Source organism: Melozone crissalis, unplaced genomic scaffold, assembly GCF_028551555.1.
Source record: "Melozone crissalis strain CALT ecotype California unplaced genomic scaffold, PUWL_Pcris_2 ptg000061l_1, whole genome shotgun sequence".
Lineage (NCBI taxonomy): Eukaryota > Metazoa > Chordata > Aves > Passeriformes > Passerellidae > Melozone > Melozone crissalis.
In genome coordinates, this window is record NW_026535839.1 from 1,882,772 (window position 1) to 2,007,954 (window position 125,183).

The 125,183-nt window shown below is 47.7% G+C and overlaps 2 protein-coding genes across 2 annotated transcripts; one reads left to right on the forward strand and one right to left on the reverse strand.

Annotated features, from left to right (window-relative positions):
- Positions 1-70,242: 70,242 nt before the first annotated feature.
- LOC128944800 (translation initiation factor IF-2-like) lies at positions 70,243-70,929 on the reverse strand. Its single transcript, XM_054288245.1, has one exon. It carries the CDS (start codon positions 70,927-70,929, stop codon positions 70,243-70,245), a length of 687 nt encoding a protein of 228 aa, XP_054144220.1.
- On the forward strand, positions 70,923-113,114 carry UBTD2 (ubiquitin domain containing 2). Its single transcript, XM_054287953.1, has 3 exons — positions 70,923-70,997; positions 94,951-95,187; positions 112,625-113,114. The coding sequence occupies exons 1-3, from the start codon at positions 70,928-70,930 to the stop codon at positions 113,020-113,022; spliced, it is 705 nt and encodes a 234-aa protein (XP_054143928.1). The 5' UTR covers positions 70,923-70,927; the 3' UTR covers positions 113,023-113,114.
- The last annotated feature ends 12,069 nt before the right edge of the window (positions 113,115-125,183 follow it).

Here is a 125,183-nt window from a genome sequence, read left to right on the forward strand (position 1 = left end):
CCTGTGTTTGATTCTAAGGTCTTAGATGAAATTCTCTGTTTCATTCTAAGCTTTGGCTTCCAGGCCCAAAGTTCTGAGAATTCCCTGCATTTCAGATTCCAGCGCCACCCGGGCTCCTTCCCCACCTCAGCCCCTCTGGAATGTGAGACAAACCCAGTTTAATTCCTCAAACAAACCTTATTTAACTCCTTAAACAAACCCTGCTGAACTCCTCAAACAAACCTTATTTAACTCCTTAAACAATGGCAGTAATTGCTTTTAGATGGGCTATTGTGTGCAGCACCCACCTCGGAGATGGTATCTGGGATCGGGCCTTTGTGTGGTACAGAGATTTAACAGCACACCAGATTACATCTCTGACCAGTGTTTTTATTTGCTGCGCGACGGTAATTGGGTGATTTTAATCTGGGCTTGATTTTATTTTAATTTTTCTGGATGCTGCCAGCCCTGAGGGAAATGGTGTAAGGCTGTCTCTGCTAAAATTAGCCCTGGCAAGCTCGAATTCGCCCCTTCCGCCAGCTCCCGGCAGAATATTTGGGATAAAAAGCGGCTCCAAGCCTGACTAGAGAACCTGCAATTCCCACCTGACTATTACCCTTTTCCATGGAGGCACAGACTCCACGTTTTTAGAACTTTGTGTCCTCCAAAATTCCTCTCCATTCCCCGGAGAACAGGAATTTTCTCCCTCAGCTCACCAGAAAGTATCAAAAGCTCAGCTTTTTGCCTTAAAAATCCACCCTCATGCCTGTCTGAGGACTTTTTGGTTGCACCCCTGGAGATGCTGCTGCAGAAGAGAAATTCTCCAGGAACCAACCCTTGTGCCTGCAGTTTTCTCTCAGAGTCACTTGTGTCCATCTCTGAGTGCAAGAAATCCCTGAGAGAAGTTTTCTCCATTACATTTCCAGTTCTGGGAATATTTTAAAAAATCCAAAAAGTATTCCAAAATATATTTAAAAAATATTAAAAAAATTCCAAAAAAAATTTCAAAAATTATTCCAAAAAAATATTCCAAAAAATATCTCTTGGCTCCTCCTGCAGCTGAGCTGCTCCCCAGGGCAGGGCAGAAGGCCAGGCCAGGTAAACCAAGATAATAATGAAGATTTGAGTGGTCGAGGCGAGCACAACACCGTGCTGGCTCCCTGCCTTTGCCTTCTCCCCAGAATGAAAGAAATTCGTGCAACTTTCCTGCTGTGCCCGTTAAATATTCCTGCAGGGAGCTGAGCCCTGCCCAGCCATTGATTCCCCACCTCAAAGGTCAAAGCCTTTATTTGGTTTCATAATCACTTGTGTAACCCCCTGGTGCAAGGGGGAGGTTGGGAAAGGTGTCCTGGAGGAGCAAGGGGGGAGATGCTGCATTGCCCAAATGCAGGGCTGGGTGGAAATGTGGGTCTGGGGTGGGACTGTGGGAGGGGAAAAGGCAGAAATGCCTCTGTGGTGCCTTGGGAAGGCTGAGCTAGAGCAGAGGCCGGACAGAGCTAGAGAATAAAGCAGGGATTTATTCAAAGGATCCTCCATGAATGCACCTTGGGCAGCACAAGAGCCCAGCCAGGGCTGCACCCAAGATGAACCAAAATGGTCAAAAAATGAACCCAAGATAGACCAAAAAGGTCCCAAAATGCACAACTGCTCACGGATCTCTCCCTTGGATCAGTTCTGCTCCATTTGCACCTTGCAGTTCATTGTCCCATTCCAGCTTTAGCCCAGGCAGTCCCACCCTGCTTGTTTTTCATGTTGTTTGTGCTCTTGGGGCTGTTTTTGATGAATTCCTGAGCTGTCCCAGCTCCATTTGGGGTGTCAGCAGTGGGATGTGTGAGCAGAGCTGGGTGGGACCCCAGTGGCTCCATTCCTGCAGGATTAGCCAGGAGAGGATGGGACAGGACCCTGGGGACTTCCCAGAGCACCCAGGGCAGGTTTGTGTCCCTTCACCAGCTGCTGCTGTGGTTCTCAAGGCTCAGGTGTGGTCCAGCAGCAGCAGCAGCTCCATCCTGGAGGTGACAACACAGGGACAGGGAGCAGGAATTTTTGTCTGTCACCTGTTTATAAATCCCTTGTTTCTCGAGGAAACAAGGACAGATCCTCGGTTTTGTCTCCTAAACTGCTGAAAGAAAGAGATTGAGGAGATGACAATGTCTCCATTAGGGCTGGGGACACATCTTGTGGGTGACAGGACAGGGCAGGAGCTGTCAGCACCAAGAACTGATGGGAGCACCAGGCTTTGTCCCACAAAAACAAGAGGTGACTGCAGGGGAGGAACTCCTGTCCCTGTCATTTGAGAGCAATTCCCTCCTTCAGTTTCCACAACATCTTAAATTGCTTCCTGCTGGCCTGGCTGAGATGATTTGCAGGGATTTCACAGGCACAGGAGGAGCAGATCCAGTGTCTGATGCCAGGCAGGGCATCCCAGACTTTTTATCTGGGAAAAAGCCTTGGTCCTGTCCAGCCTGAGAGTTCCAGGGTGGCTGTGGCTGACAGACCCTGCTGAGGAACATTTTGTAGGAAGGTTTGCATTCCCTTTCCCTGGAAATCTCAGCTCATTCCTATTGCATGAGTTCAGGCAGCTGCCGAGTTCAAGTGGGTGCAGTTTTAAAAGGGAAAATCCTGCTCGAAGCCCAGAATAAATAATTATGGATACAGCCATATGAAAAATAATTATAAGGCTTTAAATAAGCTCAGCTAAAATAAACAGCTTTACCTGCTGGCAGCCTGAGCCCAGCACGCCCAGCCATGGGTGTGGATGGATTTTGGAGCAATGAAGGAGTTTGGAGGGGCTGCATCTCTCTGGAATCTGGTGCCAAGGGTAACAGAGCAAGAGTGGGAGCAGGAGCTCATGGGGCTGACCCCAGCACTGTCACCACCATGCTTTCCTTCCCCCAGGGATTTAAAGCTCATTAATTACCCAATCCTCACAGTCTGGTTATTGTTGGCATCGCACATGAAGCCAGTGGGAGATGTGGGAGACCCCAGTTCACAGGAATTTCGCTCTGGGGGGAGGAATTCCAGCGTCTGGCAGAGCCAGCCCTCAGCTGTTTGATGTCTCTGCGGAGATAAAATCTGTCCAAATTTGTGCAGGGCCTGGAGCTGGGGGATGCAAATGCTGTCAGTGCCACGAGGGAGGGCAAGGAATAAAATATTCCTGCCTGGATGGAGCCTTCTGTGAGACACCAGCAAAACAGGGGCAGGAACTTGGTTCTGCAAGGAGAGGGAACAGCTCTGGAGTGCAGGAGGGATCTGAGATCCATGTCCTCTGTACCTGGGTGTCCCTTCCACAGGAGGGATGTGAGATCCATGTCCTGTGCTCCTGGGTATCCCTTCCACAGGAAATGTCCCTTTAATCCCCAAATTCCTGCTCCTGAGCCACCAGCAGTTATGGATGATGTTCTGGATGCACAGCCAGGACAGGGAAATGCACCAGTGCCATCCTTTCTGCAGCTGAAAAATGGGGAAATCCTGGGGCTCTCCCTTCTAGGCAGGGCATTCTCAATGCTCTGGGCTTTCCTGGTTCATTCATTCACTTTTGCACATTTTAATTCCTTAAATTAACGCAGCCAATCTGTGCCTGCCTGCACTCAAATTCACAAACCACGCCTTGGCACCCTGCACCTCTCTCTGCTCCAGGCTCAGCAGAGTTGGGGTACATTGATTAAAACCCCTTTTGTTCCTGCAGTTCAGGAGAGCAGAGAAATAAAAAGAGCAGCCTAAAGGGCCTTTCCTGGAAGAAGACACGAGATCTAAGAAAGTCAGGAATCCCCCAAAGGGTGAACATTTGTTTTATTATTGCAGAGCTGCAGGGATGGGATCTGTGGAAGGGCTGAGGGTGCTGAGCAGCCCAGGCTGGAGGAGCTGCTGTGCTCCTAATGAACCTCCTCTGTTCCCCAGGGAAAACCTCTGAGCCTGGGCATGACTCACAACTGCTGCTGGGAAGGAAAATTTGAATGCACTGTAAAAGATTTCTTTATTATCCCTGCAGTGCTCCAGGAGAGAAAGGAAAATTTGCCTTAGAATGGAGCAGAGACTGCCCTTGAGCCCCTGTTAGAGCTTTGCTGACAACTGGCTCTGGAGCAGTGTAATTAACTTTAAACCATGTTAATGAGGTAGAAAAAACAAAGGGCAAAGAAATGAAATGGCTGCTGCAAAAATGTTTTCACCTGCTTCCAAGAGAGGAGCAGCTCTTTCCTTATTGTTTTGGAAGGGATTCCTCCCTCTCAGATTAAAGGTTCTTTTTCCAGCACACCAGGATGGGATGTGTGAGCCCACAGAGAGGGAATTGTGAGGATAAATATTCCCATGGCTGCAGCCAGAGGAAAAGGTGGAATGAGAGGGAAGAAGCAATGTGCAATTAGAGGGAATTTTTGCACTACTGACAAGGCAGTGCTGCCTGATAATTAATTTAGGCAGCACCTAGAATGACAGGACATTGAAACTTGTGTTTGCCTGTTCCTGTATTCCATGGGGATGAACCCTGCCTGGGAAAGGTGATTCCCCCCAGCTCCTGTTACAGAATTCACAGCTTCCTGTCAGGCAGCAGAGCAGGAGCCTTGCAGGGATCCCAGAAATGCCCATCCGGAGGGGCTGGGCTTGGCCCTGGGCTCAGGACAGCTCTGAAGGGTAAAATCCATCCCATCCTCGTGGGTTTGCATCCTGCGCTCCATCCTCAGGGCCATCGGCTGGCAGTGCCCCAGGCAGGGAATTGGCTTCATATCTCACCATGTAGGGAGTGAAGGTGCAGAGTCACAAAGTGTTTTAATGGAAAAACAACACAAAATTCTCATCCTGCATCCAGGGAAGGGAAATCCCTGTCCTGCACCCAGGGAGGGTTTGCATTTGTGGGCTCTGGGAAGAGCTCAGGGCTGCTCAGCGCACTGAGAAATTGCTCTTTTTGTTTTTGCTCTTTTTGGTTTTGCTCTTTTTGGTTTTGCTCTTTTTGGTTTTTGCTCCTTTTATTTTTGGTCCTTTTATTTTACATCCTGCAGCGTTTCAGAGCCACAGCTCAGAGAACTCCTGGAAATCCTAACTGGGATCTGAGCTTACAGGTAATGAGGAAAATCATTAAAAAATGTATGGAAAGGAATTTTTGGATGTGTCTCTGCTTTTCCTAAGCAGACAAAGCACTTAATGGGAAAGAAAAACAAAACTCAGATATCATAGGGGTGATATCTCTTCCTGTTTGCCACAAGAAAAGCAAAATCAATGGGTTTCTAAGGGCCAGGGGGAATATTTCATAACCTTAAAGGTAAATCCACAAAAACTGGGGATTTCTGGCTTTAAACACAAAATTTAAACTGTAGCACTAAGATAAATCTTTCTGGAAAAAAACAAGTCTTTTTTTTTCTATATAAAGGCAAGATTTAGAAGGCATTTACTGATTCCTGGTTATGATAAGACTGATAAATACAGAAAGATTTTTAGTGTCCAAAACTTAATTTAAAGGAGATGGAAACATTTTTTTTTGTGAAAAAAAACCAAACAAATCACAGAAAAAAAGACTTTTCCTCCTGTTCCAGGTGTGCAGAACACCTGGGAAAAATTTTCACACTTTCCATGGAGGTAAAATTTGGTCAGTGTTATAAAAACCTTCCTGACATCTTTCTTTATGTCCCTTCTCTCTGCTGGGAGGTGTTTTCTGGAATTCTCATTTTTCTTTCCAACTGAAGGCTGATCAGAAGAAGACAAGACAAGACTTGGTAAGGTTTCAGATGATAAAAAAAATAAATTTAAATGTCAGTCCAGTGTCAAGGGGCTTTACACTTTATATTTCTTCTTTTCCAGGCTGAGGGAGGTGGGAATGGGGATCAGAGTTATTAAAGCTCAAACCACAAGGAGCTTCTGGAAGTTTCCTCCTCTCTCATTTGGTGTTGCCAGCTGGGAGTAAGAATGGAATTAGGAGCTCCTCGTGCAGGATGGATGTTCCACTGATGGTACAGGACACCATCCGTGGCTTATTCCCCTTTTTCCTCCACGTCTCCTCCATCCTGAACATCTTAAATTCATCTGGAGACGCCTGGAACGTGCGGGAATCTCTGGGATTTGTACAGCACGTTTGGCCAGGGCCCTGGACAGCATCAGCCTCGTCCCAGGGCTTTGGGAGCTGCCCAGCCTGGTGCAGAAAGGCTGAAGAGTCTTTCTGACGTAAACAGAGCCTCCTCTCGCCACGGAGAGAAGACCAAAGGGAATTTCTGGCACAATCCAGAGTGAGACATAATTTTGTGATGACCTCTCCCAGCTCCATCCCTTTGCTTGGCACCAGGTTCAGCGTCTGACACACGAATTTAAATTTCTATCCATCTACAGCACTTAAAGACCAACAATCTCTCCAGGTCCTGGTCCTCGCTGCTCCCTGCAGAAGCAGAGGCACAGAATCAATACAATCTTTTTAAATCCAAGAGAAGGTGAAATATGGGAAGGTGAAATATGGAAGATGAAATATGCCCAGGGGCACCCAGGAAATCAGCAGCAGAGCAATTCCCATTTCCCAGATTCTCTCTGTGTGCTCTGCAAGGTTTTCTCCCGCTGCCACAGGACCTGGAGCAGTGAGGAAATTCCATCCCAACTCCAACCTCTTCCAGCTCTGCCCTGTTGGTTCACTCGGTTTCCCAGGAAATAAAGCTCTGGAATTCAGCAGCAGCTGCCCTTCAGTGACAAGCAGAGCTCCCTCAGCAGCGCACCAGGGCTTTGCTGGGGTTTCCATTTATTTTCTCCAGCTTCATGCAGAGTGAGGCCAGGATGGGGCAGGAAGGATCTCCTGGAGTCACCTGGAAGGGAGGTTTGGAACATCCTAATCTGTCCTTCAAGGGGTTCTTGTTGGCTTGACCTTTTCTAGAGAGCTTTTCCTGCCAGGACCCATCAGAGTTTGTACCCAGGAGAGCGCAGATCCAGCCCTGGGATGTCCCTGGAGGGCTCTGCAGCTGCAGGCCAGCACAGAGAGGCTCTGACACCCCTGAGCCCCAGCCCAGCCTTATCAGCCTCTTCACCCAGGTGACTCAAAGGAAATGCCAGCAGCCTTTGAAGCTCTGGGGCAGGCAGGGAAGCGCTGCCAGCTGGGCACAGCTCCAATCCCAGCAGGAAAAGAGCAGGAGCACAGCTCTGTGCCCAGGGTGAAGCTTTTCCAGGCATTATCCCAGGAATTTGGGATGGTTTGCTGTGGAAAGCCAGGGCACCACAGGGAATATTCCTCTGTGTGCTCTGGGGTGCCCTGACCCCCAGGGCAGCACTGACTTTGACCCTCATTCATGGAGAAAGTTTCCTAAACTCCAGAATAGACTGGAACCCACAAAAGTGTGCAATAGATTAGAGACAGCAGTGTGGGTGTATAACCTGGTGAGAAATTGAGGGTTTGGGATTTTTAGGATGTTGTGGATGGAAGCAAGATGGAGGGCACAGGGTGTCATCCTGGATTCCTCCTTCCTCCTCCTTCCTCTTCGTGGGTTTGGGTGGCATTTTGTAATTGGGCAGAAAAGTCCCCATTGCAGCTCTTTGGGATCGGTTTTTGGGTTAAAAGGGAAAATAATCTAGGTGTCAGTTCTTAATTGGAGAGTTTGGATAATTTAAAAGACCTTTTGTGCCTTCTAATGGAAAGCTGCAGAACTCACAGTGGGACTGTTTTACCGATCAGAAATAATAAACACCTGAGTCCAAACATGAAATATCATCTGTGCCTTCAATCCAGCCCCAGAGAAACTCACAGCTGGCACCTCCACAGTCCCCAAAATGGGACCCCCCATTTTGGTGCTCTCAGGGCAGGCCAGCAGGATCTGGCTGTGTTTTCTGGGATTCCAGGTCTGTCCACAGCCTGCTGACGTCAGGAATCCATCGTGCCATGGGCTGATCCCACAGGGAAACCTCCAGCCATTCATCACCCCGGCCTGCTGCCTTATCAACACCCTGCTGCCTTATCAACACCCTGCCCAGGTGGGGCAGTGACCAGGGAGTGCTTGGGAGTGGATTGTTTCACAGCAGGGTCACTGCTGGAGCAGCACCAGGACACTTCACTGCCACGTCCCCACTGTGTGCCTGTGGGCTTGGAATAGTCAGCAAGAAATTCCTTCACTTTGAGAGGAATGGTGGATTTGATTTCCAAACAAGCTGTGGGGCTGCTGGTGGATCAAACCAGCACTGGGAGATAAATAAACAATGGGAAGGATTCCACTGATTGATGAATGGAAAAAGAGATTTGCTTTTACAAATAAATTTTAGGTTGGCTGATAAACGAAATTAGACATTGAAAGATGAAAGAAACAACAGAGAAGAAAAACCCCTAAATTCCTCAAGAATTAAAAGTGAAATGGCATGGTTATACATTTGAGGGAAATCTTTGGTATTAGGGCATTTTGGGAAGTCTGAACCTCTCAAGTACCTCAGAAATGGGGAAAGAGAAAAGGAAATGTGGCTGGGAAATTGGCAGGAAAAAAGGAGGCTGAGTCCTCCAAAAATGTGAGAGATCCCAGGGGAATGCCCCATGGCCTCTCCCTTTATTGGAATAGAGTAAAAGGACTCCTCTGTCTCATTTTTGGACATAAACCTCTGGTGTTTGTGGATTAATTTTCCTAACAACATCTTTAAAGCAGAAACTTCTGTAGATCCTGGAGACCAAGTCACGCAGGGATGAAGTAGAAATTTTTAAATTTTTTTTAAATTTCAAATGGGTTTGGGAAATATCCAGTGGGTTCCAGAGCTGGAAATCAATCCCTCCAGGGGGATTTCACCTCTTTTCCCATCCCCATGGCACAGGGGGCTTCGAGAAAGGAATGGCAAGTGGGAATCAGCTCCAGCTGAGCTGGGAAACACCAGAGCACCCATCCATCCATGCAGGCAGCAGCTTCCTAGACAGGCAGCTCCAGGGACCAAGCTGGCACTGTTCACAGGAGTAAATGAATCAGAAAATGACTGCGCCTTCCAGGGAGGACAATAAAGATAAAAATCAGGATTTGAGGTTGTTTGGCTTTTTGTGAACTTCAGGAGAAGGAAGGGTTCGAGGCAAACACACTCAATCAGTGTTGGAGATCTTTCCGTGGCTGTTTTATGCAACCAAAGGTCTGTGCCTGACCAGGGGTTTCAAGGAATGAAGGATTCCTGTGGTGAGGGCTGAGTGGAAATTTAGCTGTGTTTTATGGACTTGAACATCATTTTTGTTTTTCAAACAGCTGGGACAAGAGCGGAGGCTCCGATGGAAGCAGCTCAGGCCTGGGCTCTTGCCAGGTCAGTGGTGGATTCTGTGTTTGACTCAGGGTTGAACAGCTCAGGAAATCTCATTTCAGGCTTGTTCCACAGCCCTGAGCTGCTCCCACTTAGGAATTATTTCCTGACATTCAGCTGACACTTTCCTTCAATTAATCATTCCATTTCTCTTAACGATGCCCCTAATTGCTTTCCTTTCCTTGTTGGTGTGTGACCCTCCTTCTGTTTGCAGTGTCCTATTAGTCACTGCCTAATTTGTGCCACTTCCATTTCCCTTCGTGTCTCAGCAGCTTGAGCCTTCCCCCTTATTTCCATTTACTCCCAGTTATTGTGTTTCTCTGGCTTTCTTCTCATGGCGTCTCGAAGATCTCACAGAACCTTCCAGTGTCTGCTCTGTCTCTTATCCCACTGTCAGCACAGGCTCAGTGACACCCAAAAGTGGCACTTCCCACAATTCCAGAATCATTTAGGTTGGAAATGACCTCCAAGCCCATCAAATCCAAGCTGTGCCCCATCCCCACCTTGTCACAAGCCCAGAGCACTGAGTGCCACCTCCAGGGATGGGGATCCAACCCTCCCTGGGCAGTTCCAGTGCCTGAGCCCCCTTTCCATGGGGAAATTCCTGCTGTGCCCACCCTGAGCCTGCCCTGAGCCCCCTTTCCATGGGGAAATTCCTGCTGATGTCCACCCTGAGCCTGCCCTGGCCCAGCCTGAGGCCGTTCCCTCTCATCCTGGATGCCCACCTGGCTGTCCCCTCCTGTCAGGAGCTGTGCAGAGTCACAAGGTCCCCCTGAGTCTCCTTTTCTCTGTTGTGCTCACCCACAGCCTTGGATAAAGACATCTCAGGTGCTCCCAAGACCATTCCCATGCTCTGATTTGGGTGACAAATGAGAGCTCTTGGTCTGGGTGGTGCCAGCCGGGGCTGTCCCAGGTGCCAGGGATGCCCCAGGTGCCAGGGCTGCCACCTCAGCTGGGCAGTTTTGCTTTCAGCCTCCAGCCCAGCGTTGCAGGGAAGTGAGGTGTGATGGTTCCCAAAGGGATCCTGCCTGCCCGAGCCACTCCCAGCTGGTTCTCACAGGTCTCAGTCACAGAATCAGCTCCTGCTGCCCTGGAGTCCCTGCTGGGGCTGATCTCAGCTAATCCCCAAGCCCAGCTCCACCCAGATACCAGTGCACAGCCTTCTCCTCTGTGCTCACACCTGGACTGGTTTCTGCCAGGCTGGATTTAGCTTGGATGGAGAGTCCTTGCTCTTGCTTTTGATGTTTCACACGTGAGGAGTGCAGAATACACGAATTTCACCCTGGCAGCTGGCAAAGAGGTGTCACTGCTGGGGGATTTGTTTGAATATGAATCTGATGCCAGCCCTGGCACCAGGCACACCCAACCTCTCTCGGGGGACATCAGGAACCCAAACTCCCTTTTGGAGCTGGTTTGGAGCCAGGGCTGAGGCACAGGCAGTGTTTTTCCAGGACATCCTTCCCCAGGCTCTCTCCATCACACTGTTTTGTTGTGTTCTCCCTCAATCCCATAATAATTTCCCTCTTTTACAGACACATGTCCAGGAATATTTAGCTGAGATCTCTACAGCCTTTTCCTCTGAGCAGATGCTGCTTCAGGAACATTAATCTGCTTTCTTTTCTGAGCTCTACCTTTCTCCCTCACTGAGCAAAGTGTGCAAGTGCAGCCACCCCATGTGAAAAACCACAGATTCCTTGAAGAAAATTACCTTTATTCCCTCCACTCCACCCAGATCTGCTCCATGGGCAAAGCTGCAGGAGAACAGAGGTGTGAGAGAGAGGTGGGAAGCACATGGGCAAATAAATTCCTCGGCTGTTGCTCATATTCTGCTCCTTTAGATTTTATTTTTTTTTCAAGAATCACAGCTCTGAAGCATGTGAAAGAGGGAGTGTTCCCATCAGAGGAGCCGTGCTGCAGAGTGTTCTCACATTTACTCACACCTCTGAGTCACTGCAATCCAAGCTGGGCTCATCTCAGGGCTTGCCACCTCCCCTGGGGAAGCTGCACCTCAGAGCCTGGACCCCAAATCCTCATCCTGCTGCTCTGGGGGTAAATGGGGCTGGGCAGAGGGGGCTGCACTCGAGGCTGGCCTTTCAGCACCTGCACAAGCCTTTTCTGGACAGAAATACCTTGATATACATTTATTTTGTGATTATATATACATTTATTTTGTGATGCCCAAAGCTGCACAGAGCAGGAGGCAGAGCCAGCCCCACGCTGCCCATGCTGTCACAGCACTGGGGGTGACACAAACCCAGTTGCAGGTGATGAATCCCAGCAGGAGGAGGCTGCATCCGCCCCAAACCACACAAAGGTGGGAGCTGGGAACAGCCCTGGCACAGACACATTTTATGAAAAATTGTTTTATTAAGATTTTTTTCTCCTGAGAAGCTGAGAGGCCTCAGAAACGAAATGCAAACATTGATTATCTGCTGCTGTGGAATGCAATAGGTGCATCTGTGATTGGCCTCATGTGGATGTTTCTAATTAATGGCCAATCACAATCCAGATGTCTCAAACTCTCTGGTCAGCCACAAGATTTTATTATCATTCCTTTCTATTCCTTTCAAGCCTTCTGATGAAATCCTTTCTGCTATTCTTTTAGTATAGTTTTAATATAAATAGAATAGAATTAATGTAATATAATATGATATAATATGATATAATATGATATAATATAATATAATATAATATAATATAATATAATATAATATAATATAATATAATATAAATGTATATCATAAAATAATAAATCAGCCTTCTGAAACATGGAGTCAAGATTCTCATCTCTTCCCTTATCCTGGAACCCCTGTGAACTCCACCACACAGCCGCATCTCTCACTGCCCCCACAGCCCACAGTGAGGATTTAGGAGCCCCAGGGCACAAGGACAAGTCACAGCATCCCAGCTGCCCCTCAGTTGATATCCCATGTGTGAAAACTGCAGGGCCATGGCAAAAAGGGCTGGCTCCACTTCTGCTTGGCTCCTCTGCTGGCTGGTTCCTGAAATTCCAGAATCCTGGGATGGTTTGGGTTGGAAGGGTCCTTAAAGATCAGCTCCTCCCAGCCCCCATCACGGGTACCTTCCACTGGAGCAGGGTGCTCCAAGCCCTGCCTGAAAACCCCGCAGCAGCTCCTGAGCGCTGCTCTGCAGGCACACATTTTAATGAAATTAATTATTGATGCCGCCATTTAGAAACTTTTCATTGCAGTTTTCCACGTGAGTCCCCTTGAGACTTCTGAGAATAATGTCAGCAGTTTAAATTTACTCATTTATGAACGTGAGTCAGACTTTTTTTTTTTTTTTTTTTTTTTTTTTAATATTTACCAAGCTCTGGACTCCCAATTTATCTGTCAACAAACTCCTTCTTCAAGAGCAGCTTTCCAGCTCCTCCCCTCCAAAAAATTCTTCCCTCAATTCAGCTCCAGCCACACCACAGGTTGGCTGTGAGGTGGAGTTTTCTGGGATGCACCAGCAGCCTGGGAACTTGGAGTTTTCATGAGTTTGGATGTCACTAAAAGACGCGAAATAACACGACCTGGACACACTGCTGTTTTTAAGGTAAAAAGGGAAGTTTATTTTCTGATTCCAACATTTATAGATTTCCAAAAGTGACAGTGGATTGGAGGGTGACAGTGCCACCTCTCCAATGACACTGGACAAACCAACAGTCCATCAAATTTCTCTTCCTCCATAAAAGCATGCAGAACAATGAGTTATTTACAGAAAGTGTGTGAGAAAGTTCGTTACAAGAATGTCACCATCAGAAGGCTTAGAAAATCTTAAAAAATCATTTGGGTGCTAAATGCTGACATGGAGGTGATGTAGGAGACAAATGTCACCTTTTAAGGTGGTCTGATGTCCCTGAGATGTGCTTGGAGACACAACTCTGAGTCTTTCTCTGAGGTGGTGGATTGGCAGGGCTGGCCCAGGTTTAGAGCAGAACACGATGAAGCAGATTTTCTTTTCTTTTTTTAAAATTTTTCTTCATTGCAGCGCTGGCTCCCAGCCCGAGCAGCAACAACGGCCGGGCGTGGCTCGGGGCTTTGAAGTGCCGAGGAATCCCGGTGACTTTGTTTTCTTTCCTTTGGTGTTCTCCTTTGTTTCCTTCCCTTTGGTGTTCTCCTTTGTTTCCTTCCCTTTGGTGTTCTCCTTTGCTTCCTTTCCCCTGGTGCTCTCGGCGGGCAGCCTGGGGCAGTGCAATGCCCTTCACCCGCAGGGCTGGAGAGCTGCCCGCATTCCTGGCAATGGGATGGACATTCCATCTCCCTCCGCTCTGCTGCATCCACAGCCCTGGCACCTGCCCTTCCCAAATCCGGGATGGACATTCCACCTCCTTCCACTCTGCTGCATCCCTAACCCTGGCACCTGCCCTTCCCAAATCCGGGATGGACATTCCATCTCCCTCCTCTCTGCTGCATCCACAGCCCTGGGACCTGCGCTTCCCAAATCCCTGCTGGTCCTGGCAGTGTCCAAGGGGATTCTCATTCTCCCTCTGTTTCTCCAGGTGTTCCTTCCTTGGCTCTTCCACTGAGCATGTTGTTCCTCTAATCCTGGTTTTGCTCTTTCCCTTCTTTCCTGCCAATCCACCACCTCAGAGAAAGACTCAGAGCTGTGTCTGCAAACACATCTCAGGGACATCTGACCACCTTAAAAGGTGACATTTCTCTCTTCATCACCTCCATGTCAGCATTTAGCACCCAAATGATTTTTTAAGATTTTCTAAGCCTTCTGATGTTGGCATTCTTGTAACGAATTTCTCACACACTTTCTGTAAATAACTCAGTTATGCATTCTTTTATGGAGGAAGAGAAAATTGATGGACTGTTGGTTTGTCCAGTGTCATTGGAGAGATGGCATTGTCACCTTCCAATTCAGTGTTACTTCTAGAAATCTATAAATGTTGGAATCAGAAAATAATCTTCCCTTTTTACCTTAAAAACAGCAGAGTGTCCAGGTTGTGTTATTTTGTGTCTTTTAGTTCCTTATTGTCCTTTTCCTGGAGAATTCTCCCTCTGGCTCATATTCCCTCTTCTTCCACTTTCCAACCCTTCCCCAGCAGCTTCCCACATGGACTGCTCTCCTACCAGCCACTGCCAGTTTGTGTAGGTGGGAAAAACCCCACAAATCAAAACTGGGAATTTCTCTGCACTGTTGGAGATGATTTCTGGAACCCTCCTTCCCCTCTGTCCCAAAGGATCAGGCCTCTCCTTCTCCCAGGAAATGGGATGCTCAACTGGGTCATCACTTCTCATGCCAGCAGCCAAAATTCTCCTCTTTGCCTCTCCTGATTATTTGATAGCCAGGCAGCTGATAACAACTCTGGGAACATTGGGCTCCAGGGAGAGGTTTGTGTCACTCCCAGGTACTTCACAAACAAATTAGCAGGATGTATTTTTTCTCCGCTTCACCTCCCTGCATTTTTTGGGGATATTTGTGGGATAGAGGACTTAAAAAGAAGCTTTCCTCCTTGGTAGCCTCTGGAATCTGAAGGAAGCAGAATCTCCCAAATATTTCTGCTTTTCCCTGCCTATTTTCCTTTAAAACAAACCCTCTCCTCTCTGTGGGCATGGGCTATAAATGTCCCTGAATTGCTGGAGGAATGTCCCCATCCAGGGAATGTGTCCCCATCCAGGGAAGGTGTCCACAGCCCCACTTGACCTCTGCAGCGAGTTCAGCCACGAGCAGGCACAAAAGAACAGGAGTTGTTCTCTGGTGCTTTTTCCTGGGGAAATGGGGATGTTTCATAAGCTCTCTGACACGGCTGGAAACGATCTTTTGACATCAGCAAGTGGCAGAGGACTGAATCATAACTCCAAGGGTACCAACCAGGCACGCACAGCCCTTTTCCAGGCTCTCCCATTGTTGTTATTCCACGTGGCCCTGGCACTGGAGCTGCAGCCCTTCATGGGGTCACTAACTCCAAATCCACAGCCTGGCATAAAGCACCTTGGCTTTTCCCCTGCACACCTAATGAATTTCATCCAAATGAAGCAGCAGGAATAATGGGGAAGACATGTCCTGCCTGTTTCCCAGAATTTCTCCCCCCTTGTGGCACAGAGCAGCCCCATCCCAGTCCCTGTGCAGCCTTTTCCCTCTGCTCTCCCTCTGGAGGAGGGAACCAGGCAATAAAGGCCACCAAGGGCCACGTGGATTGCTCCCACACCCCACCATTCTTCAGCAGTTCTTGTTCTGCCCGACAAGAGCTCCCTGCTGTGCCGCAGAGCATTTCCCAAAGCCCATTAGAATTGATAGAAAAGCTCCTGGTGCTTTGGATAGGCTTGGCAGGAGGCCTTATTAGATGGGATTTCAAGTGAATCCTTGACATTTCGCTGTGTGTCTGACTCTCCTTGCAAGCTCCTTTCAAGCCCGCTGAATCTCACAGTCCTAAATCCTGCACCTTTGTATTTCTGGGACAGGAAAGAGAAAAGGAATAGTGAGGATTAGACTGTAATATGTGTCTCAAGCAAGCCAGGGAAGGGGAGCAGGAAGGGAATTATCCTGCTACAGCAGCTCTGACACTGAGCTCCAAGGACCTGCACAGTGTTCCCTATCCTAAATCCTCCCTTGTTCTTCCAGGAGCTGCACAGACCACGAGCTCCAGTTAAATACTCAGACAGGCTTTTCTGAAAGCCTCAGGAGCCTTTCCTGATAGTTTTACCTCCTGCACTGAATTAGCTTCCCTCAAAGCTGTGGGGATTCAGCAAAAGCCTTGGAAGTGCACTGGTAGTTCCAGAAACTTCCTGAAGAGCCAAGCCCTTGCTGACTCCTCTGAATCCATCATGGGTGTCCCAGAAATGCCTCCAGACCATAATCTCCTTTCTGATCACCCAAGGCATGAGTTATTTCATTCCTGAGCCTGGCTGTGTGGGTTTGGTGCAAATGCATTTTCTCCCCACAGCAATCCTGGGGTACAAGGCTACTTCAAGCTGGCAGAAACACCACTGGCACCAGGCAAAGAAAATTCAGAATGCCAGGAAGGGAAGAAAAAGTCCCATCAAAAGTGCAAGGGCTGTGCCAGGGGCTGTGCCAGGGGCTGCCAGGAGCACACAAAGAGTCTCAGTTTCTCCACAGGGATGTTCCTTTGTGGGCAGCTCCCCTCGGTGCCAGGACACCTCTGTTCCCTGTCCAGGAAGTGCTGGTTGGAATCCCAGGACTCGGAGGCATCTGAACTTGCCCAAAAGTTACAAACAAGGGCATGGCCCCGAATAAACACCAAAAGTTACAAATGAGGGCATGTCCCTGAGTGAACAGCCCTTTCCCAGGGGTTTCTCCTGCAGTTGGGTGTTATCCCTGTGCTGGTGCTCCAGGACATCCTCCAAAAGTTGGGGTTGCTCCAAGCAGGAGGGGGAACAGCCAAATATCCCTACAGGAAGTGTGTGTTCATCCAGTATGGCCATGACCCGAAGGGGTTCATGTGACAGAGCCAAAACGTGACAGATTTTCCTGATTTCAGGCCTCCACCTTCGTCCCTGTGCTGAGTGCAGCACGATGCACACACTGGCAATGTGAATTCTGTCCCTGCAGGCTCTCAAAGCACCTGGGTTAGGGCTGTTGAATAACTTTTGGACTTTTTTCCCTGCAGAATTTCTGTGACCTGACCCACAATTTTCCCTGCCAACAACTCCCAGTGGTTCTGGTGATGAGAGGAGGGCAATGGCACCTGGATCCTTTGGGATCTTCCTCTCCAGGCTCTCAAAGCACCTCGGTGGGGCTATTGAATAAATTTTAATCTGTTTTTCCTGCAGAATCTCTGTGACCTGAGGCAAATTTTCTCTGCCAACAATTCCCAGTGGCTCTGGTGACGAGAAGAGAGCGATGGCACCTGGATCCTTTGGGGTGGCAATGGCACCCAGATCCTTCAGGATCTGCCTCTCCAGGCTCTTGAAGCACCTCAGTGGGGCTGTTGAATAACTTCTAATCTGTTTTTCCTGCAGAATTTCTGTGACCTGAGCCACAACTTTGCCTGCCAACAACTCCCAGTGGCTCTGGTGACAAGAAGAGGGCAATGGCATCCGGATCCTGTGGGATCTGCCTCTTCAGGCTCTGATTCCATCACAAACCTGGCCTGTGGCACAGCATCCTCTGCTCCTGCCCTGCCTGGGCACTGAGGGGATTCAGTCCCTGGGCAGCTCAGGAGCAGTTCCTGTTTGGCAGAGCTGCTCCCAGAGCATCACAGGGCTGGCAGTGCCAGGACAGGAACAGGCTCTGAATCACTGCAAAAAGGGACAAAACACTGCTGGCAGGCAGGACAGAACGGAAACTTGGCTTTCCAAACATTTGCTGAAGGTTCAGGCCCTGTGGTTATGGTGTTAATGAAGGGATGCAGGCATAAATTGGGTGAAAGTCAATTAATGCTCACTGAAAGGTGATGTTATCCTAAAGGCCCCTGGGAAATGGCTTTGTTTGTCCAATATTAAATAATAACACATTAAATAATAACACATTGTCCAATATTAAATAATAACACTGTCCAGCCACTGCCAGCTCAGGATCCTGCAGCCAGCTCATTTTCCCCTCAAAGAGAATTTAACATTCCTCTTTCCCCTTTTCCTGATGGGAACAGTGAAGCAAAGCCAGGGGAAATGACTTGTTTGGTGTTATCCACTTGCCCTGCCCTAGTTCCCTGTGTTCTGTCAAGAGCCAAGGAAAAGTGACCTGAAAAGCAGAACAAAAGAAGACACAAAACTTTCAACTTCACCTTTTGTTTTTGCACACAAGTTAACCAGAGATAACCAAATAACCTGTATTTCCACAGGGAATTGTTGGCAGGGAAAATCGTGGGCCAGGTTACATAAATTGTGCAGGAAAAAAATTTAAATTAGTTAAATAAACTCAGGTGCTTTGAGAGCCTGCAGATGCAGAGTTCACATTCCCAGTGTGAACATCATGCTGCACTCAGCAGAGGGATGAAGGTGGAGACCTGAAATCAGGAAAATCTGTCACATTTTTTACCATAAAAGCCATAATTCTGAAAGCAATGCTCGAGGTTTAACAACCATGTCAAAACCTGAGGAGAAACTCTGGGTTTCAGAGTTTTGACCTGAGCAATGAAGAGTTTCCTCCCCAAATATCCCTTTCCATGGGATCCCCATCAGCATGTAGGGATGGAGCTGAGCTGGGCACAGAGCTCTGGGTACAACACAGATTTCTGCCCATGAAAACTCTGATTTAGGGAGGGGAGAGGGTGTTGGATGCTCCTGGGTGCTGGGAAAATCCTGGAGAACTTCCAAAGAGCTGCTGAGGTGCCACCACCCTTCTTTTCCCCTCAGATTGCTCCTGGATGGTTCCTTTCCTTTGTTGTTCCCTATTTTCATTTCTTCCTTATGCTGCTTTTCCCACTGCAATCCCATTTTCCTTGGAATCCTCCTGCCACCTTTGATGGAGAATGGCTGGAAAGGTTGAGTCTTCCTGTTTACAAGCAGAGAAAATCCCTTCCTGGCCAGCCCCTGTTGCACCTCCTGGGCAGTGCAATCAACATTCCTGATTGTTTTTCCAGGCAGGAATGTAAAGACAACATTTTTCCTACTGCTGAAGGCATGAAAGGCAGGATGCAGAATATGAAAACACATTTGGAATTCTTCCACTGCTTCAAGCATAAATCCTCCATCTCCGTGTTCATCACCATGTACAGGGGCACTTTGTCCTGCTTTTTCCAAGCTTTTTCCAGTTTTTTCCCTAATCCTATTCATGGAGCAGAGACAAATAAATAAATTAACAGCTGCCCCTTCCTCCAGGGAGAATGGAGCTGGTGATGGATGCAGCTTGTTCTGGCAGCCCCATCCCACAAAGCTTCTCCCAGTTCCCACTCCCAGCCAAGAGAAAAGATCCTCATGAAGGAATTTTGTGGCTGGTTGCTTTTCCTTGGCTCTCCCTGAGCATCCAAAGGAGCCATCGTGAGTTTGGCACCTCTTGCTTTGCTCTGCAGAGTGTCAGAGGTGTTGGAGAGGGCTGAACATGCCAAACTCTGAGCAGAATGTGCAGCTTCTGTGCAAAATCCTCCTGCAGAACTCTGCCAACCATCCCCACCCTGGCCTTCTGTCCCAGAGTCATCCCTGCCCTGTCCAGACCCCTCTGTGGAAGGGAGGATGATGATGAAGAGGCACAAAAGTCAATTTGGCACCAATTTCCTGAAACCCCAGTGGTCCCAGGTGTTATCACCTGGGTCCCTGATGTTATCACCAGGGTGCTATCACCCTGATGTTATTCACCATGGTGAGTTCCATGTCAGAGGCTCTCCATGTGCATCCCTGGGCTGCTCCAGGACCCCCTGAAGCCAAACAAACTGCCCAGGGGTGCAGAGGCTGTGCACAAATGGAGGCTCAAAACGTTTCTGAAAGAAACGCTCAAGGTTTAAAAACCATGTCCAAATCTGAGGAGAAACCATGGAAATTTTACAAAACAGGAGCAGCTGTCCATGGATGCAGCAGAGATCTGGGGCTGGATCCCTTCCTTCCAGCACTTGTGCTTGAAAAGGTGTCCCTGGATCCTTTGGGGTTTTGTTATCCCAGCTGGGAGATGAAAGCATCCGGGGGTGTCATTAAGTGAGGGTGAGTTATTCTCTGACACACACACAGCCCTTATCTCAGTTTATCCCATAAAATCCCCCCAAGGGAAGCCAGCTCCCAGCAGGAAAGGTGGCTCAGAACCTTCATTTACAGCTCCTCTCTGTTTCTTGGAGCACCCATCCAGAAACTCCTCATTTATTCAGAGAACTGAGCAGAATGTGAATTCCATCCCCCTCTGGTCACATCTGCCCTTGGGTATTTTCCTTCAAGTGCAATCCCTGAATTGTTTCCAAGAATTTTGCCCCTGCCTCAGCCACCCATTCTCCTTTGCTAGCCAGCTCTCTGCTGATTAAACAATCTATTGTGGCTCATAGGGATTTTTTGTTTATTTTTTAAATAAGTTGAATGCTGGTGAAGGAATAGAAAGAGTTTCAACAGCACCACACCCTCCCACACTGCAAAAATCCAACAGTACAGGCAGGGCTGGATATCAGCTGCTCAAATTGAGGGATGGTCAGGATTGGGCAATTTTTTTCCCAAAAAATGGGGAAAAGGGAATGAACAGAGCTTAGCAGGGATTTGGAAGAGGTGGGCTGGCTGTTCCCACTGGGATGGGAAAGAGAAGGAGGAGTAGCTGCTGTGCTCTGTCCCTAAAGCACTGCTGGGTGTCACAGACATCTTTGATGGAAAATCCTTTCCTTAGGGTTTTTCCTCCTGAGAAGCTGGGAGGCCTCAGGAACAATATGTAAACAATGGTTATGTGCTGCTGTGGAATGCAACAGGTGCATCTGTGATTGGTCTCATGTGGTTGTTTCTAATTAATGGCCAATCACAGCCCAGCTGGCTTGGACAGAGAGCCCAAGCCACAAACCTTTGTGATCATTCCTTATTATTCTATTCTTAGCCAGCCTTGTGATGAAATCCTTTCTTCTATTCTTTTAGTACAGTTTTAATGTAATATATATCATAAAATAATAAATCAGCCTTCTGAAACATGGAGTCAGATCCTCATCTCTTCCCTCATCCAAAAACCCCTGGGAACACAGTCACAGCTGGGAACAGCCAGTTTGCTTTTCCAGACTCACCCAGGCTCCTTCCCCCTCGTGGAAGCAGCTGAACAAGGTCCCTGCCTCCTCTCTGGTGGAGGATCTCATCCAAAATGATGCAACTCAAGAGGAAAAAAACATCATTTATGGAGGCAAATTAAGGACTAATTCCCCTAAATTGGGATGTGAAGAGCAGAGTGTTCCGAGTCCCACAGATCCCAGAGATGAGCAGCAGCCCATTAAGGTGTCAGCACTATCTCCACACAAACACTGCTCTGCACTTTGGCAACAGGAACAGCTTTAAAACCTCTTTTTTTGGCTGGTAATGAATCTCTTGGGGAGGATAACTAACTTTGAAAAGATTTGCTTTGGTTCTCATGGAAGGGAAGGAGGTTTAGGCCTGGTTTGGGATGCTCTGGGGATGTTCAAGCTCTGCAGCCCCGAGGAGGGAGGTGCCCTGGGCAGGGCTCAGCCCTTCCAGCACTGGATGTCCCCTGCAAAAAGGGCTGGATTTGGTCCCCATAACTGAGCCAAAACCCCCTTCCACCTGTGAGCCAAAGAAACTTCCACATTTGGAATCACCAGAGGTGCCTCTGGCTCAATATGAGTCCCCCCAGTCTTTGCTGTTTGTACATTTTAAATACAATTCTGCATGATTGCCACTAATTAAAGAAACCAGCCAGGCTGCTTTCATCAAAATCATTTTGGAGAAGAAATTTTGATTCTCAATTAGTCAGGAAAATACAGGGTGTATGGAAATTTAAATACTGCTGGGGAAAATTTATGCTCCTAACTGATTGCAGGCATCAAATGAGAGCCTACTTATTATTTTTTGTTGTGGTATCCGAAAATTTCAGGGTTGAAAGACAGATGAATTTACAGATAGAAAACTGCTCCCAGTAACAGGCTGGCAAACTGGTTTGACAGACTGGGATTGGGCTCTGGCCACTGGTGATGCCATTTTCCAGCAGGTTTTCCACTGGCAGCCAGCAGCACTGCAATGCCAAGAGGAATTAAAAATCTGATTTTCTCCCAGCTCATCCTCACTGGGATGTGTCCTCTGCCATGGGAATGTGCCACTAAGTTGAGTTTAAGTCAGAATGAAATTTGCTGCTGCCTCAACATCCATAAGTGCTTATGGTAAATTTTTATATTAATATTAAAGTTTGAAATGTCTCAAGGCTGCTGTAACACCTTGGATTTGCTTTGACTCATTGGCCAATCAGGGCCAAGCTGTGTTGAGACTCTAGAAAGAGTCACAAGTTTTCATTATTATTTTTTTAGCCTTCTGTAAGTATCCTTTTTGTATTCCTTAGTATTTGTATTCTTTAGTATAGTAATTTGTATTCTTTACATTTGTATTCTTTAGTATTCTTTAGTATTCTTTTTGTATTCTTTAGTATTGTATAATTTTGTATTCTTTAATAGAATATAGTATCATAAAATAATAAATTAGCCTTCTGAGAACATGGAGTCAGATTTGTCGTTTTTTCATTCCTTCCTTCATCAGGGCACCCCTCAAATACAATACCCAGGCACAGTTTTTAAATGGTTTTGAAGCCTCAGTGACTGGGTCTTGTGGTGTTGTTGTGGGTGCCAGGATGAGGTGAGAGATGAGAATTGACTCCAAGTTCTCAGAAGGCTCATATATTATATTATATTATATTATATTATATTATATTATATTATATTATATTATATTATATTATATTATATTATATATACTAAAACTATACTAAAGAAAGAGAAAGGAGACATCAGAAGGCTTAACAAGAATGACTAATAAAAACCCTGACACAGCTGGACTGGGACTGGTCATTAAGTAAAAACAATTCACATGGAAGCAATCAAAGATGCACCTGTTGGTAAGCAACCTCCAGACCACATTCCAAGCAATCAGATAATTTTGTTTACATTTCTTTTCTGAAGCTTCTCAGCTTCTCAGGTGAAGAATCCTGGCGAAGGGATTTTTCAGAAAATATCCCAGTGACAATTAGGAGCAGATTAGGGAATCCCTCTCTGGGGAGCCCGTGCTGGAGCTCTCCCAGCAGCACAAATGAGCTGGGATGCAGGCGGTAATTAGTGATTTACACCCTGCTCCTGACAGGGACAGCCCGGGAATGGGAGTGACAGGATGGGGACAAAGCCAGGCTGGCAGGAGCCGCAGCAGAGCCGGCAAACTCTGCCTGGGCTGTGCTGGAGCTCAGCTCCAACCCTGCCTGCCTTCCTCTCCTGGAAAACCTCTGTGTCCGAGCCCAGGACATTCCTCTGGCTGCCCTGGAGGACTCCAGACCCTGGCAGGGGGCTCAGAGACCTTGGCACGGAGTCAGAACCACCTGTGCCTTTGATCTTAGCCCATGGAAGCAATTCCCAACTTTGTGTGAAGCCACAAGAGTTTGAGCAGAATGATAGTGAATTTGTCACAGGGTGAAAAAGTAGAATTTTGGGGATTTAGAATGGGGGTTCAAGAGGCAAGATGGAGAAATCTGAGCGTGTCCTGTCTTTCTTCCCTTTCTTCTCTTTCTTCCCTTTCTTCCTTTCTTCCCTCCTTCTCCTCCTTCTCCTCCTTCTCCTTCTCCTTCTCCTTCTCCTTCTCCTTCTCCTTCTCCTTCTCCTTCTCCTTCTCCTTCTCCTCCTCTTCTTCCTTCTTCTTCCTTCTTCTTCTTGGCCTCCATCTTCTGCTGTGATGGTGGCACTTCTGGATTGGTTTAGAGTAGAGACAGACTGTCTGACATAGGTGATAGGTATTGGAAAATTATTGCAAATAAAGCACACGTAATTCTTAGCATAAAAAGCCAACACCACCCCAAGGGTGGTCAGTGTGCCACAACCCGACCTTCTGGACAGATCTCAGCAGGTCAGAGAAAGAATGTCACAGATAAGAGAAAATAAACAACCTTGAAAAGCAGAGCTGAGGAATCTCAACTTCTTCTTCAAGTGTGGGGCTGGGAAAAAAGACTTTTAATACCTTGGGAGCCATTCCAGCAACACAAAACCCAAGACCTCTGGAGCCATTTGCCACCTTCAGCCTCTGGAAACCTCTACAAAGTGTCCTCAGCAGAGCTTCCAGAGTTCTCCCTTCAAGGCAATAATGACATCAGAAATATTTTGCTGCTTTATTTGTTTTGATGCAACCGAGGTTTGCTGGAGAGCACTCAGTGATGCCTCAAAATAGCCATCATTAAAGGCTTCACCAGCGGCTTTCCCAAGCATTTTCCAGCAGTCAGGCATTCAAAATCCAGGTGTGAAACATTTTATTGCTGCCTGAAACAGGCCATAAAAGTTCCCTGCTCCTCCTGGGGCGGGAGGTGCTGCCAGGGCTGCCGAGGTCATTCCAGGCTGAGGCAGGAGGAACAAGGTGTGGATGCTCCCCTCCCTCCGGGGCAGTCAGGGACTTTTTAAAGCATTCAAAATTCTTTTAAATTACAGTTTTATGAGTGAAGAAGGAAGATAGTCTTGGTGAGAAAATCCTGTTGAGAGCACACTGTGAACTGCCTGATGTGACTCACAGGATTCCCACAGGGAAGAGCCCACAGGGTTCCCACAGGGCAGAACCCTTTGCTTGCCCAGTTTTACATTTTCCTTGCTCTTTCCTTGCTCCTTGCTTACTTTGGGAATGCCACCAGGGTTTTGTTGTGGTTTTGTTGTGTTTTCTACTCACCTGAACAGTAATTTTTCTCTTGCAGTTGATGGCAGTGCTGCCACAGCTTCAGCCTCTTTCAAACTCTGAGAAAGCTGCACTGGGAGCCTTGGTGGGCTCCACGAACAATTCTGCCCCTCCAAGCAGAGGTACATCAACATTTGCTCTCTCCAAAGGCTGAGATCACCAGGACTGGCCAAATCTGAGTTTCTCTCTCTGGCCAGCTCCAGGGTTTGAACCACATCCCACACTTTGTGTGTCTCTGAGTGTCTCCAGCATCCCTTTGTGTCCTTTTTGGGGGACAGGCACTGCTTTTCCCCAGCCCTGAAGCAGAAGAGTGGCCCGTGGCACCACGGCCTGCCCTGCTGGAGGTGTCAGCTGGCTCCCTCCTGCCCCAAAACATTGACTTTTTCACCACTCCCCTGCCCAACATCCTCCTCAGGCACAATTTCCACAGCCAGGCAAACAGACCTTGTGCTGGGATTCCTTCCAACACAAAGATGAGATGCTTTTCTCTGGCTGGTTTGTTTGAGATGCAGGAACCAGTTCCACAGTGGGACTGGGCCCAGCTTGGCCCCATTCCCATCTCCTCATAAATCACAGGCTGACTTCTGAGAGTGCTGGTGAAGCCCTGCTGCAAAAACCCACTAGCCCGGGGACATTTCTCTGTCCCACCACCTCCACCCTCCTCTTTGGAGCCATGGCCACTCCAGGAACCTACAGATGGTGTTTTGGGATCCCCTGTTGCACCCAGGCAGGACAGCACCCACTCTGCTGCTCCAGCACCTTGAATGAAAGAGTCTTTAGCTCAAACAGAAGCTGAAGGTGCTTCCAAGTCTCCAAAATGCTCCCAAAGGTTTTCTTGCAGCCTCACTGCAGCATCCTGGGACACTTCCCATGTAGCAGCAGCAGTTTGACTTTTCCTGGAAGGAGCAGGGTTGGATAAACTCAGGCAGAACCCAGAGCAAAGGAAATGCAAGATTATTCCACAAGGACAGCAAGAATGTGGTCCTGACACTGTGAGATGCAACCCAGGGAAGAGATGAGCTGGAAAGAAGAAGTGTTGGAAGTGTTCCAAGGAGCATTTGAAAGGTCCTGGCCTTTCCCTGTTTTTGAATCCCTTCCCCTTCCTCCCCCAGGTGAAGGTCCCCAGGCTGCCAACACCCAATGTCACTGCACAGGTCTGTGGCTGTGCAGCACTCGAGGGAAAGTTATTTTTAGGATCATTTTTCAACAGATGATGGAAACTCTTCTGTCACTTGCACAAACAGAAAATCGTTCTGGCCAATGCCCAGAGGTTTCTGGCTGCTTTTGAACTCTGTGCTCACCAGCAGCCCCTGGAGCTTCAGAGTCTCTTTGAGCTGGTAACTCCTTCAAAAGAGGCAGCAGGAAAGGAGGGGATTTCACTGAAAATGAAAGTGTAGGAGAATTTCACTGAAAAGGAGGGAATCTCACTGAAAATGAAAGTGCAGGAGAATTTCACTGAAAATAAAAAGCCTCAGGGCTCTGCTGGGAAGTGCAAGACAGAAAGTGGGAAGACAGAAGGTCAAGAGCCAAGAAGGATGAGCATTCCCTGCATGCTCCTTCTTCAAGGAGGATGAAGATGATGAGGGCAGAGGAGAAGCTCTGCCACATTCCAGGGAATCTGTGTGATGTTTCGGGATCACAGACACCCTGAGCCCTGCACCAAATGCGTCAGGTCTGCTGGATGTGATGCAAGAACACGGTGACGTTTGTTCTTTTCACTTTCCCCGGAGTTTATTTGCAGAGGTTTGGCCTTACAAGTCCATTTAAGACAGGCTCATTGAGAAATTATGCTCAAGTATTTATTCACACTGATAACTCGGAGCATTTGGCTCCAAGCCTAACAACACACTTGTTGGGAATTAATTCCGTGATAATCTTTATCAGTTTGTGGTAGACACAGCCATAAACCTCCTCTGTGGATAGATTAATAACTGCAGAGCTGGTGAGGCATTAAATCAACCTCAAAAAGCTGTTTATTGTGTGTATCCTCCCCTGCAGCAAGGTTTACCCAGTCTGGGCAAAAAAACCTCGGGAAAAGAGAGTTGGGAATGGGGAATTTGAGGCTTTTGGTGCAAAAGCAGCTCAGGCAAGGATGAGAGCTGAGTGTGCAGCATTCAGGAGCTGCACAAGGAGCTGCACAAGGAGCTACATCATCCCTAGATGTAGCTCCTTGTGAAGCACACAGGGAGATGTTCCTCCTTCTTCCCACAGCGCGGGCTCCCAATGGGGATCCTAAATCCAGAATAAACGCCCAGCTTTAGTTCCCTCTCACACCCAGGAGGCCAAGAGGCTTCTCCATGAGTGTTCCCCATTTATCCATGGGTTCCTCAAGCCTTGGAATTTGTTCTGGGCAAATCCCAGCACTTTTGGGGTGGGATGGGAGCCAAACTGAGCCCGTTGTGCTGCTTGGAGCTCCCAGTGGAGCAGGACAAGGAGTGTTTCCTCCTTCTCCAAAGCAGGACACGTTGTCCTAGGGAATCAGATCCATGCTGCTGCTTCTGATCAAGCAAATTAAGAAGCCAATTATTTTAATGACTTTTCTCCCCCCCCCCCCCCCCCTTAATTTATTTAATTAATTTGTTTTTCAGGACACCAAGAACTTACATAACAATTATGTGGGGCCAGGATGGGTTGGTTTCCTAAGGGGGTTGTTTATCCTAATGATTCCCAACTTGTCAACAGGAATCAAATTCCCATGGTGAATAAAGAGGGAAATCTTGGCATCTTGGAATATTTCACCCAGCTCAAATCAAGCACCTCTGGTAATAATACAATGGGGGAAAGGCAAATTGAATAAAACTGCTGGAAAAACCAGGATTTATTCCCAGTCTCCTTTCCTTTCCATCAGCACTTGGATCAGTTGTTTAGGGAAGAGGCTCATCCTTCCACAGACCTTTGAGTTCAGTTCAGATGCACCAGGACCAGCCCTTTTTAATGTCATATATTCCTGATAGGACTCTTGGGATTTCTTTAGGGCCTGGGAATGTTTACAGTGGAAGAAGAGGTATAGGCCCCTGATGCTTTTTGAAATCTATTTTTATCTTTTAGAACAAAATATGATATTATTAAATAGCATATTAACATGATAAAATTTTTAAAAGCAGCATCAACAATACCAGCAATGCAATCATGAAGTCACCAAGAGAGTCATGTGAGTTTTGGCAGCTTCTCCCCAGAGAATTTTTCCCTAAAAAATCTGTTCAGTTTGTAGTCAATGGAATTTGTCAGGGATTTCTCATCAGGTGGAAGCTGTACACGTTGTATCTGAGAATGTCAGCAGAAATATTTCATTATTCCATCTATTTTTGTTGATGTTGACAACAGTTGCCATCAATTGGGCAACATTTGCTGACCACTGAATGCAGGTGCTCTTTATAGAGGCACTGGAAAAGATCTGAGCTGTTTCCAGAGACAATTCTTGGGCTCTCTTGGCAGATGCTGAGGGGTTTATTTAATGCCATGTGCTATATATAAAATATAAAATAGCTCATGTATAATCTAAGACCTTAAATAACTCAGTCCATACATATCTGTGTTATAATATATGATATATATTCATTCTACTCACTGCTCACATCTAAAAATCACCAATTTAATGTTACTCAACCATTTCTCATGTCCCTGAAGGTTTTTGCCTTTCTGCCAGACCTGTTTGGGTTGAGTTGGCTTTGAAAAAATTTTTCTTTCCAGCCTTTATCTTTAATAAACACCCAGAGCTATGAGGACAAACATTCATGGTGTATTCTCCTTCTTGGAATCACAGAATCACAGACTGGGTTGGGTTGGAAGGACCTTAAAGCTCTTCCTGTTCCAACCTTCTGCCATGGGCAGGGACATCTTCCACTGGACCAGGTTGTTCCAAGGCTGTCCTCGAATATTTACAACCCAAATCATTGTATGATTCCATGATTCTATTAAAAATGAAAAAAAATCTTTGGAACCAGCTCATTTTCCCTTTTCTTCCCAAGTAACAGCACTGGAGGGATTTGCATTGCAAGTGAGCATCTCCAGCTGTTAGAATTTTTTATATTTTTGATTAAAATTATTAGTTTTTATTAATGATGAGAAATGTTACATTCAGAAGATTCTTGTCACAGCAGGGACAATTTCCTGCTCCTGGCAATCCCGTTGCTGCCCACCACCTTGTGTCCAGGGTAAATTCCTTCCCTGATTTTCATTCCAACAACAAAACATAACTCTGAGAGCAGTCCCTGCTGGAGGCCATTCACATTCCTGGAGCATTTGCATGAGGGAAATATGAAATATCTGCCCACATTAAAGCTATCCCATGGATTAATGTCCTTTCTCCACTTCCCCTCTGCTGCAATTTCACACCCTGGGGCCAGGGAGTTTTCTCCCCCAGAGTCCAGAGGGGAATTTCTGGCAAGTCAGTGCCCTGGGAAAGCTGCTAATAGGTGGCAAAGGGATCTGATCCTGTGGGATGAGCAGTGCCAGGGGTCCCTTTTCCCTCTGTGCACCCTGAGGCAATGATGTGTTCTAATTAACTCATTCTCTGCGAGTTAATTAGAACAATTAGAGGCACAGCTCTGAGCAGAGGCCAGCACTGGAACGAGAGAGGATGCTCAGACCCACAGGTCTAGAGAAAACCAAGGAATTATCCTCTTGCCCTAAAGCCTAAAATTCCTGGGAATTTATCTCCCTTATTCCAACTGCACTTTCTACCCACTGCAGCCTGGGTTGCTCTGCATATTTTCCATTCCTGACAGGTCCTCTCCTCACCCCGAGCTCTTCTGGATGAAACAGATCCAGAATCTAAACAGCCCCAACTCTCTGAGCAGCCCCAACATCCCTGTTTAGGGTTTGGGAGCTGGGAACCTGTAGGAACTGAGTCCTTCTCACAAAGGGCGTTCCTCAGCCAGAGGATGAGCATGGGGGAAGCAAAATGGACTTTGGAGGGATGAGCTTGAGACAGCAATCCTGATTGCTAAAAGTAGACTATTTCCCTTATCAGCATCCATTAATGGCAATGGTCATGGCATGGATTGATCTTCCTGGGTTTCCTTTCTCTGCTGACTTTTAGTTCTGTGGCCTGAACAGGGAGACTGGGCAGGTTCACCCTCATTTCTGGCCCATCCCCTTTTTTGGCTCAAGCTTTGTGAGGACAACGAACCCAACAGTGAAATTGCTGATTAAATAACCCTATGAGATAATGCTTTTAAAGACTTAAAAATGCTTATACAACCACCCTGCTGAGATCAGTCTGCAGCATGGGGCTGGAGCCAAGACTCCTCCTCTCCTCCCTGGCTGAGGACTCGGTGCCACGCTGGGATGTTCAGGCAGGTGAGATCCCATCTCCTGCTGCCACACCTGGAAAGGCACTGGGCTGTGCCATGGGAGCAGGCTGCTGGCACTGCCAGGCAGTGATATCATGGTGCTGTCACCCACCACGCCCTGGAATTACACAGGGCTTCCATTCAGCTCCTTTTGGCTCGAGGAAGAGAAAAGCTGCTTCCTGTCATCACCAGGTGTGAAGGTATGGGCTCCTGGGAACATCCCAGAATGCCAGGATGGGTCAGGCTGGAGGGGACCACAGTAGGACACTGGTGTCACCTCCCTGCTCCCACTGGTGCCTGGGATTTCCTCCTGGAGTGCAGGGCCTTTGTTCCCCAAAAGTCACCCTATTTTCAGGAGGTCTGACCTCCTCTGATCATTCCATTTTCTCCCTCCTCTGTGCTCTAAAACACTTCATCAACTTCATCAACACTTCATCAACTTCATCCTTATTTGCAGCCCAGGAACAGAGTTCTCCATGGTCTTTCCAACAGGGAGAGATACAATCCATCCTGGACAGACTTCAAAAGGATGCCAGGCTGATTTAGGCTAATAAAGAACATCATTGAGATAATGAGATTAAAGCTGCCTTGTTCATGGTGTCCCTGTTGGAAACTGCTCCAGGACAGGGCTTCCATGTTTTGGAACCTTGGAAATTAGAGAGGAATTTTGCTATAGCCCAAAAAGCATTGACCTGGTTGTGCAGGCCTCCCACACCCAGCACTTCAGAGGTTCCTTGGGAAAGATCGGGACACCGAAGTGTTCCCTGCTCATTTTCCCATCCCTAGACAGGCACAGGCAGCAATGCCCAGCCAGTGGGAACATCATGTTCATCTTGTCCCTGGAGAGATCCAGGACACATTCCCAAGGGTGGGAGCTGGAACTGAGCTGGTGCTGAGGAAGAGAAGGGCACCACATAGGTGAGTGGGACCAGTTCTCCCTCTTTGCTGGTCTGGTTTAGAATCATGGAATGAGTTGGGTTGGAAGGAGCCTTAAGGATGATCTCATTCCACCCCAGCCATGGCAGGGACACCTTCCACTGTCCCAGGTGGCTCCAAGGTCTATCCAGCCTGGCCTTGGGCACTGCCAGGGATCCAGGGGCAGCCACAGCTTCTCTGGGCACCCTGTGCCAGGGCCTGCCCACCCTCACAGGGAACAATTCCTTCCGGATATCCCATCTAAATCTACTCAAGCTGTTCCCTGTGTTCTGTCCCTCCAATTCCTGATGAAGTTCCCTCTCCAGCCTCCCTGCAGCCCCTCCAGACTCTGGAAGGTGCTGTGAGGTCTCCACACAACCTTCTCCTCTCCAGGCTGAACATTCCCAACTCTGCCAGCCCCTCCACAGGAGAGCTCCTGTCCCTTTATCAACTCTGTGGCCTCCTCTGGAATTGCTCCAGCAGCTCCATGCCCTCCTTCTGCTGGAATCAGCAGACCTGGGCCCAGTATTCCACATCCACTGGCAGTATCCAGCTGCAGGACTTGCCCCCCCCCCCCCCTCTATTCTCTGCCTCCTGCTACACCATTTCCAAACTACCAAAACCTCCCACAAGTTCAGCACCCCAAGAGTTAAATGAAGTCAGAACAACAGAGGAAAGGATTCATTTATTCCAGGCTTTCTGTGGAATTGCTCTGGAATACACTCAGCAATCCAGGAAAAAGCGAAGTGCTCCTTTGGGAAGCGGTCTGGGAATGTGAGAGTCCCCTGGGAGGATGCAGACAGGCCCTGCTGTGGCTTTGGGGAGGCTGCTGGAGCTCTGGGAAGGATCACTCGGGGCTGTGGGGGTGGCAGTGCCCATCAGGGACACTGGGAACTGTCCCCTGTCCCTGTAGGGGACACTGGCACAGCAGCGGGAGCGTGGCGGGCCCTGCCACAGGCCCTGCAGCCCCCCCCAGGCCTGGCAGGTGACCACAGGAAGCACCGAGCTCCTGAGCTCATTTCCACCAGCCCAGGGCTCCGTTAGGAGCAAAAATAACTTGGGCAAACAGAGCCAAAGGCGTGTTTGGAGCGCCTCGGTCACTCAGGGCCTGGTGCCTCCCTTCCGCCATGGCTCCTCCTGCCTCAGCAGCCACCTCTGGCACCTGGCATCGTTTCCATCACCCTGCTCCCTAAAAAGCAGCCATCACCCTCACTAATTCCCACAAATTCTGTTTCTCTCCTGCAGAAGGTGGGGTTTTGCACCAAAGAACAGGAGGAATGCTCCTCACCCAAGTGCCGTCCTCAGCGTTATTCCTCCTGAGATCCCCATGGCATTTCCTACAGTCTGACTCTTTGAACAAGGAGCTTTCCCAGCCCATTTCCAAATAAAGCTGTAGGAACAGCCAGTTTTTCAGCTTGGTGGGTGAACAAAGAAAGCAGAGGAAAATTAATTAGCTGAGCCCAAGCAGAGCTGCATTTCCACCTCTGTTGTTTAGTAAAACAGCAGCGACAATGAAGATGAAGTAGACCAAAACCAAGAGATTTGTTTTGTCTGGGGACCACTGGTTCTTCTTTTTAACTTCTTTTCTAAAATATAGGTCACATTTCAAAAGGAAAAAACCAAGCACTGATTCTGAAAGATGAGGCTGAAAGGCTTCTTTCAAGCTGTCAAAATGAAAAACTTCAGCACATTTGGGGGAAGGGAAATCCTTGTGGGACACACAAACACACACACACAAAACCTGGCCCAAAAATGTGTAAATAATTTCCTTCTTCCATAAACAGCATTTTCCCCTAAATCTTCAATCTACTGAGGACAAAATTCCACAGATCTCCTTGGCAGCATTCCCCTGGATAAGGGCTAAATCTGAACAGAGGATTGATAGAAAGACAAGGAGATCCAGGGACAAAGATTCCATGCAAGAACAAGGCATGGAAGAACTCATGGCAGGAAACGTGTTTGTTTCCAAGTCAGGCACTACTGAACTCTGTGGCACAGCACACATCCTTTGATCCAGCTCCAGCAGCCACTGATAAGCAGAGAGGGTTATTTCTCACTCTAAGTTTGATAAGAAATGTCCACATGCTCACCCCAGAGGAATTAAAACACAAGAAACCCAAATCTGGCAGGGCTTAGTTCCACTCTGCTGTGCTTGGGGAAAAATGGAGCAATTGAGCTCAGTCCGTATGCAGCAATTTATTAAGTTGTGCATAATTAATGAGCAGCGACATGCTCCATGTGTTTTCTGAAGTGGTTCCATTTCCTGGGGATGAACTCACAACTGACTATGCATTGCTCCTTCTTCTGGCTCACATTAAATATGAAATATTCATGGAAATACCAACTTTGCAGGGTTCTTCACACTGAAATGATGGTTTAGAGATGAAGGACCCCACCACTATCTAAGAAAACTTCAAAAAAGGTGACTCAGCTCATGTTCCTCACTCAGGCTAAGGACAACCTCACATGTCCTCATTTCCCTCATACCCAACACCTCCAAACTTTCCTGCTTTCACAGTAACCATCCTGATTATCTTCTGGAAGGCAGATTTTATCAGAAATCCATCCAAGCTGGGGACAGCATTCCCAGATGACAAATTCCCTTTTTTCCACCTCACAATTCCTGCAAACACAGCGTCTCCTTGGGAGAAGTGCCTTGAATATGACGTAGAATGTAAGGGTTAGAAAATAATAAATATTAGTGTGCAATGCACTGAGAGAAAAGCCTTGCTCTGACCACTTCCTCCAGCTAGAAGAACAAACACAGCTCCTCAGGATGTGAAAACACAACCCCCAAAGATGTGAAAACACATCCTCCAAACATGTGAACACACATCCCCAGAGTTGTGAACACACTTCCCCCCAAGATGTGAAAACCCATCCACCCAAGATGTGGCTGTGAAGGAGCTGTGCCCCTTTCAAGCCAGCCTTGGTGTTCCAGAAGCCCTGAGGTGACTGCAGGGTGAGTCCTCAGTGCCACCTTCTCCCACCACACTCCCAGCCCCTGGATTTGGCTCCTCAGGTGGGCCAGGCAGCTTTGGGGGATGCAGGAAACACCCTGAGGGCCAAGTGTTGGGGTCTGGAACAGTGACACACTGGGGACATTTGCTGTCAGGTCCAAGCAAACTGGAAGCTCAGCACTGCAGTGGGTTTGGAGCATTCCCACAGCTTTGCCCCAAACCTCTTGGTCCCAGTTCCTGCCTGTTGGATCAGCAGCACCAGTTTGCTCCCTGTCAGACCTTTCACATCCAAGTCACTGTGCCAGTTTCTCCCACTGGGCTGGCCAGGGTTCAGCTATTTGCACCTCTCATTGCTGGGCTATTGTTTATCCATCCAGAATTTATCCTCCAGCAGCCACACAGCAGAGATTTTGTGCCATGCCAGGTGAAGCTCCCAGCTGTTCCCTGGGAATTGGTGGTTCTGGAGTGCTGACCTCAGGAGGAGCCTGGGGCAGCCTCCACATCCTTCTGTGAGCCCTGATGAAGTTAAATAATAAAATAAATAATTCAAATGGCAAATGTAACACTCCCCTGGCACAGAGCTGTGGGAGGATCCTGATCCATCTCCATTGCTTCCTGCTTTTAAACATTCCCTCTGCTCCATCAAGCCGCTGCAGGACCAAAGCCAAAGTGACCTCCAAGGCTGTGGCCAGTGAGCTGTGCCCTCCTCAGCTGTCCCATAGCTGGCACAGAGGTCTTGGGTTTACACAGAAAGGAGCTCAGCCGCACCAGCAGGGGATGGTGCAGGGCACATTTCCCCCAAATGGGTCAAAGAAGGTGTTTTCCCCTCCTGAATTCAGGGAGGTGCAGTGTAGGGACAGGGCTGGAACAAACCCCAGAGACAGAGCTCAGCTGCTCTTACAACCTCCCTGCTGCACAGCAGGGAAAGACAAGCTCAGCTTAATTATTCCACGGACAATTAAACTCTGCAAAGGCACATCAAGGCTGTAGCACATCAAGGCAGAGCAGGTGGATTTGTTGCAGAGCTGAGAACAAATGTAAGGCACGTGAAGAGTGGAGTGAAAGTTAAACAGATCTGAGAAGGTGATTATCAAAAACAGGGAAAAGAAGGAATTTCAGGAAGAATTTCTTCATGGAAAGGGTGGTCAGGCATTGGAAGGAGCTGCCCAGGAGGGTGGTGGAGGTGTCCAAGGAAGGGCTGGAGGTGGCACTCAGTGCTCTGGGCTGGTGAGAAGGTGGGCATTGGGCACAGCTTGGATTCGATGATCCTGGAGGGATTTTCTGACCTCAAGGCTTCTGGGATTCTGAGATTCACCAGCCTTGAACTGAAATTCTGGATTCTCAGATTCACCAGCAGCATCTTCCAGGGGGTGTGGGGATGCACAGGATGGGGAGAAGCAAACCCTGAGGGACCTGAGTCCAGGGAGAAGCTGCAGTGATGCTGTGGGTGAGGCTCTTCAAGCAGTGGAGCCAGACCAAAATTGCTTCAGCCTGGAAGGGCAGGGCAGGGCAGGGGGAACGCTCTGAAATGGGAGCAGGGACTGGCAGCACATCCCTTCGTGGGGACAGAAACTCCCTTCCCCTCCCACAACAGCCCAGGGCTACTGGGGAGGCTGTTGGGAAAGGATGTGACCTTTGGGAAAGCACATCCGAGCAGGGAAGCTTTATTATTCCACAGCAGCTACAGCCTGAAGGAAGATTAAGTTGTCCCAGGGACAAAGCTGAGCTCTGCAGTCTCGCTGCCAGTGCTTTGTCAGGGCAGGGCTGGATTTAATGAGGGCTGACGAATAGCAATGGAATCAAGGGGCCAAAACCATCTCTGAGCACATCTGCACCAGCCAAACGTGTCCCATCAGATAGATCTGACACATCAGCCACTCCTGTGTCCCCCAGGTGGGATTTCTCCTTGGAATGGCTCTCCAGGGAGGGGAGAGTTGGCTTAGAGATGTAAATGGGGATCACTGGGCTGTGCAGGACATGGATCCAGCTCATGGGTCCCTTGGCTGAGAGCCTGGTGTGCCTCAGGCATGGTCACACATCCCCTGAGGGATCCTGCAGGCCAGAGCCTTCCACGCAAACTGGTGGTAGAAAACTGCTCCTTCCTGTGAGGAATTATACTCACTTCCAAAAATGTAAAAGGTTTATTAAAATCTTATCAAAAATACAACAGAAGATTGAATAGGGAAATCTTTCCCACCATGTGCTCACCCACACAATGGAGGTTTCACCTTTAACCCTTTAGCTCTCCCAAATTCTGTCCATTGAGTCCTTCTTCACTGCCTAGTGGTGAAGATCACTGCCTTAAATCTCAATTAGGGGTCAGCTGTTGCCATGGTAACAATGCCACCCTCCCAAATGTCCCAAACCCCTGATAACAACACAAGGGGGTAAAACATAACTATAAATCTAGAAAATCTATCTTCTCTTAACATATAAATATAAAATATAGATAAAATATATAATATATATTTTATATATATCAAATGTATTAACTATATAATATATATAATATATAAAATTATATATAAATGATATTTATATATAAATATATAAATATATAAATATATAAATATGAATATGATATTTGCCTTTTAATTGTGGGAGTCAGCCATGGCATTAGTCATCTGTCACATTCCCCACCACAGGTCTGGAGCTGCCACCTGCCCACCTCTGCAGTGCCACCACGTGTCCCTGTCCAGCAGGGCCATGGCTCAGCCCACCACAAACCAAGACTCCCCACTTTTGCTTTCTGTATTCATGCTCTGCAGTCTTGTTTTCTCCCCTTTTGTTTCCAGGATCCATTCGTGATGTCAGGGAAAAAAGGAGGGGGAAAAGCAAACTCGTTTCATCTTCTTGGGATATTTCCATCTTCCCACAGCCACCTCCTGGCACCACTGTGGTGTCTGTGAGAGTGACCTGAGCTCTGCAGGGAAAGGAAGAGGACTCTGAAGTCTTCAAGAAGGAAGAAATCCTTCCCTGTGAGGGTGGGGAGGCCCTGAGAGCAGCTGCGACTGCCCCTGGATCCCTGGCGGTGTCCAAGGCCAGGCTGGACAAGGCTTGGAGCACCCTGAGGGAGTGGAAGGTGTCCCTACTGATGGCAGGAGTGGCACTGGATGAGCTTTAAGGCCAAAATTCTGTTTCACTGGTCTTCCCCAATCAACCAAAATTAACCAGAATTCTCCCTGCAAGTCTTGGGCTCACTTTACCTCTGTCTCCATGTGCAGGAGAACCAGCTCCCTCAGGAGAATTCCCTGCAAAACCCACTGGAAATGGCCCCATTTTGCCCTTTTCACTGGCAGAGCACCATCCTTGCCAGGCCAGTGGCACCAGAGCAGATTGATCTGCCCCAGCTGTGGCACACACCCCTCCCTCAGCCCCCTGCTCTCTGCTGAACCCCCCAGGGCTCTCAGCAAATCTCAGTTTGTTTTTGGGGTGCTTGCAGAGTTCACAGCCCTCACAGTGCCAGCCTCCCTGGTGAAGATAAACAATTTCTGTGACACTTTCCTAATTATGGAGAAGAGTTTCCTAAAGGGGACTGAACTCTCTGCTCTGCACTGATGGGAAAAGGAATAACTGACATAGTTGCAGCATTTTTCATGCTGGAAGATCCAAAATCCTGCTGTAAACACAAGCTGTGAGTGGGGATTGCTTTGCTCAGCACTGAAACACAACTTTGAAAGTGAAAAGGAGCCAAGCAAAGATTGTTTGAGGGTTTTAGGTCGGGAATTGGGAGGTTTGATAAAAAGGACATTATAATTTGGGGGAGGAATCACAGATTTGAGGGGTTTATTTAATGCCACGTGCTATATATAAAATATAAAATAACTCATGTATAAAATTATTCGAGCAGGTTGTGGCCCAGTTCCTCTTATGGGAAATGCAGAGCAGTTGGATGAACAGCCTGTTTAGGACCAGGATTTGCCCTCTCTGACAAACCATCAGAGCTCTTCCAAAATGGATCCAACCTCGTCCTTCCCAAATCCCTCTGTAAATTCCTTGAGGATTGGAAACACCATCATTGGGAATGGCATTGCTCAGAAATGCTCTGCTTCAGGGAAATGATCTCCTTGTCATGGAAGAGGAGCTCAGAGCCAGCCAGGAGAGCCCCTGATTCCCAAAATTTCCCCCTCAGCAAGAGCTGCCAACACACCCAGCCCAGCGAGGGATCTCAGTGCAGCTTTTTGGGCTGGGTTTTATAGGATTTGGGTTGCCTAGAGCAGAGTTACAAATGCCAGCATCTGTCCCTTCCCCTCCAAGGATCAATATTGCCTGGCTGGCTCCCAGGATGTGGAATAAGGGCAAAAAGGACTCACTGCAGGTGCCACCAGTGGCCACAGCCCCTTGTCCCTGCCCTCCCTGCTTGGGGACATGGACAGTGACACACTGGGGGTGGCTGGGCCACTTCCCACGTGCTCTCACACCAAGCTGGCACCACTGTGCTGCCACTTGGCACCAAGCTCTGAGTGGGAAGAAAGGGAAAGTGTTGGCAAATGTTGACCTGTACATCCTGAATGTCACAGCTCCTGCAGGTGACATTCCTGTTCCTGCTCAGGGCAAATCCAGGAGGGTTTTCCTGTCCCACATTCCTGCTGGGATGTCCACAATCCCCTGCATGGAAGAGGAAGGGAAGCAGAGATGCCTCTTGCAGGACTCTTGTCCCCACCTCACCCATGGTGGCTGCCCCCTTGTCTGGACAGTGACAGGGACCCCCTGCTCTGCCTGGGCTGTTTTTCCCAGCTCTCCCCTTTTCCCCAGCTCTATCCTGGAGCCTTGCACAGGGTTGGAGCTGTTTTTCAGGGGAGAAGCATAAACAGAGCTCTGAGGGACACTCGTGGCTGTTTATTTGCCTGGTGCTCTTGCCTCCTTTCTTGGTCATGCTTGTAAGAAAACTTTTTTTTTTCAAACTTTAACAGAAAAACAAATTAATGGTTTCCTCCAGCCACGCTCTGCTGGCCAGCAAGAGCAGCTGTCACCCACAAAGGCTGGGAATTGTGACTCTGAAAAGACTGGGAACAGGTCCCTGGCTTTGGAGAGAGGCTGGGATCAAAGAAAAGGAATTTCATCTCCAGGGTGGCTGCACAGCCAGGAGTGCCATCTTCTGGTTCTCACCCCAGTGATGGGCACAGTCACAGAATCCCACTGAGGTTGGAAAAGTTCTCCAAGGCCATCAAATCCAACCTGTGTCCATCCCCACCCTGTCCCCAGCCCAGAGCACCAAGTGCCACCTCCAGGGATGGGGATTCAACCCTCCCTGGGCAGTGCCAGTGCCTGAGCCCCCTTTCCATGGGGAAATTCCTGCTGTGCCCACCCTGACCCTGCCCTGGCCCAGCCTGAGGCCGTTCCCTCTCATCCTGGATGCCCACCTGGCTGTCCCCTCCTGTCAGGAGCTGTGCAGAGCCACAAGGGCCCCCCTGAGCCCCTTTTCTGCAGCCCAAAGTCCCCACTCAGTGCAGAAGGTGGGACACACTCCAGGCAGCTCCTCTCCAGCCCCTCTCCTCCAGCTGCTTCCCTGCTGGATTTCCTGGCCCATCCCTGCAGGCTGTCAGCACTGAATGTCTTTTCTTCTGCCACCCCTGACCCTCTTTCCCTGGATCCCTGCTCCTGGCTCATCCTGGGAGAACAAGTTCTTCCAGCCAGGAGCTGCAGGGAGCAACCTCTGGGCTGAGCTCTGTGTCCTGAACCTTCTCCTCTGACAGATGTCCCCTGGCTGCTCCTTCCTGCTCACCTCTGGGGCCAGGAGCAGCTGTCCACTCCCTCACACGTACTGGGAGTGACTCCATGAAGAATGGAAAAACACTGGATCAGGAGCAGATAGCTGAGCTGAGGGGAAGCAAAAATACAAACCCAAAAGGTGTCCCTTGAGCTGCTGGTCTGGGATTTGGGGATATTTAACAATGAAGGGGATGGAAAGGAGGAGCTTTGGGCAGGTCTGGGGGTGCTGGTGGGGAAATGAGGTCCGGGCTGGATGAGGGAATAGCAGAGAGGCAGAGAACATCCCCAGCTTGTGCTGAGGCTCCAGTGTGGTCACCCTAGTTCTCCAGCAGGACTGTGTGCTCATCTGGCCCTAAATGTGCGTGTGTGACCGTGTTCACAGGGGTCTCAGGATGAGGGAGGAGATGAGGATCTGACTCCATGTTTCAGAAGGCTGATTTATTATTTTAGGATATATATTACATTAAAACTATACTAAAAGAATAGAAGAAAAGGTCTCATCAGAAGGCTGGCTAAGAATAGAGAAGAATGATAACAAAGGTTTGTGGCTTGGGGCTCTGTGTCTAAGGCAGCTGACTGTGATTGGCCATTAATTACAAACATCCAACATGGGCCAATCACAGATGCACCTGTTGCATTCCACAGCAGCAAATAATCATTGTTTACATTTTGTTCCTGAGGCTTCTCAGCTTCTGAGGAGGAAAAATCCTAAGGAAAGAATTTTCCATAAAAGATGTCTGCAACATGCCTGGGAACAGGACATTGTCCGTGGTGCATCTCAGCCCTGCTCCTGTGGCCTGTGCAGGATCTCAGCTGGGAGAGCTTTGTCTCTGTGCTGCTCTGCAAAGGACTGAGCCCAGCCCAGGCTCCCCAGCTCCTGCAGAGCCCCCCAGATGCCATTCAGGCCCCTCCATGCCCCCCTCCATTTGCAGGATAACAAACTGAGTGCAGAACAAGCCTCTGAGGGTGTGTTGTGCAGGGCAGCCAGAGCTGGCAGTGCCAGCGCCTTCAGAACCTCAGGCTGCTCCACTGGAGCAATCTGCAGATGAAAACTGCAGATAGGGAAATGAGCTGCCAGGCCAGGATCCAGAAGGACATCTGAGAAATCAGGCAATTCTATTCCAAAGGCATAACTTTTTATGTTCTCACAGCTACAAATATAGCTCCCAGAACAGGCTCTTCTCTGGCAGGGCTTGTCTATTTGGCTCATCAGAGTAGTAGCCAGGCAGAGGATAAAGATCTTTGCTATCAACCCTTTTAGCTAAGAAATGGAGTTTAAATGAACCTTTTATAGACAAACATCTGGAGAAGGGTGGATGGAGTGAAGCTGTGCTGGGAATTCACTCCAGCACTTCAGCAATCCTCTCTCCAAGCATTCACAGTGCTCTTGCTCTTCTTCAGGGGACATCGTTTACAGTTTCTCCCCTGAATTTCCCCAAAATTTTTTGAATGATTTCTCTGTAATAGGGCCACAAGGTTAATAAGGGGACTGGAGCACATTCCCTATGGAGACAGGCTGAAAAAGTCTGGGATATTCAGCCTGAAGAAGAGAAGAAAGTATGGACACCCCTCAGTCTCTTCCAGTACCTGAAGGGGTTCCAAAGAAGCTGGAGAGGGACAATTCATCAGGAACTGGAGGAACAGGACAAGGGGAATGGTTTCACACTGAGAGAGGGGGAATTTAGGTTGGATATGTGGAAGAAATTCTTTACTGTGGGCTTGGGGAGGCACATCTGATTAGGATTAACAGGAACTTTGTTGTTTGTCAAGCAATTTATCTTCCTGATTTATTTCTTAGGTCCAGTGCAATGCAAGGTAAGCCAGATCTTGCACCAGGAGGTCCCTCAGCCGTCCAGACCCTCTGTTGTGACTTCCTTGTGCAGTAAAAGCAGTGCCTGTTTGCACGTTTGAAATGTGCTGCTGCCTAGAACATCTAAATGCAGCCTTGGGATTGCACTCCTCCCCTGTTCATCTGTTTTCCCTTTAAACATGCCATGCATGAAACCCCCTCAGAGTGGAACCTTTTGTGAGCTCCCAGCCTGAAGAAGCAGCTCTGTCCATCTGAAGCCATTCCACCTTGTCCTGTCACTCCAGGGCCTTGGAAATAACCTCTCTCCATCTCCCCTGTAGCTCCTTCAGGCCACAGTTAAGTCACCCCAAAGCTCCTTTCCTCCAGGCTGAGCAATCCCAGCTCTCCCAGGTCTAATCCCCATTTCCATCTCAGGCAAATTTCAGGGCCAAAGCTTTCAATTTTGCCACCCTGAGTTTCTCTGAGCCAATTTAGTGGCAGTCCTTGTCTGTGGCTTGGCTCCTTCACCCTTCATAGCTACAAAGCAAACTGTCCTTTCTTGGCCTTTAGCCCAAACTTTGATGCCTTTCCAAGAGCTTTTCAACTGTGTTTTCATTTATGGGCAGCTACAACTTTCCCAGTGAAGATAAGGGAGTTTTTTGCCAGTGTCACATCTGTGGTTTGCTGTGAGGAATGTGTGAAAGTGCCTTTCTCAGCAACCTTTGTGTGTCCCAGTGATCTGCAGGCATCGCCCTGAAAGCTTCCCCTGCTGCATAAACAGAGCAGGAGGGACCAGGACTGGAGGTGGCACATGAAAATTTATGCCTTGCACTGAAAATCAAATGACAACCATGGTTTCTTCCCATGTTAAATCTGCAAAGTTGTGAATTGTTTTAACACCCCATGGATGTCCAGGGAAACACTTTCAGCTCATCAACCCAGCCTGGCCAGCCACTGAACCAAGGCTTGAACTGTTCACAGCGCTTCTTCCTGGGGTCACTTCAGTTTGGGACAGTTTCTTCATCTTTGTGACTTGCAAAGAATATCCTGAAAAGTCCAATTTGGTGCTGAATAAACAATCTCATTTTTGGTTACTATTTGAGTTGCCAGTGTGATTTCCTGAGATCTGGCTGTGCTTGGGCTGGATTTCATGTTTAACATGATGTTTGATCTTAACATATTCTTAAACCTTGGCAGCTCTTCACTGTTTATTTTCTTTTTTGCCCTTCTTGCCTCCCATTCCCCCATGGATGGAATTCCATGAGAACATCTTGCCTCCTCCACTTGGATTTTGGGAGCTTTGGATTTTGTGTTTAAAAAAAGACTGGACATGGCACTTGGTGCTATAGTCTGGGTGAGGTGTGAGGTCATAGGTTGGACTCGATGATCTTAGAGGTCTCTTCCAACCTCATTATTCTGTAATTCTGTGATTCTCCCCTATCATCATTGTGACCTCTCCTTTGAAGGCAGAACTATTCCTGGGGAAGGACCTTTCCATGACAATGGATGTGACTGAGCCATGAAGCAGCACAGGGCAAAGGAAGATCAGGAATTATTTTGATGTATAAATAATGTACTTTTTAGGGTGTTCTAAGGTAAACAGACCGAGCTGAGCCCCATTGGGAGGGTCCTGAGGTGGGGAGAGGAGAGGGAGCAGTGCCTCCATAAGGTCGCTGACATTTCCAGGACATTTTGCTGATATTCCACCTCCTTGCTCTGTGGGAGCAGGGCAGGTTGGCACCTCTGAGGAATATTTTGCTCTGTTTTTCCATTTATCTGCCAAATAAAGCCCAAATCCCTTTCTCTACCTTTAATCACAGCATTTCGAGAGAATTTCCCAGTGAATACACACAGCACTTATTGGCTCTGTCTGCTCCTCAGCTGGAGTTAATTCAGAGAATAATGGAGGAACTTTATCTATTAATTAAAAATAATGACTTTATAAACTGGCAGATGTGTTAAACTTCAAAAGACCTGCATTGAAGGCCAATAGGAACAGGCAATTTACAAGCTGGGATAATAAAGGAAATTGCCTTGGAATGGGTTTATCCTGCAAGATGAAATCCTCTCCAGCCATTAGAAACTGCAAAGGGAATTACTGTGCCTGGTAGTCCTTAGATTAACCACTTTTACCACCCTATTTCAGAGCTGTGGACACTTCTCTTGTACCAGGAAAAACTGGGAAAGGACATTTTCCCCTCCAAGGTAAATTCACAAAGAAGCCATTGCAGGGACTCCCATTTGTTTCCTTCCCCATTGTTTCCAGACTGTGCCTGCTCATTTTGCAAACAGAAGGAGTCCAGCTGGATGTTTCATGCTCCTCACATCCCCAACAGCAATAAAAGCTCTGCGACCTTTAATGTCACAGCAGAGAGCCTGCAAAGCCACACTTGGCTGTCCAGAGTGGTCATGGATGGTTACATCTGGAGATGCTCAAAACATGGGAATGGGCACTAAATCCTCAAAAGATTTGTTTTAAGTATCTGAAAGACCTAAAAGTATTGGAGAGCACCCAAAGGAGGAGCATGAGGGTGGGGAAGGGTCTGGAGGAGCAGCTGAGGGCACTGGGATTGTGCAGCTGGAGGAGGCTCAGGGGTGTTGTCATCTTATCACAGCACAGGGGTTCCATACTGCTGTCTCTTTATCACAAAAGCTTCATACTTTCTTGGTGTTTTCTTGTGAGCAGCTCTTCAGAGCACTGCCTCTTTCTTCTTCACACAGCAGCCAACTGACTCCAGCTCCCTTCTCAACACCACCCCACTCTTTTATAGCACTCTTCTTCTCATGGGTTACAGCTGTGGCCAGTTAAAGTCAGGCCTGTTCCTAATCTTTGCTAATTGGCCCAGCTGCAACTCCTTAGGGGTGAGATTACTTTCTACACCGTCTTTATTTTCTTATATTCTATCCCCTTACAGAGGAGAGACTCCTTGGGGTCTGCAGCTCCTCCTGAGGGACAGCTCTGATCTCTGGGATAGGACACAGGGAAGGACTGGGGCCAGGGGAGTTCAGGATGGATTTTGGGAAAGGTTCTTCCCCAGGGATGGGCACAGCCTGAGGCTGCCAGAGCTCCAGGAGGGTTTGGACACCCAGGCTGGGATTTTGGGGCTATGCAGGGCCAGGAGCTGGGCTGGATGATCCTGTGGGTCCCTTCCAGCTCAGGATATTGTGGGATTCTCTGATTTTCACATGAGTGACATAGACAAGCCCCAGAGCTGCCTGCAGCCCTCCAGGTGTCCTTTCCCCATGGGGAATAGAGAGGACACCCCCAGGGTTTGGGGTTTGGAGGGACAGCACAGCTGCACTGGGCAGAGCTCTCACTGCTCACTGTCTCTTGTTAAAACAGAAGCATTTACACACATTAGACAGCAAAACCATGGGGTGAGGTGTTTTCTTCCCACTCCCAAGCACAAGGGGTGGCCAATATTGACTCCAGCCTTGTCAGGGCTCCTGCAATGGAGACAAAAGTACAGCCTGTGCTCTGGGCCTGCATGGTGACAGCCTCAATGACTGTGCCCCAGGCTGGTGGCTGTGAGGACACAGAGTGTTCACAGCCCCTGGATGCTGTGGCTGCTCTCAGAGCTGCCCCAACCATGTCCCAGGAGCCAGGGACCCGTCCTGGATGCCCAGGGACCCGTCCTGGATGCCCAGGTGTCCATGGAAGCTGCTGCACACCTGTGAGGAGCTGGCTGGCCGTGTGTTCCTGTCTCTCCTCCTGCTTTCCAGCTGCCACTGAAATTAAAAGGAGCTAAAAATACCCAAATACTCTCCTGATAGCATTCTCCATAGAAGCAGGAGGAGAGGGATGCTCTGCAGGCATGAATGAGTTTGTATTTAGGTTGTGTTTATTTGGGCTGTGAGGGAAATCTGGATTTCTTGCCCCTGCAAGGATGAGTTCAGGAAGCTCTTTGAGGATTTTTTCAGCTGGGGACGCATCAGGCATCCAAACAAATAAATATCAGAGCCCGGAGAGCCCAGGCAGGCCCTGTCCCCACCCTGGCAGGGTCACCAGGACAGCACAGGAGCCTGGCCAGCGTGGTGGAGCAAGGCCTGACTGCTCAGATCTGTGTGTTCCACCCTCCTGACAGCTTTACAACACAGACTCCCTCCATAAACCTGGGAAAGAACTCAGCTGGTGTTTGCTGCATCCTCTGCACCTCCTGCTCTCGTGATTGTAGGAGTGTGAGTTCAGAGCAGGGAGGATTGAGCCCAGAGATGGGAGCCAGCTCAGGAAAGAGCAACAGCATCTTTGCAAATCTGTCCAATTTGGGATCAGAGGAGTGGAAATAAACCCCCAGGCACCTCCCACACCCCTACAGGAGGCACCTTTCCCCTCTCCTTAGAGAAATCTGTGTTTGTCTGGGGAGCTTTAGGCCAGGCTTAAAGGGGTTTTGTGCTGCACACCTGCCCTGGGCAGAGCTCACAGCTTCCAGGTTGGAAATACCTGTGTGAAGGAACAAAACCAGCTGGGATGGCCCCCCAGGATTTGTGACAGGTTCCCTGTGGCACTTTGCATCATCCCTGCTGTGAAATCCATGTTCTGCACATGGAAACTCCAGCCAAAGCCTCTGGCTGGTATAAACCTGTGTGGGTGATTTAGGTGTGATTTGGTGGGAGGATAAAGCAGATGCTCAAAGCATTTTGTTCTTCTGAGAGCAAATATTCCTCACCAAGCCCCAGATGTTGGGTGGAAAGAGAAGGAACAAGAATTCCTCCTCAGAAAAGCAGCAGCTCAGAATAGAAATGGGGGAGCCTTGCTCTTCAGGGTCCCACAGATTGTAGCAGAAAAATCCCAAAGCAGATGGGGAAAATACTTAAAAATCCCAAAGAAGATGGGGAAAATACTTAAAAATCCCAAAGGAGATGGGGAAAATTTGGCTATCTGTCACCCTCAGCCTCCCAACACCTTCCCACCAAGGTCTTGGTCCTGCCCCAGTGCAACCCAGTGGATCCAGTTGGGAAGTTTGTTTGTGTGCCTGGAGGAGGGCACAGCACCTTCAGGAATGGTCAGGGAATGGAAAGATATCAAATACCCCCCCCCAAAAATAGCAGCTATTCCACAGCCCAGGGCCTGGAGGTCCTGTGTGGATAACAGCAGGAGGGAACAGCAGCATATGGCGAGGTGCCTGATGCCAAGTGGAATTTTTCCAGGCATGTTTGAGGACCTCAGGTTGAAGTGCTGCTCCCCAGGCCTCCCTCAGAGCCTAAATTTAACCAGGCTGGATTTGCTGGCAGCCAGGGTGGGGTGGGCAGCACCCAGCACATCACCCCTCTCCCAGAAAAGGCTCTTTAAAGGGCTGCAAGGGGATTGTGGTGCAAAGGCAAGAAATGGTAAGGAAAAAGGAATGCTCAAACATGCTTTCTTTCTTACAGAGGATATTACACCCCAGGCAGTGCAGGGAGCTTCAGCAGCCCTCATAGACATCCACAAGCTATTCCTTGGTAAATCTAAAATATTTTTTCTGCTTCTTTCCCCTCTGAGCCCTTCCCCAGAGCAGGAATCCCACAGAGGGCACAGCCCTGGCTGCTCACTCAGTCTCAGCTGGAAGAGCACCCAGCTCATCCCAGGAGCATCCCTGAGTTCCCAGCCCCATCCCAGCCCTGCAGGGAGATCCCTGCCATCCCCCTGGCCTGCCAGGAGGCTTTGGGGTGTGTGCAGAGCCGGCACAGGGCTGGGAAGGGCTGCCTGCATTGCCAGGCTTTGAGCACCCTCTCCTGTCCTGCTGGCTCGGCTCCATGCAGGTGCAGGGACAAACTCTGAGGAGCAGATTGCTCTGCTGGCCATAAATCCTACAGCCATGGGGCACATCATGCTCTCCAGGCCTGGATAAAGAGCCTTTGGGGCTTCTGAACTCCTGAGCCTCTTCACAGTGGCTCTGTGAGGCCAGGGAGGCCGATGGAGCCCAGGGTTCTATCGGGAGCTGCTCACTTCACCCAGCTCAGGAGTTTTCTCTTGTCTCTCTTCTGAAGGAGCTCTGAGCTGTTGTCCTTTCAGCTCTCTGGAGTGATCCAGTCCCCAGGAGCCCTGGCATGTTTGGCAGCAGCGAGAGCTTCAGCAGGGAGGCATTTTCCTGGAGCTAAAAGCTCCTCCTGTAAGGGGACACTGGGCGCTGCCGGGGTCACTCTTGACGTCAATGGCACTCGTTGGCTGCTGGCCTGGGGGATATCGATGCACAGGCACCCCTTGCCCTCACTTCCCCCCTGCCTGGGAGCAGGAGGCACCTCCCTGCAGGCCCATGTGCCATCTGCCACCACCCTGGGTCCTGCTCAGGCTCCATGTGCCATCTGCCACCACCCTGGGTCCTGCTCAGGCTCCCCAGGGACACCCAGCTGGTGAATATTCCCTATTTCACATCCCTGCCCATCTCCACCACCACCAGGATCTGCCCCCAATTAAAGCGCCCCAAGGGCTCAGCTTTGGCCACTCTGATCAAACCCCACAAGGTTTGGAGACTCTTTTCCCCACCAACAGCAAATTCTGTCCCTGGGGGTGCCCCTCAATGCCTGGCAGTAATGCCAGCACTGGAACCACAGAGCTGCTGGGCACAGCTGGATGGGAGAGGGCACAGCTGGACTGGGGGAGAGGGCATAGCTGGATGGGGGAAGAGCTGGATGGGAAGCAGGGCTGGAGCTGCAGCTGCAGCAAAGCACGGGCAGGGTGCTGGGATAGCCCTGCTGAACATTTGTTGTAGTGCTTCCCTCACTCCCTCAGGCAGAAAAACTCATTCCACGATGCTTTTACACCATCACACCTTGCTGAGACACCGAGTTCCCCTGCACTGGCTTTGTTTCCAGCCTCCCAAATTGGGAATAATGGTGCAATTGTCCCCACGGTTCCATGTGGTCTTGTACTCCTTTCCATAAATATTTTTCTGCTTGTCCAAGACTGTGAAAGCTGGGACTGTTCGGTGATGTTGAAAGGGATCAGAGCTAAACATGTTGATAGGGGTGATGTGTGTTGGGAAGCACACATTCCCTGGAGAAGCCCACTCTAATCCTGGGGAAAACCACTTTGCAGTGCTATAAATGAAGCAAAATCTGTTGCTGTTTTTATTTTGAAAAGAAAAAAAAAAATTACAGCTCACACAGCAAATTATTTTGGAGAGTAATAATTGCATAATCAGGGCTAAAAGTGGATATTCTAAAAAGAAATGCGTGGGGTAATGTTGATCATTACTGGAAAAAAATAGCAGCACATGCTTGGGGAGCTCAAGCAGGGGAAAACAGAGAGCCCCCAGAATAGCAGCTATGAAGCAGGTTATATTTTAAACCTCCTGGGAGGCAGAGCAGAGGGCCAGGAGCCAGGGCCACGTGGGATGTGCGCTCTGCAGGTCTGTGCTGAGCTCCAGCAGCCCAGGCTGGCAGCAGATGTTGTCCCTGGCAGGGCTGCTGAGCCAGCAGAGCCCTCTCCGTGCCCACTTTAGCCCTGTTTACCAGCAGGGAGCCAGGCAGGGTCAGCACCATGGGACAGAGGACACCTGGCCTGAGACAGGGAAAAAAAGGGGAGAAATATGAGCCAGGGATTTTTCACCCCCTCCTGATTTGGAATCACCACGTGATTCTCAATGGCCCACTGAAGTTATTCCCAATCCCCTCAGCAGGCAGAGGGGGAATGAGGAGGAAGGGGCTCAGTTTTACTTCACTTTAAGGACCTAAAGCTCATCCTGTTCCACCCCCTGTCATGGGCGAGGACACTTTGCACTGTCCCAGGCTGCTCCAACCCCATCCAGCCTGCCCTTGGCACTGCCAGGGATCCAGGGGCAGCCACAGCTGCTCTGGGCACCTGTGCCAGGGCCTAACACCCTCACAGCGGGGAGTTTATTCCCAATATTCCATCTACACCTCACTCTCTGTCAGTTTGAATCCATTTCCCCCTGTCCTGTCACTCCAGGCTCAGCCCAGCTGTGCTGTGGGGGAATAAACTGCAGAACTTTGGGCATCAAATTGCAGAACATTGGGCACCACCTGGAGCCAGCCCTGGTGCCAGGGAGGGTTTGGTGGCTGCACAGGGTGCCAGCTCTGTCCCTGGGCACTGCACAGCCACAGGGACGTGGGGACAGTCATTTCTGGGCCCAGCCCCTCACCTGAGCACTGAGCTGGAGCTGGCCACAGCCTCTGTGTCCTGGCCATGAAATAAAAGCCTGGCTGTGTCCCTGTCCTTCCCTCTCAGAGGAGAGCATTGACAGCCCAGCAGGAGCAGTGCCAGCCCTGCCCCTGGCACAAGCACAAGGAGATCTCCCTGCCATGGATGGATGGATGGAAAAGCAGCAGGAGCAAGGTGGAAGCGCAGCCCCAGAGCTGGTGGCACATGTCCAGCCCTGGTACACTGCCTGGTTTGTTCAGTGCCCTGCATGGGGCAGCCTGGTGAATAGGCACAGTCAGCCTGCTGCCCTGGCACCTGGGGTGGCTCCTGGGCAGGACAGGGACAGATCCTCCCTGGCAGGACCCTCAGGAGACAGGGCTTGTTGTGAGTTGGGTAAGCACAGGAGGTTCTGCCCATCTCCCCTGATGAAAGGCCCTTACTCAGGCCCAGCTCTGGCTCACTCAGGAGCTGGATCCCTCTCTCACTTCACGTTCAGGTGCTGGAATGAATTCATAAGGCAGGAATGAAATGCCAGCTTGTTTTCTGTGGGTTCAGCCTGGCTGGACCTCACCCTGCTGTTTGCACTGACTGCAGCACCAGGCCCAGCTCAGGCCCTGGAAGGTAAAACAGCCCCAGCCAGGGCTACCTGCCCCATTCCTCATTCCCCATCCTCAGCTGAGCCCCTGGAAGGTAAAACACAGCCAGAGCCAGGGCTGCCTGCCCCATTCCTCATTCTCAGCTCATCCCCTGGAAGGTAAAACAGCCCCAGCCAGGGCTGCCTGCCCCATTCCCTGGCCTTGCTCCATGTGCTTGGCCCTGACAGAAAAATTTCCAAGCCGAATTTGACTGGGCAAAGGGGAATGGCCTCAAACTGACAGAGGGCAGGGTTAGATTGGGAATTAGGAGGAAATTTTTTCCTGTGATGGTGAGTGAGAAGCTATGGCTGCTCCTGGATCTGTGAAAATGCCCAAGGCCAGGTTGGACATTGGGACTTGGTGCCACCTGGGACAGTGGGAGGTGTCCCTGCCATGGATGAGCTTTAGGTTCCTTCCAACCCAAACCATTCTGATTCTGTGAAAAGAAGGTGAAAATACCTGTGTGAAGGAGCTTCTCATTCACCCCATTCCCTGTCTCTATTGATTATTTCAGCTTTTCCCTCATCTCCATCCCCGTGCTCACCTGCAGTGGGAAGGAATCAGGGAGCAGTGGGACACAGCCACATCCTCAGCACTGCCACAAATGCTCATTTGTGCCTCCACTCCTCCACCTGCACAGAGCCCCAGGGGAGGGAGCAAGGCCAGCACCCAAACCCAAATCACAGCTCAGTGCTGTGCTCATAATGGCAGGAATGACCTGCAGGGCTCCATCCCAAGGCTGACTCTGAGGTAAGATTAAATAGGGAAATCAGCTTTTAATTTCTAATTGGAGAAAAAGATCCTCTGGCCCTGCTTTGAGAATGATCAAAACCCTGCAGCGTTCATTTGCACACCCCCTCCCCTCGTGGTGAGTTCAGTGAGAGGAGCTTCATGAGCCTTCCTCAAAGTGCAGGAATTTATTTTACACATCCCATGGAGCTGGAAGGCAGAGCAGCTCACACTGTGGGGGCTCAAAGGGTCTTGGAGACCAGCTGGGGAGGGACAGCCCTTCCAATCTGCTCCAGCTCCTGGGAATGTGGGATCTCCTGGAGCCCAGAGTGTCAGAGTGGCTCTAAATGAGCAATTCTGCAACTGCAAATATTCAGTGGTGAGAAGCAGCTGGTGAAATTACTAACCCTGGTCCCCACGGCTCAGGGGAAGCTGGGGAGGACAGAACGTTCATTTATTGGCACAGCCCTGCTGTTTGCCTTTCATTCCATCCCACTTTCACAAGCAGCCCTGTCTGAGGGTCACTGGGGGTGCCACATGCCCCTAAAATGCCACCACACTTCATTAAAAGCTGAGTGGAAGAGGGAGAAGCCAGCTGCCAGCTCCCTGGGGGTGAGAGGGCTCTCGTTTGCACAGAGCCAAATGCTCTCAATTTGCACAGAGTGAAAATTCAATATTGGGCTCTTGGGATTGTTTATTCTGTGGCTTGGGAGGTGCCAATAAAGGTCTCCTGCTTTCAGCAAGGGATGTCAGGGGACAGAAGGATGAAGGAGGTGCGGTGCTCTGACCCTGGCTCTGTTGGAGTAGGACATTCTCCCTCTTACTCCCTCTGAGAATAAAGCTGGGCACCCAAATTCAATAAAAGCAGAGAAATAAAGCTTAATTTCACAAAAAGAGGAGCAAATAGGCACATGTGAAGCTGTGCTCTGCTGGGGTTACGTTCAGGCACTGCTCAGCAGGACTCTGCACTTCTGGGCTTGGCTCTGGTGTTAATTTGCCACTAATCAGCAGCTCCTGCCCATTTCCCATCAGCAGCAGCAAAATAACAGCCTGGAGCACTGAGAGCTTCTTTGTTAACTCACAGACTTTTCTGGGATGCAGTTTCACTGCCTGTTTATGACAGAATGATGGAATGACCTGGGCTGCAAGGGATCCCCCAGTGCCAGCCCTGCCACCTCCCTCTGTCCCAGCCTGGCCTTGGGCAATGCCAGGATCCAGGGGCAGCTGCTGGGGAAGGATGGAAAGGAACCCAAAGGCAAAGCTGCCCTCCCTGTCAGGAATGCTGTGTAGGTTTTTCATGGTATTCTAAGGAGGATTTTGTTCCCAGAAGAGTTTCCAGAGAAGGGAACCCATCCTGCAAAACACTCTGGCAGGAATCTGCTCAGTTTCACTGTCAGAACCCAGGACATCTCTCCGGCTGTCCTGAGCAGCCAGGAACCTGCCAGGGGGCTCAGAGACCCCAAAACATCTGTGGTTTTGATTATGACCTGTGGAGCAAATTACCAACCTTATATGAAGAATTACAAGCCATGAAAGTTTAAGTAGAATGATAGTGAATTTATCGCAGGGTGGAAAAGTAGATTTTGGGGTTTTTAGAATGGGGGTTCAGGGGGCAAGATGGAGGGATCTGGGTGTGTTCTGCCTTTCTCCTTCTTCTTCTTGGCCTCCATCTCCTGCAGTGATGTTGGCACTTTTGGATTGGTTTAGAGTAGAAGCTCACTGTCTAACATAGGTGATAGGTATTGGGAAGTAATTGTAAATATTGTACAGGTAGTTTTTAGTATAAAAAGATAGCACTGCCCTGGGGCAGCAGAGTGCCTCTGTCTGTCTTGCAGAGAGGACCTCAGCTGGACAGGAGAAAGAATTTTATAGATAAGGAACAATAAACAACCTTGAGACAGAGAAATGAAGAGCCCTGACTCCTTCTTCAAGCGCCAGGCTGGGAAAAGAGACTTTCTGACACATCTTGGGGTCACTCTGACCAGCTAGACATTCCGACATTTCACCAGGCCATCTGTAACCACCCCTGCACTGACAAAAGTGTATTTATCCCACAGATTTCCTATAAAATAAATATTCCAGAGCCTGGTATTTATTTATTTATTTATTTGGGTGCAGGGGGTCACTGTTGTCCCCACACCCAGCTCAGCCTGGCACAGAGGGGTCCCCCCTTGTTTCTGCAGGAGGATCACTGGGAATGCTCTAAAACTCAAACTGGACAGCAGGAAAACCCCAGAGAGAGGAGGAAGGAGCAGAGAGAGCCCATCAGTCGCAAGCACAGAGAGGACAATGCTGACCAGATAAATAAAATCATTTCCAGCTCATTTCAAGAAGCAACAGAGAGGGAGAAATTACAGGAGGGGTTGGGAGGTTTCCACCTCTGTCCTGCAGGGAATGAAGAGAGGATAAAAGAGGACAAACCTGACCCCTCATCACAGTTCTCTGCAGGAGGAGGTGAGATCAGGTCCAAAATGGGATGGGTGCCCTCTGAAGCTTTGCATTCTCCATGTCCTGGAGGTTCCTGACCCAAATCCATGAGAATTTATTGAATTTCCATAATAAAAATCACTTCTCTGCTGAAAATACTGAGAGGAACTGAATAAACCTCTTGCTAAAGGAGATTTATTGAGTCAGGGGATCCAGAGGGGCCTTCACTCCTCCTTTTTCCTTTTTCCTTTTTCCTTCCCATCTTTTCCTGGCAGAGCTGCCCCATCCCAGACCCCTGCAGGGACCAAAGCTGGGAAACAGCTCTTGGTGATGCTTTTAAATTTTTTTTTTTTTTTGAGGAGCATTTTTCCCTTTTGGAAGGAACTTTCTGATGGTTTAATTTTTTCCCCCAACAATTTCTGAGCTTCTCACGAGCCACGTGGGCCAGGCAGGTTTGGTATCCTGGGAACTCCTGGCAGTTATTGACAGAAAATGCTGCTCCAGCAGAGGCTGCTGAGAAAGCACAGATGGGAGCAGGTAGAAGCTGTCTGTAAACAATTATTGGGTGACAAGCCTGTGATTACAGCAGAATCACAGCTGAGAATTGTGAAAGGTTTAGGAACTGGAAGAAGATGCTGTGGGAATTGTTTCTCAGGAATCCACTTCTCCCAAAAAGGCTGAATTCTTTAAATTCTTCTACTCACAGAAGCTGAGATGGGGGATAAAAAAGCATTTTGATAAAGTTAAACCTCACATTGTTTCAATATTTTTAAAAGCAGATGGTCTGTTTAGGAGCTAGAACCAAAGTAATTTTAAATTTGATATGTTCAATTTTAAATATTTAAATATCATTTGTTTTTGCAGTCAACCTGTTGTTTAAAAATATAAAGCAAAATCAGAGTTTGGTGGGGTTTTTTTGGAAAAAAAGAGGTTTGAAGGTGTTAAATCATCCAAAATTTGATATCAGGTCCATAATGGGATGGCTGCCACCTGAAGCTTTGCATTCTGCCATGCCCTGGAGATTCCCAACCCCGATCCATGAGAATTTATTGAATTGACATAAGAAAAATCCCTTTGCTGAAAATACTGAGAGGAACTGAATAAACCTCTTGCTAAAGGGGGTTTATTGAGTCAGGGGATCCAGAGGGAGATGTCTGAAGGTGTTAAATTATCGAAATTTGAAGGCGTTAAATTATCCAAAACTGAAGCAAAATGAGAGGTTTTGAGCTGAACTAGAATAATCTTTTTTTCAGGCTGAGATCCTGGACATGTTGGGCCCATTTCAGGGTTGGGTTTGGCCAGGTCTTCTCCATGACCCCAGAATGGTTTGGGGTTTGGGGTTTGGGGTTTCGGTTTTGGGTTGGGAGGGCCTTTAACACTCATCCCATTCCCCTCCTGCTGTGTCAGGGCCCCTTCCCCAGCCCAGGTGTCTCAAGCTCATCCAAGCCTGCTGGTTCTTGGCTTCTTTTCTGCCTCTGTCACAGTCAGCATTGAATCACCACTGATGGTATTTTGTGTTCAGGCTCAAATGTTTATTGTTTCTCATCCAGATTGCAGTTTTACAAGTCATGAGTTCTGCAGTATTTTACTAACAAGCTACAAAATGCCCAATTATCTTCTCTACAAAGTCTTTTAAAGTATCCAACTAAGAAGTTACACCTATTTTTTTTTACTTTTAACCCAATAATTAATCACTCATGTCCCACAGTTCTATCCAATTACAGAACACCACTCAAACCCATAAAGAAGAAGGTGAAGAAGAACAACCAGCACCACCCTAAAACCTCCATTTTGTCCCATATTTATTGCTATATTCTAAAACATTAAACTCTCATTTTTTGGCCTCAGGTCAAATGCAATGTTCTCCTGTGGGTTTGTGCCTTTCAGCACAGAAAGGTTAAAATTCTCAAAGTTGAGAATTCTCAGCATCCAGGGCTCCACCATCAGCCCTGATGCTTTGCAAGCTCCCCAAGGACACCTCGTGTGAGATCCAGCCCATGCAGGAGATGGAGCCTGGCCTGAGAGCCCCAGGGTGCTGGACACAAACAGACCCCTCCTTGGCAGGAGCTGAAATCATCCCTGAGCTCTCCACAGCTTGGATGAGGAGCTTTTTATACTTTTAACCCAATAGTTAATATACTCATGTCCCACAATTCTGTCCAATTACAAAACACCACCCAAACCCATGAAGAAGAAGGTGAAGAAGAACAACCAGCACTGCCCCAAACCTCCATCTTGCCCCATATTGGGCGCTCCCTGCCCTGGGATGCTCCATCCCCAGCAAAGCTGAGCTTTTCCCACCCTGGGAGCTGCAGGATGGAGCTGCACTCCCTGGGAAACCACGTGGATTCAATGGGTGAAAATAAATTGGGTGACTGGGATGGGACCCACTTTGGGTTCTCCTCTTTCATTGGGGGAATATTGGGGACATGCTGAGCTGGCTCTGGGGGCTTTGGCTGTGCTGAGGATTGGGTTTTTATCAACAACTCTCCCTAAAAATATCCCAGGAGCTCAATTGCCCAGGAAATCCATTTTTGTGGGTTCTTGAGCAGCAGGGCTGGCCCAGGTGGAATCTTGTTCAGGATCCCACAGGCTGAGGTGGCCAGGGAGAGTCCCCACTTCCTTCCAGAGAGTTTGGAACAGGTTTTGGAAAATAAACAAAGCCCAGAAAAGAGCCATAGAGCCCAGCAGGAGCAGGGCTGGCTGCTGACTCTGCAGGTGCTATTTTTACACCTAAAGTGTTCCCAAGCTCCCAAGAGCAGCTCCAGAGGAGACGTTCCCTGGGAAGGGCTCTGCCGAGCAGGAGAGGTTTTTTCCTGTTTATTCACTGCTGACATTGTGTTTAAAAGCAGGAGGGAGTGACTTTGTGTCAGCCTGCAGAGCATTTCCCTTGCCTGGCTTAGTGGCGAGGGAAAACAATTGCAAAAATAAAACCAAAAAAAAAACCAAAACAAAAAAAGCAGATTTCTGCCCTAGGGTTTGGCTGAGGGGAGGAAAGAGAAGAACCCAAAGTGGGTCCCATCCCAGTCACCCAATTTATTTTCACCCATTGAATCCATGTGGTTTCCCAGGGAGCAGAGCTCCATCCTGCAGCTCCCAGGGTGGGAAAAGCTCAGTTTTGCTGGGGATGGAGCAGCTCAGGATCAGGGAGCCCACACCACACACCCATAAACCTCTCCAGGTCTGCGTGCTGACAGTGGGAAGAGAGCAGTCAGTTCTTCAGTGTAGTTTTAATATATCATTTACTTTTAATACAATCATAAAATAATAAATAAAATGATATCATAAAACAATAAATAAAATAAGATTTTATTTAAAATGATATCATAAAATAATAAATCAGCCTTCTGAAACATGGAGTCAAGATTGTCATCTCTCCCCTCATCCTGGAACCCCTGTGAACACCCTCACACTGAGCACATCCTCCAGTCTCATTTGGGGCTGAACACTGCAATTTCCCTGCTGCTGTCAGAGAGAGGACATGCCCTGGGATGAGCTCCCATTGCCATGCCAACAACCCCAGCAGCACATAGGACATTCCCTCTCCTGACCAGGTTTTAGCAGAGCATTGCTAAGCCCTGGGGTTGGTTTTGGGGACAGGCAGCGCTCCTGAAGAGGGGGAGAGGCTGGAATCTGTGACACAAAGGCACAAAGACAGCGTGAAACAAGCCCAGCTGAGGTGGCACAGCCTGTCAGCCCCTTATCTAAGGCAGCCCTTCTATTTTTGGCTCTTTGCTGTACCATGTTTAGTCTGTGCCTATTGTACTTTTTGGCAGCAGTTCTCCAGCACCAGCTCAGCTCCTTTCCTAAAGATGCTGGAGCAGAGCACATCCTCCATCTCTGGGGAGCAGAACACATCCCCCATCTCTGCCACCTGGGCAGGTTGGGTGTTCCTAAATCCAGGAATCACGTGCTGAGAGGATGGAATGCAAAGTCCTGTGCTCAGGAGGGAAGGCAGTGGCGAGTTTTGAAGCCTCAATTCGAGCTTTGAAGCATCAATTCTCTGCCACAAAGTCTGGAGCAGGCAGCGCCACAAAGTGCTCAGAAAATCTGACCAAATCTGACCAGAACATGCTCAGAAAATCAGACAAAAATCTGTCCTTGTATCCCCATCATGTCCGTCAACTCCAGCTCCTTTCCTAAAGATGCTGGAGCAGAACACATCCCCCATCTCTGCCACCTGGGCAGGTTGGCTGTTCCTAAATCCAGGAATCAAGTGCTGAGAGGATGGAATGCAAAGTCCTGTGTTCAGTGGTGAGTTTTGATGCCTCAATTCTCCTACACAAGAAGGAGACTCAGTTTGAATCCATTCCCCCTTGTCCTGGCACTCCATCCCTTGTCAAGCCTCTCCCCATCTTTCCTGCAGCTCCTTCTCCTCCTCCTCAATTCTCCTCTGGCACAGGCAGCACCAGAACAGCTCAGAAAACCAGACAAAATCTGTCCTTGCATCCCTTCTTCCCAGAGCCATCCCTTCCTGGGATCTGCAAGGGCTCCCACAGACCCAGACATGAGCAGAGAATCATTATTCCTGTTTAAACCAACGTGGTTTTACCATAGCAACTCCCCAAGAAGGAATCAACAGCTTCTGAGCAAACAAACACTGATTAAAGCACCCTTGTGAAATATTTATGCTTTGTTCCCCCAAGCCCACTAAGTGCAGGGCCCTGCCTGGCTCCAGGAGTGGCAGGAGAGCCTTTTTTCCGCTGCCTGGCAAAGTGGAAAAACCATTCTTCAGCAGAGTGTTTGTCAGGGGCACAGCAGCTCCTCAACGTGACTGCAAGGAGCTGCAGCAGAGGGAACAGCGTGGTCTGGGGCCTTCACAGCAGGGCAGAAATGCAGCAGCTGGAGGGGTGCTGGGGAGAGGAAACACAAATTTACACAGGGCTGGAAATGCCAATGTAGTTGTGGAGTTTTGCTGTTATATATTGGTTTTTGTAAATTATTGTTAATAATACATAACAATTTTAATGTAATATAAAATATAGAAATATTAATATAATAGAAATAATTAGTAGAAAATTAATATAATAAATAAATGAGGTAAAAATATAAAATAATATAAATAAAAATAATATATAAATAATGTAAATAATATATAATATATAAATAATATAAAAGAATATAAAATAAAAATAATATATAAATATTATATTATAGAAATATGAATACTACATAACTATTATAATTAATATATAAATTTTATATAAATAAATAATAAGTAATATAACCTAATAAATAATAAATCTATAAATATAATAAAATAAATAATCGAATAAATTAAAATAATATAAATATAAAGTTTATAACTACTTTTTAACTGCTTTTAATATAGTATTTAGTATAGTATATAGTATATATATAGTATTATAGTATACTGTGAAGTATATATAGTACATTCTATATGTATATGTATATGTATATGTATATGTATATGTATATTGTATATTATATTTCATATAGTATATTTTTATATAATTTTCTGGGCTTGGAAGAGCACGAAGAAGGAGAAGTCTGGGAGTGTTCAATGCCTGTGTGAGCCCCAGAGCCGTGTTTGTTTATGTGCTGATGCTGCACACAAATATTTGCCAGGCTGGTTTCAGGCGGTTTCAGGAAGTTTTTCCTTAAACAAGGGAGCCCCGCTGCTCTCTGCCACGTTTTCTGCTGCAAACACGCAGAGATTTTCTGCTCTGAGTGTCCCTGCAGATCACCAGGATGGAAAAGTAAGGAGGAAATGGCATTGTTTTACTTCATTTTATTTTAAAGACTTTGGAAATAATTTCATTCCACTCCCAGCCATGGCAGGGACACCTCCCACTGTCCCAGGTGCTCCCAGCCCTGTCCAGCCTGGCCTTGGGCACTGCCAGGGATGCAGGGGCAGCCCCAGCTGTGCCAGGGCCTCCCCACCCTCCCAGGGGAGAATTTATTCCCAATATCCCACCTAAACCCACTCTCTGCCACTTTGAATCCATTCCCTGTGTCCTGTCCCTCCATCCCTTGCAAATCCTCTCTCTCTGTGTTTCCTGCAGCTCATTCAGGCACTTCAAGGCCACAATTGTGTCACCCCAAAGCTTCTCCTGTCCAGGTGGACAACCCCAGCTCTGCCAGCAGAGTTGCTCCAGCCCTCTGATCTCCTTTTGGTTTTTGGGGTTTTTATGGTGCTTTTGTTTTTTGGGTTTCCCCCCCCCCGGCATAGGTAATATGGTCTTGGAGAGCTCTCTAACTACAGAAAATCACCTTGAAATTGAAAAGAAAGAAATGAAATATTGTAAAAATATAAATAAATGAATAAATGCATGCATACATACATACATACATACAAAATTTTATAAAAATAAATAAATAAATATAAATTTGGCTCCTTGAGAGCCCCAGGACAAGAACTGGGTGATGCTGGAACCTCATACGGGCAGAATTCCCAAAGCATTTGCAGGATCTGGCACAGACGGATCCAGATTTCACCCTTGGCCAGTTGGGTGGAACAGCTCAGCCCTGAGCCCCCAGGCAGGAGCTCTGAGCACAGATTTGGGTACAAATTTTGATTTATTTCCCCTGAATCTCCTGACCTGAGCTGCGGTTCCCATTTCAGGCTGCACAAGCGGGCATTGACTTTAGTCTGGCTCTCTCTAGTGGTGTGAAGCTTAATGAGATGGAAGTCCTGCTCTGTAATTACTTTGGGTGATTTAAGTATGAACAAAAAGACATCCAGTCACTTTTGGTCAGTTCAATTAAAAGCAAACTGCATTGAGCTACCTGGGGTGTGCTTCCAGGTGATAAATGCTTTCTCAAAAATCTCATAAACTCTCCTTTTTCTGCTGCACTGAACTGGGATTTTTATGGAGCTTTTTAATAGTGCCTCAAATAATTTCATCAGCATAAAGTCTCCTCCTGGATGGAAATTTAATAAAAAGCTGAATTGTTCAGAAAGGAATGAGCTCGATCTCATCTTGCCCTTGTAAATGTATTCCTGACAGGGTGGCAGTTAATAATTAATAAATGAAATTAACTACTTGGAAATTGCAAGCTGACACCGGGCTCTCCCCTCCTGCCTGCCCAATGATAATTCACACTTTGTTTTTTTCAGTCAGTTGCCTCTGTGATCCAGATTAAACACCCAAATTAAGATGTGAAACATCCCAGCTCATGGTTGAGACCCAGGATCTCTCATTTCACATTTTAGTGTGAGTTTGCTGGGTTCAAATCAGCAAAAGTGAGCTCAAATACAGATACAGACAATTCCTGGTCTTTTTTAGAGCTTGTAGCATGGAACAGGAATTATCCCCTGAACCAGTGGGTCCCAGCCCAGCTCTGTGCTTGGATTCTCCAGCTCCTTCTCCAAGTCCCACCTGTGAGTTCCAGGCTGCCAGAAATCCTTGGCTGCAGCTCCAAATCCTTCTCTGGCTCACAGGTATCCTCTTGATGCTTTGTGAAGGCTGATCGAGAACAGAGGCTGGACAGAGCTAAAGAATAAAGCAGGGATTTATTCAGAGGATCTCCTCCATGGATGCACCTTGGGCAGCACCAGAGCCCAGCCAGGGCTGCACCCAAGATGAACCAAAATGGCCCCAAAATGCACGGCCGGGCACGGGGTCTGTCCCTGGCATCAGTTCTGCTCCATTTGCACCTTGCAGTTCATTGTCCCATTCCAGCTTTAGCCCAGGCAGTCCCATCCTGCTTGTTTTTCTCTCTCCAGCCCACGGGGTTTGTGCTCCTGGGCTGAGATTTGGGTCATTTGTCCTTGGTGCCCAGCTGGAGCAGGAATTGTTTTGTGTCCCTGCTCTGTGCACAGAGCTCAGCATCCCCTGATGTGAACCCAGACTCACACACTAAAGCAGCACGGAATGTGAAAAATAGAAAAGCCAAACCTGAGGCATCACCCTCAGACCATTTTGGGTCCATAACCAACATCTCAGGGAGCTTCTGGAGCCCCCTGCTCCCTCAGCAGCCTGACAAGGGAGGTTTGGAGCTCAGGGGAACATCAGGAAATCATCCCTGTCCCAGAGATCATTCCTGCAAAACCCCAGCCTCATTTTCCCTGCAGATCTGTGCAGAGGCACCATTCCTGTGATGTGGAGGCCAAAATTTTCCAGCTCCTTGCACAGGCACTCTCCTGTCCTTGTGTGGGCTCTGTTTTGGAGAAAATCTGCTTTGTTCCATCATTTTCCCTCACCTGGTGCTAGAAAGGAGCTGAAGCCAGGCTGGAATACACCCATGGAAATGTGCGGGTGTCCTGAAATCAGCGGAAATTATGGAAATTATGGAATTTATGGAAATTATGGAATTCATCCCAGAGCACTTGTGAACCATCCAAGGGAATTTCTGAGGCACTAGTGAGGATCTCTGTGAAGGTGGTGGCAGGAGGAATAAACAGTGCCCTGGCTTTGAAAAAGGAGGAAAAGAAGCCCCAGGAGTGATCCTTCATCTCCATTTCTTGCAAAGATCCCGGGACAAGTGATGAAATAATCAATACAAACACCTAGAAGGTAATAAAATTACAGGGGAAATAAAAAGAAAATAACCAGCATGGATTTCTCAGGAGCAAATCACATCAAATCAATCTGATTTCCTCCCCTGACAGAGGAACAGCCTGATGGACAGGGGAGAAGCAGATGTGAGATATCCTGGATGTAAAAATCTGTGTACTCAGGATTGCATGGCAGCCTCGTGAGCAAATCAGGGCCATGGGAGCAAAACAGAAACATGAAAAAAGCTCTGTAATTTCAGTGCCTCGGCAGGAGAAAATGCAACTCCCAATTCAGGTGGGGCCAGAGCTGCTTGTTCTGTTCATGCCCATTAATAAGTGATTTGTCTGATAGCAGAGATAATGCAGCTTTATGAGCTGGGAGGTGTTGGAACAACACAGAGAGCAGCTCCTGAATTCAGATTGATCTGGATAATGGGATGAGATCCGTGGGCCGAGGACAAAGGCAGAATCCCAGGCTCAGGCAGGAAAAATCAAATGTACAGATGCAAAATGAGAGATAAGGGACAAAGGCTCACTGGGAGGATGGGGACACAAACGATTTCATCTCTTCTGCCTGAGCTCAGAGGGTTTCTTTTCTGATTTCAACGTGTGCAGATGCTTTTGACATTGACAGATGGTAGAAGTTCTGAGATTATTTCTTCCTATTATTATTTTTGACAAAGAACACGTATTTTTCCAGGGTTTATGCATTAAGAAGTAATGTTTAGGGGAGAGATGGAGTGGTGAGGTCACACCTTGAGTGCTGTGTCCAGTTCAGGGCAAGATGGGCCTGGAGGGGCTGGAGTGTGTCCAGGGAAGGGAACAGAGCTGGGAAGGGGCTGGAGAATCCCTGAGGGAGCTGGGAAGGGGCTCAGCCTGGAGAAAAGGAGGCTCAGGGGGGCCCTTGTGGCTCTGCACAGCTCCTGACAGGAGGGGACAGCCAGGTGGGCATCCAGGATGAGAGGGAACGGCCTCAGGCTGGGCCAGGGCAGGCTCAGGGTGGGCACAGCAGGAATTTCCCTATGGAAAGGGGGCTCAGGGCAGGCTCAGGGTGGGCACAGCAGGAATTTCCCCATGGAAAGGGGGCTCAGGCACTGGAACTGCCCAGGGAGGGTTGGATCCCCATCCCTGGAGGTGGCACTCGGGGCTCTGGGCTGGGACAAGGTGGGGATCAGGGTGGACTCCATGTCCTGGGAGGGCTTTTCCAGCTTTTCTCTGGGATCCTGTGACACCAGCCAGGCCCAGGACCTGGCATGGAACCCTGGTGACACCAAATGACAAAGGACATCTCAGAAATGGCCACTCAGAGCTCCCATCCCCAAAACTTGAGGTGTTTTAGAGCCAGCAGCAAGGGCTGAAGCGCTGATTTAAGAAGTCTTTAATTGTTCCACAGGCAGGAATAGGATGCCCTCATGTTATAAATGCCAATATTTAAACCATTTTCCCATCTCATCAGGTGTTTCCTGTCATGGGTTTCTCTGACAAGGACATTGCAGGTGGGATGGGAGCTGTCCCAAATCCAGGCTTCTTCCAGGGGAATTTTCCTGTAGGATCACTGGAGATCCCTCCTTAGCACCACTTCTGAACTATCTTCCTTTGAGGTTCCCAGCCCTGCAGAGTCACTCCAGTCCTTGCATCCCTTCAGTTTAAATTGCTGGGAGTATTTTGCAGAGTGTTAAATTGAAATTAAAGTGATGTTTATCCCTGTGAATCCGTGGATTCCCAGACTTGGCTCTGTCCCCTCTCACGCCCCGGAGGTCACGTCCCCAGCAGGGCTGGCCCAGGAGGATCCCTCACACCAAGCTCTGTCTCACACAGATTTTATTTTCCTCCACTCACACAAAGCCCATCTAACCAGGCACGAGGAGAATCTGCCCCTTTGTTTATTGGGAACACAACAATAGGATCCTATTCCACACCCCAGGGACAAACAACGCTGCTCACAGCCAGGATCTCTCCTTGCCATTATTGGTTTTGATGTTTAATATCACAATCCAAAGTTCCAAACAGATTTTGATCCAAGTTTAGCATCCTTGATGCAATTCCACCACTCATTAGAGGCACAGCACACGTGAAATGAGCTCCTCAGAGATAACAGTGATAAGAAGAGATAAGATTTTGATGTCCAGCCAGGTGAAATCATCTAACAGCTTGTGTGAATGTGTCCTGCCATGCTGGGGGTTGTTCAGCTTGGGATTTTGGGGTGTTTCTCCCATTTCCATGCAAAGCTCAGTGAATAATTCACAAAATAATTCAGGTCTGAACACTGCCTGCCAGGGTTAGGAGCTAAGAACTGGGAAGGATTCCTGGTTTTCTCCAGGTGGAAAGGAACTGCAGTAGAGACAGTGTGGCAGGTCTTGGTCCGTGCCTCTGCTTGGGTGTCCCCAAAACCATGGAGCAGGGAGCACCTGGCAGTGACAGTGGCCCTGCCCTGCCCTGCAGCCAGACCTTGCTCCTTTCCCTGGCTCCATTTCTGTTCCTGCTCCTTTTCCCATCTCCATTTCTGTTCCTGCTCATTTCCCTGGCTCTATTTCTGTCCTCTTTCCTTTCCCTGTCTCTATTTCCCTTCCTGCTCTTTTTCCCATCTCCATTTCTGTCCTTTTCCCTTTCCCTGTCTCCATTTCTGTCCCTGTTCCTTTTCCCATCTCCATTTCCCTTCCTTTCCCTTTCCCCATCTCCATTTCCCCTCTGGCTGAGCCCCTGCCCTCAGCACCAGGCCGGGAGCAGGGCAGGAGCTCAGCCAGCTGAGGACAGAGGGGAGGGATGAATATCCCACCAAAGCACAACATCCAGACCAGGCAAACCCTTCCTGAGCACAGGAATCTTCTTCCAGCTCCCCAGCCTGGGAGAATGCTCAAGATCCAAAGCTAAAATATTTGGAATATTAACATCTATCAGCTTCACACGTCTCTTAAAGCAGCATATTCCTTGCCTGATTGATCCTGCCATATGGGAACATTAGCCTGTACCATCACCATCTGCTGCAGCTTTAATTTTATCAAAAGCATTATGACAGGAGGGAGAATGTTTCCTTTTCCACCCTTCCTTCTCCTCCCGCCAAAACCTGGCTGATTTCTCCTCAGATGAACCCAATTTCCAGTCCTGAGTGAGAAGGCTGTCTGGATACTCTGTCTAGGAATAGCTCTTTGATTTCAAACACTTCACTTTCAGGAAGCTGAGCTAAAAATCCAGGAACAAGGCAACTCACAAACTTCTCTCCCAGAGAAATTTTAGGTATTCATGAGCTCAAAGCTGAAATAGAAGCGTGGCTTGGGTGTTGCACATTTCTTCCACTCTCTGCTCAGAATCCCTGAATTATTCAGGTTGGAAAAGCCCTCCCAGGTCATGGAGTCCACCCTGATCCCCACCTTGTCCCCAGCTCAGAGTCTGAGTGCCATCTCCAGGGATGGGGATCCAACCCTCCCTGGGCAGTTCCAGTGCCTGAGCCTCCTTTCCATGGGGAAATTCCTGCTGTGCCCACCCTGAGCCTGCCCTGAGCCCCCTTTCCATGGGGAAATTCCTGCTGTGCCCACCCTGAGCCTGCCCTGAGCCCCCTTTCCATGGGGAAATTCCTGCTGTGCCCACCCTGAGCCTGCCCTGGCCCAGCCTGAGCCATTCCCTCTCCTTCTGTTGTTGGTTGTCTCAGAGAATAAAGAATATTGTACTTTAATCGTCCCTGATTTGTACTGTCACCACTGATGGTGCATCCTTTCATAAGGAGGAAAAAAAGGAATTCCAAATTTTTATGCCTTATTTCTTCTAACTTATTTATGACCACAGATATTTTTATTATGTCCCTGCTGTGTTCCTTTCCTACAGCAAACCATGAACTAAACACAAACTTCAGTATCATAGAAAGAGAGAATGGTTTGGGTTGGAAAGGACTTTAAAGATCATCCAACTCCAACCCCTGCCATGGGCAGGGACACCTTCCACTACCCCAGCTTGCTCAGAGCTCCATCCAGCCTGGCCTTGGGCACTCCAGTGGAGATGTGAGCTCCCAAATGAGCCTCCAGACATTGATAAAATATTTATACGACACAGAATGAACACAATAATAGAAGGAAAGGCAGAAATGGCATCACCACAGGCCAGGTGTGGCTGTGCCCTGTGCTGGCTCAGTGACCCAGCTCCAGGTGGAGATGTGAGCTCCCAAATGAGCCTCCAGACATTAATAAAATATTTATACGGCACAAAATGAATACAGGAAAGGCAAGAAATGGCACCAGCACAGGCCAGGTTGTGAGCCAGCTCTGAAGCAGCTCCTGCTGCTCTGGGAATGTGCACAGAGCATCCTGGTGTGCTCCCTTTGTGCCACCCGGCCCCTCCATTATTTAGTGACACAGAACACTCCTGCAGCCAGGCAGGCACAGAATCCCCTCGGAGGCAGCTGAAAGGGGAGAACCTGGCCACAGAGAGCAGCTCAGGAGGGGAGCAGGCTCCCAGGGCAGGAGCTGGGACTGATGCTGTGCTCTGGAAATGCCAGCCCAGGGCTGTGACAGTGACAGCGGGGTGTGAGCGACTGCCTGGCTGCAAGCGCAGCAGAATAATGATAATAATTTTTAAAAATCAGGTTAAAAGTGCCGTTTCTTGCGGCGTCTCGCTGTGCAATCAGGGAGGTCACCACAGGAGGGAAGCAGCGTTTCACTTTTGTTGCTTTAGCAGCCAAGGTTCTTTTTTTCTATTTTAATGTATATTTTGATTAGCAGATCCTGCCTGATGTGACAAAGCAATAGATCATAGAGTCATGGGATGGTTTGGGTTGGAAGGGGCCTTAAAGATCACCTCATTCACCCCTGCCATGGGCAGGGACACCTTCCACCAGCCCAGGTTGCTCCAAGCCCCATCCAGCCTGGCTCTTGCAGTGGAATCCACCCCTTCCAGAGATTCCTACCACCATTGCTGTTGCTGCTCATTAAAAGTGATTTTTAGCCTTTTCAGTGACCCCTTTTCTCCAGCCATTGCAATCAAAACCTCAGAGCTTTGCAGAAACATTAAAGCAAGTGGAATCATGACTTTTCCTCCTGTTATTGACAGAGAGATAAAGAACCCAAGCAGTCCCCAGCAGTGGGTGTGGGGCTTTGCAGAGATCAGGAGAGAAACTCAACATTGCTCTTCACAGCGATAATCCAAGGGTGGAAATTCCCTCAGAGGCTCTAGATTCCCATGCTGGCATCCCCGCAGCAGAGCTGTGTGCCCGGGATCCAGGAGTGGGGTTTGTGCTCCTGGAGGGCACACAGAGCCCTCACTCTGCTCATTCCTGGCCAGTTTGGGATGTTCTGGTGGCTGCTGGGGCTCCTCAGCCACAGGAATTCCTCAGGGCAGTGTTCTCTCCTTGTGCATCCCAGGAGAACAAACCCTGCCTGCTTTCACATCATTTTGACACAGCTTTGCTGCCTCTGGGTGCTGGAGATTGCTACCGGCCACTTTGGGAAGGGATGGATCAGATGGGATTGGAATCAGCCTAAAAGCTGCTGGTGGAAAGTTTGGAATGGGAGCCAGCATTCCTAAAAACCACATCTGAACAGAAATGCTGTGCAGGGAAACCTCCAGCCTGTGGAAATGAGGCTACAGCCTCAGCAGCTTCCAGGAAGAGCCATGGGGAAATGAATCTGAAAATAGCAAATTGCTGAATCTCTTCAGAGCCTCTGAGGAGGAAAATGAGCAGTTGGACCCCAAGGTTCTTTCCTGCTCCTGCTTCCTGTGGGACCTTTGGTTGATAACCCCATCAGCCCTGTGTCCCCTTCCCATCTGTCAAAAGCAGAAATCTGGGAAGAATTTCACTTCCAATGTGGAGACTTTGATAGTGTTGTCCTGAGCAGCACTGCTAAAAACCAAACTGTGGATGCCTGAGAGAGAAGTTTCGGTGCTGATGCAATTTGTCAGCATCTCATCCTTGTTCCCACACAGAGCTGAATCATCAGAGAACAGAGATTTGTCACTCTGGATCATCATGTGATGGCAGAGCCCACCATCACCACCACCACCACCACCACCACCACCACTGAGAGCAAACAGAGAGAGCCCAGCTGGGAGAAAAACTGGCCAAGTGCGGAAAATATTTAATTATATAGGATTATAGAGGATTCTATAGGATTCTATGGGATTATATAGGGTTATAGAGGGTTGTATAGGGTTATATAGGGTTATAGAAGGTTATAGAGGGTTATATAGGATTATATGGGGAATAACGTGACAATCACAGAGCCATGGAATGGCTTGGGTTGGAAGGGGCTTTAAAGATCATCCAGTTCCAATCCCTTTGCCATGACAGGGACAGTTTCCACTGTCCCAGGTGGCTCCAAGCCCTGTCCAGCCTGGCCTTGGGCACTGCCAGGGATCCAGAGGCAGCCAGAACTTTTCTGGGCACCTGTGCCAGGGCCTGCTCACCTTCACAATTTCTTCCCAATATCCCATCCATCTCTGCCCTCTGTTAATGTGAAACCATTCCCCCTTGTCCTGTCACTCTATCTCTTGGAAATTGTCTCTCTCCATCTTTCCTGCAGCCCCTTCAGGCACTGTGAGGCCACAATTGTGTCACCCCAAAGCTCCTCCTGTCCAGGTGAACAACCCCAGCTCTCTCAGCAGCGCTGCTCCATCCCTCTGCTCCAACACAGTGCACGTGGATCTCCTCAGTGATTTTTACACAAACTCCCTCCTTCTGGTGCTCCCAGGACAGCACAGCCCAGCAGGGTTTGTGCCACAATAAAATCTGCCAGCTGTTGGCACTGTAGGGTTTGTGACCCCCAAATAATCCCAACCACACAGGGCAGTGGTACCTCCATGGCACAGTGCATCTGTGACACCCTTTAATAGTGAAAAGTCACTTTTGGTGTTCAAAGTTTTACATCCCACGCACTGCAGGCAGTTAGCAAGTCATAAAGAGCAAGAATTAATTAATTAATCCTGGCCATACCCCCAAGAGATGTGCAGACAACACTGAGCTACTGACACAAACACAGCAGCCAAGGTTACTGACTTGTCCAAGCCCGCCGTGGGTTTGGAGCAGAGCTGAGATTGAGGTGCAGAAATTGATTGCAAAGCTCAGGGAAACTGATTTTGAGGAGGAATAACCTTCAAAATAAACAAACATTTAGAAAAAAATGTTTGTTTTTAATTCAGTACTTTGTTAGTACATCCTGATCCGTGGGGTCAGGGTGTAAATATTCATTTTGGCCCATCCTGAGGGTTTGTATGCGCACAAAAATGTACATATGATAAATATGTGCTCCATACAATGTGAGAGAGAACAACGAGGTGTCCAGCGAGAGAGTTCAGCCCCAAACAGGCAGAATAACAAGCTCTGCTGTGTTTTTCCAAGGCTCCACCAGCAGACTTTCCCACGCCAGCCCACAGCCCTGCAGTCGCCCTACTCTGGAGCAGAGTCACGTTGGGTTCCACCAGCTTTGGGGTCTCACTGGGCACCAGATACCCAGATATCCTCCCAAGGGAATGTGCACCCCTAGGGCCTCCCCACAATCCATGATTCCCTGCAAATTTATGTGCTCTGATGAAAAATCCTCACAGCAACACCTACTTCTAGGACAATTTGCAACTGCCTTCCAAATTTTTGAATTTTGAATTTTGCCTTCCTCCTTACAGTTTTGAATAAATAATATTGAATCCCTCCCCCTCAGCCTGACATATCTCAGGAATGGGATGCTCAGGGAGTTTTGGAGTGCCCGTCCCTGGAGGTGTCACCTGGAGGTGGCACTCAGTGCTCTGGGGACAAGGTGGGCATCGGGCACAGGTGGCACTCTGAGGTCTTGGAGCTCTTTTCCAACCTGATTTTGTGATTCTGCAATATCTTTGATCATACAGTGGATATATGGGCAAACTCCCTCGTGGCCCTCAGATAAAATCTGAAAGTAAAACAACTGAGCTCTGTGGGGCTCCTTGATCTGGTTTAAATGTCTGCACAGACAAGGAGTTTTTGCTTTTGTTGTAATTAGTGGGCATGTGCTCAGACTCTAATCATTGTTCTTTAGGCTTTCTTAGCAGGCCTGACCTTCCCATTTGGACCCAATAAAGAAGATGAGCTCTGTGCCTTTTTGTTCTCAGATGACAAAGTGCTCGGCATTTGGCACTCAGCTTATCTCATCCGTTTGGGATTTTAATTATCAACACAAGAGCCTTCCCAAAGGCTGGCTGGGCTTTGGGCATGAAGATTATGTAGGGAAATTAATGGCAGAAAAACGCCTTTGTCCATCAGTTCTTTTCACTCTGGAGACTAGAAACTCTACAAACAGCTCTGCTATTTTAATTCCAAAAAACACATTTGCAATGTCATCTCTATGGAGGAAAAATATGCTCAGCTTGAGTTTTGTTTTATGCTGCTCTGTGTACAAGAACATGGAGCTGCCGTGTTTGCAGAGCGTGCGGGGAACCCAGAGCACAGTCTGTTACCAGGCTTTATTTTTTGCACTGTCTGCTCCCATTTTTTCAGTGCTCTGACTTATTGCTGATTACTCCAAGGCTCTCCAGTGCATCTGATAGTGCAGGAACTGTAACTCCTCAATCCCAGGCTGGGATGGCTGCTGAAATGAGATAACCCAGCCAGGCATTGAGAGCACAAGAGTTGAACTTTTCTTCTCAGAGAACTGAAGGCTGCTTGGTCAGATTGACCAAAAGCACTGAGTTTTTATTATGCTTAGTTTTTATTTCAAACTGGCAGTCTGATAACACAGGGGTGGGTGGCTGGGTAGTGGGGCAGGGATTTATCTAAGTGTGGCCTTTCTCTTCATGTGCAGAGAAAAATCACAGAATCACAGAACGGTTTGGATTGGGAGGGACCTTACGGATCCTCTTGTTCCCTGGGCAGAGACACCTTTCAGTAGAGCGAGATGCTCAGAGCTCCATCCTTGAACACCTCAGGGGTGGGGCAGAGCACAGCAGGGCACGGGGGAGCCGCGGGCTGTACAGTGAGAGGGGAATAAACAGTGAGCAGGGAATAAACCCAGTGATCAGGGAATAAACACAGGGAAAAGGGAATAAACACGGCCCGGCCCCCAGGGCCGCGGGACCCGCCCGGGCTGGGGGCTCGGGGCTGGCCCCGCATCCCGGTGCCGGTGCCGGGCTGGTCCCAAGGGCGGTACTGGGGCGGTCCCGATGTCGGTGTCGATGTCGGGGCGGTCCCGATCCTGGTGCCAGGGTCGGTGTTGGTGCCGGTGCCGGGGCAGTCCCACGGGCCAGAAAAGGTCCCGGTGTCGGTGCCGGGGCGGTCCCGGTATCGGTCCCAGTCCCGGTCCATGCCAGTCCCGGGGCGATCTCGGGGCGGTGCGGGTCTCGGTGCGGTCTCGGTCCCAGTCCCGGTCCCGGCGCCAGTCCCGGTCCCTGCGGGTGCCGGGGCGGTCCCGGTGCCGGGGCGGTGCCAGGCCGGGCGCAGGCCGCGCCCCGGGGGCGGCGTTGCGGAGCGGGGAGGCGGCTCCGGAGCCATCGCGCCTGCCCGGCCGGCGGCGGAGCTCGGTGCAGGGGAGGGGGGCGGGGGGCGGCTCGGCGGCGGGTCTGCGGGCCCCATGGGCGGGTGTGTGGGCTCCCACCACGACTCCTCGGGCAGCCTCAACGAGAACTCGGACGGCACCGGAGGTGAGCGCTGCGGGCCGGCCCGGGGGGCCCGCGGGGGGACCCCGGGGCGGGCGCTGCGGGCCGGGGCCTGCGGCGGGCGGGGGAGCCGCGTCCGGCCCCGGCCCGGATCGTGCCCGGGGCCATCCCCCGGCTTCTCTGCCTCGTTCGCCCGAAGTTTGCCGGGCCGGCGGCGCTCGGCGGGCGCTGCCCCGGGGCTCAGCCCCCGCCCCGCTCCGCGGCCCCGGCGTGCGGGGCTGTACCGGGGGATGGCCCGGGCTGTGCCCACCGGGGCCTCACCGGGGGCTGTACCGGGGCCATACCGGACTGTGTCCACCGGGGGCTGTGCCGGGGGCTCCGGGGCCGGGCCATACCGGAGCGGTGTCGGGGCTGTCTCGCCGGGCAGTGCCGGGGGGCTCAGGGACGCGGCCCCTGCTGAAATGAAGCCCGGCTGGGGAAAGGCCCTGCCCGGGGCTCCCGAAGTTTGTTTTCCTCGGGCTCCGCTCCTTGCGGTGTGCGGGCAATGATTCCCCGGCTCACTGAGATCCTGGCAGTGCTGCGGGGCCCGGGGTTATTTTCCAGCCGGGAGAGGTGCCTGGCTCCAGCCCCAGCCGCCCGCGGGACCGGAGCGGTAGGACATGCTGCATGGATGGATGCATGGATGGATGGAGCAGCGTGGTCCCTGCGAGCGCAGCCCCACCTGGGCAGCAAAGCCAGCGTGCAAACGCTGCTGCAGTGTCAGCAGCCTTTCACCGGCGGGTTTCTCTCCAGCTAAATGCCTGAATGAATGCTTTTTCAACCCTCTCAGGTTTGTGGACCCCTGATGTTCTCCAGCTGAGCTGTGTGTGTTTTATAGTCATTTAAAGTCAGCCTACCAACAGGACACTTGACTTACAGGTAGTCCTCACACATGCAGGGTTCAGATTTCAGGAGGAGAATTGCTGATCTAGGTCTGTGTTTTGCCCTGCGTTTTACAGAATGTTATCTATCAGTCTGTTTTTTATTTCGGATGTCCCAGCTGATGGGTGTTCTTTCCATCAGTGCCTTTGCTGTCGTTCCGTAATGTAAAAATATGCAGCACTTGGAGTTGTATCTGAACCAACCATCTGCTGGTTCATGCCAGATACAGAGTTCATGGAAATACCAGAATTCCAGCTGCTAGGAGCTGTGTGGGATTTCACAGAATTCCAGAATAATTAGGGTTGAGGACTCCAATAGTTGGGGAGTGACCTCTGGAGATCATCCAGACCAACCCCCCTACTGAGGCAGGGTCATCCAGAGCAGGTGACAGAGGGACACATCCAGGTGGGTTTGGAATGTCTGCAGAGAGGGAGGCTCCACAACCTCCTGAGGATTTAATCACATCAGCGTCATTGAAAGGAATTTTATAGCTTTGAGTAGTGTGAGTCTTCCATACTCTATTAGTAAAAAGAGAAGGAGTGGGTTACCTAAAATGCATCTGTACTGAGCGCATTTACCAACCAGTAAAAACCTGCAGGTGTGCTGAGCAGATTGGACCAGTCAAAGGAAAAGAACAGCAGGAATCATCACATACCCCAAAATCTTAACCAAAAAATAGCATTAAAAGCTCCACTGAGATGTGCTTTGGTGTTATGAGGTGAGATCATGTCACAGAAATAGGCTGGGTTTAATTTCCTTGCTCTTATCTCACCGGTGATATCGAATGAATGAGATAGGAGAAGAACACGATCAGGCTCTGGGTGATATTGTAAAACAGATTCCACGCCCCAGAGCAGCGTGTGAGGTGGGCAGGCTCCATCCATGCAGGCTCTCTGTGTCCCTGCCTGGTGCTCCCAGGGCATGGCACTCTGCTGCTCTGGGGTTAAATAACCCATTGTGCCTGCTGCATTACAACAGCAGCTGGGCTTCCAAGATGTAAGAGATGTGAAATTCGTGTCAGCTGGCTCGTGTTGATTCATGCTCTCAGGGTAATGTTCCTTAAGGTTGTCTCGCCGAAGTGAGAAGCGCTGAAATTTCACTTGAATTATGAGCTTCTTAGGACTGTCTTAAACAATCAGCTCCAGTGTGCAATAGCCTGTTTTGTAATGCTACAGATCTGTTCCTGCCTCTGCACAAGGAGGAAAGGGGGGGTAGGTTAAGCTGGGGGAAGCTCTGAGTGTCTCCCCTAAATGTGACTCCCCAGGTGCCAAAGTCCAGCCCGCGCTGATTCCGGGCTTTACGGATTCTGCCAGCGTGCCCTCAGCAAGGCTGAAACCTGGCTTGCTCTCTCCAGGGAGCTTCTGTCTGGAGGCATCAGGCAGTGAAGCAGCTGAAGCAGAAGTGAGCACGGTTTGGAGCTCAGACCTGTGCAGAGAGATGACTTTTTCCTGTTCCCCAATGAGGCTCATTTCCTCCGGCTCGGGGGTTGTGACCTCGCCCGCTACATTCGCTTTCAGATCGCTGTCGGTGAGCGGGGCCAGAACGTTTCGAAATCCTGGGAAGGTGTTTTGGAACATGATGATTCTAGCTTGCCAGTGATGGACTTGTTTTGGAGAGGCTTTGTCTTTTCCCCAGAATGGAAAAGTTTCCTGGAGAATTGCGGGCGCCCAAGAGCTTGATTAGCCAACAGCGGCTGTGTGCGATGCTGGGTGAGAGCAGAGCCAGCTCTCGAGTCTGATTCATCCCAGTTTCAATTTATTCCAGGGCAGTGGGGAGTGGTAAAATCGTGCTCAATTGTGTTATTGGAGTTGAGAGGAGGATTTGTCACATCCCTGTATTCTCCTCAGTGTTTTTGTCCATGGCCAGCACTTCCCGTTGCTCGTGTGCAGCTTGGCAGAGCTGACGGCATGTCCTGGCCACGTGTGCTGCTTTTGTCTCTTCCTGTGGGCATTTTTCAAGGTCAGGATGTGCCTGTGTGTGTGTCAGGAGCGCTGGTGTGGATCCTCAGGTGCGCCTGCATGTGTGAGATGGAGCTAATCAAAAGGCCAGCTCATTGCACAGCTCTGTTTGCAGTGACCGGAGCAGGAGGAGGCTGTTCCTCACCAAGAATTTAACAGATGCTGCTCTGCCCATCGGGCTGGAAATGAAATGTGCTTTGCAGATTGGTACCAGCTGTTTCATTAGCGCTGCTCTTTTTAGCAAGTTCTCATTTCACCAGGACATTGTTTGGCATAGACAGGAAAAGTTCCTGCCTCGATGCTCGGTGTGTTGTAGCCCAGCAGCACCAAACTGTCATGGGTGGCCTGGGTGGATTTATTGGGGAGTCATTAAAGGACATCATTAATTGGGTTATAGACACAGGTTTTTATCCCTTTAGCTCAGCTCCACCCAACAGCCCAAGGTTTCAGGAGCTGAGCACTGCATCCCTGCCAAAGGTGAGTTCCTGCAGGATGGTGAGAGCAGGGAGGAATAACTGTTCTGCAGCCACTCCCCAGCTGTGTGACCTCTTCACTTGTGCTTCTGGCATTGCTTTGGGCTTGGAATGAACTGCTGGAAAACTCTGCCCCTGTGCCTGTACATCAGGTATGTTCAGTTGAGCAAAACCAGCAGAGCTGTGCCAGCTCCCACCCCACAGGCCAGTCCTTCTGGAGGGCTCCTCAATTTCTTTTTGAGAAGGAAAAGGAGGAACCTGTTCATTCTCTCGTGGCAGCTCTCACCCCTCTCAGAAGCTGCATGTTATTTTGTCTGACGTGGTGAATTCAGTGAGACTGTGACTCGTGTGGGGTGAGGGAAAAGCAGGGAATGCAGTGGCTGGGAGCAGGAGTCATTCCAGATTAGGGATTTTGGCTGCAGCTGTCTGATTGCTGCTGAGCTCTCCTTGACACGATGCTCTCCTGCCTGCTGCAGTTCTTGTCACCCTTCCTCGGGAGCAAAGATGCTGATTCTGTTTGAAATTTGTCTTCTTTCCTGCTGCCCCCATCACCCAGCAGTGACAACAGGGCCAAGTGGAAATAAGGCTGCCAGAATGGGAGATTATTCCAACTCTCAATTCCTCCCGTGGAGTTTGATGCAGTGCTGGAGCTTCATTAACTCAGAGAAAGGCAAATATTGTGCTCCACCTCTGCTCTCAGCAACTGGACAACAGTTTCTTAAATATTTTCCTTGAGTGCTGTGCAGGGCTGCGTATCACATGGCTAATTGGAAGTCACAATAAGTGCTTTCATGGTGCTTCTCTGCAAGACTGACCAGGGGAATTTGCATATTAAGCAGTGAGATTTGTGGCTCACAATTGCACTGATACAGCCGGGCTCTGCTTGGCTGGCACGGGGGGTTAAACAAGCAGCTCATGACTGAGCACTTAAGAGCATTTGGTGCCTCCCTTTTGTGCTGGAGCTCACAAAGACTCTCCCAGAGGGATTTTTCAGTGGGTTGGAGCTGTTGGGTGCAGGCTGGGATGGTTTTTCACTGCCATCTGAAAGAGGCACCTCTGGATTTCAGGTAGTTCCTGCTGGTCTGGCATAAAGGGCTGGCAAAAATATTCAGAAATCAGAGCTGGCTTTTGCTGTTAGGTCCTAATGGGGGGGTGTTTTGTATGGTTTGTTTTGGGTTTTTTTTAAATGGAATAACCAAAAAAGCTTATTATGAATGAAATTTGCTCCGAATCCTTCCTGCTCTGTGCCTGGGTGTATTTAAAGGATGTGTAGATGGAACACCTGGGGATGTGGTTTAGAGGTGGCAGTGATGGGTTAATGATGATCCTAAAGGTCTTTTCCAACCTAAACAGTGTCTGATTTCCACAAGGGATTTTAGCAGGGTTTTGGAATAAAAGTAGCCTTTAATAACTCTTATTTCCCAAGGGCTGGGCGCCCACAGCCTCCTGGAGGTGATTATGGTCTGGGAATGGGTGCTGCCACCCCCTGATAATTCAGTCCCAGGTGTTCCTGTCCTGGCTGTCACTCTGCTGCTGTGACACCTTTCATTTGTAAGCTACAGGACTGGGTTTTGTTTTCCAGGTGATAACAGGGAGCTCTCAGAAACCCAAATAAAGTGTTATTTTTGCTGTTAATAAGGGCTGGCAAACGAAGCTGTTTGGTTTCCTTTTTGGCTGGTTCCTCCATGTAATTGTTTGTTTGGCTTCTAGATGAAGTGATTTATTTTAATTTCTCTGTTTGGGATTGCAGTGTTGAAAACGACAACATCCTCCTTCACTGAATGTTAAATACAATAAATTGAACAGTCATTGTGCTTTGGAGACTTTTGATAAATGGAAAATATTATTAGTTGCCAGTTTGAATAAACTCTACAAAGCAGCCATGCACTCTCATTGCAGCAAGTAATGTGATAGCTATTATTTTTCATGTGAATGTTGAATAATATAATTTATGAGTCACAAATTATAATACACTTGAAGCCTGAAATACAGATTTGCTTCGTGGTTAAGTTGCAAATTCCTGTGAGTCTTCTTGCAGGTACAAGGAAGGGTCAAGTTGGCCTTAATTGCTTTGATTGCCTTTAAAAAAGAAAGAATATAAAGATTTGGAAATTCATGAGCAAATGACCATGATTGAGAAAGGAATACAACTCCTCCTTATAATTTAGAGTGCGATGTAACAATCTTCATCTTCTTTTCTAGACAGACGTTGTGTATAAATGTCTGATGCATTTTTCAATAAATTGTGCTGTTCTGTGGAGGAATAACAAAGCTGGGATCAGTACCTGACTGTAGAATAAAACACTTTTCTTGCACTCTGAGGTTTTTAGTTAGTTTCATCCGCTGCTTCTGTGTTGTCTGGCATTTTAGAGTTGACAAAACAGAAATGCGCAACTACTTAGGAAGTAAATGAACTTGTCAGTTTTGTTAGGGATATTTTTAAAAATTTGGTTTGTTTTTTAAGGAAACAAAGAAGTTTCCCCTCACGTGGGGGTTGTGTTTGCAGCGTAATTCAGTGCTTCCGCCTGAGTTTTCCATAGCAGAGAGGTGGTGATGGATCCAAAGCCTCCTGCATCCCAAAGCAGCAGGAATGCTGGTGGCACTGAGTGTGGAAAACACCTCCAGCACAGGATGTCAGCTGGCACTGCTCTGTTTGACCTGTGTGCAGGGGAAACGTCTCTTGTGGTTTATTTAAGGTTCACCTGGAACCTGAATTTTGCATTTGCTGCCTTGTGCTGGCCCTGACACACTCAGATTTAATGCAATGAGAGCTGGACAAAGGATGGGGCACAGCAAAACTGCAGGAAGTGGTTTTGTTCTGATCCCCGTTGTAGGAATAAATTAAAAACTGTCTCAAATGCTGAATGAGGCTTTCTTAGACTACCTTAAATATTTAAAATACCATCAGTCTCATCCTGAGGCTCCCCAGCCCTGGGAAATGCAAGGGCACTGCAGGTTCTGCAGGTAATAAATGCAGGAGCAATTATTGGATGCTATCAATTTGCAGGAGCTGCTCCACAGCCGCTTGACCTCTCAGGCCTGATGGAAAACATTTGGAAATTGTCCTTCCCAAAGCAGAAACGCTGCTGGGGATGTGGATTAGAGCAGTTTTAGCAGCTCCTCCCTCCAGCCTTTTCTCAGTGTCCTTTTCCCTGCCCATCTCCCCCTCTCCTCAGTGGAGAGGATTTAAAAAGGAAAATTCAAAGCCCTGCTTGAAAGCCATTTGTGGGAGGAGATGGGCGCAGCTCTGAACTCTGAAGCACTGAATTTTTTTTTGTTGGTTTTTTTTTTTTTTTTTTTGCTCCTGGAGGATCTCAGATGTGCTGGAGGATTTTCTGTGTGCCTGTCTATCTGGGTGTGTGTATAAAGACATCCTTGTGCTGCTGATGAGGTGGAAGGGAGGGGATTTGGGGAGTTTCTGCATGATCTGTCATGTGGTTTTTTCCCCCACATTCTCAACCATGAAAGCAGAGGCACTTCACAAACGGGAGTGGAAAATGCTTCAGCAGTTTGCAGCAAGAACAGGTAGTGCCCAGGGGGAAAAGATTAGAGGCTAAAATGGGAAAATGTGTCACACAGAGCATGGTGGCTCTGCACATGTTTAACAGGGAAAGTTTACTCTTAAAACATATATATTCAGTCTAGCATTACCACCACTTTTCTAGAAATAAATTACTTTTCATCCCCTGAAATGATAAACATTTTATAGCTCGTAACAGCTTCCAGTTTACAATAATGTATAATAAATGTGGCAACTATAAATAATTCTGTTAGTTCAGACAACAGATTCTGGAGGGAGGCATTTTTCACCTTTTCCCAGAGGAGCTGTGTGCTCTTTGAGAGCACTCCCAGGCCTGAAATGGCATCGGAAGCAGAGCACAGCACTTTGGGATTGGAAGCTTGTTACCTTTCTATTTTTAAAATCCAGTCATGGAGCTGCAGCTCTGCTCCCATGCTGTGATGAAGGGCACTGTGGATTCAGCAGAAGAATCTCTCCGTGGCATTTACTTTGTTGCTTTATTTCCCTGCCACAGAGCTCTCATCTCCTGTGATTCCTGCCTGCCTGGGTAAATACAGGCTCTGTAAAAGAGCACCTACAGAACAGCACAGGCTACCTGCAGCTGCCAAATGCCGTTTTCTCCTCTCTGCCAATTGTTTTGGGGGTTTTTTTTTGGGAGCACCTGAGCCTGCAGCAGAGCATCGGCAAGCACAGGATAATGGCTGGCTGGAGAATTTAAGGGAAAATTGTTGATTCCCCTGCACTGGTTGCACAAAGCATTTCATGGAGAAGCTGTCACCGAGCCCTGCCTGTGTCACACGTGCTGGATTTGTGCCTTCACAGTGGGTTTGGGTGTGTTTTTCTCCCTCTCAGGTGCACACAGAGGCTGGCTGTGTCAAAAGAGTGTCTTTAATGCAGAATATTGAGCTTTTAAATGCTCCTGGTGCATTGCGCTGCCTCCTTGTCCCTCAGAGGAGACAAGCCCTGAGTATGAAGGGGACACCCAAATCTTGGAACGTACAAATGTATTTTAGATGGTTTTTTAGTGCAGGTACAAATCCCATTCCTACCTAGCATGGCTGTGGCTGCTCCCAGCTTGTTACCCCTCCCCAGGGTGAGAATACAGGGGAAGGAGCAGTTGGGAAGTGTTTTGGGAAGCACAGTTTGGAAAGCATGATGGTCACCCAAAGGTTGGGTGGGTGAATTCCCAGGTGGGATAAATTTGGTGGCAGTGATACCTTGAGAAGGCTGACCCAGAACAGAGGCTGGACAGAGCTACAGAATAAAGCAGGGATTTATTTAAAGGATCTCCTCCATGGATGCACCTTGGGCAGCACCAGAGCCCAGCCAGGGCTGCACCCAAGATGAACCAAAATGGCCCCAAAATGCACGGCCGGGCACGGGGTCTGTCCCTGGGATCAGTTCTGCTCCATTTGCACCTTGCAGTTCATTGTCCCATTCCAGCTTTAGCCCAGGCAGTCCCACCCTGCTTGTTTTTCTCTCTCCAGCCCACGGTGTTTGTGCTCCTGGGCTGAGATTTGGGTCATTTGTCCTTGGTGCCCAGCTGGAGCAGGAATTGTTTTGTCTCCCTGCTCTGTGCACAGAGCTCAGCATCCCCTGATACGGAGCCCAGACTCTCACACTAAAGCAGAGCAGAATCTGCTGCTGATGCCTCAGGTTTGAGCTTTTCTGTTTCTCAGAGTCAAACATGCTCAGCTGAGCACTCCACTTCCAAGGAGCAGCATTCCCAGATTTGCCACTGCCCCGTGGCTGAGGCTGAGCCAAAATCTCCCTTTCCCTGGGCATTCCCATCCTCCCTGTGCCTGGAATGACCAAACCTGCTCTGGAAACTGGGAAATCACAGCTCCCAGCTGAGCAGGAGCACTGGGAGGGCTGAAGGAGAGGAAAACTGTCACAGAGCTATTTAAACTTTATTTTTTTGAGAGTTAGATTTCACTCATGAGTTGCATGTTGATGACTTGGCTCGGTGAAGCACGTAGCAGACTGATTTTTTTTTTTGTGATTTTTTTCTGCTCTGTGCCCACATAAGTTCGTTAAAAGCACATGGGTTGCTATAAATATGAGTGCTTTTAGAACAAAAATACCTTCTGTGAAGTGCTGATCAATATTGGATATTATCCCGAGACAGGTTGAAATGCTCATTTGAGATAAGTTCTCACTCTTTTGTGTGTTTTTCTCATCCACAGATCTCCATTGTGTGTTTATCCAGATCTAAAAGTAGTTCTGGTGCCAAAAAAGCTCGAGTTTCAACAGAAAACCACATGATTATTGCTTGACTGAAGTCACACACTTCCAGTCACTCACAGATGGGAGGGCCCCACGTGGATGTTACAGCAAAATCCCATTTTTTGCTGCCTTCGTGCATCCCAACAAATCACATTCCTTGTGTGTATCCAGGGCTCTCCTTTTAATACAACACTAAAATAACTCAAAAAATCCTCCAGGCACGGGTTTGGCTTTATCTGAAACTCCTGGAAAACAGAGCAGGGAATACAAGATTTTAGTCTGGCAGCTGGGAATAAAAAAGGAGCAGCAGCATTGTCAGATTGTTGTGGTTTGGTGTTACAAGGCAGTACCAGAATGAAAATCCCTTAGTTGTAAATAAACTTTTAGTTCTTGAGCTCTGCCTCAGAATGGAGACTCTAATTGAGTGTAGAGATTATTTTCTGTAAACCTCTGAAAACACTTGGATTTGGGGGTTTTATTCTCCTAAATAACACAAACCTTTATAAACCATCACAGGTTCTTCTCAGCTGTTGTTAGAGGTGAATCTCAAGGGCTCTGTGCTCTGCCTCCCTGGGAAGTTTTGTGCCCTTTCTAAATATTTGTGCCCTTTCTCCTAAACATTGGTGTCATTTTGTGCCCTTTCCAGTTCTCCTAAATATTGGTGTTGTAGGAATTAGGTTAAAGTTGAGGAGGAGAAGTCGTGGCTTTTGATTAAATTATCTCTCTGGCAGCTTGAAAATTGAAATTTTAGCTTGAAAATTGAAATAATCTGCTGGGTTTTGGAGTGTTGGAGTGCTCAGCAGTGGGGAAAACACAATCACCCCCTTAAACGGGAACGCAAAATTCTCTTTTTTATCTTGAACTTGACAGGAGTGGGATGGCTCCAAACACTCCCCATTCCCAGCCTTCCTCCATCCCAGGATCAGTCATAATCAGTTCTCAGGGAGCAAATTTCCCCAAGAATTTTTAATTTAAACTTATTGAAATTGATCCTTATCACAGCTTCTTCACAATATTGCTTTGGGAAATCAGCAGGTTCCTTTATAATTTTTTTCCCTTCTTTATCCATCCCAAATAAAGTGTTTTATCTTAGGAATGCCCCTTCTGTTCTTTCAGACTCTGATCATGTTTTTCCTGATGATTGGTGTGCTGCAGGAACCACATTAGCGTTTTATCTTATTGTGCTGGGAAACTTATTACCAAGAGTTAATAATTTGCATTGAGCTCACATTAGTTAGGAAAATATTGCAGATATTTCGGGCTGGGGGAGGAAGTGTTTTGGTTGCTGCCAGTGTCCTGCTTTAACATCTCCTGGCAGCTCTGTCCAGAGGGATGCTGAGCTGCTGATCTGATCATTGAGCCTGTTCAAAACCCATTTCATTAACTAAAAAAATCCATTTTTTTAAGTAGTGACAATTCAGCTTAAAGTTCTTCAAAATCCAAGATGGCAAAGGCTTCTGTATCTCTGCTTCAGTGCTGTGTCAAACAGAATATTCTGCCTTAGAAATTCTACCAACTGATCTAATCTTGCCTTGAAACTCTTTCCAGGTTTGCCTGCTCAAGGATTCTGTCGCTATCTGATTGCTCTGCCTGCCAAATTTCCAGGCTGGGTTCATCTGCCATTGATAAAGTGCATTTCTCTCTGCTCGCTGCATTCACCCTTCCTTCTTTCACACGTCTCCTTTGGTTATTATGAATTAATCAGGGCGTTTTTTCCAGCTGAGGGGACTCTTGCCATGCAATTCAGCTTCAGGGACCTGCACCATTTCTTTTCTTTTCTTGTGTTTTGAAACTTTCCAACTTTTGCTGGTTTCTGTTGAAGGTTAATAAATTAGGAGCCCTTTTTCTCTCACAGAGCATTTTTCTACCAAGATATTTCAGGGATTATTGTGTGCTAAAAGCAGTTTTGATGCTAATAACAGGGAGCTTTGTGGATGCTGCTCAGTTTTTAATGCATTTTTCTCCTGCTCATCCTCAGGTCTGAAAGTGGCCCCAGTTCTGCTGCTCTGGGCTTTGAGATGCCTTTGTTCAGAGCTGTGGAATCAGCACTTCCTGGGCATGGCTTGCTCATTAGAGCACAGTAATTAGTGAGTTTGTCATGGACTTGCATGTAGCCATTCTTTGGAATAATTTCCTGGACGCAGTGAAATCAGCTTTGGGTGTTGGGGTTTGATTTTCCCAACACTTTCAGGAGTTCCTTTCCCTCCTGAAAGCAAATAATCCCACCTGAGAAACTGTGGGAGAGGTGGGCTCCTGTTTTCAGATGGCTGAAATAAGAATCTCTTTTTAATAATGCATTCTCATTGCCAGTCAAACTTCCCATCCTTAATTTGAAGCTATTTTTCCTTGCAGAAAGGGCAGCAGGGGTGAGAAGAGGATCTGTGTGATAATGGAGAGTTTTGCTTGAACTCAGAACTTTTCTTGCAGTCACTTTAGGGTCCAGCATCTTCACTTATTTAACCTGTTATTACATCAATTATGCCTTAAATAATGGGGAAAAGTAGGAAAAGTGCATCTGTCCTGACAAAGAGCTCTGCTCTTGCTTTGCAGTGATGCCACAGGAGAAATGAGCTCCTGGAGCACTATGGTGAGGAGCTTTTTAGAAAAGACAAGCACAGCCCATGGCCAAGCCCTGCTTCAGCTTTTGCTGGCCATGAAACAACTGAGAGCATTGCCAGCACCATCCCTGGGCTGCCAGTGTGGAGCCTGCCCTGAGCTGTGGAGAATTAAATGCATTTTCAATCAAATTCTGTGATCCCTGCCTTTGAAAGGAAATTCCTCAAGGGCTGTGTGTCCGTAGGAAACACTGAGCAAGCACCACTCCGGCCATTAATAGAGCTAAAGCCTGGTGTGCTCAGGGACTTCTGAAAGAGATCAGATTAATTTGCTAAAGGTGGAAAGGCTCTGGCTGCTTTAATCTCGCTTCATGTCAGCAATTGAAGTGAAGAGGGCAGGTTCCTGTGCCTCCTCCAAGGTCCTTCCAGCTCACAAGGTGCTCTCTGGGCGTTGCTGCAAGGAGGAGGAGGCCTTGATCAAGTTTCTAATTTTGGGGGATTTTAATTACTTAGGATTGAAGTGACTGGCACAGCAGCTGTGGCTGCCCCTGGATGCCTGGCAGTGCCCAAGGCCAGGCTGGATGAAGCACCTGGGACAGTGGCAGTGTCCTTGCTCATGGCAGGGGATGTCCCTCAAGGTCCCTTCCAGCCCAAACCATTCTCTGATTGCATCAATAATCCTTGAGGCTCTAACAGGGCTGTTTTTCCCTTTACAAGGGGATAAAAAGGCCTTGAAAGGAGGGAGTTTTAATTTTTACACTCCCATTTACAGGTTTGGGTTGGTTTGGGGGGTTTTTTTTCCCCCCTGGATGTACAAGACATCCAGGTATTTATACAAGTTGCAACAAAGGCTTGCACGTTTTTCATTTTAGCTTAGATTGCTTTCTAATTATCTGAGCAATCCACTGATGTCCTTATCTGTTATTACTTGCCTCTAACTCGGGGATAAATGTGGATTTCTTAACAAGATGTGTAGTTGGAGGGTAGGAATTTCTTATGAGGTAACTCATGTCTTCTACACTAAATTCTGAGCTTTATCCAGCATGGGTGCTGGAGTTTCCTCTGGGGTGACTGCCCGGGAGAACAGAGAGGAGTTGAGTTTCAAAATTGAATGTGAAATATTAACTTTACTATGGAAAAGTACCTTCTAAAATAGGGCTGAATAAAGCAGCAAGTATTGTTCTGAGAAATCCAATTTCTTAGATGAAATCTGTCAATGTTTGTGTGACTTTCCCTTTCACTTTTCTTGAAACCAAGCAATCACCTTTCAGTTTTCCTCAGGCACCTGAGGAACATTACATGGGAATGTAAAATGAAATCATTAAGATAATGTATGTTTGGGATGTGTGTCAGGTAAGATTCCTATTTTCAGCTTACACTGAGCTCTTAATTAACTGATGAGCTTAAGCAGCTGAGATACAGTAATAGTGCATTTAGTTAATTGGCTCATGTGAAACTTTATCCCTGCCAATAACTGTGACACTGGAATAAATTCAAGACATGGTGTTAGATCCTTTAACTAAGCTAATTTAATCGTTGGTCATTGTAAAAACAGCCACCAACTTGGAGGCTTTTTTTTTGGTCATTCCCTGCTGGAATTTGTGACTGCTGTGCTGGCAGCAGTGACATGGCAAGCATGGCATGTTCAGCCAAAAAATCCTTGGGAAATGGAGTTGGCCATCTGTCCTGAGCATTATACCTTGAATTACCCGGATTTCAGGGTGTGCTGGGAGGGTTTCATGCAGCAAAGCCAAATTTTGGCTGTGCTGAGATGGGGTCTGAGCAGTTTTACCTGAGGGAAAAGCCTGAGAAAGATAGAGAGGGAATTCTACAAGAGCCCGGAGTGACAGGACAAGGGGAACGGGGTCACACTGACAGAGATGGATATTGGGGAGGAATTCTTCCCTCTGAGGGTGGGGAGGCCCTGGAATGGATTTCCCAGAGAAGCTGTGACTGCCCCATCCCTGGAAATGTCCAAGGTTAAGGCTTGGAGCAGTCTGGGGTGATGGAAATTGTCCTTGCCCATGGCAAAGGCTGGCACTGGATGAGATTTAAGGTCCCTTCAAGCCCAAATTGTCCAATGACTTTATGAAGTCCAGGTTTACTTGTAGTAAATTAAATTCCTTGGTGGCACCATCCAGAGGGTCTCCAGAAGGTTCAACCCCACATTTAAACACTGGATGAGATTTAAGATCCCTTGAAACCCAAACCATCCAATGACTTAATGAACTTTGGGTTTACTTGTAGTAAATGCAATTCCCTGGTGGCACCATCTAGAGGGTCTCCAGAAGGTTCAGGCCCACATTTAAACACCCTCTGCACGAGTTCCTGCTGAGCAGGGTGTCCTGGCTGCTTTCAGCACCATCACACCTCATCAGAGTTTGAAGAAATCCTCAGCCAAATATTTTTTTGTCATTCTGGCAGGGTGAAAGATAAGGCTGCCTTTGATTATTATTTTTTTTCCCTGAAAATGTTGCTGATGTTGGAAGCACTGGTGGTGTGTTAAACACAGCCCAGATGTCCAGCAGATGGTCCTGTGTCACTTGCCCAGCTCAGAATTCCTGGTGGCCTCGTGTGTGACAGAGGCCAGCACTGGCCACACCACTCCCCTGGCTCAGCCCAGAGAAAAGCCAGGCTTTGGTTTAAACCTGCTGAGCCAAACCCCGCCTTGGCCTTGCTCAAAGCACCCAGAACTCAGCTGGGAGAAGAGTTACAAGCCACGAGAGCTTGAATAGAATGATAGTGAATTTGTCAGGGTGAAAAAGTAGAATTTTGGGGATTTATAATGGGGGTTCAGGAGGCAAGATGGAGGAATCTGGCCATGTTGTCATCGTCGTCTTCTCCTCCTTTTTCTCCTCCTTCTCCTCTTTCTTCTTCCCCTCCATCTTCTGCTGTAGTGGTGACACTTTTGGATTGGTTTAGAGTAGAGACAGACTGTCTAACATAGGTGATAGGTACTGGAGAATTATTGTAAATAAAGTACATATTGTTTTTAGTATAAAAAGGGCAGTCACTGTGCCACTGTCAGTGTGTGGGGAGGCCCTTGGCACTTGGAGAGTTTTGGTGCTGCTCCTTTTCCCTGGAGGTGCCCAAGGAAGGGCTGGAGGTGGCACTCAGGGCTCTGGGCTGGTGACAAGGTGGGCATTGGGCACAGCCTGATGATCTTGGAGAGCTTTTCCAACCTCAGTGGTTCTGTGGTGTCAGCCCCAGTGAACTTCAAATCACTCTTTTAGCACTTCATGCTTGTTGTGCAGAGGTCAGAGGGAGAACAGTCTCAAGGAGGAAGGGAATTTGTGAGCCTGAGCTGTTCCTTTGCAGAACTAGACATTCTCTGGTGTTCAGTCCATGCTGCCCATGAGCCTGGAGCAGTGGGCAGCGCCCTGTCCCAGCAGGCACCAGCACAGGTTGTCCAGGCAGGAATTTGCACTTTTATCTGATGCGTCTAAAGTTTCCCTGGGAACTGAAGGGACAGGAGACACAAAAGGCTTTTAGTGCTTTAAAGGTGAAGTTGCTGAGTTGCGTTCTTCCTCATGCTGAGATACACAAAGCTCTGGGGTGGGTTTTTTGGGTTTTTTTTTTTTGCAGATAAGCTCTGTGCAGCTTCCCAGTGCATTCCCAGAGCTCTGAGCTGCTCCTGTTTTGGGTGTGGGGCTGCCCTGGTGCCAAGCTCAGCTGCAATTGAGCTGCAGTTTAAGCCACACGCTGCTGAAGTCACAACAAACGTGTGCTCTGTGCAGCCTGGCTCACACAGAATATTTTTCATGTTGCTGACAGCTTCCTTAATGGTTCTTGTCACAGCTTTAAAAACGGTGGCCCAGTTGTGCACTGTAGATGGTGCAGATTGAAGCTCCTGGTGTTGCACGCTGTGGGTTGGGGATGGGGAAATCTTTATCCTCTGCTGTATCCAGCTGAAAACATTCATCTGCCAGAGATAGGAGCGGTTTAAATTCCAGAGTAAACAGTGCTGACAGGTAATTGTGTTGATAATGTCTGTCCCCTGGAGCTGTTTCACCTCACTGAACTTCCCTGCCGGGCTGGGGCTGACTCTGAGCCGGGTTTTACAGCTCCTGCTGCTGGACCTGAGTTCAGGCAAGCTGGGTTTGGGGCTCCAGAGACAGATGGGCATCCCCTGGGCTGTGCCCTGCCTGGCAGCCTGCCTTCCTCACCCCTGCCCAGCCCTGAGCCAGCCTCTGAGGATCTGGAGACTCCACAAAGGTGTTCTCTCCCTCAGACATTTGTCTCTGTCCACAGGAGCTGCTGTGCCATGAGCTTAATCAAAATGACTGAGAATTGAGAATGAGATTGAGAATTGAGAATCAACATGATTGAGAATTGAGAATCAACATGATTGAGAATTGAGAATCAAGATGATTGAGAGTAGAGAATCAACATGATTGAGAATTGAGAATCAAGATGATTGAGAGTAGAGAATCAACATGATTGAGAATTGAGAATCAACATGATTGAGAATTGAGAATGAGATTGAGAATCAACATGGTTGAGAATTGAGAATCAACATGATTGAGAATTGAGAATGAGATTGAGAATTGAGTATCAAAATGACTGAGAATTGAGAATGAGATTGAGAATCAACATGGTTGAGAATTGAGAATCAACATGATTGAGAATGGAGATTGAGAGTTGAGAATCAAAATGATTGAGAATCCTCTGTTTGTGCACCCAGCAGGAGGCTGGGTGGGCAGGCAGGACTCAGGCGTGCCCACAGAGCTTTTGGAAGTAATAATCATGGAAACAAAGGATGGTTTGGGTTGGAAGGGACCTTAAAAATCATCTTGTTCAGGGCAGGGACACCTTCCACTGTCCCAGGGTGCTCCAGCCTGGCCTTGGGCACTGCCAGGGATCCTGGGAGGCCCAACACCTTCCCAGGGAAACATTTATTCCCAATATCCAGTCTAAATTCCCCCTTGGCAGCTGGCTCTGGGCTGGGGATGCCCCCTCAGGTCAGACAAAGTGCACTGCCCTGGTTTTAGTTCTATTCAGGACATCCCAGGGCTGTGGGCACGTGAGCAGGTCCTGCCTGGGCTGGGATGAGCTGGGATCTCTGCTCATCCCAGCCCAGAGAGGGAGCAAAGATTCAGATTTCCAAAGCTGAAGCTTTTATTTCTTGCTGCAACACTGCTGGCTCCTTTGAGGGGTGATGAGTGATGAGCTGCCTGGAAATCTCCTGATTTCTTCTGCAGTTTCTGCTGAAAATGATGGGGAAAATGGAAAATGCAGTGGAATAGCTGCTAATTAGAGTCAGTTTTTCTCTTTGTCCAGCTCATCCATACACCCTCATCCTCTCATGTTTTATGACGCTGAGAAGCCTCTGGATTGATTTGGGGAAGGTTTAATGTGCAGACAGAGGCAGGGATAAGCTGTCCAGAGCTGCCTGGAATTACCAGAGGAACTTGCATTTTACTCCCTGCAGCCTCTTCTGGGTAATTTTTGGTGTTGAGTAAGAATTGAGGAGGAGCAGGGAAAAGGATTCCCTGCCCAGCAATGTGTGCCAGGCTGGGGGCACTGGGTGGCACCAGTGATGGATTGTCCCCCTTGTCCCCAGAGGCAGCACATCCATCACTGAACAGCAGCACATGGTGTCTGCCTTTAGTGCTGCTGCTCCTTCCCCTCTCCATCTGATTATTTTGTGTTTATTTTCTTCCTTTCTTCACCTCCTTTCAGGTGGGAGAAAGGGGAAATAGCTCAGGGCTTGGCTGGAGGGTTTATTTCTGTGTGCTGATGTGTCTCTGCTGGGTTTGCTGCCCTGAAAAGCTTCACAGTTTGTTACTTGGCTCAGAATTAATGCCTTTGGCTCAGAATTAATACCTGTGCCTACACTTTTGTAATATTGCTTTGAGTCTGCAGCCCGGTGTTTTAGTACACACCTATTTCAAGATATAACCTGAATTTCTACCAGGGAAGTAGTGTTCATTTTACTCTCCTGAAAAACCATAAAAGTTGACTTAATCTCAAGCATTATCTTTCTATCTATCTGTATTTATTTGGAAAGTTCACACAGGCTCCCTGGAAATATTAATTCCTTTCCTTGTTACGAAGCTTAATTGTCCCAATATTTCACTTCTAAGTCTTTGCCACTGTGCAGTGCCACTTCTGTTCCAAAATCCTCTTCTTGCCTTGGAAGAATGTAACCACCTTAAGAAGAAAACTGCTGAAAATCAGCAATAAACAGATAAAATTCTTCCATTTTGCTGTTGTTGGGTACGCCTGTGCTATTTAATGTAATTTAAATTGTGTAAGCCTGTGTTGCTTAATGTAATTCAAATTGTCTGCTGCTTAAGTGCAATGAATTTTCCCTTTCTCCCTCCCTGTTTTCCCTGGGTTTTTGCACTTTTCCTTTGTCCTTGCTCTTCCAGCACCGTTGTAATTCAGGATTACACTGGAGAACAACACAAAGAAAATGTTTAGGATGAACTGTGTGATAGTGATACCAAATTACAAGGTCCCTCATGAGGAAATTGGAGCAAAATGGGTTTCAAATGGGACTCATTTGATTAAGTAGAGAAGTGCTGGGTGATTGTGGGGAGAGGAGCCCTTGGGACTATTCCTGACAGAAACTTTGTGGGTAGCAAACTGTTATTTGCATTTCATTCCTGATAGAAAAATACTTTGTTAGCAGCTGAGCCTCAACAGGGAAGCAATCAGGTAAAGAAAATAGTTTTGATCATTGGTTCAAGTTGTAAAACATTTCCTCAGCTTCTCCTGGCTGCCTTCAGGTCACTGCTGAGGTTTCTCCTGGGGAGATATCCCCTGTCCTGCTGGGGCTGGGGAAACCTTTTTTGTCTCTCACCACTAAAGCAGTTGGCTTCATCTCTTGGATATTTTCTTAATCAAGGTAAAGGGACAAAAAATAAAATACTACATTTTCATTTATTAATTATAATAAATAATATAAAATAAATAATAATGCAAAATAAACAAATTATAAATAATACATTCCTTTGTATATAAAATATGATAATTATATAAATACTATAAAATAAATACTATAAAAGAAACAATATTATAAATAATATATTGGTTATTATATTTTATATATAAAATAAATATTGCCAGATTGATTTTATATAAAAATCATAATAGTACTATAAATAATTTAAAATAAATAATAATATGAAATAAATAATAATATAAATAATACTTTTATTATTATATTTTATATATAATATAAATCTTGCCAGATTGATTTTATATATAAAATGTAATAATAAACAATATTATAAATAATAAATTCATTTTATATATAAAATATAATAATGATATAACTAATGTAAAATAAATAATAATATAAAATAAACAATATTATGAATAATGTATTGATTAATATATTTTATATATAAAATAAATCTTGCCAGATTCTCCTATTGCAACATTTCACCATTTTGATCTGGAATGTTTGCCTGTATCTGCTCTTAACTCGTGTTCACTGCTGGGCTGTCCCTCCCTGGTGCTTTCTGGCTGTGTGTCCATCCTCCCCCAGATCTGCAGGGGTTGGGGAGCACAGCCAGGCCCTGTTCCTGCGACTCCAGCTGCTGATGAACCTGGAGATCCCCTGAGGTGGAACACATCCAATCCAGGTGGCTCCTCCTGGGTTTCCATGCCCTGGGTGGGTTCTGTGTGCTGGAAACTTTTCCACCACCAGACTGGACCAGTTTTCCTCTGCTTTTTACAAAAGCTGTAAAAGACTAATGCTGCAAGCAACATATGCTTGTGTTTCCAAGGGAAGGGAGGAAATTCGCTGTGGAGCACTTGCAGGGATGGAACAGCCAAAATTGGTCCTAATTTTAGTTTTAGAAATAGGTGCAAGATGTTTGAAGGATGGGGTGGGAGGGAAAACTCGTGTAAGGCTGATTGCAGGAGAGGTGTTTGCACAGATAATTAAGATTTGAGCTCAGCTGTACAGGGCTGTTTCAGGTAACCTCATCCAGGGTTACCTGGCAGGTCAGAGAGTGAGGAGGAGGAAGATCCAGATCCCACCTGAAGCAGAGAGAAATTTGAGAGAAGTTCTGCCCTTCTCCAGAGCTCTGAGCTGTCCCTGGCTCAGCTTGGCCGTGTTTGATTTGACACAAAACTCTCTGGGGCTGAAATATTCCCAATTTGATGATGCAGTGCTGTAATTTGGGTGGTATAAATTAGGAATTATGGATTGTGTAGCTGGATATTGGCTTTTAATGCACGAATCCTGTGGTAGCAGCTGCTCCTGCTCATCTGGTCCCCCTCAGAAGAGGCACCAGTGATACCCACAGTGATATCCACAGTGATAGCGACATAACAAACACACCAGCTGCTCCAAAGACCTGCCACAGAGACATTTCTTGACATCCTGTTAAGAAACTGATTTAAATATCTGGGTTTATCTGCATAAGGAGTGGAGATAACCTTCCAGATTCATTGCTTTGATGGGAAGCTGCGGGGAAGGGAAATAAATTTACAATTCGGGTGATAAAACAGTCTGCAAGGATTGGAGAAATACATTTTTTCCTTCTGAAAAATAAGACTTTGTAGGAGTTCAGTGGGGCAGACAGGAGCAGCTGCCTCGGGGATCCAGGGTAGCAAGGGCAAATAGGGAATCCTGCTAAATCCCACAGGAACAGCTCATGTGTGCCACAGTTTGGGGCACTTTGAGGCATTAAACAGAATCAGTAGGATTGGAAAACAGAATCATTAGGGCAAACAGAGAATGCTGCTAAATCCCACAGGAACAGCTCATGTGTGCCACTGGTTTGGGGCACTTTGAGGCATTAAACAGAATCATTAGGATTGGAAAAGAACTTTTAGAAGAGTTTGTGTCCAGTCTTTGATCCATTTCCAAGCAGACATGAAGGGAGGTTTGGATCCCCATCCCTGGAGGTGCCCAGAGAATTCCTGGAGGTGGCACTTGGAGCTCTGGGCTGGGGACAAGGTGGGGACTCAATGGGCTGGGAGGACTTTTCCACCCTAAATTCAGTGCATTTCTTACCCTCTTTGGGATGCACAGCCCCACCTGCACACCTGAGCTGTTGGAACAACAGCCTAGCTCATTTTGGAGTGTGGCTGCTGATATTTCACTTTTTGAAAAGTAGACCAGTGCTGATTTCCATATTCCATTCTAAATAAATCCCTTGCCAAAAATATCAACCATTGGCCTCTGCTGAGAGGGTGACCTGGAGCTTTGCTTCACAGAGAACCTGCCTTCTTCTTGGCATTTGGAAAACAATTCCTGCTTTCCAGCAGGGTATTAATAATTTCTTACTCGTGTTGAAGTGATGTAAGATGAAAAATTAATGTGGATGCTGCTTTCTGTTCTGGATGCTGCAAGCTGCTGGTGCCTCTGATGGGTATGGTATGAAATGAAGTCAGGGTTTCCTTCTGAGCTCTAATTTCCTTCCAAAGTGAGGAACAGAAAACTGACACTGTAAATACTTTTAAGTGGTTCAGACTGTTGATGTTTGTTTCTTTATCAGCCTTGTTAACAGAAAAGGGAAAGTGCTTTGATGTGGTCCGAAAGTTTGGTTGTGGAAATTCGCATGTTTTGCTTTAGTGACTAAAACATGGGCTGGAAAGGGAAATATTTGGGCCTTTTTGCACATTATTTTTTTACATGGCATAAGTTTCTCTCATCCATTCTGCCCCATCTATCCACAGAGCTAAATAATGAATATTTCTTCAGGGAAGGCATAAAGCTTTTTGGGGATCCTTGAAGCACTTCTATTAAATTATAAACACACCAAAGATATTTTCAAATACTGGCTTGTGCTGAAGCCAAGTTGTGTCTAAAGGCTCAGTCATGGGATGGATGGCTTGTTAGAGTGGATTTGGCTTTGGAGCCATTTGGAGAGTCCCTTTCTTCCACCACCCTTCCTTCCAACTCAGAAAAAAAAGGAATTTATCCCTGGGTTTATGATCACTGCTGTCTGTGTGGGAAGGATGGGATCTCCAGGGAGGAGTTATTGGAGGCTGTGAGGATCTGAGCCTCGGCTGGAGTGAGGATAAATCAATTTTTAATAAATCTGGGTGCAGTCTGGGGCAGGGTGGGGAGCAGGGAGAGGAGTGGGCTGCTGGATTTGCAGTGGGTCTGAGGGAAGTGCCTTTAACCTGCTTCCATAATTGATGGTTGGGGACAAGGAGAGGGCCCTGTGGGACAAATCAGCATCCATTGAGTGGATGCAAACAGATGTGAGCTAAAGTGGAATGGAAAAAAAAAAAGATATCCACTGACCCAAATTTCTTGCAGCGTGTCCTGTTCTGTCTGGCTGAAAATGTCATGCTCTGGCTGCTAATCCTTAATAAGGAAACAATTCCTCGTTGGAGTGTTTTCCCACATGTTTTTAGAATTTTAGCGTGTACAGGGTTTAATGCACAGCCCCATTGCTTGAGGCTGCCCCAGCATCGTCTTGCAGGCTTGCTCAGCTGAGCCTTGGACTGGGAAAGGCTGGGCTCTGCCAGGAAACTCGGTGTTTTGTAAACACCGGGGCTTGCAGCTCTGCAGTCTGCTAAATGGTCAGCACTGCTTTGAAAAGCAAATGGAAGCAGTCCCATGGAAGCAATCCCCTGGAAACAAAAAGCAGTAAATGCTTGTGGTCACTTGAAAGGATTTAAGAGTTTATTATTGTTGTGTTGTGCGTGGGACACGAGGAGCAGCTGGAGTCGGTGGATGTGGGCCATGCAATTGTCATTTGCTACTTTTAATTAGGAGCTGACTTTGTTTCTGTGCAAATGTAGGAGGCCAGCAGGGTGGGAGGGATGGAGCAGCTCTGCTGGGAGAGCTGGGATTGCTCAGTTGCAGAGGAGAGGCTTTGGGGTGACACAATTGTGTGAAGGAGCTGCAGATGCAGACAAAGGAAAAGATGGAGAGAGAGGATTCCCAGGGATGGAGGGACAGGACACTGGGAATGGCTTCAGACTGACAGGGAATAGGTTTAGGTGGATATTGGGAAGAAATTCTTGGCTGTGGCCCCATCCCTGGCAGTGTCCAAGGGCAGTTTGGGCAGGGTTGGAGCACCCTGGGGTACTGGGAGGTGTTCCTGCCATGGCAGGGGGTGGAATTAAATCATCTTTGGGGTTCCTTCCAAACCAACCCATTCTCCCATGTTTTTAATCCACAGAAAGCTCATTCCTCTGCATAGCTGGCACTGTCAGCTCACCAGCAGGAATCCTTTTCAAACTCCTCTTTTCCATGATTTACACTTCAGGTTTATGGACGTGTCTGTCAGCCTGAACCAGCAAAGGAAGCTGATCATTCTTTGCTTTTATGGGGTCAGATTGGATAAAGGCTTAACCTCCTGTCAGGGCTTTTGGTCTCCTTAAAACCTCTGTGAACTTGGAATCTCCTGCTGCAGCAGCAGGCACTGATGGGGATGAGAGCAGGGAGTTTTAATCTGTCAAATTTATACCTGTGTGATAACCTCAAAGTGGCTATCACACAAAAATAGCTGTAGTTCAAGGGAAACAAATGGGGTTGTGTTTATTGAGAAGGAGGAAAAGGCTCTTTAAACCTTGATGGATTCCTGGATTTCCAGGGGAAATCAGCAAGCAGGAGGATGCATTTGCCCAGAAACAAAGTCAGCTCCTAATTAAAAGTAGCAAATAACAATTGCATGGCCCACATCCATATCACCTCCCTTCTCCTGAGCTCCACAGTGCTTTGACCTCTTGGGGAAATTGAGGAGACTCTGAGTCTGGTTTTGACCATACAAGACCGGTAAAAACATGAATATCTCAAGAGATGAAGATCTGAACCGTGAGCAGTATATGAATAACACCCCTCTCACTGCATCACCTGGGAGGGGATGAACAAAAAGGACCAGGCTTGAAAATTCAGCTCTGGGGATGCCTTGGGAAGGCTGAGCTGGAACAGAGACCAGACAGAGCTACAGAATAAAGCAGGGATTTATTCAAAGGATCTCCTCCATGGATGCACCTTGGGCAGCACCAGAGCCCAGCCAGGGCTGCACCCAAGATGAACCAAAATGGCCCCAAAATGCACGGCCGGGCACGGGGTCTGTCCCTGGGATCAGTTCTGCTCCATTTGCACCTTGCAGTTCATTGTCCCATTCCAGCTTTAGCCCAGGCAGTCCCACCCTGCTTGTTTTTCTCTCTCCAGCCCACGGTGTTTGTGCTCCTGGGCTGAGATTTGGGTCATTTGTCCTTGGTGCCCAGCTGGAGCAGGAATTGTTTTGTCTCCCTGCTCTGTGCACAGAGCTCAGCATCCCCTGATGTGAACCCAGACCCACACACTAAAGCAGCACAGAATGTGAAAAATAGTAAAGTTAAAACCCTAAACAAAACAACCAAAGTGACTTTTGTGGTGTTATTTTGATGATTTCCCTTTTCCTTTGTCCCCCACAGTGGCTCTTGGTCGTAACCAGCCCCTGAAGAAGGAGAAGCCCAAATGGAAGAGCGATTACCCCATGACGGACGGGCAGCTGCGCAGTAAGAGGGATGAATTTTGGGACACAGCCCCGGCCTTTGAGGGCAGGAAGGAGATTTGGGATGCCCTCAAGGCTGCTGCCCACGCCTTTGAGAGCAACGACCACGAACTGGCACAAGCAATCATTGATGGTGCAAACATAACACTACCCCATGGTAGGTGCAGCTCACAGGATGTGGCCTCTCCAAAGGGTGACTGGTTAAAATCCTGGTGGTTTTACCCCAAAAATTAGTGGTGGAATGGCTTAAAATATCTGGGTTTTATTGTGAGTATGCTCCTGTTCAGAGTTTCCAAGCAAAATGGTGTTAATGTGTAGAAGGACCAAGAAAATCTGCTTTTTTTGGTAGTTCCTGCAGTGGAACGGGTGACGTGGTCCATGGGAATACTCAGCTTGAGTCTGATCTTTCCAGGCAGCACTTGGGACTTTCTGTAATCTCTTGGAACACCTGGATGCTCCAAGGCACCATTTTCATAACTTTTTCCCCAGCTTCTCTTTGTAAGGAAGTAGATTATTTTTCCCCCCTGATTTTATGAGTTTCTTTGGCACTTGAACTGTTGGGGTTTTTTTAAACTTTCTTTTCTGAAGAGCCTGAAAAAATTTCCCCAAAATTTGGGGCTGGCAATCTGCTGTTAGATCCTGTGTGAGATAAACTGCAAGCTCTTATTTTGGGTACTTTCCACTTTGTTTTGTTGTTCTGAATCTTGCTGGGTGGGATTTTTTTTTCCAAGTAATATTTCCCTTACTCCACAATTCTGAAGGAAATCACTTCCCTATATTCCTAACAGAAATACAGTGAGAGGGGCAGGCAAGAAGTTACTGATCAAGTCACCATTCGGATAAATGGAAATAATAACGCAGAAATTGCATTTTTGCAGACCTAAGGGAGCTGCTGCATTGTTTTTAGTTGCTAAAATAACAATTGTAGGTGCCAGGAAAACTCAATTTATACATGGGGAAGGTGGAATAAAATCCAGGTTACCTCTCACTGTGGTGTGTCCCTCACATCAGCCTGCAGCTGTCAAAAATTGTCTTTAATGTGGGAGAGTTCCTCTCTGTGAGGCTCTGAGTCTGTTTGACCATACAAAAGCCTGGTAAAAACATAATTATCTCAACAAATGAAGATTTGGAGGCAGGAGCAGCCAGGGGGATATTATTTCTGTAATGAATTTGATGAGCCCCCATGAATGAGCTGTTTTGGCAGCGCTGGGTTGTGCATTCAGCACAGATGAGCAGCACTTGAGGGGAAAACACTCAATTTATGGCATCAAACCCTGCAAAAAAGGTGCTTGGCACACGGGGCCATGCTGCCTCGTGTTAGAGTGGCACAGCAGCTGGTGACTGGGAGGGAGGAGCTGGAGAAAGCCGAAGTTGAAGCAGTTTAATCCTGCCTGGAGGGCTCAGTGTGGCTTTGGGGGCACAGGGCAGCGCCTGGTGTGGCTCAGGAAAACAGGGGATGGCTCATGGGCAGTACAAGGCTCCCAGATTTGGAAAACAAATGGATGTGAGCTTTTAAATCTGTTTTTCCAGCACTTTGCTTTGAGTCCTGCCCACTGCTAATCTGCTTTTTAAGGCCCACATGCAGAATATTCAGAGTATCTGAGAAATAACTCAGAAATCAAAGCTGTACCAGGGGCTCTGCTGCCCAAGGCAGGCCTGGCTTGAGGCTGAATTCCAAACACAGAGAATATTCAGAATTTTTACCCAGGATGTGGAGCTTACTGGGGATTTTTCTGCCCACAGAATTGCATTATTTATTTTTGTTCAGCTTTCTGACACGTTCGGGCATCAGCTGTTGGCAAAGTGTGACCTCCCCTGTCCAGAGAAAGCTGCTGCTTCTAGAAATCCAAATATTCCATTGGCAGTGCCATGGCTGAGGAGATTATGGATCAAATCCTCTCATTATTTTGGGCAAAATTGGGGAATGGGGGAAATAACTGTGAAGAAATCCAGCTGTGATGTCTGCAGCAGGATCCTGTGGAGGTTCCCTCACATCCCCACATTCCCCATGGAGCTGCTGGGCTCTGCAGGGCACCACTGGCACTGCTGAAATTCATCTTTTAGCCCCTTTTTGGGTTTTGGTGTTTTTTTTGGGTTTTTTTTTCAGGTTTGGGTTTGGTTTTTGTGGGGTTTTTTGTTGTGGTTTTTTTTTTTTTTTTTTGGGGTTTTTGTTGTTGTAGTTGTTTTTTGAGTTTTTGGGGATTTTTTGGGTGTTTTATTTGGGTTTTTTTTCTCTTGTTTTGGGTTTTTTGGTTGGGTTTTTTTGTTTGTTGGGTTTTTTTGTTTTGTTTTGGGGTTTTTTGTTGTGGTTTTTGTTTTGGTTTGGTTTTTTTGCTTTTTTGCTTGCTGCTTTTTCTTTTGTTTTGTTTGTATGGTTTTGTTGTTGTTGTTGTTGTTGTTTTTGGTTTTTTTCCTCTGAATCTCTTTACCTGCCCAGGCTCTGTCTTTTATAAAAAAGTTTTGATGAAATTAAGCCTCAGGCTGGGCCAGGGCAGGCTCAGGGTGGGCACAGCAGGAATTTCCCCATGGAAAGGGAAACTGGAACTGCCCAGGGAGGGTTGGATCCCCATCCCTGGAGATGCCCCTCTGTATTCCTGGTATAAATCTAAATATTTCCCCAAGAAAACCCAACATTTGTTGGATAAATTAATTTAAATCTATGAAAAAAAAAAAAAAGAAAGATTTCTCACTATTTTTTTCTTGTAAAATGCTGCAATACCAGGGGCTGTGGGGTTTCATTTATTATCTGTGTACAACAAAAAAGGAGGGAGAGGAGGAGGCTGGGCAGTGAGGAAGGACTGAAAATCCAGATTTTACACCCAGAGACTCGGCCTGAGCCGATGCTGCAAAAATAAAATTGCTTTTTTATGCCAGAATCCTACAGGATTCTGATCCTACAGGATTCTGATCCTACAGGAAAGGGAGGGGAAATAAAAATAAAAAACCTCTTGTGAGGCTGTTTTCAGGCAGATGTGTCACTCCTCTGCTGTGAGGAAGACTCTCTCAGTGTAATTTTTCTAATGGATGCCTTTCCTGGCTTCTGCTGTTAAAAATAGCGTGTAAGAAGTATTAAATAAATAAATAAGCTTGTGGGATGGGCTTAGCACTTCTCATCTATCTTGGGTGACTCTGTGGGATGGGTTTAAAAATAGAAATAACGTTATCACCAATTTCTACTTCTTTTTTCTCCTCCTCCTGTCTTAAAGTAGCACATCCTCCATATTTTATTAATGAGTCCATTTCAGTTTCATGCAGAAGAGTTTTCCATACTTCTCAGCTATCAAACAGGAAATCTTGGAGTGTGTAGTGTTTTAAAATAATCTTAATGTTGAGCTGAACTTGGCCTGCAAGTCATTAATATTAATTGCAATCTGGCTGGGGTTAAGTGGAGTTTTTAAATCCCAGGCTGGACACTTCATGAGTTGCAGCAGAGTTCCCAGGATATTGGGGTTAAATATCTCAGAAATTGCAACTTTGCAGCCTTTGCATTGTTTTGCTTAGTTGCTAAAATATAAATTGGAGATGGCAGAAAAATGGAGATGGCAGAAAAACTCACTCAATTTATACAGGGGGAAGTTGTAATGAAATGCAGGTTACTTTTAATAGGTAACCTGCATTTTATAAATAATATGAACACATAAAGTTTACTAATATACTATACTATAATATACTATACTATACTATACTATAATATACTATACTATAATATACTATACTATAATATACTATAATATATCATACTATAACATACTATACTATAATATACTATACTATAATACACTATACTATACTATAATATAATCCAATAATATAAATATTAATATAATAATATTAATATTTTATTATTATCTACTTATTAATAAATAATAATATAAATATATGAAATAATATAATATAAATACATAAATAATATAAATACATAAAATTTACCAAAAAATACAATAAAAAAATTACCAGAAAAAATACAATGAAATAAATTTTTCCCTTAAAGCCACTCCACCAGCAGCTTTGGGTTGTGGGTGTTTTTAACATTTATCACCTGTAGTCAATATAAAAAATTGCCCTTTGCTATGTTGAAAACTCCCTTTTTTATTGATGTTGATGAAAATCTCCATTTATTGAGTCCATTTATTTTATTTTATGGTGATGGCAAGCTGAGCTGTCAGTGTGTGTGCTCACAGCCCAGCCAGCCAAGCATTAGGATTGAAATTTGCGCAGAAATTCAGAAATATCTGCCACAAAATGCTCTGAAGTGTAGGAGGCTTTTAACACTGCCCATCCCATGGATGGTTCCTGTAAATTAAAGAGCTCAGAAGTGGAACTCTGTCCTTGTGCAGAGCTTTTTGTGTGGTGGCAATATTGGAGTTACCCCTGTACTGATGAATTTGTGATGGAGTCAATCTGTGCAGTGAATTTTGCTGTGGAACCTTTAGCATTTAAATTGAATCCCCTGTGAACTGCTGCCCTTAAAACCACCAGCTCCTTGTGGTTTTTCTTCCTCTTGTCCTTGAAAATTTCTGTGTCCATTGCTGGGAATCAAAGCTGCAGGAATTGCTTGCTTGTCTGAAGAGGCTTTTTAATTATCATTCACAGTCATATTTTTGATGGATTATATTCTCTCTAAACATGTCAAACATTGCTGGACAATGTGTTTTTTCTGTGAGGGTACCAAATACTCGCTCAGGTTTCTCTAATGCCCCTTTAAAATGATATTTTGGTGACTGTGGCTGTCTAATTTTAGATTCCAGCAGAGTTATGAAAGCTTTGGGAGGTCTGACTATCAAAGCCTGTCTGCCAGTATGATCAGCAGTAGCACTGAGAGGAAAATGCAGCCCATGAAAGTTAAGCAAACTCTAAAATCTGTAGTGAACATCATAAAATTTACAGCCAAGCCTCCTGGTTTGTTGCTTTGGGGGTTTTTTTGACTAAACTCTGCTCAGGAGACAGCAGTTATTAGTTCCAGGGAAGCTTTTTCTGGTTTGTTTTTACTTCGGTTTAAAAAAAAACCCAAAAGGCAAGGGATTAAAACCCAAAATTGCTGCTGTCTTGTGAGGAAGCAGACAAGCTGCTGCTGGCACTGAGGCTGTGTGTGCATTGGGAGAGAGCTTTTATTTTGCTTTTTCTTCTACACATCCACGTCTATTTTTAAGGGTTCTTGACGTCAGGTCCCCTCTGTAGGCTGGGAGGCTGAAATGGGGAGTGAATGCTTTGGGAATTTCATAAATCTTGAATCTCTTCTGCCTCCCAGCACCCCCAGGCATCCTCTGGGAAGGGCTGGGAGCTGCATCCCAATTTTGGGGGTTCCAGCCCTGTCAGCAGCACAGGGCAGGGCCAGGGGTGAGGCAGATCACCCCAAAATCCAATTCCCAACTCATCCCAAAATCCAATTCCCAGAGTTGGGGAGCCCAGCTCATCCTCAAATCCCATTTTTTTGGGGTGTGGGAGCCCAGCTTATCCCAAAATCCATTTCCCAGAGCGAGGGAGCCCAGCTCATCTCTAAACCCCATTTTTTGGAGTGTGGGAATCCAGCTCATCCCAAAATCCAATTCCCAGAGCTAAGGAGCGCAGCTCATCCCCAAACCCCATTTTTTTTGAGTGTGGGAGCCCACCTCATCCCCAAAAATCCAATTCCCAGGTCATCCCAAAATCCATTTTCCAGAGTAGAGGATCCTAGCTCATCCCAAAATCCATTTTTTAGAGTTGGGGAGCTCAGCACATCCCCAAACCCCATTTTTTGGAGTGTGGGAGCCCAGCTCATCTCAAAATCCAGACTGCAGCTCACCCAAAACCCATTTCCCAGAGCAAGGGAGCCCAGCTCATCCCCAAACCCATTTCCCAGCTTATGCCCAAACCCGTTTCCCATCTCATCCCCAAAATCCATTTCCCATCTCATCCCCAAACCCATTTCCTGGAGCAGCTCTGGCTGCTCACAAAGTGCCTCCTTTGAGGAGCAATCCCCCAGTCTTTGCCTCTTTCCATGCCCAGGCACAGGAGTTGATTTTCCATCCCAAGGAGGGATCCTCAGCTCCAGGCTGAGTGCTGGATTCGGGATTTCCCTGCTCCAGCCTCCCTCAGCCTGCTCAGGGCACAGTGGCAGCTCCTCCTCCTCTGCTGCCCCTTATTTTGGTGATTTTTGGCATTTTCTGTGTCCATCACACCTGGAAAAATGGCATTTTCCCCTTGGGAATGGCCTTGGTTCTGGTGAAGGATGTGCTTTGTTGTTGTGTCTCCAAATTCCTCCTGACCTTGAAAATGAATCACTTTCCTCACAGCCTCCTCCAATGAAGATGCTGCTTTCCATCATTTCTGCAGTGATTAATATTTCTAAAATAGATCACAACATCCTTTCTGAGGGGTGCTGAATTCCCAATGTTTTCTTCAAGTGGAAGGAAAGTGAATCAAACCCTCAGGATGTAAAGCAATTGTGGCTGGCTGGAATATTTATTTATATATCTAAGTGCAGGTTAGAAACTCTCAAAACCCTTCAAATAAAAACCCCACTTAGGGCTCCATCCTACAGTTGTTTTCCTTAAATATCCTTAAATTTCCTTAAATATATTGAACTTCTGCTCTTGTGTTTTGAAAGGTTTTTTGAGCAGCTTTGCCAACAGAATTCTTGGGCTCTTCTGAGTCTCTTCCCCTGCAGCTCTTGCCCCTCTCTATTTCCTGCCTTTGGTTTCAGTTTGTCTTGCTGGTGTGGGGAGGATGACTGAGCAGCACTTTTCAGAAATTATGTTTTAGGGGTTTTTTTAACCGTTAATGTGTGACCAGAAAATTGCAACTAATTCCTTTAAGGAAAAAAAAAAAACAAAACACAAAAAACCAAACCAAAATATCAATTGCTTGAGTGTCCCACCTGCTTCTGGCTCGTCCCACTGCTCCTCCATCAGCTCCACTTGATTGTGGCCAAAACTTTTGGCATCTTCTGCTGCTTTGGCTTCAGGAATCTAAATATTACTACTACTACTACTATTGTTGTTATTGTTATTATTATTATTATTATTATTATTATTATTATTATTATTATTATGATTACTATCTTTTCTATTATTATTTGACTTTTCTCCAAAACCAAGGCAGAAATGTGTGAACCCCAGAAAGTTTCTCCCTTGAACCTTTTAGGGACAGGTAATGGTGAGGAAATCCTGCCTGAGGTGTCAAAGAGAACATGGGCAGCACTCTTGAGGTTTTTCAGTATTTTTAAATATCCACAACCTCCTTCAATAAATACTCAGGCTGATAACTCAGAGTCACTCAGAGTGTGTTACAGACAGCTTGACCTCTGGAAAAATCTGAATTTCAAAGGATTTTATGCACCTAGAGCTGGGAGCTGCTTTTTGCAGACAGTTAACATTGAGAAAGTCATCACTGAGAAAAAAAACTTTCATTTTTTTTTGCTGAGCCCAGCCCAGAGCAAGCAATGCTTGGTTTGTAGCTCTTTTGCAAAGAAAACCTGCAGCAAAATGAACTCTGAGTTCCCACCTGTGTTTTGATTCCTTGAAGCTGCACAGGAACAAAGAAACCTCTGAGGTGCTTTTAATAATTCCTGAGTGATCAAGGAAGGTTTTTATAGAAGGTCACAGGTACAGCAAGGCCTTGGATTTTTAACCTTTTTGGGCTCTCACCATCTGTGCAGCCTCTGCTCGGGGCACATCCAGAGCATGAGGCAGCACCAACATTCACTCCTCCACCTTTGTGCTTAATCAATCATTTTCTCTTGTTTTTTATTTTAAATAAGGGACACTAATTTTATTTTATTTGTTATTTTGTGTTATTTTTATTTATTTTATTTAATTTTTTAAAAATTTTTTATTTTTATTTATTTTATTTCAATTTATTTTTATTTTCTTTTGAATTTTATTTTATATTATTTTGTTATGTTATTTTTAATGTTACTTTTATTTATTTTATCTTTATTTTACTTTTATTATATTTATATTTATATTTATATTTATATTTATATTTATATTTATATTTTTTAATTTTTGTTTAAATTTATTTTATTTTAATGTAATTTTATTTTATTTTTATTTTATTTTATTTATTTTTATTTTATTTTATGTGTTATTTTATGTTACGTTATTTTTAATTTTTATTTTATTTTAATTTTATTTTTACTTTCTTTTAATTTTTATTCATTTTAATTGAATTTATTTTTTAATTTTTTATTTTATTTTTAAAATTTTATTTAAATTTATTTTATTTTATTTTAATTTTTTATTTGTTTGATTTTATTTTAAAGAAGAGCCTCTGCTCTGAAAGAGCAGCACCGTGAAGGTGAGGAGCAAATAAAGAACGCTCAGATCTTCTATAACCTCCTTTAATCCCCTCCACCCCCACAGCCTGAGCCAGCCTTGTGCTGGGGTTTTATTTTCGGCTGTGGGCACTGCTGTGGGATCCTGTCAGGCTGCGTGACCTCCCTGGAGCCTTGCACATTTTTGCTGCTGATCCTTGGAGACTGAGCGTGGCAATGAGGGAGTGCCAGGCTCAGGGCAGGGCGTGGGAGGGCAGCAGGGGCTGGGAGGGCAACAGGGGCTGGGAGGGCAGCAGGGCCTGCGAGGGCAGCCGGGCCTGGGAGGGCAGCAGGGCCTGCGAGGGCAGCCGGGCCTGCGAGGGCAGCAGGGCCTGGGAGAGCAGCAGGGCCTGCGAGGGCAGCAGGGCCTGCGAGGGCAGCCGGGGCTGGGAGGGCAGCAGGGCCTGGGAGAGCAGCAGGGCCTGCGAGGGCAGCAGGGGCTGGGAGGGCAGCAGGGCCTGCGAGGGCAGCAGGGCCTGGGAGGGCAGCCGGGCCTGCGAGGGCAGCAGGGCCTGCGAGGGCAGCCGGGCCTGCGAGGGCAGCCGGGGCTGGGAGGGCAGCAGGGCCTGGGAGAGCAGCCGGGCCTGCGAGGGCAGCAGGGGCTGGGAGGGCAGCAGGGCCTGCGAGGGCAGCAGGGGCTGCGAGGGCAGCAGGGGCTGGGAGGGCAGCCGGGCCTGCGAGGGCAGCAGGGCCTGGGAGGGCAGCAGGGCCTGGGAGGGCAGCCGGGCCTGGGAGGGCAGCAGGGCCTGGGAGGGCAGCCGGGCCTGCGAGGGCAGCAGGGCCTGCAAGGGCAGCAGGGCCTGCGAGGGCAGCAGGGCCTGGAGGGGCAGCAGGGGCTGGGAGGGCAGCCGGGCCTGCGAGGGCAGCAGGGCCTGGAGGGGCAGCAGGGCCTGGGAGGGCAGCAGGGCCTGCGAGGGCAGCAGGGCCTGGGAGGGCAGCCGGGCCTGGGAGGGCAGCAGGGCCTGGAGGGGCAGCAGGGCCTGGAGGGGCAGCAGGGGCTGCAAGGGCAGCAGGGCCTGCGAGTGCAGCCGGGCCTGGGAGGGCAGCAGGGCCTGGGAGGGCAGCAGGGCCTGCAGGGAGGTGGGAGCAGGAGGAACAGAGGTGCAGAGCAAACCTTGGTCTTTGTCTGGGTCATTCTGGGCTCGTGCTGCCTTCAGAGGCTGGGCAGTGTTAGACGAGTAAAGGATTATTGTGACACCCTTATTAAAGGGTTCACCTCATGGCTCCATCCTACAGTTGTTTTTCTTAAATATCTTTAACTTCTGCTCTCGTGTTTTGAAAAGTTTTTTGAGGAGCTTTGTCAACAGAATTCTTGGGCTCTTCTGGAGTCTCTTCCCCTGCAGCTCTTGCCTCTCTGTTTCCTGCCTTTGGTTTCAGTTTGTCTTTCTGCTGTGGGCAGGATGACTGTGCAGCACTTTTCAGAAATGCCTTCAGAGGCTGCCTGGAGCAGAGTTAAAGAATAAAGTAGTGATTTATGAAAAGTCTTTCACAGGACAGACCTTGGGCAATGCCAGAGCCCAGCTGTGGCTCCACCCCAGATGGATCCTGGCCACGAGTTCTCACACTTTGATAAGTTTGGGTCCATTTCCATGCTGGGCTTCAGTGTCCAATCCCAGCTCCAGGTGATGCAGTCCCACCCTCCCAGGTTGCTCCCTCCATTCCCTGTTGTTTGCATTTTGGGGCTGAAGCTGCAGCGGTGTCCTTGGTTGTGGGGCTGGACAAGGATTGTTCTGTGGGACTGAGCTGGGAGCAGAACTGCTGACACTTTATATGGAGTGCAGAGTTATAAACTAACACAGTACTGAGTCTGGAAATATGAAAGCTCAAACTGAAGGCATCATTTGCCTTCTCTCCCTGTTGCACACAGGTGGGGGAGATGTTCAGTTTGACGAGTTTTCCACCTCTGGGACACCACTCCATGCTCCATCAGAGCCAGCATTTGTTGGGTGTTCCATCTGAGGGGTTGTCACTGCTGCTGCTTTACCTGGAGCTTTAACAAGTGCTCTGTCAGCCTGAATTTCCCTCCAGATCCATTTGGAGCTCAGATTAAACTCTCTGAAATCTCATTTTGAGCAGGGGATTGTTTAGAGGCTGAACTCCCTGCCTGGAGTGCACAGGAGGTGGAGCAGCTCCAGTGCTGTGCTCAGCAGTTGCTGATTGAACATCCCAACAAGTCCTGGTCAGTTTGGGCCTCCTCCTCTCTGCAATTCCCTGCAATGAGGTTGGAGCTGGGGGAGTTTGGGTTCTGCTCCAGGGAACAGGGACAGGAGGAGAGGGAACAGCTCAGGCTGGGCCAGGGCAGGCTCAGGGTGGGCACAGCAGGAATTTCCCCATGGAAAGGGGGCTCAGGGCAGGCTCAGGGTGGGCACAGCAGGAATTTCCCCATGGAAAGGGGGCTCAGGCACTGGCACTGCCCAGGGAGGGTTGGAGTGCCCATCCCTGGAGTGCCCAAGGAATTCCTGGTTGTGGCCCTTTGTAGACTTCCAGGGACACAATCTGTCAGTGTCAGTGGTTGGCAAGAAAAAAGAAATTTCTGTGGCGTGTATAATGTGAACCTGCCGTTTGGTTTCCATTTAGCTATTCCAGTTCTGGGATTTGGGATGCTGAGTGCCAGCTGTTCACTCTGGATTTACAGGAACAGCAGACTGAAAAAATCAATGGTAACCAAGGCAGTGACAACTTCTGTAAATCTGCGTTCAGCCTCACCCTGAACAGGTGACCTGGGGACTTCAAACACTGCCAGGGCAGTTGTGCAGCCACAGGTGGTGAGGGTATTCTGCTTTATTCTTCTCCTCCAAAACCCTCCAGCCCCTTGAAGAAGCTGGATAATGCAGAACAGCAAATGTAAATGAAGAGGGTACACAGAGAAGCTCTTCTACCAACCATTTTATTTTTAAATTTTTATCTAAGAAGCCTGTCTAGACAGGCATTTATTTTCATGACATGCAAAGCAGAGTAGTAGATGAATACTTCATTAGTAAAATTACTTGTCATCTTTGAACCCTGATGGAATATCTCTTGGAAGCTGTTCCTTCCATGCAATGTTAGATCCAAGTTTTACAGGGATATGGAAGTAGCAGTACATATGGTGTTGTTAACATGACAAGTACTGAGCATTAGTGCATAATTACTTTATTTATCAAAGCCAGTGAAGTGCACAGCCTGGAGGAATGTGAGCTCTGGTAGAGCTGTTTTAGGGAAGGATGAGGTTGTTTGTGGAAGTTGCACTGCTGGGAAATGTGGAGCTTTCTGGTGTAGGTCCCTTCTTCCCTGGTCTCCATCAGGTGAGTGAGGTGGGGTGACAGATCCCAGCTCCTCTGCAGGATTACACTGCTGCTGCTGGCATTAGTGTGGATTTCCAAGAGGAATTTTGGGGGATTTGGTTCCCTGAGCACCCTTTCCATCCCTGTCCCTCTGCTCTCCCCTCTCCAGCACACTGAGCACAGTGAGGGAGGCACAGCTGGGGCTAAAACCTCAACAAAAGTGCCTCATTTAGCTAGGGCAGAAATTCCTCTGCTTCGGAAGATTTTGTTAATTATCTTTCACCTTCAGCTTGGTTAATTAGTGCTAATGAGTGAAGTGATGCTGGTGCTGTGCTGTGAGAGGATCAGCAAGGCAAGTGATGCACATGGCACACATGCAACAGGCTTTGCCCAAAATTTGGGTTTGTGGGGACCTTAAAGCTCATCCAGTGCCACCCCCTGCCACAGCAGGGACACCTTCACTGTCCTGGCTTATTCCAGCCTGGCCCTGGACACTTCCAGGGATGGGGCAGCCACAATTTCTCAGGACAAGCTGCCCTGTGCTTAGTTTGGGCCAGGAAGGCTTGGATACACCTGAGGGATCTTTGGTTGCATTCTCCAACTGGGAATTGCTCTTTAAAAGGATTATTTTGGTATTATAGCATGAGGAAATCTTCATTCTATGGAGAGTGGCAGAGCCCTGGAGCAGCTGCCCAGGGGGGTTGTGGAATTCCCTCTCTGGGGACATCCCAGACCCACCTGGATGTGTCCCTGTGTCACCTGCTCCAGGTGACCCTGCCTGGGAAGGGATGGGCTGGGTGATCTCCAGAGATCCCTTCTAACCCCAACCATTTTCTGACTGCAGGAAAAGCAGCTGGGTAGGACCCTCAAGGTTGGGAAGGGAGTCTCCTTATTTCCTCCTCTTTCCAATTTCAATTCCTGTGTGGGAATGAGCTGCTCCTGCTCTCCAAGCAGCTCCTGGAGCCCTGGGATCTCCTGCTGCCTCTGGGAGTTCTTCTCCAGTATGGAATGGAGCCAGACCAATAATGTTCCCATAATGGAAGAGCTGCTTTTCAGTGGATTTGAAATGAGAATTATTAAATGCTTAACACTCATTATGTGCAAACCCATTCCGGCAGGAGCTGCAGAGGCAGGATGGAGATGGGAGCAGGGCAGTTGTGCCCTGCCTCAGGATCCAAACTTTGTCCAGCAGCTTTCTGCCAGTTCAAATCTGCAGAACCCACGGAAATTGAGTGTGGAATCAGCACAGGAGGGGGTTTATGTGGATAGTTTATTATGAAGTGTTTCCCCCACACCATTAATTCTTTATTGTTCTCTTCACCGTGCAAGGCACTGACTTGCACAAGCATCCCCACAAATTTCCCTCTGGAAAAGGGGAAAGCCACTGTGGTACCAGCAGCCTTGGACACTTCCAGGGATGAGCTGAGCAGTTTCTGTTGGGATTAAATCAGGAGGAGCTTTGTGGTGTGAATTCCTCCCAGTTTGGGCTGCCTGCAGGTGAGGGGAGCACAGCACTGTGTGTGTGCTGCTGTCCCAGCCCTGCTCCACCTCTCCCACCTGCTCCTGATGTCAGCACTGGGATTATTTTCCTTATAAAATCTTGTATTTCCCACCTCAGACCTGGAATCAGCAGCTAATAACGGTGAAGAGATAATTCAGCTTTTCTGCCTCATCACTGCTCTGCTGTAAGACCCAGAGACTTCTTTGTTTTCCTTCTGAATTTCAGGCATCAGTGATTTATATTGGGTCCAAATCAATACTCCACAGGTGAGAGCTCTGCTTTCCCCAATTTATTCAGCAATCCAGGCTCAGCTTGGCTTTGGAATGGAGATTTTCAGTCACAAAAACAACTGAACCAGCTGTTCCTTGGGCAAATGTGTTATACACAGACAGTCTCCTTAAATTAGCTGAGTCTCACTGCACTGCTACATTCTGGGTTGTGTTGTCTTAATTTCTCTTCCTGCAGCAAATCTGGCTGAGAGAAGGGGGAAAATAAAATGGAAATCTGCTCAGTTCTTAAGTTTTGGGTGTTTCTGAGCAATGCTCCTCAAAATTACTCTAAAACCTAAAGCAGAAAGAACTTTATGAATAGAAAACAAGAATTTTCCTGCTTTTCCTGAAGAGAATGGTGTGCAGTTTAAGGAGATGCCATTTCAAATGCATTAAAACTTTTCATGTTTTCAGGTGAGTGTGACCATATTTGCTTGATTTAATAACTCCTGCAAAATTTGCCCTTCCTGTCATTGAGGGCTCTTAAATTGTTGCTCCTGCAGGAGGATAAGTGAATCCAAACTCTGAACAGGTTAGGGATGGAAGCAGCGTTTTAACCAGTCTTTTTTAGTGTTTTCCCTTCCAAATCCAGTGCAATATCCTCATAATCTTCATAAAACAAAGGTTTTGTAGCTGGCAAAGCAATTAATTTCAAAATGTTCCCGTTCCCTTCTGCTTGATGATCACATCTGCTTATTTTTCCCTCTGAAATTCTCAAGCTGTCTCCTACCTGGATAACAACCAACAAGAAGCTCTGCCTTGGATCCTTCCAGAATCCCTCACTCTCCAAGCCCCTGTTAGCTCTGAAATATTAAAATAATCCCATCTGCTGTTGTTTTTTTGCATTGTCTGCCACCCTTCCTTCCTTCCTGCTGCCTTCCTCCCAGAACCTGCCCCTTCCAGAGGTTTCTTGGGATGGTCCAGCAGTGAAAACTCCAATCCTTGAGGCTTTGGCATCTGAACCTCTCTGGTTTGGGGAAGGGAAGGGAAATGAGGTTCACTTGGGATGTGGGGTTGTTGTTCCCTGCAGCTCTGAGCATCCCTGTGCTGGAAGGACCCGGACCCTGCTGCCTAAGGGACAGGAAAACCTAAAAAATATTTATTTCTCTCTTGTTTTCCACTCTCTCATGAAAACTTTATGGTCTTTTAGTGCCCCTTCCTGCTAAATGTGGTCCAAGCTGCTGTATCCTGCAGGAAGGATCAGAAATTTGATTTTCAGTTAGAAAAGCCCAGTTGGGATATTTGATTTCCTATGATTTTCAGTTAGAACAGCAATGATGTGCTCTCTGGTTGGGATATTTGATTTTTTGTGATTTTCAGTTAGAACAGCAATGTCAGGTAGTCTTCTCTAGTTGGGACATTTGATTTCCTGTGATTTTCAGTTAGAACAGCAATGCTAGGATGTGTTCTCTAGTTGGAGTATTTGTGATTTTCAGTGAGAACATCAATTTTAGGACATGCTCTCTAGTTGGGATATTTGTGATTTTCAGTTAGAACATCAATTTTAAGATGTGTTCTCTAGTTGGGGTATTTGATTTCTTGTGATTTTCAGTTACAATAGCAATGCTAGGATGTGCTCTCTAGTTGGGATATTTGATTTCCTGTGATTTTCAGTTAGAACAGCAATGTTAGGATGTGTTCTCTAGTTGGGATATTTGATTTTTTTTGTGACTTTCAGTTAGAACATCAATTTTAGGACATCTTCTCTACTTGGGATATTTTAATTCCTGTGATTTCCAGTTAGAACATCAATTTTAAGACACGTTCTCTAGTTGGTATGTTTGATTTCTTGTGATTTTCAGTTAGAGCAGCAATGTTGGGATGTTTGAGGATTGGTACAGGGGACATTTCCACCAGGATGAATGGAAGACTGGGATTGCTGGTGAGGTTAATAATCTGTTCTTACATTAATAACCTGTTCTTACATTAACTATTTGGTAAAAACCATTTCTCAGTCTGGGATGGGCCTGTGGTGTTTTATTGGCAAGAGCTTTCCTCTGCTGTGTCTCTTCCTATTTATTTATTTTTTTAGCTGCAGACCTCCAAGTTAGCTGCTGTTTGAGAGGATTTGTTTTAATATTGCTTATCTGATGATGATTAAGGAATCCAGTGTTTATAGCATCAGCTTTGACCCATGTTAGTTCAGCTGGGCAGCCAGATAAATGATGAAGGAATTCCTCAGCAAGCTCCCCATGTTATTTAAAATTAACTCTTTGAGGAGCTCTTCTAAAGCTGATGAATTCTTTTAAAAGAAGTGGATTTTAAAGAAATTTTAGCTACATTAAAAGGCAGTTGAGGTTTGGATTTTGGCTTGGTTTTAGCAGCAAATTTGTTTCTATGTCTGGAATTTAGTCCTGTGACATTTAGCAAATAGATGAGGAGCGAAATGAACGTTGTAAAACAAAACTGAGGTGTGGGAACTCCAGGCTTGGGTCTGTAAATGGCAAAGAACCATAAAAGGGTTTGGGTCCAACACAGCCTTGATAAACGTTGGTTTGCTCTGAAATTCATTGGTGGTAAAACATGTAATGAGTTGATGTAATTAGATCATTTTATTTCCTTTTGTTTTGTTCTCTGATAAATCTCAGGGCACAGATGCCTGTACAAACAGAAAGCCTAAACCATTGATCTTTTGAATGATTTCCTCTGTGTGTTTTTGCAAACACAAATTATCCTTAAAAAAAAAGAGAATTTCTATCCAAAAGACTTCCAGAAGATGCTGCTGTACACTGGGCTGGGTAACACCATATATCCCTGAGTTAGAATTTTATATTGGGGTCATTTTGCTGATCAAACAGCAAAGTTTAAGGCAACTCAGTGTCAGCATGAAAAAAAACCTCCAAATAAAAAAAACCTTTAATTTCTAAGGAAGCACTTGGCTGTTGTGTGCAGAACAGAGTCAAAGAGGTTTTTAATATTCTGCAGCTCAAGGATTTGGCTCCTCTTCAAGCATTCCCAGCTCCACAAGGATGGGGAATTTGGCAGGTGGCTGTGCCCCTCTAGAGGCAGAAATGTGGAAATTGGCTCTACAGGTGAATTCAGACCAGGCAGAGGGGCTTTAACCACAGTGAGAAGGGATTCCTGCTTTTGGGATGCAGCTTCCTCAGTTTCCCAGGCTCTGCTTTCAGCCTTCTCTACCTTGAATTGTTAAAAAGTGCTGCTGCTTTTCTAGAGTGGCACTGGAAATCTATTTTAAAAAGTAAAATCTTTATTTTATGAAGTTACACTGTGAAAAACTCAGCCTGTGTTTGATACTTCAGCATGTGATAGAATTCCTGAGCACCCAGGTTATCCAGATGATCCCAAGGGAGTTTAGGGAAATAAAAATCACACCAGGGTTTGAATGTGGGCTCAGAGGTGCTGTGGAAACCCAAAATCCGTGCTGGGTGTTGTTCTGTGGTGCTGATGGAGCCACAGGCTTGGGTGGCCGTGTTTGTTTGTCCTGGCAGTGCTCACTAAAACACCAGGCCTGCAAGAACCATTCCAGCAGTTTGGGGATGTTTGAGAGGTTACAAAATCCTCCTTTCACAGGGCCCTCCTGCGTTTTCACAGCTCGGGCTCAGCCTGCTGGAATTGCTCCAAGTGGCATTTTTGTGTCCTGAACCTTGGCCCTGCTGCTGAATGAGACATGGGGACACATCCTCATCCCTCCTGCCTGCTTGGGGACTTCATCCTGCGTTATCTGGGGGTTTTGGCTTTTAGGGGGTGTTTGCTTTTATCTCAACCCCAAGTTTCAAACAAGGTGGGGCACTGGTGATTTTTGTCTTTATGCAGACAAGGCGGGGCATTCATTTTGTCTGGTCCTTTAAAGCCTGAATTCGGATCTCACCTCCTGGGTGGTTGAAGAGCAGGGTAAAACTTCCCAGAGTGACCACTGCAGTGTGAAATGGGCCAGGAATTCCCAGAGTGACCGCTGCAGTGTGAGATGTGCCAGCAATTCCCACTCATTCCCAGAGTGACAGAGTGACCCCTGCAGTGTGAGATGGGCCAGGAATTCCCAGAGTGACCGCTGCAGTGTGAGATCTGCCAGTGAAATGTGCAGTGTGGATTTCCCACTCATTCCCAGAGTGACAGAGTGACCCTTGCAGTGTGAGATGGGCCAGGAATTCCCAGAGTGACCGCTGCAGTGTGAAATGTGCCAGTGAAATCTGCAGTGTGGAATTCCCAGTCACTCCCAGAGGGACAGAGTGACCCCTGCAGTGTCACTGACCCCTGCAGTGTGACATGTGCCAGCAGTCCCCACTCACTCTCCCCTTTCTCTCCCCAAGGTGCTCTTACCGAGTGTTACGATGAACTGGGCAACCGCTACCAGCTGCCCGTCTACTGCCTCGCCCCTCCCATCAACATGATCGAGGAGAAGGGTGACCTGGAGACTCTGGACATCCCCGAGCCCCCTCCCAACTCGGGGCACGAGTGCCAGCTGCGCCTGCGCCTGTCCACGGGCAAGGACCTGCGGCTGCTGGTGCGCAGCATGGACACCGTGTACCACATGAAGCGGCGGCTGCACGCCGTGGAGGGAGTGGAGCCGGGCAGCCAGCGCTGGTTCTTCTCTGGGAGACCCCTGGCAGACAAAATGAAACTGGAGGAGCTGAAAATCCCAAAGGATTACGTGGTGCAAGTCATCGTGAGCCAGCCCTTAGCAAACCCCACCCCGGTGGAGAACTGAGCGCTGCTCTCGTTTGGTTCTTCTCTGCTGCGTCTCTGCTCTGGGGTTTGGTTTTGTCTGCCCTCTCTTCTTTTTTTTGGGGTTGTGCTGCTCGTGGATGGGTTGCAAGGAATGACCAGCCAAAAAAAAAAAAAATTCCATCTGTGATGGAGATCTGCAAAAATGTACAAATGTGACCTGGCCTCTGGGGTTTGCCCGATCTCGCATTGAACACGACAGCAACGGGGCAGGGCAAAGGAAGAGGAGGGAGAAGAGGGAGGGAAGAGATTGTTCTTCGTTCATGCAGATGTGTCATGCTCCTGGAACTGTCAGTGGTGTCCTGACCCACGAGGCTGGAGCAACAGAGAGCACTTTTATTTAAAAACCCAGCTTGAGACGGAATCAATGTTTCCAGTTCATATCAGCAGCACACACAGTTCCTGCAGAAAGGAGCTCACGGGGATCCCTGGGGTGTGCCCGGGCTCTGATGAGGCACAGCCAGCCCTGGGCAGTGCAGCTGGGCTGGGCTTTGCTCTCTGGCAGCTCCTGGTGATGCTCAGAGGCAGCAATTGTACATTCCAAGGTGGCAGTGCAGCCCCGTGCCGCTGCCCCAGGCAATAACACCCTGGCTGCTCTGTACTGGAACTCCCCTGCTCCAGCACTGGCTCAGCCCCAGCTCCTGCCTCGTGGGCACCTGAGTCTGTGCCTGCTGAACTGCTGTCCTCAGATGCCAGAGGCTGTGCTGGGTGAGCGCTGCTCTGTGATCACAGCACACCTGGGCCAGGTGACCCTGCTGTCCCTGCATTGCAGCTCCCCCGGAGGCCCCCAGGCTCGCAGATGCTGAGGAAGCAGCAGCAGCACACAGCTCCCAGCTCTTGGGGTGTCCCTGGGACACCTCCCCAGGACAGCCTGGTGGCCTCAGCAGCACAGGGAGTGTCCCCAGGCAGTGCTGGCCCTGCAGAATGTACCAGGGGCCCTGCAGCGGGTGACAAACCCTTCTGTGGTCTCACAGACCACACTGGGCTCGTGGGGTGCAGTTTGTCCCCCCCTGGAGCTGCTCTGCACCCCTGCCTTTGCTGGACATCAAGGCCCTGCTCTTTTAATCATCATTTTTCTGTTTGCTTGGGGTTTAAGCCATCATTGAAATCACTTCTTCCAAAGTCAAATGTGCTCTTAACATGGGAATAGCAGATTATTTTTTTTTCCTGGTTTCTGTCTTCCCTCTGTGAATTGAGTGAAGCTGGGGGACTCCCTTGACAATTTTAAACTTCTGTTCCTTCAGTAATTCCATACAAATTGAATTTCTGGCACTCGGAAACTCCAAGGGAGTTCTTGTACCAGGGAGATCCCAGCAGATGGAAGCAGAATTTCATTGATGGTTGGGAAACAGAACCACATTTTCTTTGCATTTCCCACCCCAGCCCACTACAGCTTTTCTTGGTCCTCATTTTGTACCAAACCTGAGGGTTCCTGACAGCTCCACTGGCCCCACTTGGCCCAGGATGCCTGAAATGCAGAGCTGGAGGAAGGAAAATGAATTCTCTGTTCTCATAATCACCAAAGTGACTTGCTTTGCTTTTCTTTTTTCTTCTTTTTTTTTTTTTTTCCTTTATTTTTAAAGGTGAAAGTGAGCTGATCAATACTAACCTAGAACAAGTGTTCTATTGTGGAGTTTTTTTAAAGCAGATTTGATTTACTGTACTTGAGGTTTTTTGCAGCCAAATCTTTTGCATTCCAGGGGAGGGGGAAATATTTGCTACATAAACAAGTCAAAAAAAACCTCTCTTGGGTTTTCTCTGGGCAAAGGATGGGCTCATGCCAGGAAGACACTACTTGTCTTATAAGGCATAATTTATATGTCTGGATAAATGCTCTTTGTGGTGTCATTTCCCTGCAGCCCCTCTGGAAAAGGGGGAAAATTCTGATGGATTAAGGAGGAGCAAACCTGGAGCTGTGAACACTAAAACACCACTTTTTTTTTTTATTTTTCTAGGATCCTTTTTTAATATTATTTTTTCTATTTTCATTCAGGCAGTTTGTCACCAGGTGCTGGTTTTGAGCTGTTGGGGCTGGGATTGCTCCTTCCTTGCCCCCTGTGAGCTGGAAAAGGCTCAGTTTGTGTCGCTGTTCCACAGGATCATGGTTTATATTCATTGCTTTTATGGCAGGGAGGAAAGGTGATGCTCTGAAGGCTGTGTTGTGAGTGGGTTCTGAGTAGAGCAGAGATTTTGTTCATGAAAATTCTCTTTAACAGCCTCCCCCTCCTTAATTACATATCAAAACCCGAAAGAATTCAATGGTGAAATGCTTTTAGAGGTGACAGTGAAGAGTTTGACCCTCTCTGTATAAAGTGGCAGCACTACTGAGCACACACCCTGCAGAAACACAATTTTACAGGATTTCTATTAGGAAAGAACTTTAAAATCTCAAAATATCTTAAAAATATCAGCAACAAGCTCTAAAGACGCGTGGCTGACAGGGCCACGGATAGAACTGGAAATTGTGACACAACAGAGAACATTTGTGTCTCAAATGATTGAGTTTGCCCTAAAAGTTGGGCTTTGGTGCAGATTCCAGTGCAGGGGAGAAGGCTGAGAGTGTGGGGTGAGTTTTGGGGCAGAGGGGGAAATTTATTTGAGTGGCTGAAGTGGCACTGAGCAGGGGCTCTCCTGTGGGGGCTGCTGGGGAGAGGATGGAGAACCCCAGGAGGGGATGGAGAACCCCTGGAAAAGGTGGAGAAACCCAGGGGAGGATTGAGAACCCCAGGAGAGGATTGAGAATCCCAGGGGAGGATTGAAAATCTCAGGAGGGGATGGAGAGCCCCTGGAGGGCTGGAGAGAGTGGGGAACCTCAGGAGAGGATGGAGAACTCCAGGAGAGGATGGAGAGCCCCAGGAAGGGATGGAGAATCCCAGGGGAGGATGAAGAGCCCCAGGGGAGGATGGAGAATCCAAGAGAGGATGGAGAATCCCAGGGGAGGATTGAAAATCTCAGGAGAGGATTGAGAATCCCAGGAGGGGATGGAGAACTTCAGGAGAGGATGGAGAGCCCCAGGAAGGGATTGAGAATCCCAGGAGAGGATTGAGAACCCCAGGAAGGGATGGAGAATCCCAGGAGAGGATGGAGAACCCCAGGAAGGGATTGAGAATCCCAGGAGAGGATTGAGAACCCCAGGAAGGGATTGAGAATCCCAGGAGAGGATGGAGAACCCCAGGAAGGGATTGAGAATTCCAGGAGAGGATGGAGAACCCCAGGAGGGGATGGAGAGCCCCAGGAAACGATGGAGAGCCTCAGGAGAGGGTGGAGAGCCCCTGGATTGCAGCAGGAGGGTGCTGGCAGCGTGTCCTGGCTGGGTTTGGCCCCTGGGTGCTGTCCCCACCCTCAGGCCCTGGGGTGTAAACACTGGGACAGAATTTTAACGCACACGACACAAGTGAGGAAGAATCAATTTGGGATTTTTAAATTCCGTCCCTCTCAGCCCTCTGTGCCATTCCTGCTCAGCTCTGGCTGGGAGCTGATGCCAGGAGAGCCTTTTTCACCCTGTCAGCGACAGCTCTGTTTGACACAGCTCAGATTTTTCTACTCTTTCTTGTCACTTCTGCTCGAGCCAGAAGTGAGGACCCAGTGAAAGTCACACTCCTGACGAGCTTGAAGGGCAGAGAGGCACAAACCCCTGAGCCTGCCGGGCCAGGGAGCCCCAAAAAGCCCCAGGTGTGCTGCAGCTCCATTTGGGGCGCTGCACAAGGATGCTCAGGGTCTTCTTCCCCACCCCAGTGACAGCTGCTCCTTCGGAGCCCCCCAAATGTGTTTTTGGGGTTCCCCACACAAAACACAGCTTGGGATCCATTTTCTGAAAGTTTTGCTTCTCTGGAGCTGGGGAGGAGTTTGGAAAATGAATTGGTGGTGTGGTAAGTTGGGTTTTTAATAGACACCTTAAATTTGGGGTGTAACAACACCAAAAAACCTCAGCCCAGGAGCAACCAAACCAAGCCCAGCTTTTCTTTGCCTTCCACAGAAAGTTTGGGAAGGAAAGAGGGAATCTTTGGAGCAATGTGCATAATGTTTGGTGAAGGTCAATGATAACTTGATAAAATATTGCTGTAGTGTGATGTGCTTCTGCATATATATCCATTGCTAGTAAATAATGTAAAATTTTTTTTTTTTTTGGAAAGTATTAAAACTGCAAAAATACTCTTTGTTACAATGGTGGGATGCTTTTAGCCATGGAGTTCTGGAAGCATTTTTGCTGTGTAGGTGTTGACAAAGTGAATGCTGAACGTTTCTCCATGTCTGTGATGCTTCAGAAATGGAAGGGGCATTTCTGGCTCTGGAGCTCTCTCTTTTCCAAACTTTTCCATGTTCCTGTACAGACATCTGAGACCCTGCACCTTATGCAGAGAATGTTTACATTTAAAAAAAAAAAAAGGAATTTTTCTTTTTTTTTGGCTTTTTCCCTGTGCTGCTCAGATCCTGTTACTTTGAAATGAAAGTAGTCTCTGTTAGAAAAAGGGGCTTTTTTAATTTTTTTTTTTTTTTGCCCTTCCCTGTAATCAAATCCCTCCTGGACTGTGGCTGGAAGCTCTGGGACAGCTTGGACTTTTCTGGAGTGGGATAGAGGTGCTCGAGAAAGGTGTTTTTAACAAACCCTGCCTTGGCTGTGGGGGTGAGCTTTGGAAAGCAGCAAACCCAGCTCCAAACCCCCTGGATGTGAGGCTGCCTTGCAGGTTCCCTGGGAAGCCTCGGGGATGGAATTCCCAGCATCCACATTCGTGTTTCCTCCCCAGATGATGAATGTCCTGCTGTTCCCTCTGCAGCCACACACACTTGTGGTGGTCTGGATGCACAAATCTGCTCCAGGATTTCCCTTCCCAGGAGTTGTTTGGGATTGCTGTGGGTGCCTCTCCTCTCCCAGTCCCACCCGTGGGGATGGACTTGGAGCTCTCCTTCACTGAGCCTACAGCAGGCAGGCAGCTGGAAAATGAGATTATTTTAACCAAAAGGCTCCTTAAAGTGGACTTTGAGACTTTAACCCAACGTGTCTGCTGGATTTTCCATGGAAAATTTGTCCCGACCCTTGGAGCAGGGGGTGGGTCCAGGGGAACTCTGGATTTGTACATTTTCCACATGAAGACCACTCAGCCAGAGCCATGGGGCAAAGAGACGACTTCAGATCCTGACTCCTGCCTTAAAACCTCTCGTTCATCCTGAGCTCCAGAAATTCCTGCACCTGCTCACTCCCAGGTCCCTTTTGTTTCCGTCGGGAAATCGGAACCTGCTCCAAAGGCTGGGCACGACTCAAGGCGATGGAAAACAAAAGGAACTGGAGCTGGTGGCTTTATCAAAACAACAAACTGGTCTTGGCTTAAAACCCCTATTTGTGCCTCTCAAGTCCAGGGAATGTTTCAAAAGAGGTGGATTTGAGCAGCGGCGGCCAGGACTGCGCTGGTGGCACTTGGTGACACCTGGTGGCACTTGGTGACACTTTGCTCCCGTGTGCTCTGAGCAAGGACTGGGCTCTGTGTCCTCTCTGCCTCATGGGAATGGCTTTCAAAGATGGCTGGTACCATCAAATTTGTACTTCTTGAATAAATACCTTCATTTTTATGGTAAGAGCCCTGCTGTGTGTTTGTGTGTGGGGTTTGGGGTGGTGTTCGCAGGGGTTCCAGGATGAGGGCAGAGATGAGGATCTGACTCCATGTCTCAAAAGGCTGATTTATTGTTTTATCATATATATTATATTAAAAGAAAATTATATATTAAAACTACACTAAAGAATAGAAAAAAGGATTTCATCAGAAGGAATAGAAAGGAATGAATGATAATAAAATCTTGTGACTGACCAGAGAGTCTGAGACAGCTGACTGTGATTGGCCATTAATTGGAAACAACCCCATGAGACCAATCCCAGATGCACCTGCTGCATTCCACAGCAGCAGATAATCAATGTTTGCATTTTGTTCCTGAGGCCTCCCAGCTTCTCAGGAGGAAAAATCCTAAAAAAAGGATTTTTCATAAAATATGTCTGTGACAGGGATTGGGGTTCCTGTTCCTGGGATCTGCTGCTGCTTTGGGATTGCCCCAGGACGAGGCTCTTCCTGTCCCCTCTAACTTCCAGGAACACTTTTAGAATCAAATATTGGTGTCAAACACATTTTTTAATATTTTCCTCCTCACTGCTCATGGAAGAATTCCAGAATTCCAATTTTATCCTGCTTTGAGCACCAGGTAACTTCCAAAGTGCTTTATGGGTTTTGATCTGGTGCTTTATTAACACCTCACACGTTGTCTCCAGGCTGATAAATTATTTCTTACCCTAGGCAAGATCTTTTACTGCTGAGAGCAAACCACCCTGAATTTCCAGTGGAAACACTTTGCAAATTTTCTGAATTTATAACAAAACCAAAAAAGTTTATTTTTTCCCCCTACATTTAAAAAATAAGAATAATCCTGGCCCTGCCACACCTTAAGAAATACACTCAGTGTTCTTTTTCCTCCTGAAATTTCCTCAGTGGGGCTTTTGGCTGGGAGCTGCAATTCTCCAATTTCTCCATTACCTCTGGTAGCCCTAAGGGAGAGGTTGTAATGTGAATTTGGGTGTGTGACAATGTTTTATCTCGCAGACAAGGTGTGAAATCCGTGGAGAATGCAGAGCCTGGAGATGTGCCTGGCTCTGGGGATCAGCTCCTTGCTGAACAAAAATAATGGATCTGGGTAATTGTCCTGTAATTACATTCCCTGACACTTTGTCTTAATTCAGGTCAGCACTTTTATAGTCTTGATTAACTACCAGAGGTGTCAGAGGAGTAGGAATCATTCTTTGTAGGGCACAGCTAAATATTTCCATTTTTTTTAATAAAATTCAAGAAATAAAAGTAATTTCACTGTAGAATTTGGGACATGAGTTACAAACAAACAAGGGTGTGATTTTCCTGGAAATTTTGCCTTTATAGATGTAAAAAATACATAATTTTTATTGCTTTTATATGGGTGTGTGTACATATAGTGTCTTTAATTTATCAACATTGCTTTTTCTAAGATATTCATAAAATACAAGCTGCAAAGGCTTTGCACCTTTACAATTTTCTTGTAAAGAAAATTTATAATTTAATTTATCCATATTCCCTTTTTAAGGGAATATGGGTAAAATGAAAGGAAAATTAATTTAATTTACCCATAAAATTTAAATTAAAGAAAAATTATTTAATTTACCCATATTCCCTTAAAAAATGGAATATGCATAAATTAAAGAAAATTTTTAATTATGCAGCCATTCTGTAAAGTCATAGGATGCTTTGGGTTGGAGGGGACCTTACAGAGCCTCTTGCTCCAGACTTTTTCCACAGGCAGGGACATTTTCCTCTATCCCAGGCTGCTCCAAGCCCAGACTCAGAGCAGTTGTGGGGTGGGGAAGCCCTTGGAGGCTGGAATTTAATTAATTTCAAATTTAATTATTCCCTCATGCTGCAGCCATTTCTTCAGGGAAACTCCAGCATTTGGAGGGAGCTCTGTGGTGTCCTGGGCTGTGTGAGAGGTGACAAAGGGAATAAATCCATGGGGTGAGCAGCCGATATTCAGTAAAAAATACCAAACTGCCTCTCTTGCCTTGACCCTACATGGCTTTAATTAGGTGGGTTCGTTAATGAGGTGACACCAACATCAGCCCTGGGCAGGTGCAGCTGCAGCAGCTCCTGCTCCTCACAGAGCCCAGGGAAACCCAGGGAGCTGCTGGGCAGCACCTCTGGCATTTATTCACTTTGTAATTGATATTTATTCACTTTATAATTGATATTTATTCACTTTATAAATTGCTGCTGAGTCCATGGGGTCAGGCAGGTGAGGCTGGTCCTGGGTGAGGGATTCCCAGGAGCTGCTCCTGCTGGGAGGCTCTGCAGGATCCCTCAGCTTTGGATGTTTTGGGTGGTTTTTTGGGGTTGGGTTTTGGGGTTTTTGTGGGTTTTTTGTTGTTGTTTTTACGGCTTGTTTTTTTGTTTTGTTTGTTTTTTGTTGTTGTTTTGGGGGTTTTTTTGTTTTGTTTTTGGTTTGGTTTTCTTTGTTGTTTCTTTTTTGGGATTTGTTGTTTATTGTTTTGGTGGTTTTTTGTTTGTTTTGGGTTTTTTGGGGGGGTTTTTTTGTTGTTTTGGGGGGTTTTGGGGCTTTTTTGTGTTTGGGTTCTTTTGGTTTTGTTTTTGTTGGATTTTTTTGTTTTGGTTTTGTTTTGTTTTGTTTTTTGTCGTCGTTTTGGGGGTGTTTTTGTTGCTTTTTGTACAAGAAGCTGACTGCAAACATTCCAGATTCCCTGCAGCTCAGCTGGTAATTTTGGAGAGGAGGCAGATCCCACCTCACAAGGTAGCCCTGCCCAGCAGGAATTACTGCAGAGAAAGACCCCAAAATCCCAAATCCTCTCGTCCCCCTCTCCACAAGAGTTTCCCGACCGACTCAGGAGGAATCAGTTCCAGCTGATGGCCTGGGGCTCGTCCCAAGCACTCCCAGCTCCCCCAGCGCCTCCCTGGCTGCTGGAGATGAGCTGCAGATGTTGGGGTGATGCACAACATCTGGACTGGGCAGTGCTGGAGCAGCCTCCACAGCCTTTGAACCAGGCAGCACCAACAGGATTTGGTGATTTTTGCATTTCCTCATTTCAGGAGATGCTGGGAGGGCTCAGAGCTGCCCAGAGGATGAGGAAGGGTTTGGTACCTGCCAGGGCTGAGGTACAGCCACCTCCAGCAAATAAATAACTGCAGAGGAGACTCTGGTGGGCAAAGAGGAGAATTACCTGATTATTAATTGTATTTTTATTAAAAACAGTGACCCAGGGACCTGGCAGCAGACAGGAGGAGCAGGTGAGGTGATGTCCCCCAGTTCCTGGTGCCCTGCAGCAGGTGGGGATGCTCTGTTCAGGACAGACCATAATCCTGATTTCCTGCCTGGGAGGAGCACGTGGAACACCGAGCTCTGCTCACATCAGACAATAGACGGGACCTCCTGCTTCCCCCAGCCTCAGGAAATGCCAGAATGCTGCTGCTTCCTGCCGTGGAGCCTCAGCTGCTGCTGCTGCTGCTGGCTTTGGGATGGGCTGGAGAGCCACTGACACCAGCCAGGCTCCAGAGCTGCTGCCAGGGAGCCATGGAAGGGGTTTGGGATGGAAAGGGGCTTAAAGCTCATCTCACTGCATCTCCTGCCATGGCAGGGACACCTCCCACTGTCCCAGGGGGCTCCAGCCTGGCCTTGGGCACTGCCAGGGATCCAGGGGCAGCTTCCAGGCCCTGCCCACCCTCACAGGGAACAATTCCTTCCCAATATCCCATCTAAATCTCCTTTCCGGCAGTGTGAAGCCATTCCCAGTATCCTGTCCCTCCATCCCATGTAAATCCTCCTTGTAAATCCTCTCTCTCCATCCTTCCTGCAGCTCTCTCAGGAAGGTCACAATTGTCACCCCAAAGCTCCTCCTGTCCAGGTGAACAACCCCAGCTCTGCCAGCAGAGCTGCCCCATCCCTCTGCTCATCCTGGAACTCTCCTTTGACAGTTCCTTTCCCATCCCTCCCGTTCCATGGTTGGCTTATCCCCCTCCTCCCCAGATCCCACAGGGGAGACCCCAAACCTTGATCCTGGGCCAGACACCCCAAATGTTGATCCTGGGCCAGACACCCCAAGTGTTGATCCTGGGCCAGGCTCCTGCTCCAGAGCTGAGCTGCAGCTCATGCCCAACACCAAAGCTGAGCTTTAGGGGTAACCCTGGCTTTACCACCCGTCTCCTTCCCCACTGCTTTTCCATTCCAGCTCAGTGGGTGGAGGAGCAGCAGGATCTGATCCTTATTCAGATTGGTCCCACCCTGGAGAAAGCAATAAACCTTCCCCTGAGCAGAGCAGGGAGCTCTCAGCATCTCCTGCACGAAGCTGAGAGCAATAATAATTAGCAGGATTTATTTCATTTGAAATGCCCACTGCTCCCAGCCAGGCTGCACAGGCAATTAACAGCCCAGAACAGACACGAGATGCTGCTCAGAATTCATGGACAGCATTAATAAGATGATTTATGAGTGTGATTTCTGCCCAGAGAAAATGTGCAGGTGCTCGTTGCTGTCTGCCTGTCCTCCCTTCCTGTCTTCTTCTCCCACCCCACCACTGGAGGGAAAAAAATACTTTTCCAAGAGTCCAGAAACACTCAGAAAACCCCACATATTTCTTTTGAAAGTGTCACTTTTAACAATTCTTTTCAGTCCTCAGGGCAGCGCAGAGGAAGAACGAAACCAGCTCCAGAATTTCAGTCAAACTCCCCCCAAATGGGAACACAGAGGACAAAAACTGCCCATGCTAAAAAAGTAAAAAATCTGCAGCTTGGGCTGATTCTGGCACCCTTAAATCCCTGCCAGTGGGAGAAACCTGTGGGAAAATGGATAATTTGGGCTGGAATACCAAAACCACCTTGAAAATATCTTCAAATATATTGAAGAACTGCAGCATGAGGTGGGGAAGCGCTAAAGCAGTGGGTGAGGGCTTGTAAAAAGTCTCATGTGGAGGACTTCTGGCAAGAAACCAAAAAAATCCTTCTCAACATGAGCATGGCTGGGTTTGGGAAAGGATTACATGTGCAGCACCCAGGAATGAGCTCAGAAATGCCCTCTTGCCCTGTGTCCCTGGCATCTGGCACAGCTGGAAGGATTCCTGCAGTGCTGGCTGGGTTTTTTGTGGATTTTTATGTGGATTTTGTGTTCCCTGTGCCAGGACCTGGTTATGGTGTTTGGACAGCCTGGCCTGGGGGTTTCACACCCTGCAGGGACACAGGGGACAGGGATGGCATCAATGCAGGCAGGGCTGGAGCTTTGTCTATCACACACGGGGCAAGGAGGCTCTTCAGGCATTGCTGGGATGGATCTGGGTGGCTCTGCCCCCTCCCCTGAGCCCCAGGGAGCAGCCAGGCCATTGTCACCTCCCAGAGGACACAGAGCTGTGTCTGGAACCTTTCTGGGGAATTGCCAAGCCCTGAATTAACCAAGCTGCTGGCTAATTAATATTAGAGTGCTGTAATGTTGTTGGAACATCTGAAGTGCAATGTTTGTGGCGTCACTGATGCCTGGTTTTAAATCCCAGGTGATGCAGGGTCCTGTGTGTCCCTTCCCAAAACATCACACAGGGCATTTAGAAGGCTTTAATGTCAATCTCGTTTTTTAGGAGCATTTTTTCTTGAAGGGCAGAGAGGTACAGACACCTGAGCCTGCCAGGGCCAGGGAGCCCCAAAAAAGCCCCAGGTGTGATTGTGGCTGGAAGCTCTGGGACAGCTTGGACTTTTCTTGAAGGTGATTCTTTCAATGAGCATCTGGGAGCTGGAAATACTCTGCCAGGTTTTTGGGACATTTTTTTAAAGCAAGGATGGGGAAAGATGACAAGCAGCCCAAGGTTTTAGTGAATGATGTGTCAGGGAACTCATCGCTAAAATCAGATGTTCTGAACGAGGCAGCCCGCGCTGGGTTTTGCTGGAATTATCCTTCAGGATGGAGCGTGGAACCCCCCCTGTCCCTGTGCCCCGGCTGCGCGCTGGGACCTGGATTTGGGGCAAAACCCGTGCGGTTCGGGTCCGTGCGGGGCAGCGCGATGGCTCCGGCTGCACCGCCGGGGGGGTCCCCTAGGTGTCCCCATTCCAACGGGATTCCAGCCGGCTTTCCATGTCCCCATTCCAACGGGATTCCAGCCGGTTTATGTCCCCATTCCATTTGGGATTCCAGCCGGTTTATGTCCCCATTCCAACGGGATTCCAGCCGGCTCTCCAGAGGCTTTGAGCCGCCTCCATGGGGAGGATGCGATGTCCCAGCGGACACCGCTGGGTCCCATCCCCGAAGCAGCCGCGGTGCGGGGTCCCCGCAGTTCCCGCAGTTCCCGGAGGCTGGAATCGCCGGGTCCGGCTGTTATCCCGGGCCAGGGGGAGCGGGATCGCGGCTCTGCTGCCCGGGCACGGCGGGATTCGGGTTTTCCGTGCGGGGCCGGGCCGGGCCGGGCCGGGGCCATCCCTCCTTCCCCGCCCGTCTGGCCGGGGTTGGCTTTCCTTGGCTCGGGATTGCGATCCCCAGGCTGGCTCCGCGGAGGGGCCGAGCCGAGCCGGGCCGTACCCGGGCTGAACCGTGCCACGACGACTGGGCAGAGCCTACCCTAGCTGAGCCGTGCCGGTCAGGGCGGACCTTGACCCGGCT

Coding starts and splice junctions, on each gene's coding strand:
- UBTD2 (XM_054287953.1), top strand. CDS start 70,928: ATGGGCGGGTGTGTGGGCTCCCACCACGACTCCTCGGGCAGCCTCAAC. Junction 70,998..94,950: donor GAACTCGGACGGCACCGGAG/GTGAGCGCTGCG, acceptor TGTCCCCCACAG/TGGCTCTTGGTCGTAACCAG. Junction 95,188..112,624: donor AAACATAACACTACCCCATG/GTAGGTGCAGCT, acceptor TCTCTCCCCAAG/GTGCTCTTACCGAGTGTTAC.
- LOC128944800 (XM_054288245.1), bottom strand. CDS start 70,929: ATGGGGCCCGCAGACCCGCCGCCGAGCCGCCCCCCGCCCCCCTCCCCT.